This window comes from Salmo salar, chromosome ssa02, assembly GCF_905237065.1.
Source record: "Salmo salar chromosome ssa02, Ssal_v3.1, whole genome shotgun sequence".
NCBI classification, from domain to species: Eukaryota; Metazoa; Chordata; class Actinopteri; order Salmoniformes; family Salmonidae; genus Salmo; species Salmo salar.
In genome coordinates this window covers 25,972,579-26,083,880 of record NC_059443.1, presented here as the reverse complement: position 1 = coordinate 26,083,880, position 111,302 = coordinate 25,972,579, and the positions used below count along the sequence as shown (strand labels likewise).

General features: G+C 42.3%; 6 protein-coding genes across 15 annotated transcripts; 1 reads left to right on the top strand and 5 right to left on the bottom strand.

Moving 5' to 3' along the window:
• Positions 1-12,374: 12,374 nt before the first annotated feature.
• Positions 12,375-27,464, bottom strand: si:dkey-33i11.1 (B-cell receptor CD22). 3 transcript variants are annotated; one of them, XM_045701314.1, is made up of 15 exons: positions 27,226-27,464; positions 27,051-27,114; positions 26,441-26,791; positions 25,843-26,100; positions 25,295-25,564; positions 24,497-24,766; positions 22,942-23,211; positions 22,311-22,392; positions 22,123-22,171; positions 21,913-21,999; positions 21,488-21,612; positions 16,869-16,979; positions 15,493-16,670; positions 14,983-15,052; positions 12,375-12,906 (listed from the first exon to the last, which is right to left on the bottom strand). In XM_045701314.1, the coding sequence occupies exons 2-12, from the start codon at positions 27,097-27,099 to the stop codon at positions 16,877-16,879; spliced, it is 1,914 nt and encodes a 637-aa protein (XP_045557270.1). In that variant the 5' UTR covers positions 27,100-27,114; positions 27,226-27,464; the 3' UTR covers positions 12,375-12,906; positions 14,983-15,052; positions 15,493-16,670; positions 16,869-16,876. The 3 variants fall into 3 exon arrangements, with proteins under 3 accessions (XP_045557270.1, XP_045557276.1, XP_014012419.1); XM_045701320.1 differs by having other exon boundaries at positions 12,375-12,901; XM_014156944.2 differs by having other exon boundaries at positions 12,375-15,052.
• A 3,702-nt stretch (positions 27,465-31,166) lies between these two features.
• On the bottom strand, positions 31,167-36,117 carry LOC106577768 (TYRO protein tyrosine kinase-binding protein). Its single transcript, XM_014156099.2, has 5 exons — positions 35,839-36,117; positions 33,189-33,209; positions 32,875-33,021; positions 32,355-32,419; positions 31,167-32,210 (listed from the first exon to the last, which is right to left on the bottom strand). The coding sequence occupies exons 1-5, from the start codon at positions 35,882-35,884 to the stop codon at positions 32,154-32,156; spliced, it is 336 nt and encodes a 111-aa protein (XP_014011574.1). The 5' UTR covers positions 35,885-36,117; the 3' UTR covers positions 31,167-32,153.
• A 5,338-nt stretch (positions 36,118-41,455) lies between these two features.
• On the bottom strand, positions 41,456-45,793 carry hcst (hematopoietic cell signal transducer). Of its 2 annotated transcripts, none has more exons than XM_014156956.2 (5): positions 45,703-45,793; positions 44,936-45,010; positions 42,398-42,424; positions 42,084-42,215; positions 41,456-41,735 (listed from the first exon to the last, which is right to left on the bottom strand). In XM_014156956.2, the coding sequence occupies exons 2-5, from the start codon at positions 44,982-44,984 to the stop codon at positions 41,692-41,694; spliced, it is 252 nt and encodes an 83-aa protein (XP_014012431.1). In that variant the 5' UTR covers positions 44,985-45,010; positions 45,703-45,793; the 3' UTR covers positions 41,456-41,691. The 2 variants fall into 2 exon arrangements, with proteins under 2 accessions (XP_014012431.1, XP_045557261.1); XM_045701305.1 differs by having other exon boundaries at positions 42,404-42,424.
• Positions 45,794-55,861: 10,068 nt separating this feature from the next.
• LOC106578294 (NF-kappa-B inhibitor delta) lies at positions 55,862-63,282 on the top strand. Its single transcript, XM_014156969.2, has 11 exons — positions 55,862-56,429; positions 59,486-59,647; positions 59,777-60,018; positions 60,158-60,375; positions 60,559-60,664; positions 60,806-60,952; positions 61,065-61,116; positions 61,245-61,411; positions 61,708-61,824; positions 62,063-62,227; positions 62,325-63,282. Exons 1-11 carry the CDS (start codon positions 56,414-56,416, stop codon positions 62,394-62,396), a joined length of 1,464 nt encoding a protein of 487 aa, XP_014012444.1. The 5' UTR covers positions 55,862-56,413; the 3' UTR covers positions 62,397-63,282.
• Positions 63,283-65,207: 1,925 nt separating this feature from the next.
• On the bottom strand, positions 65,208-68,194 carry fxyd7 (FXYD domain containing ion transport regulator 7). The gene is made up of 6 exons (NM_001123727.1): positions 68,068-68,194; positions 66,976-67,011; positions 66,781-66,855; positions 66,657-66,690; positions 65,800-65,837; positions 65,208-65,717 (listed from the first exon to the last, which is right to left on the bottom strand). Exons 1-6 carry the CDS (start codon positions 68,081-68,083, stop codon positions 65,698-65,700), a joined length of 219 nt encoding a protein of 72 aa, NP_001117199.1. The 5' UTR covers positions 68,084-68,194; the 3' UTR covers positions 65,208-65,697.
• A 3,094-nt stretch (positions 68,195-71,288) lies between these two features.
• Positions 71,289-98,301, bottom strand: fxyd6l (FXYD domain containing ion transport regulator 6 like). Of its 7 annotated transcripts, XM_014155845.2 has the most exons (11): positions 98,155-98,291; positions 97,770-98,053; positions 78,540-78,596; positions 78,337-78,363; positions 77,467-77,493; positions 75,722-75,742; positions 75,205-75,228; positions 74,553-74,627; positions 73,361-73,397; positions 71,759-71,799; positions 71,289-71,637 (listed from the first exon to the last, which is right to left on the bottom strand). In XM_014155845.2, the coding sequence occupies exons 3-11, from the start codon at positions 78,589-78,591 to the stop codon at positions 71,627-71,629; spliced, it is 315 nt and encodes a 104-aa protein (XP_014011320.1). In that variant the 5' UTR covers positions 78,592-78,596; positions 97,770-98,053; positions 98,155-98,291; the 3' UTR covers positions 71,289-71,626. The 7 variants fall into 7 exon arrangements, with proteins under 7 accessions (XP_014011320.1, XP_014011331.1, XP_045551597.1 ...); XM_014155856.2 differs by lacking the exon at positions 97,770-98,053 and having other exon boundaries at positions 98,155-98,301; NM_001123731.1 differs by lacking the exon at positions 98,155-98,291 and having other exon boundaries at positions 71,534-71,637; positions 97,770-97,944.
• Between the last annotated feature and the right edge of the window lie 13,001 nt (positions 98,302-111,302).

The window sequence follows — 111,302 nt, the reverse complement described above, 5'->3', positions numbered from 1 at the left end:
GTGCAACTCAATATTAGGAAAGTATTCTTAATGTTTTGTACACTCAGTGTAGCTACATTTCAACACAGATCCCAAAATTGCTTGTATGCGATTGAGAAAAACTATAAGATCATCTGGACTGCACATGGAAACAGTCCTTTATGATATGAGCCATACGGTCTATGGTATGAACACCAGCTTATATCATTATTTTAAAAGTGAAGGTGTATCAAGGTATAAAATATCCTCTAGCATAATTAAGAATGTCCTTGCCAGTTTCCGAGCTACAGTCCAAATCCACTTTCATCATGCAACAAACAAAACTCTACCCACAGGCATTCTACCTTGAATAGAGTATGGCCATGATAACAAAATCACCTTATCATGGGTTACAGTGTATTCAAAAGTGGTCATGGCAGGTCATGTGTTGCCATGGTAACTGAGATATGAGAGTCAGCTGATACGGGCTGTGGAAACAAAGTTGTTGAGAGTGTATCATTGTATGATACAACCAGAAGGTCACAGAGGGTTTGTGAGTTAGACAAGAAGGAACAAGCTGAAGACCTACAAAGTTTTGAGCAAGAGTAGTTTACCCAGACCCATATTGAGCATACTCCTGGACTGAATACGCACTTTGGAAACTCAGTTGACCATGCTGTTTAGTAGACTTAATGTGGGTCTGGGAGACAGGCCCTGCGTGTATTATTTGTGTTTCCAATGCTCAATTCCATTTCTTCCAACAATGTGACAAGAGTGAGTCAATACAGTCACATACACTATATGTACAAAAGTATGTGGACACCCCTTTAAATTAGTGGATTCGGCTATTTTAGCCACATCCGTTGCTGACAGGTGTATAAAATCGAGCACACAGCCATGCAATCTCCATAGACAAACATTGGCAGCAGAATGGCCTTGCTGAAGAGCTCAGTGACATTCAACGTGGCACCGTCATAGGATGCCACCTTTCAAACAAGTCAGTTCGTCAAATTTCGGCCCTGCTAGAACTGTAAGTTCTGTTATTGTGAAGTGGAAATGTCTAGGAGAAACAATGGCTCAGCTGCGAAGTGGTAGGCCACACGAGCTCACAGAACGGGTCTGGCGAGTGCTGAAAATGTCCTTGGTTGCAACACTCAGTACCGAGTTCCAAACTGCCTTTGGAAGCAATGTCTGTGCAAGAACTGTTCGTCGGGAACTTCATGAAATGTGTTTCCATGGCCGAGCCTGCTCACACAAGCCTAACATCACCATGTACAATGCCAAGCGTCGGCTGGAGTGGTGTAAAGCTCGCCACCATTGGACTCTGGAGCAGTGGAAACTGGTTCTCTGGAGTGATGAATCACGCTTCACCATCTGGCAGTCCGACGGACAAATCTGGGCTTGGTGGATGCCAGGAGAATGCTACCTGCCCCAATGCATAGTGCCAATTGTAAAGTTTCGTCGAGGAGGAATCATGGTTTGGGGCTGTTTTTCATGGTTCGGGCTAGGTCTCTTAGTTCCAGTGAAGGGAAATCTTAACGCTACAGCATGCAATGACATTCTAGACGATTCTGTGCTTCCAACTTTATGGAAACAGTTTGGGGAAGGCCCTTTCCTGTTTCAGCATGACAATGGCCCTGTGCAAAAATAAATGGTTTGTCGAGATCGGTGTGGAAGAACTTGACTGGCCTGCACAGAGCCCTTACCTCAACCCCATCGAACACCATTGGAATGAATTGGAACGCCGACTGTGAGCCTGGCCTAATCGCCCAACATCAGTGCCCGACCTTATTAATTATCTTATGGCTAAATGGAAGCAAGTCACACCAGCAATGTTCCAACATCTAGTGGAAAGCCTGTTACAGAAGCAAAGGCTGTTAAAGCAGCAAAGGGGGGACCAATTCCATATTAATGCCCATGATTTTGGAATGAGATGTTCGACGATTAGGCGTCCACATACTTTTGGTCATGTAGTGTATTTCTGACTTATTTTTATAATACGTTAGAGCGCTACTTCTCAAACGGTTTACAATAGAAACGTCATTCAAACTTTTAAACGTGAAGCAGGGTCACACTTGAATAAAGTTAGATGGACACCTTAATCAAGCACATAGGTAAATCTTCAGGTAAATTACCCTTTGTAGTTCGTCATCGTGACAAACCAAATAAAGCAGATGACTTCCCACCTAAGTCGTTATCTGATCAAAACTTTCTCTGATCCAGACTATCTGATCACGACTGCTTTTAACATTTTAATGCTTTAATTAACGTGTTAAACACAAGGCCTAAATGTGTCAATTTAATGTGGTCTGTCACATTGACTAGATTTTTTCTATCTTGAAAAAGGCTAATAGAATTATTAGAACCAGATATAAACTGTGTAGAAATGACAATAGTACCTTAGCCTGCTAACAATCACTGCAATTAAAGATAGACAGTCGGGGAGCATAGAAAATGCAAAAAATACGATGGAAATGTAACTTATTTTGATGACAAAACAAAAGCCACAGTTTTAGAAAGATATTGCAGAAACGATGGCCAAAGGAATTTTTCCCCTGTAACTTTTCACGACACTGTGATGTGGCCCTCCGAACCTAGGTGAAGAACAACTATGGCCCCTGGGTAAAATTAGTTTGACACCCCTGCTTTAATTTATCAATAAGTCAATGGCTGGTAAATGATCTGGCAAACAGTATCATTACAAAAACAAGAAACAGTAGAAACAGTATCATTACTAGAAACAGCATCATTACAAAAACAAAGGTCATCATGATAAACAGCACAGTTTTTCTTCAATAAAATTACCCTATCTAGTCATTCTATTGTCATTATGACATATAACGCAGACAAACAGCTAAGTCATTATCTGATCAAGACTTTATCTGATCCCAACTAATTTCATCATAATGCAAAAGAAACAGCAGCATGACAAAAACAAAATGGTCATTATGAGACACCAAACAGTTAGGCTACAGGGAGATGCATTTTCTCCAGAATGACTATGCGATCCCAATTTACAAGTGTCCCTAACACTTACTTTATGTAAGAGGCGTGGCCACGCCACAGGTGCCATTTGTCTGCAAGCCCATTTTGAGAGAGCTGGCATTGTTTTGTTGCATGCCAGAGGGATATTAGGCCTCTTTTCTCATCCAAACCACTGTTTGTTGGTAAAATAGACACTGAATAGTTCAGAGACATTCTTTTCACTTGGACCTTTACCCTTTTCAGTTGGATTGTTACTTCGCATCCAGATTCCGTTGGGATTTACTTTTAGTTGCATTTTTTAGGGTTCTTTCCTTTGGATTACACATCTTTCTATGGACTTGGATTTGGACTTCCATTCAAGGACTGAAAGAATCAACCGGAGGTTCTGGTAGGACTAAGGTTTTCTTATGGTTACTGTTGGCTCTGACAGGTCTATTCATGTGTTGCTGATTATTGTATTATGCTTGTGTTGTTTATGTAGAAACCCATATTATTCCTATCAATACACCATTGCACTGAATAGGTTTCCTAATCTTTATTTCTGACAAGGTTGTGTGGTTTATGCAAGTTTGTGACAGAAAATGGCGACCACGAAGGGACAGTGAGAGATATAATTCTCTGTGAGTTGATAGGATAATTGGGGTTTTAGGATTGCTTATCCATGGCTTCTTCTACAACTCTTGTTGATATCCATCATGAGAGGGAGGATTCTCCCCTTGAGCAGGAAGAGGGGCTTCTTTTAGATTTCACGACTGGTCCCTTTGTGACTACCGTAACTTCCGGACTATTAAGCGCACCTGAATATATGCCGCACCCACTGAATTGAAAAAATATTATTTTTAACATAAATAAGCCGCACATGTCTATAAGCCGCAGGTTCCTAACGGTACATTGAAAAAAATGAACTTTACACAGGCTTTAACGAAACACGGCTTGTAACAAAAATAAATAGGCTTTAACGAAACACGGCTTTTAACAAAAATAAATAGGCTTTAACGAAACACGGCTTGTAACAAAAATAAATAGGCTTTAACGAAACACGGCTTGTAACAAAAAATAAATAAATAGCAGTAAGCTTTAGTTGTCTTTTTGCACTGAGTCAATTCCTCACGCTGCTGTTTCCAACGTCTTATCATTGACTCATTAAGACCAAGCTCCCGTGCAGCAGCTCTATTTCCTTTTCCAACAGCCAGATCAATCGCCTTCAACTTGAAAGCTGCATCATATGCATTTCTCCGTCTCTTTGCCATGATGAGGGTGACAAAATGACTACCGTAATCAGAATGATGGGAAGTTTGAGAGCGCTCGATTTAATCTAAACAGTAAACAAAAAAGTTGTTTGACCTTAACCCGTTCGGCAATTTCATTGGTCTAATGAAAGCTTCATGCCGCCAAAAAACTGAGCACGTCACAGAATGTGTTTTTTTGGAAGAAAAAAAATTGAAAGCGGGAAAAATCCATATATTAGCCGCGTCATTGTTTAAGCCGCGAGGTTCAACGCCTGGGAAAAAAGTTCCGGCTTATAGTCCAGAATTTACGGTAGACAAAGCCCAGTAAGTGATCTAACAGCGACTTTAGATGCACTGTATGTGGGAGATTCTCAGGATGAAGAAGGGAGTACTGATGAACCACCTCTTGGCCATGCCCATTCTGAGGCATTCAGCCTCAGGCCTGAGGCAACCGATCCACAATGATGATGAGGAAGATGATAAATACAATCGTTTGACTTCACGCTTAAAGGCTGTGGAAAGAGATATTCAGGCATTCCATTACAATGCTGTAAGGCAAGATGTTCTCCGATACTATATTGACCGTAAATGCCAACGCACAAAATGCCTTTGATGCTGCTATAACAGAAATCAGGCAGTCAATGGTTGATTGTTTGGCGTGGAGAGACAGACAGTTGGACACAACTCAAGGACCTTAGTACAAAAGTGGCAGCTCATTGCGTGATGAAGTTCCGTCTGTCCATTTCTCAGTGTCTGGGACAAGGAGAGTTGCCAGGTCTGCAGCAAGAAGAGCTGCTGGGTTTGTCCAGAGAAGAGACACGGTGTGGTCGATGACAGGAAGGGAGTCTACTGTGGCAACAGAGAATAGAACTGGAGGCCCACGCCGGGAAGAGAGGGGTGTTGCTGTTCACAGATACAAAATACCAGTGAAAGTCAAGTCTCCCAGCTTTGGAGGATGGGAGGATGATGAAGATCCTTTGACCAATCTAGATAAATATGAAGAATTTCTGTCTCTTCATCCTTTAACACATGAAGGGTTGTTGGTAACTATGAATACTCTTCTACGGGGCAGATCCAAAGACTGGTGGCATATAATTGGTACCACTGGAAAGAAAACACTTTGAAGTTTGTAGAAATGTTCAAATAATGTAGGAGAATATAACACAATAGATATGGTAGGAGAAAATCCCAAGAAAAACCAACCAAAATGTTTTTTTTTGTTGAGAGCAACCATCCTCTTAAAAATGCAAGAGAAAGGTCATATTGAAAATTAGCTCCCTGGATGCAATTCATATGGCTTCCACAGGGTGTCAGCAGTCTATGTTCAAGGTTTCAGGCTTGTAACTTCAAAAACGAATAAGAAATATCAGTTTTAGTAGAAGGACACAGTCTTGGAAATTCGTGTTTGCGAGCACCATGAAGACATTACGCACCTGCTAAAATCGGTTTCCTATTGAACATACTTCTTTCCAAAAGAAATATTATAGTTTGATTACATTTTAGGGTATCTGAGGAGTAAATAGAAATGCATTTTTACTTGTTGAAACAAAGTTAGGGGTTGATTTCCGGATTCCTTTCTCTGCAAGTTGAACGAGTGGATTACTCAAATCGATGGCGCCTACTAAACTGACTTTAGGATTTTATCTAACAAAACGACACTATATGTTATAGCTGGGACCCTTTGGATGACAAATCAGAGGAAGATTTTCAAAAATTAAGTGAATATTTAATCGTTATATGTGAATGTATGAAACCTGTGCCGGTGGAAACATATTTTGATGTGGGACGCCGTCCTCAAACAATTACATGGCATGTTTTCGCTGTAATAGCTACTGTAAATCGGACAGTGCAGTTAGATTAACAAGAATTTAAGCTTTCAGCCGATATAAGACGCTTATATGTACATAAATGTTTAAAATCCATAATATTTATGATTATTTATTTGAATTGCGCACCCTCCAGTTTCACCAGAAGTTGTCCCACCCTTCTTCCCGGAGAGATCGGCGCGATGCACTGAGAATCCAGGTGACGGTACCGACTCCGACAGTATATCCCGATAGAGCCATGTATCCATGAAACAGAGTATGTTACAATCCCTGATGTCTCTCTGGAAACTAACCCTTTCCCTGATCTCGTCAACTTTGTTGTCTAGGGACTGGAAATTACCAAGTAATATACTCGTAAGGGGTGGGTGGTGTGCAAGCCTCCTAAGTCTGACTTAATCAATTTTAGAATAAGACTGTAACGTAACAAAATCAGGGGGTCTGAATACTTTCCGAATGCACTGTATGGGTGGTCCTGGGAATCGAGCCCATAATCCTGGCATTGCAAGCGTCATGTTCTACCAACACGAGGACCAAAATGCTTCAAGCACCTTGTGGAAAGGTGCTACATAAATCCAATTCACTGTTGTTGTTGTTTTTAACTACCTCTTAAGGCACTTCAGGACTTTGTTGTTCCATGTTCTGAATAGGAGCTAATCCATGAGAAGATGCACCTGACAATCTTAATCCTCTCCCTCCACTTCAGCTAGCCTAAACCATGCACATTTATTTATCTTTATTATAATAAGGTATAAAAACAAGTGAGCAATTATACTTCAGTCTCATAAAAAAAATTGCTGGACTGGAATGCCACACCGTTCCACAGTACAGTAGGGTGTGAACAAGCACACCAATGCTCCTGGGTCCGTTATTATAGCAGAAGGATGGAGTGAGTTGGCTTGTGAGTGATTATGGAATGAAAGTCTGCACATGGCATTCCTCTCCCAAGTCCTTCAATTTGATCTGCACCTGCTTCAATGTGCTCTGAACATGAAGCACTTTCTTTCTTTTCATATCTTTTATTGTTGGCAGCAGGATGTACCTAAAGCTCACACAGACATCTTGTATTGGTATATGACGCATGATTCAATCCCTGCTGACTAACGTGTATTGGTCTTGTAAGTGCCTGTATAGCCTTCAATACATTACACTAAAGGTGTATGTTCCCAAGACTTATAGATAAAAGTCTTGAACTTAACTCAAATATATCTGTTCTGACACAAACCTGTCTTCTCTTATTGGAGTGTCTGTGCAGAATATGCACAGTATTGCATCCTAATGAGTGATGAGGGGACAAAGAAACGGGACAGGAAGCCAAGTAACACAAACGCATACAACACTTTGCCCTTGAACTGAAGGTAATATGTTTAAAGATTTCCAAATGATTTTTCAATTGATTTGGTTGGTGATATTAGTTTGTCACACTCCTGTTTTTACTTTCATTTCCTCTGCAAATGAGTCCTTAAGTTTCTATTCCTTTAGTTACATTTTCAGTCAGAAGTTAAACCGAACCATGTGACAGACCCTACATTTGAATTGGTAAACCCTGACCAACTTTCATTTCCTCCATTGTGTGGTCTATAACCCACATGTTTTTAAGATTCTGTTTCTCTCATTTATGTTTAGTATCATGAGCCTGTTTCACAACTTCTTGCAAAAAAATAGCAGGCTTTGTCTGTGTTGCTCCTATTTGTTATTGTTTGAATCAGGGAAAACGATCTGGATCCCAGTCAGAGGAACACCTGAGAAGAATGTTCCAAGTGTCAGAACATGTCACTATGTGTGTTATCCTAACAAACTCTGTAAAGGTCAGGTGAAATAAGATGGTAGTGCAGGTCTTTGTGGTTGAATCTGTGTTTGAAATTCACTGCTCGACTGAGAATTATCTGTAAGGTCCCTATGTCTGGGGTAAAGAGATGAGGTAGTCAATCAAAAGTCATGTTAAACACTTTTTAGACACAGTGAGTCCATGCAACTTATATAGTACCACAGTATGAGTCATAATACCCGTAAAACGTATTGGTCAAACAGGAAAATGGTTACAATCGTTTTTCCATAATACATTTTTCCCATAGGGGATTTTAGAAACACTTAAAATAAGGGCTGTGTTTCATGACGTTTTGATAACCATGTAAATCTCTATAGGACAAGGTGACTTTTATAAATATATTCGCCTGTGTTTACACTCCCCATATGAAATGCTAAATAGCGGCTATCATACAGAACTGCAAATGCCATGATTGTCACGGCTGTTTGAAGAAGCGGACCAAAATGCACCGTGTTCGCAGTTCCACATATTTATTAAACGTGAAACTGAATGCAATACACTTAAATACTTGAATATACAAAAACAACAAACCGTGACGCCGCAAGAAAACCACACTACTCAAAAGATAATAACCCACTAACAGGAAGAGAAAAACCCCTACTTAAATATGATCTCTAATCAGGGGCAATGAGGATCAGCTGCCTCCAATTAGAGATCAACCCCAAACAATCCCAACATAGAATTAGAAAAACTAGAACTTAAACATAGAAATAGAAAACATAGAACAACCCAAAACACCCCCTGTCACGCCCTGCCCTACTCTACTGTAGAAAATGACATCTTACTAGGGTCAGGACGTGACAATGATGATCTAGGCTAGACTACAGAATCGAGGCAAATTAGCATTTTCAAATCTGAGAGTAAATAGAGCCGAATATATTGATAAAAGTCACCTTGTCCTGGAGAGTTTTACATGGTTATCAAAACATCATGTAAGCATACACGAAACAAAGCCCTTATTTTAAGTGTTTCTAAAATCCCCTTTGGGAAAAATGTATGGTGGAAAGACAATTGGAACCATTTCCCTGTTTGACTGCTTGGTTTTATGGGTATTATGACACCTCCACAGTGGGGCTCTGTTATGTGACTTGTTAAGCAAATCTTTACTACTAAACTTATTTAGGCTTGCCATAACAAAGGGATTGAATACTTATTTCAGCTATTCACTTAATTAAAAAAATGTCTAAAAACATTATTCCACTTTGACATGGGGTATTGTGTGTGACAAAAAAAAATCTACATTTAATCAATTGTAAGGTAGAGGTGATATGATCCTTGACTAGTGTCGTTGTAAAGCTCCATTACTGATGTAATTAAATAATAAAGTTTACTTGTTTTGAGGAAATTTAAGTCTCTCCTTTTGATTACAATAATTACATGACACTAGTCTTTCAAAGCACTTCATGATGACAGAAGCGATATTCAGTTACCTTTACTTTCTTGGGTACAGGAACAATGGTGGCCATCTTGAAGCATGTGGGGACAGCAGACTGGGATAGGGAGATAGAATATGTCCGTAAACACTCCAGCCAGTTGGTCTGTGCATGCTCTGAGGATGCAGCTAGGGATGTTGTCTGGGCCTGCCTTGCGCGGTTTAACACGTTAAAATGTCTTACTCACGTCGGCCACGGAGAAGGACACAGTCCTTGGTACCTGGCCATGTCAGTGGCACTGTGTTATCCTCAAAGCGGGTGAAAAATGTGTTTAGCTCATACAAATATTTATATATTCTTAATTCCATTCCTTTACTTCAGATTTGTGTGTATTGTGGTGAAATTATTAGATATTACCTGTTTAGATATTACTGCACTGTTGGAGCTAGAAACACAAACATTTCGCTACACCTGCAATAACATCTGCTAAACGTGTATGTGACCAATTAAAATTTGATTTGAATCTTACTGCCCCTCCTATTTCGAGTCTGTCTAATTAAAGCATTGAAGAAGTTAAGGTGGAATTCCCCCAAAAATATTATCGTTAGGCCCTTAATCATTAATCAATATTTAGGATATAAACCATTTGCATTTCTAAATCATTCATTGTGTGAGAAACACAGTTTTGGTGTTTTATTGCTGCTTTTTACATGCACTGAAACCCTCAATGTGTTTTCACAACACTTTTAAAAAACACCAGTATTAAGTTTGAAAGGGGAAAGGGGGATACCTAGTCAGTTGTACAACTGAATGCATTCAACTGAAATGTGTCTCAATCAGAGAGGTGCAGGGGGCTGCCTCGACGTCATCGGCGCCCGGGGTACAGTGAAGAACCACTTTGGGTTTTTTGGAGTACTTAATTTCTGTTTTAAAACACATTCTGTGCATTAAATCAAATACATTGGGTTTAAATCAAACACCCTCCAAACACCAGATCTCAGCTTAGGTGCATTACTTTGTGATTTCATTACACAATCATGGTGTTTTGAGACTTTCTATTTTTACAGTGTAGCTGCTGCAGTGGTACATGTTTATAGCTCAACGAAAAGTAGCATATCATTAACTGAGGACCACACTGGAAATAAGTGTTTTTCATCCTCTGGATTTTCTTGTTATTAAGTAATGTTTTTTTTAAACTGTACAATGTTTTTTTTTACCCAAAATAAAATCCATCAATTAGCTACGCACTGCTCTTTTTCTTCACTCTTGTCCAAATGCTCTATACATCATGGGTACTCCCACAACGACTCTCAGCATCAGCCCATATGTATCAGTGGAGAATGGAGGCACAAGATCAAAGTTTCCCACACACCTGGTGGAGCAGTGAATGGTTTGATGGCTGAACGACAGGGAACATCCGAACATCACACCTGTAGGACAGGTACAGGATGGCAACAACAACTGCCCGAGTTACACCAGGAACGCACAATCCCTCCATCAGTGCTCAGACTGTCCGCAATAATCAAATCAAATCAAATGTATTTATATAGCCCTTCTTACATCAGCTGATATATCAAAGTGCTGTACAGAAACCCAGCCTAAAACCCCAAACAGCAAGCAATGCAGGTGTAGAAGCACGGTGGCTAGGAAAAACTCCCTAGAAAGGCCAAAACCTAGGAAGAAACCTAGAGAGAAACCAGGCTATGAGGGGTGGCCAGCCCTCTTCTGGCTGTGCCGGGTGGAGATTATAACAGAACATGGCCAAGATGTTCAAATGTTCATAAATGACCAGCATGGTCAAATAATAGTAATCACAGTGAACAGGTCAGGGTTCCATAGCAGCAGGCAGAACAGTTGAAACTGGAGCAGCAGCACGGCCAGGTGGACTGGGGACAACAAGGAGTCATCATGCCAGGTAGTCCTGAGGCATGGTCCTAGGGCTCAGGTCCTCCGAGAGAGAGAGAGAGAGAGAGAGAGAGAGAAAGAAAGAAAGAATTAGAGAGAGCATACTTAAATTCACACAGGACACCGGATAGGACAGGAGAAATACTCCAGATATAACAGACTGACCCTAGCCCCCCGGCACATAAACTACTGCAGCATAAATACTGGAGGCTGAGACAGGAGGGGTCAGAAGACACTGTGGCCCCATCCGATGATACCCCCGGGCAATAGGCTGAGAGAGGCTGGACTGAGGGCTTGTAGGCCTGTTGTAAGGCAGGTCCTAACCAGACATCACCGGCAACAACATCGCCAATAGGCACAAACCCACTGTCGCTGGACCAGACAGGACTGGCAAAAAGTGCTCTTCACTGACAAGTCACGGTTTTGTCTCACCAGGGGTGATAGTCGGATTCGCGTTTATCGTCAAAGGAATGATCGTTACACCGAGGCCTGTACTCTGGGGCGGGATCGATTTGGAGGTGGAGGGTCTGTCATGGTCTGGGGTGGTGTGTCACAGCATCATTGGACTGAGCTTGATGTCATTGCAGGCAATCTTAACACTGTGTGTTACAGGGAAGACATCCTCTTCCCTCATGTGGTACCCTTCCTGCAGGCTCATCCTGACATGACCCTCAAGCATGACAAAGCCACCAGCCATACTGCTCGTTCTGTGCATGATTTTCTGCAAGACAGAAATGTTAGTGTTCTGCCATTGCCAGCGAAGAGCCCAGATCTCAATCCCATTGAGCACGTCTGGGACCTGTTGGATCGGCGGGTGAGGGCTAGGGCCATTCCCCCCAGAAATGTCTGGGAATTTGCAGGTGCCTTGGTGGAAGAGTGTGGAAAAATCTCACAGCAAGAACTGGCAAATTTGGTGCAGTGCATGAGGAGGATATGCGCTGCAGTACTTAATGTAGCTGGTGGCCACACCAGATACTGTTACTTTTGATTTTGACCCCCCCCCCTTTGTTCAGGGACACATTATTACATTTCTGTTAGTAACATGTCTGTGGAACTTGTTCAGTTTATGTCTCAGTTATTGAATCTTGTTATGTTCATACAAATATTTACACATGTTAAGTTTGCTGAAAATAAACGTAGTTGACAGTGAGAGGACGTTTCTTTTTTTGCTGAGTTTAGTTAAAATGACAGGGAAAGGGCTTTGTTATCATTATGCAAATAGATGGGTCGGGGAAAAGGTGGAGATAAAGAATTGTATGTTTCTCTCTCTCTCTATTTATTTCTTCTATAGGGTGGAGCTACATAATCTATGTTTGACTGAAGACTTTTCATCTATTCCACAACCAGTGAAGGCCATCCATTCTGCAGAGATGTTTAATTTCCCCCTGCTTTGACAATGGCAAAAGTAATGTTCTGACAGCCTGAGTGACAGTTTAGCAGTTGAATTTTAAACACATTTCTCAATAAAAAATCCCAGACAGGCTAGGTCTGCATCCCAAATGGCACCCTATTCCCTATATAGTGCACTACTTTAGACCAGCAATTGGGAATTGCAACATGTTGATTTTGATGTGTGCTTGGTGTTATTGCCTTGCTGGAAGTTCCACTTGCGGCCAAGTTTCAGCTTCCTGATGTGACAGAAGGGGTACAAACCCTGACTTTACCGCAGAAGAAACCAACTTCTTACCATTAAACCAAGAGGAAATCCCCTCTTGGGCTGAGGCCAGACATTGACTTTGAAGTTGCAGGGGGGCTACTGCTTCATGTGACCATGAGCAACCATTCTTCGGCTCATGTCCGCTATACTGGCAGAGGCAAACAGGTTTTTGGCTAAATACTGTACATTAGAAATGTGTTATAAACATTATGCTGACCATGCTATCATGAGACAGACTTCTTCTTCGAAGCAATTTGATATATTGTCTTGGTGTTTGAGTAAGAGGAAGGACTCTAATGATTCCTTATTTCTGCATGTTAGAAAGACATGTTTGACCTACGGTACGGCATAATTCTATATCAAATCAAACTTTATTCATAGAGCACAAGTTAATGCATTTGAAAGTTCTTAAAACCAAAAGTAAAATAATAAATACATATATAAAAATGACAAAGATATGATAGATGACCTAGACAAATTAAAATGGTAAAATTAAACTGAATAGGGCAAGAAAACAACAGTGAAACCAGAGAGACTGATGGAAGTAAAATAAATAAGCCAAATAAAATGCTACCAGGAAGATAAATTAGCACAATAAAATCACCCTAAGTAAAAGCACTACTGTCTCTGAGGAACTCAGAAAAGCCTGGTCTCATAGACTAGACATAACATAGTAAACGTCAATCAAGTATACCAAATTAGTATGATATGTTACATTTTGTATGGTTACATAAGACAGATATGGTTATGTCTTGGAAATTCTTTCACAGGGACACTCAAAGTCAATCTTAAATTAATCATTGTTTATTTGTCAGCATGCTGGAGAGGTTCCAACCAACTCAAAACATCATAGTACACATGTCAATCAGGAGCTCTGCCTGGGCAGTCCCAATAGTTGTCTTCTATACGGCTATACGCAGACAAGTTATATTTGCATGATGTAGCATAATTAATCATTAGTGTTTTGTGACAGACCAATACTGGTTCATAACACGTGACAGACCAATACCTCATGAGGCTTCATCTCTCTAAGCTGAGACCTTGAAACTGAGATATCTTTCAAAACAAGGTCTGGGCGTACTTCCAAATTTCAGCTACTGATAGTGAGGATTTGTACAGTCAACCACTTGCATGAACACATAAATTGGTTTATATAACAGCACATGAATTGAACACAGAAATTAGTTATAAGGAAAGCACAAACATTAAATGTCCATTACATTCCATCCTCATCACTTGTGTGACAATAATCATTACATTTTAATGTAAGCATTTAGATTTTAGCTTCTATATCAAAATATTCTATACTCCTATTAAAGTAATGGAAATCAACACAGAAAAAAAACAGACACTTCATAATTTCAAACCCTTCATTCTGGGTTGTGGAATCCAATTAGTATGGTAATACTATAATGATAATAAAGGTTAGACTTCTATTAATGGGAGTGAGTATCAAAAATACACACACATACCAAGAGAAATGTAGATTCAGAGATGAATAAATCTCTCAATGTTAACCACTGTTTCCATATTTCTTACCACAATAGGGTTGGATTGACCTATGTTTTTCACTAACTGTCCCTGGACATCAACCTAGTCAAAATATAAAACCCAGTTGTTTAACCTTCAAAAGGTTGGTGCTTGCTCATCAGCTCAGTGTTCCACATAATGTAAACAGGTTAAGGGTTTAGATGACCTTACCCTCAACTTGTTAAGGCACATGGAGCTATGGTGTTGTATCATTGAATGTCATTTTCCAATTACTCCCTCAAAAAACAGTTATCACACTTATCTACAACACTCATATGTACAGTACCGATTTGCCCTTTTTAAAGGTAGGAAAATATAATATAGCATTCCTAAAGGGGTCTACCTTCAGATATGTTAATTTGAAAGATACAGTAATACTCTTCACATGCTGGTGCACAAACAGGCTATCAGTCACTTCTGTATTTTTGTTGATCTAAAGAGTTAGTTAATCTGTAATCTTAGATAATAATATATTACTTTCCCTTGAGGTTAGTCATTTGATAAATATTTATTTCACCATCAAGGTAACAACAATAGCATTAGACCAGTATCAAATATCCCCTCTGATCAGTTCCTTGCTCATCTCTAATGAGCCATATACAATATACAGTTTATATCATTAATTTATTCATAACTGAATACTGGCATCCACAGAATGATAGAGTATCAAACAAAAAATATATAATCTACTCACCTGGCAACTTGAGAGTAATCATACTGGTTGTTTCAAAGAGCCACATCGCATCAAACAGCAACACCAACAACTGCAACACCACAGGTTGAGGGAATTATACAGCATTAGACAGTAGCAAAGCCAATCATCAAACAGACTGGAGGAAACCTTGCACCATCTCTATGGTGAAACATGGTGGTGGCAGCATCAACATTGTTTTAATTTAAAGAAGGTGTAACTGTCTCTGTCAATCAGGGTTGGGGTCAATTCCATTTAAATTGAAGAATTACACTGAAATTCCAATTCCAATTATCTTCAAGGCTTTTCAATTAGGAACATTTGGAACAACTGGGATAGACATTTACATAATCTAGTCATTCTGTTTTTTATCCTCACCAAACATAAAATAAACTTAACTATGCTTAAATTTCTTAATAGAAATCTTATTCTACATTAACATTGGTAAACATAAAAATCAACTGCATGAAAGGAAACACATGAAACTTTATAGAAATAAACAGGATCACTCACCTATCTGCAGAGCATGTCCACAGAATGAGACTGGTCAGCAAATGACCATGCAAATACCATGGACTGATGTGATAATAACAATTTCACAAGCAGAATGCAGAAGTTGAGACTGAAGGTTGACAGGGAAGGTCATCTAACTTTTCTATGCAAGCAGGGAATAGATTTGGCGATTTAGAGACATTCAATATGTTGACGAGATGATGATAATATTTCACACACGTACAAGTGTGTATTATACATGTGTGAATTGAAATGTGTTTTTTGTATATCCCATCTCCCTCTGAGACACCATGGGTAAAACTGTACACGTTCTGGTGCAGACTCAGATGACCATATCATGGCCTCTTCTGTATTATTCATTAGATGAGTGAGTTACTCTGTAATCTCAGATGAGATACAGCCCTATCCTTTGAGGTTCATCATTTCAGAAAGAATTTCACCATCAGGGTAACACAGCAATGACATTAGAACAATATCAAATATCCCCTCTGATCTCTGCAGTATTTCCGTGTTCATCTGTTATGAAAAGTAGTACATAGTTCATATCTCAATAATTAATCAATAACTCAGTACTGACATCCACACCATGATAGATCAGAATAAACAGGGTAAGTGTCTACCTGATAAATGTCTTTAATACATCTAGCAATTCTTTCTTCATTTAAAAATGTTTATTTGACAACAAGCTATTTCAACAAGCAATTTGGGACATACCAACCATACCCTAAACATAAGATGTGATTAGTAACACATTTACACACATCCTCCATTAAACTAGCATGAGGGATGATGCATACCAAACTTCATTTTTAAAGTATGTTACATTTTAATGATATCTAATGGAGGAGATTGAGAGAACCCAGAGAGAAAATGGCCAAAATGACTTCCTTCTGAGGGTGAAAAAGATACATTTTTAGGATGATTCTGATATTGGAATATTTCATTATCTGGCCACTACTAGTAAAACGTTAAATGCTAATAAATTAGTTATAATGCCACTTATAATGCCAAATGAATTACAATAACTATTTTAACTATTCCTAGTAAATTAGACTTTGTAGTGAATTAGATAAAACAGTAAATTGGCTTAGAATGAGCAGTCCAGCTCAGAAGCAGTTCAGGGGTAGATGGTAGAGATCCTTCTGGCGATGTCACTCATTTGGAGCTACAGTTCTCATCTGGGAGATATGCGAGAAAAAACAACAACAACGTTAATGGAGGTGTGTCACTGAATTCACATTTAGAATATGTTTGTCTCTATGGTCAAACTTGAACTTATTGCAAATTATTTCATTAGATTGTGAGGTGTATATAACTCTTGATGTTCATATATTAGCAGAGATAAATTAGTGACATCAAAACATGTTCTACTATACCTGTACAACTACTGGTGTGGTCTGGCCAGGACAGTGTAAACAACATTGGCAGCATCCTTTGGCTCTTTATCGCCATCCAGTGGTACATTTGGAACTTGAATCTGGTCCAGACTGGGAAAGAAAAGAGGAAGGGACATACATTTGAAGTCGGAAGTTTACATACACTTATGTTGGAGTCATTAAAACTCATTTTTCAACCAATCCACACATTTTTTTGTTAACAAACTATAGTTTTGGCAAGTCAGTTAGGACATCTACTTTGTGCATGACACAAGTAATTTATCCATTAATTGTTTAGAGACAGATTATTTCACTTATAATTCACTGTATCACAATTTCAGTGGGTCAGAAGTTTACATAAACTAAGTTGACTGTGCCTTTAAAGAGCTTTGAAAATTCCAGAAAATTATGTCTTGGATTTATTTTTTTATTTTACTAGGCAAGTCAGTTAAGAACAAATTCTTATTTTCAATGACGGCCTAGGAACAGTGGGTTAACTGCCTTGTTCAGGGGTAGAACGACAGATTTGTACCTTGTCAGCTTGGGGATTTGAACTTACAACCTTGCGTTTGCTAGCCCAACGCTCTAACCACTAGGCTACGCTGCCGTGTAGAAGCTTCTGATAGGCTAATTGACATAATTAGAGTTATTTGGAGATGTACCTGTGGATGTATTTCAAGGCCTACCTTTAAACTCAGTGCCTCTTTGCTTGACATCATGGGAAAATCAAAAGAAATTAGCCAAGACCTCAGAAAACAAATTGTAGACCTCCACAAGTCTGGTTCCACGTTCATCTGTACAAACAATAATACGCAAGTATAAACACCATGGGACCACACAGCCGACATACCGCTAAGGAAGGAGACGCGTTCTGTCTCCTAGAGATGAAGGTACTTTGGTGCGAAAAGTACAAATCAATCCCAGAACAACATTACATTTACATTTACATTTAAGTCATTTAGCAGACGCTCTTATCCAGAGCGACTTACAAAATGGTGCATTCACCTTATGATATCCAGTGGAACAACCACTTTACAATAGTGCATCTAAATATTTTAAGGGGGGGTTAGAAGGATTACTTTATCCTATCCTAGGTATTCCTTAAAGAGGTGGGGTTTCAGGTGTCTCCGGAAGGTGGTGATTGACTCCGCTGTCCTGGCATCGTGAGGGAGCTTGTTCCACCATTGGGGTGCCAGAGCAGCGAACAGTTTTGACTGGGCTGAGCGGGAACTGTGCTTCCTCAGAGGTAGGGGGGCCAGCAGGCCAGTGGTGGATGAACGCAGTGCCCTTGTTTGGGTGTAGGGCCTGATCAGAGCCTGAAGGTATGGAGGTGCCGTTCCCTTCACAGCTCCGTAGGCAATCACCATGGTCTTGTAGCGGATGCGAGCTTCAACTGGAAGCCAGTGGAGAGAGCGGAGGAGCGGGGTGACGTGAGAGAACTTGGGAAGGTTGAACACCAGACGGGCTGCGGCGTTCTGGATGAGTTGTAGGGGTTTAATGGCACAGGCAGGGAGCCCAGCCAACAGCGAGTTGCAGTAATCCAGACGGGAGATGACAAGTGCCTGGATTAGGACCTGCGCCGCTTCCTGTGTGAGGCAGGGTCGTACTCTGCGAATGTTGTAGAGCATGAACCTACAGGATCGGGTCACCGCCTTGATGTTAGTGGAGAACGACAGGGTGTTGTCCAGGATCACGCCAAGGTTCTTAGCACTCTGGGACCTTGAACATCAAAGGACCTTGTGAAAATGCTGGAGGAAACAGGTACAAAAGTATCTATATCCACAGTAAAACGAGTCCTATATCGACATAACCTGAAAGGCCACTCAGCAAGGAAGAACCCACTGCTCCAAAACCGCCATTAAAAAAGCCAGACTACGGATTGCAACTGCACATGGGGACAAAGATCTTACTTTTTGGAGAAATGTCCTCTGGTCTGATGAAACAAAAATAGAACTGTTTGGCCATAATGACCATCATTATGTTTGGAGGAAAAAGGGGGAGGCTTTCAAGCTGAAGAACACCATCTAAACCGTGAAGCATGGGGGTGGTAGCATCATGTTGTGGAGGTGCTTTGCTGCAGGAGGGACTGGTGCACTTCACAAAATTGATATCATCATGAGGTAGGAAAAGTATATGGATATATTGAAGCAACATCTCAAGACATCAGTCAGGAAGTTAAAGCTTGGTTGCAAATGGGTCTTCCAAATGGACAATGACCCCAAGCATACTTCCAAAGTTGTGGCAAAATGGCTTAAGGACAACAAAGTCAATGTATTGGAATGGCCATCACAAAGCCCTGACCTCAATCCTATAGAACATTTGTGGGCAGAACTGAAAAAGCTTGTGCGAGCAAGGAAGCCTAAAAACCTGACTCAGTTACACCAGCTCTGTCAGGAGGAATGGGCCAAAATTCACCCAACTTATTGTGGGACGCTTGTGGAAGGCTACCCAAAACGTTTGACCCAAGTTAAACAATTTAAAGGCAGTGCTACCAAATACTAATTGAGTGTATGTAAACTTCTGACCCACTGGGAATGTGATGAAAGAAATAAAACCTGAAATAAATCATTCTCTCTACTATTATTCTGACATTTCACATTCTGAAAATAAAGTGGTGATCCTTACTGACCTAAGACAGGGAATTTATACTCTGATTAAATGCCAGGAATTGTGAAAAACTGAGTTGAAATGTATTTGGCTTAGGTGTATGTAAACTTCTGACTTCAACTGTAGGTAATGCAATGTGCCGCTGGTCTGTACAGTGAGGGAAAAAACTATTTGATCCCCTGCTGATTTCGTACGTTTGCCCACTGACAAAGAAATGATCAGTCTATAATTTGAATGGTAGGTTTATTTGAACAGTGAGAGACAGAATAACAAACAAAAAAATCCAGAAAAACGCATGTCAAAAATGTTAGAAATTGATTTGCATTTTAATGAGGGAAATAAGTATTTGACCCCCTCTCAATCAGAAAGATTTCTGGCTCCCAGGTGTCTTTTATACAGGTAACGAGCTGAGATTAGGAGCACACTCTTAAAGGGAGTGCTCCTAATCTCAGCTTGTTACCTGTATAAAAGACACCTGTCCACAGAAGCAATCAATCAATCAGATTCCAAACTCTCCACCATAGCCAAGACCACAGAGGTCTCCAAGGATGTCAGGGACAAGATTGTTGACCTACACAAGGCTGGAATGGGCTACAAGACCATCGCCAAGCAGCTTGGTGAGAAGGAGACAACAGTTGGTGTGATTATTCGCAAATGGAAGAAACACAAAAGAACTGTCAATCTCCCTCGGCCTGGGGCTCCATGCAAGATCTCACCTCGTAGAGTTGCAATGATCATGAGAACGGTGAGGAAACAGCCCAGAACTACACGGGAGGATCTTGTCAATGATCTCAAGGCAGCTGGGACCATAGACACCAAGAAAACAATTGGTAACACACTACGCCGTGAAGGTCTGAAATCCTGCAGCGCCCGCAAGGTTCCCCTGCTCAAGAAAGCACATATACATGCCCGTCTGAAGTTTGCCAATGAACATCTGAATGATTCAGAGGACAACTGGGTGAAAGTGTTGTGGTCAGATGAGACCAAAATGGAGCTCTTTGGCATCAACTCAACTCGCCGTGTTTGGAGGAGGAAGAATGCTGCCTATGACCCCAAGAACACCATCCCCACCGCCAAGCATGGAGGTGGAAACATTATGCTTTGGGGGTGTTTTTCTGCTAAGGGGACAGGACAACTTCACCGCATCAAAGGGATGATGGACGGGGCCATGTACAGTCAAATCTTGGGTGAGAACCTCCTTCCCTCAGCCAGGGCATTGAAAATGGGTCATGGATGGGTATTCCAGCATGACAATGACCCAAAACACACGGCCAAGGCAACAAAGGAGTGGCTCAAGAAGAAGCACATTAAGGTCCTGGAGTGGCCTAGCCAGTCTCCAGACCTTAATCCCATAGAAAATCTGTGGAGGGAGCAGAAGGTTTGAGTTGCCAAACGTCAGCCTCGAAACCTTAATAACTTGGAGAAGATCTGCAAAGAGGAGTTGGACAAAATCCCTCCTGAGATGTGTGCAAACCTGGTGGCCAACTACAAGAAACGTCTGACCTCTGTGATTGCCAACAAGGGTTTTGCCACCAAGTACTAAGTCATGTTTTGCAGAGGGGTCAAATACTTATTTCCCCCATTAAAATGCAAATCAATTTATAACATTTTTGACATGTTTTTTCTGGATTGTTTTGTTGTTATTCTGTCTCTCACTGTTCAAATAAACCTACCATTAAAATGATAGACTGATCATTTCTTTGTCAGTGGGCAAACATACAAAATCAGCAGGGGATCAAATACTTTTTTCCCTCACTTAATGTCAGAAAGAGGAAGAGAGAAGGATAAGACAGAGAGGAGATGCATGAGGAGGAAGGGAGAGGTTAGGAGGAGAAAGAGGGAGGAGAGAGTATATAAGGGAGAGGAGAGAATGAGAAAGGTGAGTAGAAAGGGGAGAGAGGGGGAAGAAGAAGAGAAAAGAGGAAGATCAAGGGGAGAGGGTAGGAGGAGAAAGAGGATGAGGACGATAAGGAAGGGGAGGAGGAAGTGAGAGATGGAGGATGGTTGGTTACCTGGGGATCCTGGAGTAATGCACGGTGATATAGTTGAGGATGCTGTCTGCCTCTGTGCAGGGTGGAGCATCCTTCAGGGGTACGATGGAGGGATGGGCACTCTCATACACCTCCTCTGGCTCCTCCTATCAAACACAGAGAAAATAGGGGGATTACCATGAGAGGACAAAAGAAGGGTTGATGTCACTTCATATGAGAGAACCCAAACCTGGGTTTAAAATGTGGCTGAATTATGGGGTTGTAACTACCCCTGATGTATGTACATGGTAGGTCATTAAAGTGTAGGTACATATTGTTACCTTTGATCTTTCAAAAGAAGATGGGGATCTAATCATGAGGAACTCTAATGGCATGACCTGATTATTACAAGTGGACCATGGTGTCTCCATCTAGTGGTACAGAGTGGGAGTTGTTGTTTAACCTACCGGGATGTCGGACATCTTGCCAGTCCTCAGCTGAAGGGTCTGCTGGACTGACTCGTAGAACAGGCTGTCAGCTGTCACCGATGGCCTCTGTTATTCCATATAAATACAACCAACGACAATTCTTTGTTCATTATTTTTCTATATATTATTTCATCACATAATGGCTAGGCTATATTGATCTCAATGCTTGGAGGAGGAAGAGTCAAGTACCTTCTTGTTTTCCTCTGGATATTCCATGTCTACTCTGTGCATGTTTTTGCTGTGAAGAAGGCAGATAGATACAACATATTAATTTCCACAATCAAATGAAGTGTCTAGTAACATTGATTCGGGCCAATGTTCCTGAGGTCCCCTGCCTTCCATAGACCATCATAGTGTTGAAAGGTGTAGTGCGTCACCTGATCATGATGGCCACAGTGAGAGTGATGAGACCAGCAGACACGCCCACAGCTGAGGCCAGGGCGATAACCTTCAGTCTGCCTGCCAATCAGAGAGCAACAACTGGTTCAGTCTGAGTAAATCTGACAGTAGTCACCATCATAGAGGGGAGAATGGGGATGTTTGGGGTAATGACAGTGAGAGTGAAGGAGAGGAAAGAGATGGCCAAGAAGGATGAGAAGAAAATAGGGACAGAAAGATTGACAGACATAGACAGGAAGACAGACAGAGCAAAATATCCAGCTTTTGTCAGCTCCATTAATCAATTATCAAATCTCTAGACTTCTGTTATCTGATATCAAAGTTCAGCTCCTCTTCCCCTTTTAGAGTTAGTGAAAGTTATCCATATATGACTCACAGGTCAGAGAATTGAAAGCAGAAAGACTCTGGGATAGTGAGTGGGCAGACTGAAGGGCATACAGTGACAGATTTAGATAGGGTGTCTTGCCAAACATGTCTGTGAGACAGACATTACATTTACAGTAGTGATTAAATAAGAAACACACAGACAGAAGCCATCTGAGTCACTGAGTTCAGACTCCCCACCTCCTACTCTACCCTCCCTCCCTCCATCCTGCCCAGTCCACTGACCTCTGACCCTGACAGTGAGGACAGGCGAGCTGTGGACGCCGATACGGTTGCGTGCCTCGCAGTAGTACTGGCCGCTCTCCCCGGGGCTGACCTCAGCGAAGGTGTAGCTGGGGCCCGATCGCGTTACCCAGGCGTCAGCCGCATTGATCCTGAACCACGTGTAGTTGTCCACCGCCGGGTTGGCCTGGCTGCTGCAGGTCAGAGTCAGAGGACGGCCCGCGTCGATCACACTGGAGGGCTGCGCAAACACAGATGTGTTCTTAGGGGCATCTGGGAGAGAGGGGAGAAGAGGAGAGGTGTGTGTGTGTGTGTGTGGGGGGGGCATGCAGAGAGAGAGAGGGATTGGGGAGAGGATAAAAAAGATGCTGGCATGGAGGGGGCACAGACGGGGAGTGAAAGAGAGAAAGGATAATAGGATAGACAGACAGGCAGCCAAGGGCAGAGAGAGGGGTGAGAGAGAGAGGAGAAGAAGGGAAGGGGGGAGTAGACCGACAGGCAGCCAAGGGCAAAGAGAGGAGAGAGAGAGAGAGAGAGAGAGAGAGAAGAGAAGGGGAAAAGGGGGGGGGAGTAGACCAACAGGGAGTCAAGGTGATGGAGGAGAGAAAGAAAGGGAGAGAAACAAGGAAAGTTAAACAAATATTTAGAGAGACAGAAAGATTTTTGAGAAATGACACAACAGAGGGGGCGAGAGGGATCGAGAGAGAGAGAAAGAGAGAGAGACACTGACAGAGACAGGTAGATTGATTGGTTCCTCCACAGGGCAGAAAGGAGTTTAGGTGTCATTTTGCAGACAGAGGAACCTGAGCAGCACACTGGATCCACACACACTCCTGCTCACCTTAACACACTCCTGAGGTTGGACATACACTGAGTGGACAAAACATGACATAGACTGACCAGGTGAATCCTATGATCCCTTATTGATGTCACCTGTTAAATCCACTTCAATCAGTGTAGATGAAGCGGTGGAGGCAGGTTAAAGAAGGATTTTTAAGGCTTGAGACAATTGATACATGGATTGTGTATGTGTGCCACTCAGAGGGTGAATGGTCCAGACAAAATATTTAAGTGCCTTTGAACAGGGTACGGTAGAAGGTGCCAGGCAAGAACTGCAGCGCTGCTGGGTTATTCACGCTCAACAATTTCCCGTGTGTATCAAGCATGGTCCACCACCCAAAGGACATCCAGCCAACTTGACACAACAGTGGGAAGCACTGAAGTCAACATAGGCCAGCATCCCTATGGAATGGTTTTGACACCTTGTAGAGTCCATGGCCTGACAAATTGAGTCTGTTCTGAGGGAAGGTGTTCCTAATGTTTTGTACACTCAGTGTACACCATATCTCTCTCTTGGAATAGAAGAGCTTGCAAAATGACCACAGTATTTTCATCAATTTACAGTGTGTGGTCAGGAACCATTATCAGATTTCCTCTGACAGTTTCATAACATTATCAGCAACAGTGTTATATCTGCACAATCCAGAACAGTGGACAGCCAGCCATTATTTGAACATTACTTGTACAGAAGACTGTTGTACATTGTTGTTCTACTTACAGAGAATGGCGAGAGTGAAAACAGAGGAGCTCCCCTGTCCGTGTTGGTTCCAGGCCGTGCAGTAGTACTGTCCTCCGTTCTGTGAGCGGACGCTGGAGAAGGAGAGGTTCTGTGTTGACCCTTTGGCCCAGGTCTGACCCCCCATGATCTTGAACCAGGCGTAGCGATCCACTGGGGGGTGGGCCTTGCTGCTGCAGGTCAAGTTGACAGAGTAGCCTTCCTTGATGTCTCCTGTTGGACTAACCAACACCTTGGTGCTCTTTGGAGAGTCTGGACAACAAAACAATACATTATTGTTACGATGTATTCGCTTGGCAGAGTAGTAACATAAATTGCAGGTACGAAAAGTAGAGTTATGCAGTGACAATTTGAGAAGTCAAAATGCCCTTGTGGACATTGTGGAAAGTGTACTGTAACTTCCTGTTGTAGGCCTTGTGACAAATGATGTCCCCATAGTTGCCAAAATAAACATATTACCCAATCATGATTGACCCAGACTACCCTCACAAACAGTGTCATGAACTACTGGCAGTTTGGCACTTGGTCATGTGAAATGAATAGATGTTAAATCTTTACAACAGTAATATACTTTTTTCCCCTATAGAAGGCAATAACTTAATATGACCATATCAGACTCACTAGTTATACACTAATTGTTGTATTGACCATAGAACTAGAATTCCAATTCCATGGTATCAACTGCTTCCAAAACCGTACCGCAAGCAATGCGTGTCAAATACACCAAATACACACTGATAATGTATAGACCTGTATAGATACCAACAGCCAGGCCCTTACATGTGACGTTGAGCAGGACAGGTTTGGACCTCTCTGTACCAAGTGGGTTGCGTGCCACACAGAAGTACTCTCCCCGGTCGGTGTGGGACACCCTCTTCAGGTGGAGCTGGGGTCTGAAGCTGTCTGGAATGCTGCCACTCTCCCTGTCCTTAAACCAGGCATAGCTCTCCACCGCCGGAGCCCCACTGCTGCTGCAGGTCATAGTCACAGAGACCCCCTCCACTACCACACCCATGGGACTCACCTCAATCACTGTGGAACGAGGAGCATCTAGGGGATGTTGGGGAGAGCGACGGAGAGAGAATTACTACACTGTTGGAGCTAGAAACACAAGCATTTTGCTATTCCCGCAATAACATCTGCTAAACATGTGTATCTGACCAATAAAATGGGATTTGATTTGAGAGGTGAAGATAATGGAAAGAAGAAAATGAAATAGGAAGATGGAGAGGGGAGAGAGAGAGAGACGGGGTATAGAAAGTAAATACTAACTGAAACCTATAAGGTCATGAAAATTCAAATGTCAATCACACATAAACACTACTCACGTCCCAGAGCCAAGGCCAGCGATGGAGACTGGACATTCTGTGGGGGGATTGGGCGACAGGTGTAGGTACCAGCGTGCTGGCTGTCAAAGTTGTAGATGGTCAGCCACTTCTCAGGTGATCCCAGGTTGATGCCGTTCCTGTAGAGAGCAAGACTCCTCCCTTCTGCAGCACAGCCTCTGGCCATACAGCCCAGGTACACTGTCTCTCCTGACCCAAACATGTTGGCTGTCCTCGCAGGATGGACCTGAACCTGAAGCTCTGGGAGCAACACAGACAGAGAGAATTCTGGAACAACATGCACGAATATAACTCTGCTTTATTTACCTAACATTATATTCCTCTGTGCTATGACGTAAGGCGTTGATATAGCCTGAACAGCTGTGTGTATTAGAGACAGTTACTGTATGTGTATGTCCTGGAATAATTGTGGCTCGGAGAAGCATGTATCATAATGAACATGGTAAATGTCAATGGAAATGCTCCACAACATGCTACAATGAATACATTTCAAGCACAGATTAACATGGGACTTATTGAGATGTAATCAAATGAACCAAAATTACAAAGGTTGTTTTGATATGCAGGATAGGTGACTGACCTGTGACAAAGAGCGAGACGGTGTCTGGAGAGGTCCATCGTCCCTGTGGGTGGTCTGTCTCAAACCTAAAGTGGTACTGTCCAGCATCGCCAAGCTTCACGTTGGTGATCTGGATCCCACAGCTTTTATGGCTGCCTGTATACTTTGTCCTTCCTCTATAAGACATGCTAACCAAGCTGGAGTCAGAGTGGTGGGCAAACTCCCTCCGGCCAGAGACCCTGAACCACATCACCCTCCTGACAGTGTGTCCTGATGGGTAGTCATACCAACAAGGGAGAGTGACAGTGGTCCCAGCCCAGACACAGATCTCTCTCCGGGTGAAGGACACAGTCCACTTGCTACCCCCAGAGCCTGGAAGAAACCACAAACAATACTGATGAAGCCAATAATGTGTGCAGGGTGTCCGTCCTCATGTGCTGCCTGCTGCTAACGGTCTGTCTCACAGATCAATACCATATAAATAACCTGTGCGCAATGCAAGGACACCTGGGTAACTTTAGAAGTATAAGCACAGAACAGAATGATTTTAGAACATAGGCTATAGGCTACTGAAGTGGCATTTAATAAAATACCGGTAACGAAGTTGTAATAAGTTGTGTTATGCAGTTACCTGGTAAAGCAGTGAGGATAGCGCTCAATGCAAACGCAGCTGTTAACATGTCTCCGCACAAACCCTACAAAGTCAAATTCAACCAGAGAGTGAAAATTGATATGAGTGATCAGAAGGAATGAAAGCAACGATCAGCATTAACATCATCATGACCAATAGATCACCGAAGACCCACCTCGCCAGGTGTCCTTGTCCTCTTTTCTCACAGAGTAGCCAGGAAAGTCAGTCGGCGCGCCGGGCAATCGGTGTCTTTTATTATGAGGACGCAGTTTGCGGAATTTGTTTGTGAGGCTGACCCAACCTAGAATAAGATAGAAGCGGAGGCGGGGACGGGTCAGTCTTGAGTCTCTAGCCATCACCTCTAACCATGTCGAATCATGCTCCTGCCGAGCTCTCCTCCACAACCGGCTTTAGCTCCGATTATGCAACCTGGACTCATGGGTAGACGTAACAAAGTAAACGAAAATCCGGGACACTCAAATTAGTAAATTACGTTTGGTATGGTATGTATTAATTTGTAGTTATCCATCATCTATTTCGTATGATATGTTATGAATTCCAATTTGTTGTGGCCAAAGTTAAACTCTAACATTAGCTAGGTGGCTAACATAAGCTAGGCTAGGGGTTAGGGTTAAGGTTAGGGGTGTAGTGCTGCCGGAGTGCAGAGGAGAGGTGCTCCCTCATTTTTTGCAATTTGAGAATACATGGACCTGGTAAAATTATTTATGGAAAATGTATTCTGATAAATTCTAAATACATTTGATTGAATTCCTAGTACAATTCCATGATAAACCAGATAAATATGTACAGTACCAGTCAAAAGTTTGGACACACCTATTCATTCAAGGGTTTTTCCTTATTTTTACTATTTTCTACATTGTAGAATAATAGTGAAGACATCAAAACTATGAAATAACACATGGAATCATGTAGTAACTAAAAAAGAGTTAAACAAATCAAATATATTTTTTATTTGAGATTCTTCAAAGTAGTCACCTTGCCTTGATGGCATTCTTGGCATTCTCTCAACCAGCTTCGTGAGGTAGTCACCTGGAATGCATTTCAATGAACAGGTGTTCCTTGTTAAAAGTTTATTTGTGGAATTTCTTTCCTTCTTAATGTGTTTGATCCAATCAGTTATGTTGTGACAAAGTAGGGGTGGTAAACAGAAAATAGCCCTATTTGGTAAAAGACCACGTCCATATTATGGCAAGAACAGCGCAAATAAGCAACGAGAAAGACAGTCCATCATTACTTTAAGACATTAAGGTCTGTCAATATGGAACATTTCAAAAACTTTGAAAGTTTCTTCAAGTGCAGTTGCAAGAACCATCAAGGGCTATGATGAAACTGGCTCTCATGAGGACCACCACAGGAAAGGAAGACCCCAAGTTACCTCTGCTGCAGAGGACAAGTTCATTAGAGTTACCAGCCTCAGATTGAAGCCCAAGTAAATGCTTCACAGAGTTCAAGTAACAGACACATCTCAACATCAACTGTTCAGAGGAGACAGTGTGAATCAGGCCTTCATGGTCGAATTGCTGCAAAGAACCACTACTAAAGGACACCAGTAAGAAGAAGAGACTTGCTTGGGCCAAAAAACACGAGCAATGGACATTAGACCGGTGGAAATCTGTCCTTTGGTTTGATGAGTCCAATTTTGAGATTTTTGGTTTCAACCACCAAGTCTTTGTGAGATACAGAGTAGGTGAACAGATGAACTCCGCATGTGTGGTTCCCATCGTGAAGCGTGGAGGAGGAGGTGTGATGGTGTGGGGGTGCTTTGCTGGTGACACTAGCAGTGATTTATTTAGAATTCAAGACACACTTAACCAGCATGGCGACCACAGCATTCTGCAGCAATACGGCATCCCATCTGGTTTGCGCTTAGTGGGACTATAATTTTTTTTTCAACAAGACAATGACTCAAAACAGACCTCCAGGCTGTGTAAGGTCTATTTGACCAAGGAGAGGGATGCAGTTCTGCATCAGATGATTTGGCCTCCGCAACCACCCGACCTCAACCCAATTGAGATGGTTTGGGATGAGATGGACCATAGAGTGAAGGAAAAGCAGCCAACAAGTGCTCAGAATATGTGGGAACTCCTTCGAGACTGTTGGAAAAGGATTCCCCATAAAGCTGGTTGAGAGAATGCCAAGAGTGTTCAAAGCTGTCATCAAGGCAAAAGGTGGCTACTTTGAAGAATCTAAAATATAACATATATTTGATTTGTTTAACACTTTTTTGGTTACTACATGATTCCATATGTGTTAATTCATAGTGTTAATGTCTTCACTATTATTCTACAATGTAGAAAATAGTAAAAAAAGAACAACATTTGAATAAGTACTGTAGGTGTGTCCAGACTTTTGATGGGTACTGTTTGACAGCATAGAGGTAGGTAAATGGTGGTTTCTTCCCTGTCTTCTCTCTGGTGTTGTCGATAATGATGAAGAACAATAGTCTACGTGTACACACACGTGTGTCTGCCTCGATATTCAGAAAACTCCAAGGACCCCCTCTCGAACAGTGGAACCCAGAACAATATGTGACCACTACTGTATGTATTTGTATTTGCATTAGGCTATAGCCTACAAATAACTACACCACATACAGTAGTCACAGGCCTATTAGGCTACAGGCCTACTGAATGATTATTGTTGTTTGTTCCTGAACTGGCCAAATGGCTGAGCTATCCTTCAGCTATCCTCCAGCACCACAAGTTGGTTAAACTTTATTAACATAATTGTGCGATCCGGGCGCTGTCCTTTCAACACCACGAAGGGTGCTACAATTGCTTAAAATGACATCTCATCAAAATCTGTTGCCTACGCCTAATGGTCATTTTCATCACTTATTATTCTTATTATTATTACAAATAGAAGATTATTACTTCTCAAAATGGTGCTTGTTTAGTAGTTAGATCAATGCTGAATCAATGTCTAGATCACATAATTATGAATTTGCATTTTACATAACAGAACAGAATATAATACTATAGCATAGTAGGCCTATATCGTTACTGTTACATCAAAAACACCACCTCATCTCTAATGAGATATTAGGATGGTTAGCTAAAGCTGAATAGTCCCCCAAAAAGGATAATGTGTCAAAACTCAACAGAGTTCGTCACTAGGTAGGATATATACTTTGAAAGAAAATACAAGAAAGGCTAATAATTTGTTAGCACCATCTGCTCTAATTCACTTAGAAACAGTAATTCAAGAAGATATAAATGCATACTCCCATGAAACTGATTATGATCAATCAAATGATTGGCATGCAGAAGCAGTTTGGACGTTTCACCGGTAAAACATAAAGAATTATCATTCACGATTGAGGGTGATGATGGCCTATTTTGAAATTAGGTAGCCTAAGCCTGTTTGATGGTATTAAAAATATAACATGTTCTTTAAACAAAATGTGTGGGCATAGCCAGATGTTGCAATTGGAGGATGCATTTTATGCATATTCTAAAATGATAGGCTATTCCATTGGCTACATCTGTCAGTACAAACTTTGATTGATGAAAACATGTTATTTTTGTGCTCCCTCACCTAACAAAATAGCACTACACCACTGGTTAAGATTAGGGTTATTATTTAGGTTAAAGGGTTAAGATTAGGGTTAGGGGAAGGGTTAGCTAACATGTTAAATAGTTGAAAAGTAGCTAAAAGGTAGTAAGTAGTTGCAAAGTTTCTAATTAGCTAAAATGCTAAAGTTGCTAGACATTTGCGTTATACTTTTTTAGCCATACCAAACTTAACATACTAATTTCAGTGTCCCAGATTTTTGTTTACTATGTGGTGTCTAGTCTATGAGACCAGCCTGGTCTATTAATCTATTAAATGAAACTTTACTCCTGTTCCAGTGACTGCTCAGTCAAATGTGGCAGCGAAATCAATTTCCCGCTGCTGACACGCGATCCATTGTTTACAACTCACCAACCCCACAGCAAGGGCAAAAAACTGTGGTGTCTTTGTTTTGATTAGATATCCTACTTGATTATACAACCTACCTCAATATGTCAGTGTTAGAAAGATGCAATTCATTCAAGATGTAAACACATCTGAAGTAGGTCTAAAAATGTGGGGAAAGGATTTTCATTCATCAAAAAGTTTTGTTAATGTTTATTTTAGATATGGAGACATATTTTAGTTGTGAATAAAAACAACGAACAATGTATTTGATATGTAACCACCTAACCAATACAATAAACAGCACTGAGCTTCTAAATCTTAAAAAATATTTATATTTTCAATTTTTTGAGAAACACATCCTATTATGGTTGACACCTAACACCTAAGCCCACACGTCTTATGATTTTCAAAGAGGATGTAGAGACTTTTTCCCCCCACATTATTATGAATTGACCACAACCCTGGTGTTTATAGTGTGCAAGGGACTCCAGCTTATGACTAACAGGGAGCAGACAGAAAATCAACTTAAAATATCTCTGGGAAGTTTTTCATCCCAGTTGACTAATAGTTTTTCAGATCATATGACTAATATTAATAATAGGCAATATCAGTGGAGGCTGCTGAGGGGAGGACGGCTCATAATGATGGCTGGAAAGGAGCGAATGGAATGTCATCAAACCCATAGAAACCATGTGTTTGATACCATTCCACCTACCGGGCTTCAGCCTTTACCATGACCCAGTCCTCCCCAATTAAGGTGCCACCAACATCCTGTGGGCAATATTAATGGGGCTTCCATGAACTGTTTCTGGTAATATACAAATGATGAGCTTATGAAACATAGAATAAAATAACCCCATTAATATACAGAAATTACTTAATTAAGTCAAATAAAACAGATATATAATGAAATAAAATTGCATGTAAACATAGAAAACAACACTATAAAAGTTAGCCTATTAAACAAACATAAACAGGTCTATTTATGTCAAATATATACAATATCTCTTGAATGTGTCTAATGCTATTCTATTAATTGTACAATTAGACAGACACACAAAAGTTGAAAGATAACAGTAAGGAGATGAGTATAAATATAAATCCAAGATGTGCAAAGTTCAGTCCTTGTCAGATTTAAGCACCAGGCAGCAAGATACACGCAGTCCGTTCAAAAAAGTAGTCTCATTTCTGAAACTGTCGGAGATCACTGTACACGTCTGACTGAATTCCATGCAGTTCCTACAACAGTAAAGGCAAAAATAAAACAATTCAACAGGGAAGGAATCATAAATGGATCACATCAGACATAAACAGTTACTCCATATGAATGTATATTCTGTATGCTTTGAGAACTGTGCTCTACTATGGTTAGTGCCTCAGTACCTGGTAGGGAGACTCTGTGATTTCTACTGTTGTCCTTTTTGATGCTGTGAGTGTTTTCCCTTTACCTGAGGAGAGGTGGCAAACAGGATGGATTAGGGATGGGTGGAGGACGCAAGCAAGCACACACACACAAACACAGTCACACTGTCACGACTTCCGCCGAAGTCCCTCTCCTTGTTCGGGCGGCATTCGGCGGTCGAAGTCGCCGACCTTCTAGCCATCGCTGATCCTCTTTTCATTTTCCTTCAGTTTTGTCTTGTCTTGTATCACACCTGGTTCCAATCCCATTCATTACATGTGGTATATTTAACCCTCTGTTCCTCCTCATTGTCCTTGTCGGTGATTGTTTGTTTATAAGCTATGTGCAAGATATGTTCTGGTGTGCGACGGGTTTTGTACCCACTTGTATTATTTTGTATATTTTGAGCACTTATTAAACTGCTCCGTTTTATACCAAGTTCGATCTCCTGTGCCTGACTTCCCTGCCACCAGCAAGCACCCTTACACACACACCCCTCACCCTCCAGTCTGGATTCCTGTTGACTCCTCTTCTTCCGGAAGGTAGTAAAACAGAACACGGCGAGAGCGATGAGGAGGGTCAGGATGATGTCACAGGCAATGATGCCCACCACGGCCCCCATATCTATCTGATAGCAGTGGCCACAGTCTGGAGAGAGAGAGCGTTCTGCTTATTGACCATAATCAAAACATGGTTTGTGGCACAAGAGTTTTGGGATATAGGAGGAGTTGAAATAGTATAAAGAGTGGTTAAAGTTAAGCACCTGCTCTCAATTATTACAAAAATCGATAGTGGTATCAACAGCAGCCAAATACCTTGTTCTCCTTCGGCAGGACCTGAAAGAAAAGAGGAATCAAGAAAGAAAATAGCAATATAAGTGAAGGGAATGGTAATTCCCTTACAAAAGTGAACAGAACATGTACTGTATAATATCTATATAATATCTCTTGAATGACTCCAATGCAGGTGAAAACAAAGTGTAATAAGGACATTTCTTCTTTTTGGGGACATTTCTTGTAAATTCACTCCCAATTCCCCCCAACTCGCACAAACAAACACTTAGACTCTATTTCAACCATTTTTATTTGTTTAGTAAAACGAATTCTAACACTAGATATGTGTCCTTTAGAAAAGTTATCCTATGTGTCCTTTAGAAAATATTTACTACTGACTTATTTACTTAACCTTTATTTTATCAGAGAGTCATACTTAAACCAAATGAGCCATGAATTACAGATGAGCCATGAATTACATAAATGACAGAAAATACACACATCAAAATATAAACACAAAACACAAGCAGAAAGAAAAACACAGTTATAAAAAACAAACACAATCAGTAATAAGGTCCTCAATCAACTTTCTGAATTGCCCTAGAGGCACCAGAACATCACATTTTAGTTTAGTAATTATGTTTGGTACAGTGGGACTTTTTGTCAAAGAGCTTTATAAATTGAACCATAGCAATGTTTCAACCTACGTGACATCAAGAGGGCCAACCAGTAGAGAATGCCGTGATTTGTACAAAAATTGTCGCCAGTAATAAAGAGCAGTACACTATGATAAACTGCATCTAATGGCTTTAATGAAGTGGCAGCTGTGTTCGAAAAGTCGCCATAGTCTAGGAACGATAACAACGTCAACTGAATAATCTGCTTTCTACTATTTAGCGAGAGGCAGGACATATTTCTATAGAAGAAGCCTATTTTTATTCTCAGCTTGTTAACTATACTGAACAAAAATGTATATGCAACATGTAAAGTGTTGGTCCCATGTTTCATGAGATGAAATAGAAGATCCCAAAAATGTTCCATAGGCACAGAAAAGCTTATTTTTCTCAAATTTGGTGCAAAAATGTGTTTACATCGCTGTGAGTGAGCATTTCTCCGATCCAAGATAATTGATCCACCTAACAGGTGTGGCATATCAAGAAGCTGGTTAACAATATGATAATTACACAGGTGCACCTTGTGCTGGAGATAATAAAAGGCCACTCTAAAGTGTACGGTTTTGTCACAGATGTCTAAAGTTTTGAGGGAGAATGCAATAAGCATGCTGACTGCAGGAATGTCCACCAGAGCTGTTGCCAGCTAATTGTATGTTAATTTCTCTACCATAAGCCGCCTCCAACATAATTTTATAGAATTGGCAGTACGTCCAACCGGCCTCAAAACAGAAGACCACGTGTAACCACACCAGCCCAGGACCTCCACATTTGGCTTCTTCACCAACGGGATCGTCTGAAACCAGACACCCGGACAGCTGATGAAACTGAGGAGTATTTTGGTCTGTACTAAAGCCCTTTTGTGGGGAAAACTAATTCTGATTGGCTGGGCCTGGCTCCCCAGTGGATGGACCCGGCTCAGAAGTGGGTGGGCTTATGCCCTCCCAGGCCCACCCATGGCTGAGTCCCTACCCAGGCAAGTGAAATCCATAGATTAGAACCTAATGAATTTATTTCAGTTGACTGATTTCCTTATATGAACTAACTCAGTAAAATTGTTGAAATTGTTGCATGTTGCTTTTATATATTTGTTCAGTATAACTCATCAATATGCTTTTTAAAAGACTGGTTTTCATCTATCAGATGCCCAGCTATTTGTAAGCACGGACACGATCAATATGGAAACCATCCAAAGTACATTATGCTTAAATCATCAGACTTACTTTTATGCACTCCAGAGAACAACATATACTTAGTTTTACCTGCATTCGGTACTAATTTCAGGTCAATAAAGTTTTTATGTTATACAATGAAGGTAGACTCTAGTTCAGATAGAGTCTGGTCAACCATGGGGGCAGTAGCATACACAACAGTATCATCGGCATACAAGTGCAGATTACATTTTTTTTACAGACAAGTAGATATTGTTAACTGTAAAAAGTACAGGACCTGGAATCGACCCTTACGGGACACCTTTCATAATATCCAGGAAGCCTGATTTAACACCATCAGTAGATATACATTGAGTTCTGTCTGTCAAGTAATTGTTATTAAACTAGTTACATGCAGCCTGATCTAGGCCTCTGAATTAGCAGTGAGTGATCAACAATATCGAAAGCCTTTGACAGGTCAATGAAGAGGACAGCACAATGTTGACTTTTATCCATACACTTAACCACATCATTTACAACTAGGGATGCGTCTTTAAAGCCTCTGACTTCCCAACCACAGTCCTGTTATTCCTATGATGCACATTATGTTGTGTAAAGAAACTCTATTATCAGTATGATCACAATTTAAAAACAGGTCAACTCAGTTACTTGAGAACATAACGGTTAAGGGTAACACTTGATCAGTAACATGTCAGCTAACTATTTACTAACCGTAAGCCTTATCCTAACCTTAAACATACCCCTTACCCTAACCCTTATTCTTAACCTAACCCTAACCGTAACCTTAGCATGCAGTTACTTATCAACAGATAGTTTGTTGATAATATGACCACATGTAGAGCCACTTACCAAACATTCCTTTCAGGGGAGCCACGATACAGAGGGCCTTGCCCATTTTCAGCCTGGTCCTAATAAGGAGACTAGAGGAGAGGAGAGGTCTAAGGTTCCGGGTCCTTGGTACTTTGTCCAAGGTAATCTGTCCCCAATGACTCTGTGGTAGAGCTAGCAAAACAGACAAGGTAATATGTAAACCGTAGGAGTGCTAGAGACAGTGGTCTGTGTGTCCTGTAACTGTGTGTCCGTGTGTGAGAGAGCGAAGGGGGTGCAGACTGACAAGGAAGCCAGTGAGTGAGTTTCTGTTTCTGCCCCTGTGATGTCATGTCCACATGAGTGTTGAACTCTACACACGTCAGCTCACACAGATTGATAACATGCATGTCGTTTTGAGAACACAAGACATTGTCAGTGGCTCAAATATTAAAAACCTTTCTCGCCCAATATAACTTTTTCACCCTCTTGACATACTTCTATTAATTTAGATTCATACTTAAAGCAGCAATCAGCAGTTGAAACATTAACAATGTGTTTTCCCTGCCCCTGTTTCAGGGAAAAGCTGAGGGAGGTGGCTGGAGAAATGTAACCATTCTCAAATTCATAGACATTGCTATGGATGCAAGGACTGACCAGCCATGATATCAACATTATAGTTTTGACCATGTTGAGGCTATACAGTGTTCTATTAGTAGCAGCTACTGTTACTGTATTGTAATGTGTACCAATATTGTCTTCATACAATGCTGGTATAGTTTGCCATTTCTGGGGGCCAGTGAGGCAGGCGTGTGTCTAAACCCATTTCTTAAAAATACAAACAGAACCTCACTTCCCTGAATGGTAGGTCAGGCCAATACCAGAGAAGTCAGGGAGGGGTTTTACTTCTGCCTTTTAGTGGTTAGACTCACACCAGCTCAGGAAATGACCTAGCCTATCAACATGAGGAGCCTCGACACACTATACAGTGAGGGAAAAAAGTATTTGATCCCCTGCTGATTTTGTACGTTTGCCAACTGACAAAGAAATGATCAGTCCATAATTTTAATGGTAGGTTTATTTGAACAGTGAGAGACAGAATAACAATAAACAAATCCAGAAAAACACATGTCAAAAATGTTATAAAATGATTTGCATTTTAATGAGGGAAATAAGTATTTGACCCTTCTGCAAAACATGACTTAGTACTTGGTGGCAAAAGCCTTATTGGCAATCACAGAGGTCAGACGTTTCTTGTAGTTGGCCACCAGGTTTGCACACATCTCAGGAGGGATTTTGTCCCACTCCTCTTTGCAGATCTTCTCCAAGTCATTAAGCTTTCGAGGCTGACGTTTGGCAATTCAAACCTTCAGCTCCCTCCAGAGATTTTCTATGGGATTAAGGTCTGGAGACTGGCTATGCCACTCCAGGACCTTAATGTGCTTCTTCTTGAGCCACTCCTTTGTTGCCTTGGCCGTGTGTTTTGGGTCATTGTCATGCTGGAATACCCATCCATGACCCATTTTCAATGCCCTGGCTGAGGGAAGGAGGTTCTCACCCAAGATTTGATTTGACGGTACATGGCCCCGTCCATCATCCCTTTGATGCAGTAAAGTTGTCCTGTCCCCTTAGCAGAAAAACACCCCCAAAGCATAATGTTTCCGCCTCCATGTTTGACGGTGGGGATGGTATTCTTGGGGTCATAGGCAGCAGTCCTCCTCCTCCAAACACGGCGAGTTGAGTTGATGCCAAAGAGCTCCATTTTGGTCTCATCTGACCACAACACTTTCACCCAGTTGTCCTCTGAATCATTCAGATGTTCATTGGCAAACTTCAGAGGGGCATGTATATGTGCTTTCTTGAGTAGGGGGACCTTGCGGGCGCTGCAGGATTTCAGTCCTTCACGGCGTAGTGTGTTACCAATTGTTTTCTTGGTGACTATGGTCCCAGCTGCCTTGAGATCATTGACAAGATCCTCCTGTGTAGTTCTGGCCTGATTCCTCACCGTTTTCATGATCATTGCAACTCCACGAGGTGAGATCTTGCATGGAGCCCCAGGCCGAGGGAGATTGACAGTTCTTTTGTGTTTCTTCCATTTGCGAATAATCGCACCAACTGTTGTCACCTTCTCACCAAGCTGCTTGGCGATGGTCTTGTAGCCCATTCTAGCCTTGTGTACGTCTACAATCTTGTCCCTGACATCCTTGGAGAGCTCTTTGGTCTTTGCTATGGTGGAGAGTTTGGAATCTGATTGATTGATTGCTTCTGTGGACAGGTGTCTTTTATACAGGTAACAAACTGAGATTAGGAGCACTCCCTTTAAGAGTGTGCTCCTAATCTCAGCTCGTTGCCTGTATAAAAGACACCTGGGAGCCAGAAATCTTTCTGATTGAGAGGGGGTCAAATACTTATTTCCCTCATTAAAATGCATATCAATTTATAACACTTTTGACATGCATTTTTCTGGATTTTTTGTTGTTATTCTGTCTCTCACTGTTCAAATAAACCTTCCATTAAAATTATAGACTGATCATTTCTTTGTCAGTGGGAAAACGTGCAAAATCAGCAGGGGATCAAATACTTTTTTCCCTCACTGCACACCTCATACACTACTGTGATGGGTCAACTGAACACTGTGTGACCTTCACGTTTCGGATTTTATCAGTGAATCAATAGCAGTTCAATTCAAAATGTAAAAAACAGAGACACATTTTAGACAAATATTGACATGCTTCATGGACATTTATTTGTCACCTTACAGTGTTATCTGACAGATCAAGAACACAGATCTCATCAGACAGTGTTGTCCTCTTCTGCTAATTGTGGATGAGGGATGTCAGCTCTACTATTTGTTTCTGACAAAGGCCTTGGTTGTTACCATGGCGCCCACACTAGACCTTTTCCGCTCAGCGTCCTGCAGATTGGCAGTTTTTTTCTTCTTTCTAACAGGACCTGTGGTTTTCTGTAGGCTGTGGTTACCAACACCTGAGAGCAGCTCTAGCCAAGCCTGATTCTCTCAACCACGAGTTCATCTGAAATGATAGCTTACCCTGTCGGCACAATAAACACCTCCCTACATTAGGGACATAAGGTAGCCTATCTATAAAATATACATTGGTTGGAAATCAACAGTCAACTCAGAGTTCACATTTCAGAGTGTACCACAGAGACAAACATCATACAATGTCATACCAGGGGCAGAGGGTTGACCATGGCACTTCACGTTCAAAGTGCTTTCATCTCAGAGTTGAGTAGGTAAACTAATATAGGCCTACACACTGGACATTCGTAAAAACAATTTTAATGGCACTGGTCGAAAAGGTTCCCAGGCAACAACATTGCTATTTTAGGGTTAGGGATGTAGGGAAATTCCATGTACAGTCATTCACATACAGTGCCTTCGGAGAGTATTCAGACCCCTTTACTTTTTCCACATTTTGTTACGTTCCTTATTCTAAAATGGATTAAAAAAAATAAAACATCTCAGCAATCTACACACACTAGTGCATAATGTCAAAGCAAAAACAGGTTTTTAGAAATATTTGCAAATTTATTAACAATAAAAAACAGTAATACCTTATTTACATAAGTATTCAGACCCTTTGCTATGAGTCTCGAAAATGAGCTCAGGTGCATCCTGTTCCCATTTCTTAATTTCTTTTACCTTAATTTAATTTGTCAAGTCAGTTAAGAACAAATTCTTATTTACAATGACGGCTTACCCCGGCCAAACCCTAACCTGGACGACGCTGGGCCAATTGTACGCCACCCTATGGGACTCCCAATCACGGTCGGTTGTGATACAGCCTGGAATCGAACCAGGGTCTGTGGTGATGCCTCTAACTCTGAGATGCAGTGCCTTAGACCGCTGTAACACTCGGGAGCACCATTGATCAACCTTGACATGTTTCTACAACTTGATTGGAGTCCATCTGTGGTAAATTCAATTCATGATTCATGATTTGGAAAGGCACACACCTGTCAATATAAGGTCCCACAGTTGACAGTGCATGTCAGAGCAAAAACCAAGCCATAAGGTCAAAGGAATTGTCCGTAGAGCGCCGAGACAGATCTAGGGAAGGGTACCAAGACATGTCTGCAGCATTGAAGGTCCCCAAGAAGACAGTGGCCTCCATCATTCTTAAATGGAAGAAGTTTGGAATCACCAAGACTCTTCCTAGAGATGACAGCCTGGCCAAACTGAGCAATCAGGGGAGAAGTGCCTTGGTCAGGGAGGTTACCAAGAACCCCATGCTCACTAACAGAGCTCTAGAGTTCCTCTGTGGAGATGGGAGAACCTTCCAGAAGGACAACCATCTCTGCAGCACTCCACCAATCAGGCCTTTATGGTAGAGTGGCCAGACTGAAGCCACTCCTCAGTTAAAGGGACATGACTTGGAGATTGGAGTTTGCCAAAAGGCACCTAAAGACTCTGAGAAAGAAGATTCTCTAGTCTGATGAAACCAAGATTGAACTCTTTGGCCTGAATGCCAATAATCACGTATTGAGGAAACCTGGCACCATCCCTACGGTGAAGAATGGTGCTGGTAGCATCATGCTGTGAGGTTGTTTTTCAGCGGCAGGGACTGGAAGACTAGTCAGGATTGATGCAAAAAGGAACGGCGCAAAGTACAGAGAGAACCTTGATGAAAACCAGAGCGCTTAGGACCTCAGACTGGGGTGAAGGTTCATCTTCCAACAGGACAACGACCCTAAGCACAAGTCTCTGAATGTCTTTGAGTGGCCCAGCCAGAGCCCAGATCTGAACCCGATCGAACATCTCTGGAGAGACCTGAGAATAGCTGTGCAGCAATGCTCTCCATCCAACCTGACAGAGCTTGAGTGGATCTGCAGAGAGGAATGGGAGAAACTCCACAAATACAGGTGTGCCAAGATTGTAGCGTCATACCCAAGAAGACTCGAGGCTGTAATCGCTGCCAAAGGTGCTTCATCAAAGTACTGAGTAAAGGGTCTGAATACTTTTTTTATGACAGCCCCCTTGGAGTTTGCAAACGTTTCAAAAAATCTGTTTTTGCTTTGTCATTATGGGGTATTGTGTGTAAATTGATGAGTGTAAAAAACGATTTAATCAATTTTAGAATAAGGCTGTAACGTAACAAAATGTGGAAAAAGTCAAGGGGTCTGAATACTTTCTGAATGCACTATATAACATGTTGCTTCTTCTCAAATCTATATTTATGATTAAAGCACAAAATCCCAGGTCCCTACTGCTGTTTCTACATGCTTAAGGTTTTTGAGTATATTGTTATTGAACTTATTTGATCACTTAATAACAAGCTACATATACAAAATGATTCACTTGATTAAGAATAATCAAGGACAGTGTGTGAGAGAGAGAGAAAAAGTGTGTGTGTGTGTGTGTGTGTGTGTGTGTGTGTGTGTGTGTGTAGAGAGAGAGAGAGAGAGAGAGAGAGAGAGAGAGAGAGAGACATCAATAGACAGGACGCTGATCAGACAGATGGTTCAGAGATACAAAGTGTCTGAGAACTAAGCGTAGTGTGTGGGCCTCTTTGAAAGACATGGACATGGACAGGACAGATAGCCATCAAAAACCACACAGACATAATACTCTACACAGGCTTATCGTGGCTAGGAGCCTCCTGTACATCTCTATACTAACTGGGTCAACACAAAGTTGTGCATGTGTTTCACCTTTTTATTTGAGTAAATCTTGAAATAATTCAAACTTTCAGTGTGATTTTTTTACGTCTGAAGGTGTAGATTTCAGTTTTCACCAAGAGGTGGCAGTGAAAAAGCAGTTCATTGAGACACTTCAAATCAAATCACCAGAATGTATTGACAGATGATGTAAAACAAGATTGTAATGTATATACAAATTTGTCTAATTTGTATTCTGGTGCTTGCTGAGGATTCTCATGTTTTGCAGTTTGCCCTGACATTCATGTAGACTTTATCAGCTATAGAGAGAGAGAGAGAGAGAGAGAGAGAGAGCGAGACCATTAGAGCTCTCAAAAATGTTCTTACATACAAAATACTAGGGATATTTAGTGATTTACAGTTTACAAGCACTAAATAAACAGTACATGTGTTACAGAGTCTATTGGGTTAACTTGAATAATATAGAGCTGTTCATTGTTCCTTCTAATTCTAGAATGAGGATAAAAGGGAAGCAAGACAAGAAAAGGGGGAAGCTAAACTTTCATAAATATATATTTCTCATAGTGGGCAGAGGGCAGTGGCCCTTGATCCAGTGGAAGCAGTTGGGAAATATTATGTTCATGAAAAAACCCTGCATGGCACTTTACCCCTCTCTTTTCGACGTCTGCGTCGGCTGGCACAGTGGTACGTGACAATGACAATGGCAATGGTCAGGATCATGTCTGCAACGATGATGCCAGCCATGGTGCCAGGCTCGATCCTGTAGCAGGATGGGTTATCTGGTAGAGGAGGGTGAATCATAGAGAAGGTAGATGAGAGGGGATGGAGGACAAGAGTAGGATCAGTGAAGAGTGACAGGAAATATTATTATTTTGGTCCCCATTGTGTGAAAAATCTGGAATTTGTGTCTCTCAGTTCTGATGTTATGTTTATTATGACATGTGTTTATCATGATACATACTTGTACCTGGGTCAGCCACAACTTTTTCTTGAGGAGAAAAATGAAAAATATATCATTGTCAGTGTAATTCTATTATACACTGAGTGTACAAAACATTAAGAACATGACAGACTGACCAGGTGAAACCTATGATCCCTTATTGATGTCACCAGTTAAATACATTTTAATCAGCGTAGATGAAGGGGAGGGCCTCCCACTCCTCTTTCTATTCTGGTTAGGGCCAGTTTGTGCTGTTCTGTGAAGGGAGTAGTTAGTACACAGCGTTGTACAAGATCTTCAGTTTCTTGGCAATTTCTCGCATGGAATAGCCTTCATTTCTCAGAACAAGAATAGACTGAAGAGTTCAGAAAAAAGTTATTTGTTTCTGGCCATTTTGATCCTGTAATCGAACCCACAAATGCTGATTCTCCAGATACTCAACTAGTCTAAAGAAGGCCAGTTGTATTGATTCTTTAATCAGCACGACAGTTTTCAGCTGTGCTAAAATAATTGCAAAAGGATTTTCCAATGATCAATTAGCCTTTTAAAATGATAAACTAGGATTAGCTAACACAACGTGCCATTGGAACACAGGAGTGATGGTTGCTGATAATGGGCCTCTGTACGCCGATGTAGATATTCCATAAAAAATGGGCAGAAGAACTCTGCCATTAACAATGTCTACACTGTATTTCTGATCAATTTGATGTTATTTTAATAAACAAAAAATTTGCTTTTCTTTAAAAAATAAGGAATTTTCTAAGTGACCCCAAACTTATTAACGGTAGTGTATATATATCCTGATCCTGAACATTTCATTCAAAAATCATGGGCATTAATATGGAGTTGGTCCCCCCTCTGCTACTATAACAGCCTCCACTCTTCTGGTAAGGCTTTCCACTAGATGTTGGAACATTGTTGAGGGGACTTGCTTCCACTCAGCAACAAGAGCATTAGTGAGGTCGGGCACTTGCAGTCGGCATTCCAATTCATCCCAAAGGTGTTCGATGGAGTTGAGGTTAGGGCTCTGTGCAGGCCAGTCAAGTTCTTCCACACCGAGCTCGACAAACCATTTTTGTATGGACCTCGCTTTGTGCATGCGGGCATTTTCATGCTAAAACAGGAAAGGACCGTCCCCCAAACTGTTGCCACAAAGTTGGAAAGTTGGAAGCACATCTAGAATGTCATTGCATGCTGTAGCATTAAGATATCCCTTCACTGGAACTAAGGGGCCTAGCCCAAACCATGAAAAACAGCCCCGGACCATTATTCCTCCTCCACCAAACTTTACAGATGACACTATATATTCGGGCAGGTAGTGCTCTCCTGGCATCTTCCAAACCTAGAGTCATCCATCGGACTGGCAGATGGTGAATGCGTGATTTCTCACTCCAGAGAATGCGCTTCCACTGCTCCAGAGTCCAATGGTGGCAAGCTTTACAACACTTCAGCTGACGCTTGGCATTGCCATGGTGATATTAGGCTTGTGTGTGACTGCTCAGCCATGGAAACCCATTTCATGAAGCTCCCGACGAACAGTTCTTGTGCTGACGTTGCTTCCAGAGGCAGTTTGGAACTCGGTAGTTAGTGTTGCAACCGATGACAGACAATTTGTACGCACTGCGCGCTTCAGCACTCCGCAGTCCCATTCTGTGAGCTTGTGTGGCCTACTACATTGCGGCTGAGCCGTTGTTGCTCCTAGATGTTTCCACTTCACAATAACTTGCAGTTGACATGGGCAGCTCTAGCAGGCCAGAAATTTCCCAAACTGAGTTTTTGGAAAGGTGGCATCCTATGACGGTGTCATGTTGAAAGTCACTGAGCTCTTCAGTACGAGCCATTCTACTGCTAATGTTTGTCTATGGAGATTGTATCCTGTGGACTTGATTTTATACACCTGTCAGCAAGTGTGGCTGAAATAGCTGAATCCACTAATTTGAAGGGCTGTCCACATACTATTGGCCATGTAATGTATCTCTCAGATATAGGACAGACACTCCAGACCAACTTCCTTTAGATTTTTTGGTGGGACTATCTCTTGTCCCCATCCCTGTGGAACGCTATTCGACACCTTGTAGAGTCCATGCCCCAACGAATTGAGACTGTTCTGAGGGCAAAAGGGGGCAGTGCAACTCAATATTGGGAAGGTGTTCCTAATGTTTGAGTTACATTTACATTTACATTTACATTTAAGTCATTTAGCAGAGTTACTCAGTGTATACTGTACAGATATAGCTTTAGTAAAAACAATGTTACCTATTTCACTAGAATGTCTGAGGGTGAGAAGCCTACATGTAGAACACCAATAGAGGCTGCAGTTTAGTTTCTGTTTACCCAAACTGCTTTGTGGTCTTTCTTTCCTGTGTGGGACCACCTTGTATGTCTGCAAGGGTGCAGCCAGAAGCGTGCGCGCACACACACACACACACACACACACACACACACACACACACACACACACACACACACACACACACACACACACACACACACACACACACTAGCATCAATTCAGATAGGGGTGTGAGTATAGGTGTGAAAGTTAATCACATCACTTACCACAGAGGCAAAAGAAGAGAACCATCAGCAATGCTGCGTTGTCTGACATTTTCTGTAATTACCACTGTACAATATCTACTTGAACAGAACAAAATAGTATTAACATCATTTGTGTCTGCATTTACAAACACAATACAATATCCCTATGGAGAAATTTAAAGTCACCACACAAGAAGACATCTGGTTTATTGAAGCATCAATGTTTACACCAACATTATATGACATACATGGGTTTCACATGGGAACGCAAACTACTCTGAATCGCTGGTTGTTGCATTGGTTCCCTTGCGTCCAACTTGTCTATAAACAGAAGGTATACGCTGCATACTATCTGCATTGACACTGTACACATCTGATTGCCATTTCAGTGGAACAGAAGTAGAACACCTTGACTCAACTTTTTTCCACAGAAAATGTACTTCGAAAATGTCACCTACATAAGAATGAGTCACATATGGTTGTGGGCGTATTTGCAATTGTGAAGATAGGACTGGCTAATAAAAAGTTGAATATAAAAAAATATATAAGAGTTGGATATGCTACACAGACGCCAAATGATTTTTTTATAATGTATTTGAACAAAAGAATAAACATTCAATTCAAAATTCTGAATTTACAGATTTAAAATGTAACACATATTATCTGATTTGAGACAAACATTTCAACATATGTTTTTTAGTGGAGTGCTATGGAAACAACACTCTAAGTAAAAAAAAAAAGTTAACCAGAATAAACAAAATAATACATCTTAAACAGAATGATCTTACCTTAATGTAAACTTATCTACAGAACCTTCTACGATGATCAGTTACTGTCTTTTACTAGGGCTTGCTAGGAGTTTTCACTTTTCAATAAATGTTTCTCTGCTCCTCCTACTCCTACTCCTCCTCCCCTGTTTCCATTATATGTCTGATACATTACATTGCCTGTTTGTAGGCCTTTACAATTCTGAAAGTTATATTGTAGTTTTGTCAGCCTGTACATTTTGAAGTTGGTTTGATGTATATAGTTTCAAAGCAAACAATAAGCATGCAATATAATTCATGGTGAACCAAGCACACTAATTATAGGTATTCAGAGAAGAGTATAACTGCAGAAATCTATGACCCTTGTACTGCTATTTTTTTATAGCTCCACCCCTGCCTCACCTGAGCAAGAGAGATCCAAGTAAAATGTATTAAAGTACAGAACAGAATAGCACTGTGACATTCAGCTATTCACCATTCAACTAACTTACATTGTATGACTTATTCATGGGCTTTGAAAATAATCAAGATTCGAAACAACAATTGAAGACGGGACAACACGGTCAATACTTTGATATGGTGAAATTGAATGTCTTTGATAATTCAATGTTTACACCCAACTTCTATGTTTTTTCATTTCAGGAGGAGGTTAAGCCTGCACTGAAGCCCTTACAGGAGAAGCAGAATGTCTTCAATGACGTTAAACTGACCTGTGATCAAACAGCAGAGCACATTAAGGTAAGAATGCAGAGTGATCGCAGCCACATTTCCACCCTGTGGAATTATGGATGATAGACTGGTGACTGATGTTACTATCAGATACATTCTTGTTTGCTCTCTCCAGAGCCAGGCTTAGCACACAGAGAGGCAAATCAAGGAGGAGTTTGAGAAGCTTCCTATGTACCTACAAGAGGAAGAGGAGGTCAGGATAGTTGCACTAAGGGAGGAAGAGAAGCAGAAGAGTCAGAAGATGAAAGAGAAGATTGAGGATATGAGCAGAGAGATATCATCACTGTCAGACACAAACAGAACCATAGAAGAGGAGCTGGGGCCTAAAAGCATAACATTCCTACAGGTAAGGACCACTGTACTTTATAGAGAGCATTCTTCCCCAGGCCTTTGTTTTAAGTAAGAAAGTGTTCTCAAAATACCTGGTATAATAAGAGATTGATAAAAATGTATTTTGTTTCTCTGCAGCACTACAGTGCCACCTTGGAAAGGTAAGTGATCTGCCTCCAGTCTCTCTCTTCTCAGTGGTTCAGTATTCAACCCCACTGACTCTTGTCTGTTCTTCCAGAACCCAGTGCACACTGCCGGACCGTGAGAGGGTTTCAGGATGACTGATTGATGTGGCAAAGCACATGGGTAACCTGCAGTATAGAGTCTGGGAGAAGATGCAGGCAAGAATTCAATACAGTGAGTATTAGATACAATTGGGATAAAACGTTAACGCCACTAAAATGTTCCAATACAGAAAACAAGAAATATGCTTAGTGAATTACATTTATGCTGAATAATGAGATTATGTCCCTACCTCAATTTTATTTCATTGTGGTATGTTTGTGTTGTCTCTGTTCAGTTCCAGTGACTCTAGACCCCAGCACTGCAAACTCACATCCAATCTTGTCTGATGATATACTGCAACTTCCTGACAACCCAGAGAGATTTGATGACTATACAATGGTCCTGGCCTCTGAGTGCTTTAACTCAGGAACACATGAGGTTGGGGACAGTACAGGACGGATCGTGGGTGTGATCACAGAGTCTTGCTGGAGGAAGGGAGACTTCGGCATGTGTAGAGGATCCTGGGGTGCGTGGTTTTGAAAGGATAGGTATGTAACGCTCTAATGGTGCCACGTGTTCAGACTTGATCACCTAACCGTGAGACAGAAACCCAAGAGGGTCAGAGTGCAGCTGGACTGGTACAGAGGAAAGCTGTCATTCTCTGACCCAGATAAACACACACACTTTCACTGAGAGAGTCTTTCCATACATCAGGAACCACTGTATTCTCCATCTTCTGAAGGTGTTACCAGTGAAGGTCTCTGTTACAGTGGATACTGCCTCTGTCTGAATCAGGGATTAGCATGTTGAATGAGTCAGTAACACTTACTGAGGCCCTTCACCTGCTGTAACACTCTCATCAGTCAAACAATGATAACTCATCATTGTGTCCACCTTGTCTACAAACAGCAGGAATACATATCTGACTGACATTACAGTAGTGCAGAAATGGACCAGCTTGATTGGAAACTTTTCCATTCAGACTATTTAGTGGAAAAGGTCACCTATAAAATAATCATTCACAGGAGGTTGTGGGTGTTCATTTAAAAAAAAGAAGTGTATTTTCCATTGTGAACATAGGTAACTTTCTAACGATCGTCGAAAGGATTAGACCAAGGTGCAGCGTGGTGAGTGTTCATCTTTATTTTAAATCGGAACACTTAAACAAAATAATAAACAAATACAAACGACCGTCATGTCTTGCAGGCTAAATACGAGCAGTACAAAATCAAGATCCCACAAACAGGTGGAAAAAGGCTGCCTAAGTATGGCTTCCAATCAGAGACAACGATAGACACCTGCCTCTGATTGGAAACCATACCCGGCCAAAACATAGAAAATAACACATAGAATGCCCACCCCACACCCTGACCTAACCACATAGAAAAACAAACCCTTTCTCTCAGGTCAGGGCGTGACAGTACCTCCCCAAAGGTGCGGACTCCCGGCCGCAAACCTGAACCTATAGGGGAGGGTCCGGGTGGGCAGCTATACTTGGCGGCGGCTCTGGTTCGGGGCGTAGCCCCCACACCGCCCGCTGATCCCCCCGGTTCTGTGTCGCCGGAGGAACCAGACCGTGGATCAGCACCGGAGGCTCTGAACTGCCGACCGCCGCTGAAGACTCTGGGCTGCAGGCCGCCGCTGAAGACTCGGGGCTGCAGGCCGCCGCTGAAGACTCGGGGCTACAGGCTGTCGCTGGAGGCTCCGGGCTGAGGAGCGTCGCGTCGCTGGAGGCTCCGAACTGGGGAGCGTCGCTGGAGGCTCCGGTTTGGAGAGCGTCTCTGTAGGTTCCGGACTGGGGACCTTTGCTGCAGGCTCCGTGCCATGGATCATCACTACTGGTTCCGCGCCATGGATTATCACTGGAGGCTTTGTGCCATGGATCATCACTGGAGGCTCCAGGCCATGGATAATCCCTACAGGCTCCGTGCCATGGATCATCCCTACAGGCTCCGTGCCATGGATCATCACTGGAGGCTCCGTGCCATGGATCATCCCTACAGGCTCCGTGCCATGGATCATCCCTACAGGCTCCGTGCCATGGATCATCCCTACAGGCTCCGTGCCATGGAGCATCACTGGAGGCTCCGTGCCATGGATCATCACTGGAGGCTTCGTGCCATGGATCATCACTGGAGGCTTCGTGCCATGGATCATCACTGGAGGCTTCGGACCATGGATCATCACTGGAGGCTTCCTACGGGGAGCTGGAACCGGTCTCACCAGACTGGGGAGACGCACTGAGGACCGCGTGCTCAAAGCAGGCACCGGCTGTACTGGGCTATGGTGGCACACTGGAGGGAGAGTGCGCGGAGCAGGCACAGGACTTACTGGGCTATGGTGGCACACTGGAGGGAGAGTGCGCGAAGCAGGCACAGGGTACACTGGGCCTTGGAGGCGCACTGGAGGTCTGGCGCTTAGGGCTGGCACAATGTCCTGGCTCGATGTTGACTATCGCCCGGCAAGGATGGAGCGCTGGTACAGGACGAACTGGGCTGTGCTGGTGAATGAGGGATGCCGTGCGTAGAGCAGGTGCAGGATAACCTGGGCCGTAGAGATGCACTGGAGGCCAGATACGCTGAGCCGGCGCACTTCTTCCTGGCTGCCGGCCAACTCTAGCACGGCAACGGTGAGGAGCTTGCACCGAGCGCACCGGGCTGTGATTACGCACTGGCGACACAGTGCGTATCACCGCATAGCACGGTGCTTGCTCGGTCACCAGCTCCCCACGGTAAGCACGGGGAGTTGGCTCGGGTCTTAAACCCGCCTTTGCCAATCTACCCGTGTGCCCCCCCAAAAGATTTTGGGTGCTGCCTCTCGGGCCTCTGTTGTTGCCTTGCCTGTTGATCACGTCGCTGTACCTCCCTCGCTGCTTCCACCTGTTCCCATGGAAGGCGATCCCTTCCGGCCTGGATCTCTTTCCACATCCAGGATCCTTTGCCATCCAGGATGTCCTCCCATGTCCAGTCCATCGGCCCACGCTGCATGGTCCTTTAGTGGTGGGATCTTCTGTAACGATTGTCCAAAGGATTAGACCAAGGTGCAGCGTGGTGAGTGTTCATCTTTATTTTAAATCGGAACACTTAAACAAAATAATAAACAGCTACAAATGACCGTCATGTCTTGCAGGCTAAATATGAGCAGTACAAAATCAAGATCCCACAAACACAGGTGGAAAAAGGCTGCCTAAGTATGGCTTCCAATCAGAGACAACGATAGACACCTGCTTCTGATTGGAAACCATACCCGGGCAAAACATAGAAAATAACACATAGAATGCCAACCCCACACCCTGACCTAACCACATAGACAAACAAACCCTCTCTCTCAGGTCAGGGCATGACAAACTTGCTGATAGAAAGTTGTATATTCTTTAAAAAGTCTGAGTTGGGATAGGCTACACAGATGCCACCTTATTTTCAAACCATACAGTTCAAACCATCCAATGATACTTATCATGTGTCTTAATTAAGACTTCAATTCAATTCATGAAGTTAAAAAGACTCCATGGGCTGTCCTTGTCAAGACTGCTCCTCAGCCCTCCTAACACAGAGGAAAGTGGTAGTTGAGCTTGCATTACACTAGATGGGGTGAGTGTATTAAAGTGTATCAAACAGACACTAGAGGGCATCCTAGCCTTTCCATGAGGACAAAGAAACACAATCAGCTGTATAAAAAATTATTAAATCCTATGCTGGAGGCTTTGTCCTGTCCTGAAAAGCTAACAAGAGCTGCTAGGCTAAAGGGTCTGGGTTGAATTACCCTTTGATTTTGTCAGTCTAAGACAAATTGCCATTGAATTAAAGAATATATGCAGATTGTTCAAATAAATGACTGACTTAATTATTTTCCCCAATAAACTGAGTTCAAATGGACTTGATCTCAACCATGAATGAGAAATGCTAAACATGTCAATATAAACACATGAATCTGGCTTGTCTTATTTTAGCACTATGTCAATATAAACACATTAATCTGGCTTGTCTTATTTTAGCACAATGTCAATATAAACACATAGTGCTAAAATAAGACAAGCCAGATTCATGTCTTTCCTAGCATGCATGTAGACGCTTATCAGTTTGATAAGGAATAGTGGGTGTATGCTTTGATGCTGGATTCCCCTCCTCTCATTGGAGCAGCCAATGAGACTGTTCAGTTAGATTTCCTCCGCATGCAGATACCAACCGCTGCACTGGAGAGGAGGAGGAACTAAAGGTTTCTAAATAATACAGTAGTCCGTGATGATGGCATATAGGAAGATTCCTACTACATCAAGGAAATCTCTTTCTTATTCTCCCTCTTCCCCCCCACCCACACACACACACACTAGTTGCGACCCGTCATTCGGGGCAGGTAAGAGCCCCACCTGTTTTGAGCCCCACATTTTTAGCAAAAACAATTACAAATTGAACAGTCTCATTGGCTGCTTTGGTCTCAAACCAATGAGAGGGCTTGCCTGTTTTGCATGTTATTTTGGCATTAACACGTCACATATCAGTTTGAAAACAATGTACACTGCTCAAAAAAATAAAGGGAACACTAAAATAACACATCCTAGATCTGAATGAATGAAATAATCTTATTAAATACTTTTTTCTTTACATAGTTGAATGTGCTGACAACAAAATCACACAAAAATAATCAATGGAAATCCAATTTATCAACCCATGGAGGTCTGGATTTGGAGTCACACTCAAAATTAAAGTGGAAAACAACACTACAGGCTGATCCAACTTTGATGTAATGTCCTTAAAACAAGTCAAAATGAGGCTCAGTAGTGTGTGTGGCCTCCACGTGCCTGTATGACCTCCCTACAACATCTGGACATGCTCCTGATGAGGTGGCGGATGGTCTCCTGAGGGATCTCCTCCCAGACCTGGACTAAAGCATCCGCCAACTCCTGGACAGTCTGTGGTGCAACGTGGCGTTGGTGGATGGAGCGAGACATGATGTCCCAGATGTGCTCAATTGGATTCAGGTCTGGGGAACGGGCGGGCCAGTCCATAGCATCAATGCCTTCCTCTTGCAGGAACTGCTGACACACTCCAGCCACATGAGGTCTAGCATTGTTTTGCATTAGGAGGAACCCAGGGCCAACCGCACCAGCATATGGTCTCACAAGGGGTCTGAGGATCTCCTCTCGGTACCTAATGGCAGTCAGGCTACCTCTGGCGAGCACATGGAGGGCTGTGCGGCCCCCCAAAGAAATGCCACCCCACACCATGACTCCACGGCGTCTCCAGACTCTGTCACGTCTGTCACATGTGCTCAGTGTGAACCTGCTTTCATCTGTGAAGAGCACAGGGCACCAGTGGTGAATTTGCCAATCTTGGTGATCTCTGGCAAATGCCAAACGTCCTGCACGGTGTTGGGCTGTAAGCACAACCCCCACCTGTGGACGTCGGGCCCTCATACCACCCTCATGGAGTCTGTTTCTGACCGTTTGAGCAGACACATGCACATTTGTGGCCTGCTGGAGGTCATTTTGCAGGGCTCTGGCAGTGCTCCTCCTGCTCCTCCTTGCACAAAGGCGGAGGTAGCGGTCCTGCTGCTGGGTTGTTGCCCTCCTACGGCCTCCTCCACGTCTCCTGATGTACTGGCCTGTCTCCTGGTAGCGCCTCCATGCTCTGGACACTACGCTGACAGACACAGCAAACCTTCTTGCCACAGCTCGCATTGATGTGCCATCCTGGATGAGCTGCACTACCTGAGCCACTTGTGTGGGTTGTAGACTCCGTCTCATGCTACCGCTAGAGTGAAAGCACCGCCAGCATTCAAAAGTGACCAAAACATCAGCCAGGAAGCATAGGAACTGAGAAGTGGTCTGTGGTCTCCACCTGCAGAACCACTCCTTTATTGGGGGTGTCTTGCTAATTGCCTATAGTTTCCACCTGTTGTCTATTCCATTTGCACAACAGCATGTGAAATTTATTGTCAATCAGTGTTGCTTCCTAAGTGGACAGTTTGATTTCACAGAAGTGTGATTGACTTGGAGTTACATTGTGTTGTTTAAGTGTTCCCTTTATTTTTTTGAGCAGTGTATATAAACAATATATATATATATATCATTGAGTTAAGAAAGCTGCATTCAAACATGGTCTCTTTTTGGTTTTCTTGAGTAAGGCAGCTCCAAAATGCAGGTGTTTCAGCCTAGCTCAGTGCTCTCGGTGGTGGGGAAAGCCAGCACAAAATACAGAGTGTTGCGCCAAGATTTGCTCAGTGTTCTGTCACTCACGGAGACACCACGTCACTGCCAAGTCTACGGGTAGTGCTAGAAAATTCTAGCCCAGCCAAGAAGTCTCAAGGTCATTGGCCACAGTCAAAATGACGTCAAATGACATTATACAGTATGTACAGTAGCTTTGATTGGACTGATCATGTCAACTCCCGGGTGGTGCAGTGGTTTAAGGCACTGTATCTCAGTGCTAGAGTTGTCATTACAGACACCCTGGTTCGAATCCAGACTGTATCACAATGGCTGTGATTGGGAGAGCCCAATGGGAGGTGCACAATTGGCCCAGCGTCGTCCGGGTTTGGCTGGTGTAGGCCGTTGCTGTAATTAAGAATTTATTTTAACTGACCTGTCTGGTTAAATAAAAATAAAATAAACACTTTCAAATCTTAGCTAGCAGTCATCATCATGAATCAAGTCAACAATCTACTTTTTAATCCTTGTCATATGAAGGGAAATAATGAAGAGAAATTATAGATTCAACAATGACTGGTTTGGAAGGAATCAGTGACCGTGGCTAACTGCAATCATTGCAAAACAATCACTAGCCTGCTATTCAGTGGAGTGGCTATGTGGTCCCAAATCTGGGATTAAGGAGCTCTTTTCCAAGTTTCTAATGATAAACATTCAACATTGGCCATGCTGTCAATGAAGCATAATTTGTGCCGTGCTCAAAACAACTGTCAACTTTGAACTGCGAAAACTCAGATTTGTAACTCTGGCCTCTTTCTAGAGCTACGACCTTAAGATCAATGACATCATCATGATTCAACCTTGTTTTTTTCTGAGTTCACAGTTGTTTTGAAAGCACCATAAATTCAGAGAATGCCAGACTTTGATGACAAAATGTGTACATCAAGGACTGCCGTGCCACCTTCCTGTTGAGCACAGCACAACAAGGTGTGTCCGAAAATGTATTGTATGCTGCTGCATAAATTATGCAATATGCTAGGGAGACATGTATACTGTAGCTAAGAAAGTAATACTAAGTGTATGTTCTCTAGTAAGCTGTTAGTAGCCCATGTGCCTCACCCTAATAATTTGGTATATTTACCCCTCTTAATTTCGCCTACTGTTCTGACTTGGTGGTGCACATGTAGCCTATAAGCTGTTTTAGAGAAATGTTATCATTGAATATTGTAAGAGCTTCCATTGTCTGCTTCTATGCCCCTTTATTTATCTTACGGTTCTGACGTGGTGTACAGGGACAACACTGTACGGTCTATATTCTGAATTCTGTCGCTGTACATTTCAAAAGTGCTAAAAAAAATAGTTATACTGACTACTGTCCTAGCTCGCTCATTAATGTCTAATCGAAATTAAGGATTGCCTCTTATCAATTCAAATCAAACTTTATTTGCCACATGTGCCGAATACAACAAATGTAGACTTTACCGTGAAATGCTTACTTACAAGCCCTTAACCAACAGTGCAGTTCAAGAAGAAGAAAATATTTACCAAGTAGGCTAAAATAAAAAGTAACACAATAAGAATAACAATAACAAGGCTATATTCAGGGGGCACCGGTACCGAGTCAGTGTGCAGGGGTACAGGCTAGTTGAGGTAATCTGTACATGTAGGTGGGGGCGAAGTGACTATGCATAGGTAACAAACAAACAGCGAGTAGCAGCAGTGTACAAGGGGGATCAATGTAAATTGTCCGGTGGCGATTTTTATGAATTGTTCAGCAGCCTAATGGCTTGGGGGTAGAAGCTGTTGAGGAGCCTTTTGGTCCTAGACTTGGTGCTCCGGTACCGCTTGCCGTGCAGTAGCAGAGAAAACAGTCTATAACTTGGGTGACTGGAGTCTCTGACAATTTTATGGGCTTTCCTCTGACACAGCCTATTATATAGGTCCTGGATGGCAGGAAGCTTGGCCCCAGTGATGTACTGGGTCGTTCGCACTACCCTCTGTAGCGCCTTACGTTCAGATGCCGAGCAGTTGCCAAACTTAATGATGGTGTTGGAGTCGTGTTTGGCCACGCAGTTGTGGGTGAACAGGGAATACAGGAGGGTACTAAGTACACACCCCTGAGGGGCCCCAGTGTTAAGGATCAGCGTGGCAGACGTGTTGTTGCCTACTCTTACCACCTGGGGGCAGCCTGTCAGGAAGTCCAGGGTCCAGTTGCAGAGTGAGGTGTTATGTCCCAGAGTACTTTGCTTAGTGATGAGCTTCGTGGGTACTATGGTGTTGAATGCTGAGCTGTAGTCGATGAACAGCATTCTCACGTAGGTGTTCCTTTTGTCCAGGTGAGAAAGGGCAGTGTGGAGTTCGATTGAGATTGTGTCATCTGTGGATCTGTTGGGGCGGTATACAAATTGGAGTGGGTCTAGGGTGTCAGGGAGGATGCTGTTGATGTGAGCCATGACCAGCCTTTCAAAGCACTTCATGGCTTCCGACGCTTGTTGTCCCCTTATGTCATAGTTTGTACATCTCAATTGTCATTAGAAACCTAATTTTTAAGGTTTCAGCAAGTCAGACATATCAGCTATGTTTTTTTAAGGCAGTAAATGAGGCTGAATGAACTGTTTCGCTGCCAGACAAGGCTCCGCTGATAGCCAGGTGTAACAGTGGTTAGATGTTGGGACTGCTGTTGGGACAGCTTTATGTAGGCCGTTTGTGATCACAGTTTGTCACCGTTATACTGCAATTCATGTAATGTTTAGTGTTGTGTTGTGTAGCGGCTTTACTGGCATGCATACCACTTTTTGCCCCACCAAGATTTACATGCTAAAATCACCACTGACACACACAAAACACATACAAACAAATTAGAAGGTAACCTGGTAGCCAAAATCATCCCCACACTTTGAATCAGAACATACATTGTTAATTCAGAAAATATTCTGGAAAGTTAGTTGTCTAACATAACAAATACTATCTCTGTCTACACCCCCACCCCCCTCCACCTCTGAGCAAGTGGAGCGTTGCGCTGCGCTTTGATGTGGTGCTCTTGCGCACCCAATGTTCACAGACTATAGTGGGCGTGGTGGTGTTGGAAATGGAGATGGCGTCACCGGCAACGTGTTATGTGTGTACATAGTAGCAAGATTACAACGAGCCTGTGACAGAAGAGACACACGAGTCAGATCATACAAGTCTGACACTTACAGCAGGACCAGGAACCGCTTCGAATTCAAACCCTGAAGAAGAGACATCAAATATTTTTGACCAAGAGGAGCTGACAAGGTGCTGCAAAGAAAAAGGGATTCTGACATGCACTGGCAGAAATGTGAGTGTTTATTATTTTGATGATGATTATGACATTGACTCGCAGGCTACTAATAAGCCTAGATACGAATATTGTGATCATATAGCGGATGTTGTGACATTGATAATCAAAAGCTATTTTTTACATTCTCTTGCTGCTCAGTTTTGAACATCCATTCCTAATATCTAAGTTACATCATTGTTTTGATTAATAAGTGGCAAGTAGCCTAACATTCAAAATAAATGAGGGTTGTTATAAAGTGGGTAGGCCTATATCATATCATACAATTGAGTGCATCAAACTAATGTGAGATTATTAAAAACGTTAATATTAAGACGTTAAGTCAACATTTACAGGCAATTATGAAAACCATAGCCTACTTTTGCGTATTGAAAACAGACAGCGGGGAAACCCTCTCAACCCTCGCCCATGTTCGCTACATCTCAGTTCACCTTTTAATGGTGGGTGTGACGGGGGAATCCGGATAGGCTATTTCACAAACGCAATAATGAACTTGATTTTGCGCAGAGTGCCACTGCCGGCGACGGGCATAGTGTAGCATACTAGTCAATTAAATGCAATATATTAGTCTACGCACTGCCACAGTCATTGAGGACGTTCAATTACTTTTCTCTGCTCGGCACCGTATCATATTGAGCCAGAAAACAGAAAGGTCGTCGGAATCCCCGCCGCCCACGCGCATGACTAAATGGCCAGGGGTTTCCGCGATTGAAATATTACATCGCAACAGCGTTCAGACAGGGTATCACAGGCAGCCCTGTCTCCTTGTCATGGATCGTTTAACTAACGTCCCAACTTTGACAACTGTAAAAATCAACATTTGAAGATGTTTAGTGCAATAGGCTGATGTAAAGAACTTTCTGCACTGATATAATTATGTGTCTGCCAAATGATGTACTGTAACTCGGTTCAAATGGACTTGTAGAGTACCACGTGCATTATAGAGCACTACATCACTATGTAGGTGATATTACAGACTACAGCTAGGACCTTTGTTGCCTGCTTGGTGACAAAGAACATCTATTGAGGACAGTTCTCCCTCTCTGTGGGTGTTTTAAAAGAAAGACTGATTTTGGACATGGACAGTAGACTGCATTTAAGGGTTAATACCCGACTGTAGCCTATCCTGTATCCGTAGGGGGGTTATTCTATCCCCCAAGATGCACTACTAGTCAAATATTTGCATGAGAATATTTTTGGGGAGGCACACCTGCTGTCTACAGTATGCACCAGTGGCCAGAGCTGCCCTTTCTTTCTCACCCCTGTGAGGCGTCCCCTCTATCAGTATTCATCCCTCCTACACTGTGGTGAAGGTTGAGAAATGACGTAGGGGGATTCACTGACGTGGGGGGATTCACTTTACAGTATCTGATGATGTATTGTATGAAGATGAACTCATAAAGTCTTGAGATGGTCACAACCCATTTTCAGTTTCATTTTACCAATATGTCATAGTTTTGCAAATTGATTCTTATTTGGCCTATAACAGTAGTAGCAATACATTTTTAATAATAATATAATACAATAGGAGTCTCTTACAGTAATGTTTATAATCATTGTTATAAGGTATGAAAATTGCACATGTAATTGATGTAATGTGTAATTTTAGTTTAGCTACAATTCCTTGGCATCTCCCATCTTATTTTTAGTTATGCAAGTGCCAGTAGTCTGTTTTTTATTCCTTACTCAGCAAGACAGTAAACTGAGGAAAGAGAAAATAAATGAGGGAACAAATTGAGAGAGAAGTAAAACTCAAGTCCAAGAGAAGAGAGAGACTAGGAACTGAATGTTAATAACTTCTGGAGTTTCCACAACTGCAGAACAGAAAGGCAGTTCCTCCTTTGTATCCATTTGAGTGGCTTCAAGTGATACCAAACGTTCCTCGTTGTGAGAGGGATACGTAAAGTGAAAACGCAACACACCCCTCACCCAGACATTCACTATACTCTCGCTCTCAAGTCAGCGATTTTGACGTTCCACTGAAACTGTGTTGATGGCACTACAAAAGTGTGTTTTTATCACTCCTTCCTATGTTCACCGAACCCCCTTGGGGAATAGATGAGACTCCTGTAGCATTCAAATATGTTATTGCAACTAGACCAAAAACTCAGGCTCACCCCCCAAAAAGCCCCCTTTCTATGGCTTGATTGTCTTCCAAGAAAAGGACAGGTGATGTGAGATATCTGCGAGAAACAATCTACTCCATGACCACATTTATGAATCATCATGATAATAGTCAGACACTATGTTATGGGTACCAGCCCAGTCACACAGCAGAGCAGACATGGCCCACGTTTATATGTTCACTCTTCACTTCTGGGTTGTAACGTGCTCTCGGCACACACAGCAGCGACAGGAAGGTGCTGTGGTTTACCACAGACAGCGTAACGGAGCTAGACAGGAAAGAGTCACAGAAAATGTGTAGTGGCAAGCCTCCACATGGTAGTGGTTCTATTGAATCTATCTGTTAGTTCTGACCTCACAGCCTGTTTTCCTAATGGAATAGGTACCTCAGAGCTCTCTCTCTACCTGTTTATGCTCCTCAGTGGAAATGTCGCTTTGTCTTTCACGTGCGGGGTGATGACTTGGAGGAAAAACTACCCTGTTTTGCTGCACACAAGCAATATCAAGCTGGAAACCTCAGATACCTATATTTTTCACCACTATCTCTCTTTCCTCTGGCTGCTGAATGGAACAGAAAGTGATGGGGAAAAAGAGTAAACATGATATCATAGATGAATCATGGGAAATCACAGAGCTGGAGGAGAATGGCCTCTTTTTGCCAGTCCTTTCAATCCAAAAACTAAAGAATGAAGCGTTATCCAAAATTACCACATTACTTCATATTATGTCATAACACTATACCAAGAGCCTTAGCTGTGTCGCTCTGTAGTAATACATGTACAGTATGTGTAGCACATACAGTATGTGCTACATGTCTGATAAGAATAGTAGACCATTGTAGAAAAGCACCCAAATAGAGAACAAATGTCATGGTCGACTTCATGACTATCCACCAAAGATCTTTCATTGCAACATCACCTTTGTCTCCACAGCACCGAAGGAGAAGCCGTGTTACACTCTTCCCACAGTGAAGAAACTCCTGGAGCAGAAGAGGAAGAGGGAAACCTCCTCGACGGCAACAACCAGTACCGGTGTCTCCACTGCCACTGTCCTCTCCCAACAAGTGTCAACACCAGAGAAGTCTACCTCAACAAGTGAGTACTGCTTGAAGCACCCATGTAAGCCCTTTGCAACCCAACCAGACCTGGGTCAAATACATTGTCAAATTATTCAAATACTTTTCCATTGACATTGACAGATGGGTTAACTTGTGACCCTCCCAGGTGTAGCCAGCAGCTACTCAGACATGGCAGTGGGGTATGAGAGATGGGGTCCTATGAATGAGCACCAACCCCTCTCGGCCATACAGGAAGGTCCATTCTCCCCTATGGGGAACAATTACTTCTCCAGCCCATCCTCCTCAATGGACTACAGCCATACTCCGGCCTACAGCCCTCAGATGGCCTCCAGCTACAACACACAGCAGATTCAGGACTACCCAGACACCAGGATGCCTCAGCATTATGTAAGGAGGACTGGTTTCTCCAACAGAAGCAATTTGACATTACATCATCATTTTGACTACTTGTTGTTCACGTGCTATTTAGTACATGAACAGTATGTGCTATAGCATTTATGATGATACCAATATTTTACCTTTACAGACGGAGTGTCCAGTGACCGAGGCTGTGTCTAGTTTGGTTCCTTCTGGGCCCCTGCAGACCGCTATCTTCTCCTGGTCGTCGGGGGCCCTGGGCCCCACAGAACCTGTCCAGCAGGTGTTTAGTGGCCAGATGGATGTCTCTAAGCTGGAGGAAGCCAGGATGTTCCTCAGAGGGATGGACTACAGCAGAACCACCTGGCAGGATGACGACGGAGACACGTAAGTGTGTGTGATCAGCTTGTGACCTGATGTTGAGAAAGTAGACATGACTAAGTTTGAGAAAATGTTAAGAGAAACTTGGCAACTAAAAATTAAAGTGTCTTATGGCTCATGAGACTTTACAACATTTTCGACTGTAGGTGTCACCTGAAACCAATTTGTCACATTGTCTTGTCTTGTCAGGATTCTGCATATCTATACAGCCAAGGGCCTGAGGGAGTATGCATTCGCTGCAGCAGAGAGGCTTGCTGAGCTGGGCAGGCTAGACTCCAAGGAACACAAGGGGAAGGTATGCACCAAGAAGACACTTCTTTAGAGAACACAGGATTGAGTTCAACCCAAATGAGATGCTTCCTCTAAAATAAATGTGTGGATGCCATACATAGTGAGCCTTAGTTTAATAGCATTCCCCCCCCCTCCTGTATCCCAGACTGCTTTGCTGGTGGCGGTGACTGCTAACCATCCGGAAATCGTCCAGGATCTGTTGTCTTTAGGGGCGGATATAAATGCCTGTGATGTCAAAGGTCAAACAGCACTTCATCTTGCTGCCACTTATGGCTTCCCCAGGGTTATGCAGGTAAACCAGCAGCACTGCCTTCAACCAAAGTTCTCATCTGTTAGGGCTCAATCTAGATAAATAACAGAATGATGTGAATAACCATTTTCAATCTTTGGATCTGTATTTGTAGGTTATTCTCTCCATTGGGCCTGGAGTGAACCTGGAGGCTCGCAATTTTGAAGGTAACATCCAACTTATGTCAAATGAGAAGAACACAACCATTACTCAAAAGACATCTGACAAATGATATAGTAAGACAACAGAATAAGTAACAACAATAGAATAAACTATTTCCCCACTCCTGTCTCAGGTCTGACTCCTCTGCACTGTGCAGCCATCTCCCACAGTGGCACCTTGAAGACTCTCTCCTCCCTCTCCTCCACGGGGCTGGGTGATGCCAGCCTCCATGCCCTGGCAGAGGAGAAGCTCTCCTGGCTGCAGATGCTACTCAACACCGGAGCCTCCCTGACCAGCCAGGTACTGAATGCACTACTTAAATGTAACCTACCAGAGTTAGTATTTTAGAGCCAGTGCTCTATAAGAGGTGCCAGTACTCAATAAGTAGAAAACACCATCTATACCTCCGTCCTCCCAAGGGAATGGTATGGTTCGTTTTGGTAGAAAATTTATCAAATCTGGAGCTATTAGTCAGCTTTTTGTCTACCCAACCTCACACCTGCAAAAATCTATGATGGGTTTTGAATATTTTCCTCACTTTCGGCGCATTGCAGTTTCCTTTGGAGGCTTCATACAGTGTTTTCCTCTGTTTCCAGGAAATCAAAAGTAACAAGACTGTTCTTCACCTGGCTGTGAAGGAGGGGAACATCCAGCTGGTTCGCCATCTGCTGAAGACCCCCCTGGACAACATGAGGGACTTTGTCAACATGAAGGTCAGTGCTGCTGTGAGATTGTCCGCTCTTGAAAGGTGTAGAGAAACTGACCTGTGTCCTGAGAGACTCCATGAAAAGAGAAAGGAGAGGCATAACATCTTCAGCAGTGTGTGAAAAGGTGAAAGGAAAAGAGTGAAAAGAAAGGGAGACTCATCGACAGTGTGTGCATATCTAATTATTGCCTTAGTGTTGGTCAATACTCACAGCTTCATGATTCCCTTTAACTCCTCACCGGCAGGCCCATGGTCATACCGCACTGCACATGGCTGCTGGTCTCCATGGCAACCCACACCAGGAGGAGATGCTGAGGCTGCTGCTGAGCAGAGGGGCCGACCCCAGCATCCGCAACCTGGAGAACGACCAGCCTGCACACCTGCTGCAGAGTGGACCCCACGGGGAACAGGTGAGCAGTCAGACAGACAGACAGACAGACTGCAAATGGCCATTTTGTTTCATTCATATAATCTCAGCTCACCTATTCCTGTCCCGTCTGTTTTCAGCTCAAGCTCATCCTGAAGAAGCGAAGTGCTTCCTCTCGTCGACGTGTAATGTCCTTACAGGACCAAGAGTGACCCGGACTACTTTTTATGTCCCTGTGTATCCCTCCACCTCTTTTCAGATGAAGTACTGAAGGTCTGTACTGTAGGTTGAATCCAGACATCTGTACTTCCAACAGGGAGGGATTCTAGCGTATCTTCATGTGAGGATTTTCAAACACTGCGAATCTCTAATATATACTAGAGCATTCACTTTGAAACTATATGTTTGATTGACATGATTTTGGTCCCTATCTGAATTCAGTTAGCAATGGCGTTTATGTATTTTTCTAGCTTAATGGGCAGCTATTGTTTTTGTTTAATGATAGCTAGCAATGAGCAGTGGTAACAGGTGGTATTCCAGTCCCCCCTGACATTACTGTCACTCAGTACAACCTTGATTTCTATGAAATCGTTTACGTTATATTCAAAGCTGCCCAGACTCATTGTGTGAGTACCCCCCCAGCCGGGAAGCCCTCCTTAGAGGTATATCTGAGAAGGGTTTCTGGGCCACCGCCCCCACTCATTCTCTTGTCAAAACTTCCCACCATGGTCAGAAATCATATTGGTTTGTTGAAAGGTGGTTGTTGTTTCACTAAGCATGTGACACAGTGTACCATTGTGCTCATGCTTTCAATGTCTTTTATAACTTAACTAGGTCTTTTCTTTTTATATTTGATATACTCACAGCACTCATTGAATAGCTAATATATTGTCATTGGTGGAAAAAGTACTCAAAAGTCATACTTGAGTAAAAGTAAAGATACCTTAATAGAAAATGACTCAACTAAAAGTGAAAGTCACCCAGTAAAATATGACTTTAGTAAAAGTGTAAAAGTATTTGGTTTTAAATATACTTAAGTACCAAAAGTAAATGGAATTCTGAAATGTACTTAAGTATCAAATCCTTATATTATGCAAACCAGACAGCACAATATTTTTTATCTTTTTTAATTTACAGATAGCCAGGGGCACACTACAACACTCATTTGTGTTAAGTGAGTCCGCTAGATCAGAGGCAGTAGGGATGACCAGGGATGTTCTTTTGATAAGTGCGTGAATTGGACCATTTCCCTGTCAAAATGTAACAAGTATGTTTGGTTGTCAGAGATAATGTATGGAGTAAAAAGTACATTATTTTCTTTAGGAATGTAGTGAAGTAAAAGTAGTCAAAAATATGAATAGTAAAGTAAAGTACAGATACCCAAAAAAAACGTAGTACTTTAAAGTATTTTTACTTTAAGTACTTTACACCACTGTATATTGTCTCATTCATACTATGACTTATGGAAAGAACATTTTACATTTACTGTGTAAAGGGAATATGTTGATATTGACCACACATGCTATATAATATTATATAACATATCAACAGTGTATACAATGTAGTACCAGTAGTATTTATTTCTTAAAGGGCATTATAGGAGGAGTATTTCAGTTATGACTCGTTTCACCTTAAAGTAATCAGGTATTTTCAAACATGACTCATGATTGAAAATACCACATGTTTTGTGGTGACAAGAAAACATCCATCACTTACTCATCTACCTTTTATGACTGTTTTATTTTTATATTTAATCTCCAATGAGGTAGCATGCATGTTCCCTTTAAAATATTGTTGTAGTGAATATGCCACTTTATCATTGTAAGTGGCATAGAAAATACAATAAAATAAAACATCTCATTGGAGATATGACAACATTTCCCCAGACTTGAATGGGATTTCCCCTAGTTTTGGAACCTGGGCAGTCTTACAGAGATGTCTTTATGTGTTCCTAGGTCTAAATCATACGTGAGTTAACATGAGGGAGAATAACTAATGTTATCGTTTAAAAATGGCACTAGAGAATCTGGTGATTTTGGCTGCTTGGGTCTACTTTGACAGTTTGTAACAGTGTAGTACTGCTGTTACTTTTCTCTGAATGTATCCTTCTGATTAACTGAATTGCCTAAACGTAACGCTGGAATTAAATCTGTTCTTCAAATATCTCTATTTGTCATCTATTTTATACTCTATTTAAATCCACATGTATGTATTGATCAAGGTTCAGATTAAAAGATATGGGAAATAACTGTAAACAATAAATCAATAAGACCATTGTATACAGGGTGATTTTTATTGCAGCAGCTGTCTTATTGGTTAGCTCTGGTGAGAATCACGCCACTGGCTCAGTAGCAGGCATTACTAGTGCTGCATACCGGTAAATAAAAATAGCTGAAGAAAACAGACATTGTACTTTCAGCAAGTTAGAAACAGCTCTAAATAATGATAATACAGACATTTTATTTGCAGGTAGTTACTGTGCCTTCTTATCTTAATGTATTGACCTTTTCATTAAGCTTAAACTCATACACTTTTAAAATGCCCGCTCCTTCAACCCAAGGTAATACCTTTTTAGTGCTTTGAATGATTCTACTCGTACAATATAACTTAAAATGCATTAGGAGAAAGAAAAAGGCTGTTGACATACAATACTATACTGGTGGCACCCTCTAACAGAACCCAGAGAATGATAGGAGACTTCATTCCTGCTTCTGTTTCAAATTGCTGTAAAATGAACATCTGACATGGGGTTGACATCCTTCTCATTGTTACCTAGAACACAACCACCCATGGCAATCCACTTAATGCCATCACAAATGACAGCAGATAGATTGCGAGCCAACCGTCAGTAAAACACAGTGGGATAATGGGGTTGGTTTGATATCTTAATTCATGCTTGAGGTTATTAATAGGTCCAATGTGAAATCCTAAATGTAAAAGACCTCTCTCACGACTGGATAATAAAGTTGTAGATTTCTAAAGTGTATTGAGAGTACTATACTGTAAAACGAGACATGCAATCAACTTTCTTGGGTGTGTATGAAGTCAAAAGCAAGGAACAGAGAGAGCACAGCATTCAGTTCTGTTTCAACACTACCCACATCATGATATATATTTACAGTGCACCTGAAAGCTGATCTTGGGCCAGGTATGTTTTTTTGCTTTTAGGTGCTTTTGGTGCAGATTGGGGTAAGGATAAACCCCAAATCAGCACTGAAGGCTACTTTACATTCTCTCCTGGGCAAGGTAGATTGATAGCACCTAATACACAAGTCACAAAGACGGTTAAGAGTAACATCTTCATCTTGGCTTGATATACATTTTATTTAAATCAAGAATGACAATTCAGTCATTCTTCTGGTCAGCTTGGGCTGGGTGTGCACCATACTTGATGTTCCAATGGGCGCTGGTGTGTGTCAGCCATAAATGTGAGAGTGTGTGTTATTATGTATGTTGGCCTCTCTCTGCAGCACCTCCCATGATGACTCTCCCTCGCCTCCATGCACACTTCATCTATACTGTTTGAGGAGGCACTGCAACACAAGATAGAGGACAGAGTGTGTTATTTCTCTCTCTCTCTCCCTCCCTACCTACCTCCCTCCCATGGTGGCTTACCCTCTGTCTTTGGTATTTGGGTGCCTGCTGGATTAGAGCTGAAGACGAGAAGACAAGAGAAGACAGTTATTCACTCTGACACAAGGAGAGAAAGGGAATTAAAGGAAGCAATCCTGGATAGTTTAGACAGTTCAGTTCACCTCAAAGCTTTGTGGAAACAACCACAACGTAACCAAGATCATGTGTGTTCTGACCAAAGAGAAGGTATTTTAGACGGATTAGGTCAACTGTATCCATGCACAGAAGGGGCTGTGACCACAAAGCTTTGACAATCACAGAATTCAATTTGGGGCAAAATGCAGAGATTTGTCAGGATCTTCCCAATCGGTGTCCTCTCTCAAAGGGTAGGGGAGAGGGAGAGACTGGGTCAGCATGCCATTGGCTGTAAACATACACTCTTTGAGGCCATCCACCCACACTGCCAACCCATGCAACAACGGCCCCCATTCTCAACCAGGGGTCCTAATGCAGGACATTTCCTTAATATTGTTTGGTTGACAAGAACACTTGATTTTCAAAAATGTCAAAGATGGCACAGAGTTAGACTACTAGACTATCTTGAGACATTTGACTGTAATATGATGCTCTGTATAAGGGTGACTGCTTAATTAGTTGAATGGCTGGGGGGTGTTGTTGGATTTAGGGAGGGAGGGCGGGACTGTAATATCTTAACCAATAGGCAGCATTCAGACATGGGCTCCACTGTGGGAGGGGAGAGAGGAGGAAACAACAGACATGGTAACAGTAAAATAGTATTAGTAAAGCCATCCTGTATTTGGTGGGGACTCCTCTTCCAAAGTCTGATGCATTCCACATGCACAGGCGGAGCAACTGCCAAGCCATGTACAAACTCTTACTTGGAAGACGATTTTGAGCATGTGAGTTTTTTACCTGTTGAAGAGATGAAAAGTTACAGCAACCTTCAGAGAGTTACGGGTGAGCATGTGATGGACTAGGTGGTGTGTGTGGAAGTATACTTACTAAGAGCTATTAGGATACCAGACACAAACAAGATCACACCAATGATGACCCCTGTAGTTCGAAGTGTCTCATAATCTGAAACCACAAAAAAAATCTATAATCATGACCATTTGTAGTAGTTACATGGTACAACTCACATGCCATGTATGGTGTGACTCAAATAACAAATGAATCCATTCGGATGAATTCACTCACCATATTCAAAGTCACTTTGATCATGAAACATCAATTCTGTACAGAAAACACAAATTATTAATCAGAATCATCCACATTAGGCCTAATAACAAGGTTCTAACATTATGTAATGTAAGTTATAAAAGACGGCAGAATCTTGCAGTGCTGGGGAAGTGAACAGCCAATAGCCCGAGTCCAAGCTCATGGGAACGCCCTTTTTGGATGGGAGTCGGTACAGCACCATGGACAGCAGAACTAGACCGGTTTTGGAAAAACGTCGAAATATGAGTAGCCTAATGTGGACAGATTTTGCTCTCGTATTAATCACTAATTCTAAGTTGGCATACTAATGATAGCGTTGAAAGTAAGTTGCATGTATCGATTATCCATATCGGATGTGTTCAAAAATAGAACAATCCTAATAATTGTTAGTACAATATTTTATTTTATACACTAAAGTGCTGTCCACACCCCTGGTGCTGAACTGTTCTCCAATATCTTCAGATGAGAGCTCCCAGCCATAGTTCAAGTAAATACGCTATCTCTTGACTTTAACGAACGAGCAGTAGGCTATAAGATCATCTTGGCAGCACTTATTAAACAGAGCGTCGACAATGCGGATTTATGTTGCTGAACCCCCACTTTATGTAATGGCTAAGTTGGCGCTTTCAACTTCTCCCCAGCACACTACCCCTCCCCTCTTGCACCCTGATGGGCAAGCCAACACAACCATTCACAAATGATAAGAAAACTATTAATTTACAAAAAAGACGCTGAGTATTACGTAATTAGAAAAATAATAAGCAATATGTTCATATATTAAATGGAAATGGATCAAAACATGGGGAAAGTAGCCTAGCCTGTAATTGCGCTCTAGCAGCAATGCACCACTTGTTCATCAATTCCATGAATTAGAAATTGATGGGATGAGTCTAGGAGCAAGCTTAGCCTAAATAATTGATGTGCAAGAACAGCCTGAGCAAAAAAACCTGTACATAAAACACTGAACTGAAGAACAACAAAAACATTATGAAAATCACTATGTAGTTTCAATTGTTTTGGTCTTTTTAAATTTAAAGACGCTCTAGCATAGGCTACATTCAGAAGACAAACCTCCTTCAGTTGCCATGACTGCAGTGTGGATATACTGGGTCTTTGTCTGCTGAGTCTCTCTTGCGCCCCGATGCAGGTTTTCAGGTCAGCGGACAGAAAATGGGAAGACGCGCACTTTTGAGGTGTGTGGAGTAGGATGGGAAGAAAATAAAGAAAACTGCGGCTCAATAAAGTAAATCGCACCAACACTTGGAAGGCATGGGGGGGGTCCTCTGGTGGTGATGCACAGGCACTGCATTCGGTTATAGGTTATTCAACACTGCAGCCTCAGTCTACTGAGGTATCCCCCAAAGACCGTGTGAAGAAAAAAAATGTGCCTGCCAATGCGGATGGTTTTCTACTGCACTCGAGTAGCCTATTATCATTATGTCCCGAGGAGGCGTGGGAAACTGCGAGGGGAGGAATGCGCTAACAGGTCTCTCCCATTGGCGCGTCTCTCCTGTAATGCGGCACGAGGAGAGAAGATACCCCTAGCAACAGAGCAACAAGGGAGAGGCTGTGCACAAAGGAATTCCCGTCTTCTCATCTATATAAAAATACACAGAGTAAATGTATAGTAAAGAAAAAAACATCTACAAGTCCCTGGTGGTGGTATAGGCAGAAAATGCATGTGATCTTTTATGCAATAATTTTACTCCAGTTTAATAAGCTACATTATTTCACAAGGAACGCCTTAGTTAGCCTATATTTGAGTGACCAAGTGCATTTAGGAGAATTCTTATAATTTCAAATGGGAATTGTTATGATTTCAAGTATTTTCCTAATGGGATGATAAAAAGGTTTATCTTATGCAGTCAACCCCCCTCTTCTTTCAATTGTCGCCACTTCCCTAGATGGAGGAAATAAATCTGTCACTATTCAAAATCAAATCAAATTTATTTTTCACATACACATGGTTAGCAGGTGTTAATGCAAGTGTAGCGAAATGCTTGTGCTTCTAGTTCCGACCATGCAGTAATATCTAACAAGTAATATTTACATTTTACATTTTAGTCATTTAGCAGACGCTCTTATCCAGAGCGACTTACAGTAGTGAATGCATACATTTCATACATTTAAAAAAATGTATTTTCTCCGTACTGGCCCCCCGTGGGAAACGCACCCACAACCCTGGCGTTGCAAACACCATGCTCTACCAACTGAGCCATATAACCTAACAATTCACAACTGCTTTATACACACAAGTGTAAAGGAATGAATACGAATATGTACATAAAAATATATAAATGAGTGATGGCCGAACAGCAGGCAAGATGCAGTAGATGGTATAGGGTACAGTATATACATATGAGATGAGTAATGTAGGGTATGAAAACATACAAAGCGGCATTGTTTAAAGTGGCTAGTGATACATTACATCAAGATGGCAAGATGCAGTAGATGGTATAGAGTACAGTATATACATATGAGATGAGTAATATAGGGTATGAAAACATTATATGAAGTGGCATTGTTTAAAGTGCTAGTGATACATTACATCAAGATGGCAAGATGCAGTAGATGGTATAGAGTACAGTATATACATATGAGATGAGTAATGTGGGGTAGGAAAACATTATATAAAGTGTCATTGTTTAAAGTGGCTAGTGATACATTTAATTACATCAAGATGGCAAGATGCAGTAGATGGTATTAGCGTACAGTATATACATATGAGATGAGTAATGTAGGGTAATAAAGTGGCTAGTGATAAATTGATTACATCATTTAATCCATTATTAAAGTGGCTAGAGATGAGTCAGTATGTTGGTAACAGCCACTCAATGTTAGTGATGGCTGTTTAACAGTCTGATGGCCTTGAGATAGAAGCTGTTTTTCAGTCTCTCGGTCCCCGCTTTGATGCACCTGTACTGACCTCACCTTCTGGATGATAGCGGGGAGAACAGGCAGTGGCTCGGTGGTTGTTGTCCATGATGATCTTTTTGGCCTTCCTGTGACATCGAGTGGTGTAGGTGTCCTGGTACTAAAACAGTTAAACGTGTTAACCCTCACAAGGCTGCAGGCCCAGACGGCATTCCCGGCCGAGTCCTCAGAGCATGCGTAGACCAGCTGTCTGGTGTGTTTGTTTACAGACATATTCAATCAATCCTTATCCCAGTCTGCTGTCCCCACATGCTTCAAGAGGGCCACCATTGTTCCTGTTCCCAAGAAAGCTAAGGTAACTGAGCTAAATGACTACCGCCCTGTAGCACTCACTTCCATCATCATGAAGTGCTTTGAGAGACTAGTCAAGGACCATATCACCTCCACCCTACCTGACACCCTAGACCCACTCCAATAGGTCCACAGACGACGCAATCGCAATCACACTGCACACTACCCTAACCCATCTGGACGAGAGGAATACCTATGTAAGAATGCTGTTCATCGATTACAGCTCAGCATTTAACACCATAGTACCCTCCAAACTCGCCATTAAGCTCGAGACCCTGGGTCTCGACCCCGCCCTGTGCAACTGGGTCCTGGACTTCCTGACGGGCCACCCCCAGGTGGTGAAGGTAGGTAACATCTCCATCCCGCTGATCCTCAACACTGGGTCGCCACAAGGGTGCGTTCTCAGTCCTCTCCTGTACTCCCTGTTCACCCATGACTGCGTGGCCATGCACACCTCCAACTCAATCATCAAGTTTGCAGACGACACTACAGTGGTAGGCTTGATTACCAACAACGATGAGACGGCCTACAGGGAGGAGGTGAGGGCCCTCGGAGTGTGGTGTCAGTAAAATAACCTCACACTCAATGTCAACAAAACAAGAGATGATCGTGGACTTCAGGAAACAGCAGAGGGAGCAGCCCCCTATCTAAATTGATGGGACAGTAGGGGAGAAGGTGGAGAGTTAAGTTCCTCGGCGTACACATCACGGACAAACTGAAATGGTCCACCCACACAGACAGCATGGTGAAGAAGGTGCAGCAGCGCCTCTTCAACCTCAGGAGGCTGAAGAAATTCAGCTTGTCACCAAAAACACTCACTAACTTTTACAGATGCACAATCGAGAGCATCCTATCAGGCTGTTCCGCCCATAACCGGAAGGCACTCCAGAGGGTAGTGAGGTCTGCACAACGCATCACCGGGTGCAAACTATCTGCCCTCCTGGTATTGAAAAGCTATCTTTGACAGGTCCTCTCCCTCATCCATCCTGTGGCAGTAGCAGTGACTGACAGGGAGACCGTCTATGCCAGTGACTGATAGTGGGGAAAAGTTGGAACAAAACACACAATTACCCATCTACATCACTTTATTTAACAGTGTGGAAATATTACAATTTAAAATAGTCATAGTCAAGTTCTAACTTACAAAATCACTTGTTCATGTGTATCTATCACATATGACAAAAGGTTTTATAGCCTACCCTACTGCATCAACCAATTATGCCCTCAGAATACTGTCGCTGTAGATTCATTCAGATGGAAAAAAGAGAAAAGAAAAAACATGTCAAGAGAACATATCAGCAGGATGGAATAAAAAAAAAAAAAAAAGGAGCCTTGTGCTCTCTGGGAGATAGCCATAGTTAGGCCTCCACTGTCCAATGCTGCTGCCTGGTGGCAAGACTTCACATCACTGGGGACCTGAGAGCAGAATGGTAAACATGATGAGATGTATTGGTTTCATAAATAAAATTATACATACAAATCAGAAGTTTGATAAAGACTAATATGCCAATGAAGACAAAGATATAGATGATTTTACCTGTCACACCCCCTGCCTCTGCCTCAGGTACCCCAGCAGGCCTAAGAGAGGAAAATTGAAAACAAACAGTTCACTTTAATGAACTCAGTCAAGGGTTGCGGTCCAAACACTTCAGCCCTCACATTTAGTGGACACTTCTGATGAGGTATCATGACGTCTGACGAGTATACACTTGCAGGGCAAGGGGCGAGGGAGGAAGGAATGATTTTTAAATGGACCACCCTTGGCCGGAAATTCATCACTCGTTCATCCTGTGATGATTGTGTTTTCAGTCACCGGTAGCTTGGGGTTGCTTTATATGCGCTACGGTCAATCATGAGTACATGCCTACAGATATTAAATATATAATTATTAATATACGCCTACTGTAAGATAGCTAGCAAATTAATTAGCTAACTAACGTTTGCCTGCCTAACTGGAACTTCTGAAGGAAAATTATTTATTTCTACAATTGCCAAAAGATAACCAAACAAAAACATTTACTTTTTACGAGACGTGTTTGTGCCGTCATGTGCATTAGTAACACCATTTCTAACTTATTTGCATTCGCTTTTACTTACACTTGTACGTTGACTTCTCCATTTATGTTGTTTTTAAGTTTTCACTGACTTTTCTTAGCGGATGTGCAATCGTCGCAAATGTAATTATTGGGAGTTTCAGGCCCCGGAGTGAACATAATTATACACTCTCAAAGCCGAATAAAAACGAGGACTGATGGGCTTACGTTGCAAACTTCCCTTGCTTGGCTAATCATTTGGACCACCCTCCAAGATGGCGACGGAGATTCCCCCAAGGGCATTGTTACGTTCCCCAGTTTCTGTGTTGTTTGTATGTGTGTGTTTCAGGAAATGGCTTCCTGAAATTTCCCCCAAGCAGCTGATTGGTCCGCCACATCGATGATTGGAGATCTGACCCCGCCCTCTCAGGGGATACAGCTGTATCCCATTACAGACTCCTTCTCCAGCTATATAAACCAGTGTTCTGTTGCTCAGAAGAAGAGATGATTAGTGTGTCCTATGTTGGTTATTGTTAAGAGAGTTGAGGGTGATAGCCTGTGTTGGTTGTTTCTTAGATAGAACCATCAGCTCTGTGTTAGTTGTTTCTCAGTTTATTTTTTGTGTAGTAGTTTGTATTATTCTGTTTTATTTGTTCCCAGGGGGAAGGCACCTACGGAGTGCTTAGGCAAGAGGCCTGCGGGCATACACAACCCGTAGTATTTACTGTCTATGCACACTAAGTAAGACCTGGGCGGACCACCCCCTGTATTTTGGTTAGTGCACCAGGTGGTGCTAAGATAGGTAAGTAGTGGGTAGGCAGGTAAGGTAGGAGAGGGGGCTTTGACATTTACTTTCTTTGGTTCCGTTCACCCCCTTTTCCCCAAATTTACCGTGTGAAGGAATAAATTCCCAGTAAATGGTAAATTCTCTGCCTTTGTCATCCTTACTCACACCTACAATCCCATACCTCTTTCACTCCACGGGGAGTTGAGTTGTAGCAGGGTGTTGCGTACGTAACAGGACGAGGGTGTGTCTTAAGTGTTTGGACCGCACAAAGTTCTTTCTATGCCATGTTTTATCAACACTATCTCTTTGTCCAACTTACCGTGACTTCGGACTTGATTTGCATGGGCATTTCTGGCCTGCAGAGAGAGAGAGAGAGAGAGAGAAATTGGTGTGAAAAAGAGCTATGATGGAAAGAAAATATACTCTGAGGATAGTCTGAGTTGACAGGCCTCTCCTTCCTAGGTGTCAAAGACACATGCCCGGTAAACTAGCACTAGAATGAAGAGGCTGCCCGGTAAACTAGCACTAGAATGAAGAGGCTGCCCGGTACACTAGCACTAGAATGAAGAGGCTGCCCGGTACACTAGCACTAGAATGAAGAGGCTGCCCGGTACACTAGCACTAGAATGAAGAGGCTGCCCGGTACACTAGCACTAGAATGAAGAGGCTGCCCGGTAAACTAGCACTAGAATGAAGAGGCTGCCCGGTAAACTAGCACTAGAATGAAGAGGCTGCCCGGTAAACTAGCACTAGAATGAAGAGGCTGCCCGGTAAACTAGCACTAGAATGAAGAGGCTGCCCGGTAAACTAGCACTAGAATGAAGAGGCTGTCCGGTAAACTAACACTAGAATGAAGATACTTCTGCAACTGATCTGTTTCGAAGTTGGAATATTACATATTTTACAAGACCCTATCCACAAAAAAATACCCAAACTAAGTGCTTGAATGATTATGATTATTTGTACAGCTGGGACAGAACACTAAAGACCCAAAGCCTTCTCTTTGCACATGTACAGTAGCAGGAGAGGGGGCACTCCCTCTGTCCCCTGTGATATCTATGACTAATGTAATGGATGCCTGGAGTAAGAGATAGGGTGGGTGGGGGGGCTGCAGCTATGCCTTGGGTGGGGTGGATGAGTGCAAGAACATGAGATGAGGAGGGAGGGGAAAAGGCTGCATAGTGTCCAGGTCAGTTTTAGTCAGTGCCCTAGATGTGCAGATGTCTACATGGTAGAGAGGTGTTGGGGGGTCTGGGCGTTGTGCAAGGCATGTTGGCCTGCGTCCCAGCCCCCAGCAAGTAACTGATCCCAGGCTTGTTTATAAGACTGGACTGGTAAAGAAGGGCTGTCCAATGGATCAGCATGTTGAACAGTGCAGAAATATAACAATTATGGAATGAGATTGGTACAGTAGAAATGAACTTATGGGACTAATCACATTTTATTTCAATATACGTGTAATACTTCAAATGGTATTTTAAGTATAACCGTAGTTGGGCCGGCAGACTTACTGACGATGAGGACAATGCCCATGACAAACAGTACCACAGCGAAGATCAGTCCACCGATCCTCAGAGATCCATAGTCTGAAACAGAAATACATTTTTATCCCTGCACAGTAAGGCCCACTACTACGGAACATGTGCAAGGCACAGTGTAACTTAAAACATCTTATTCAGTACATACGTATGCACTGTACCCTCTCTGGGTGTATACAGCATAGCAAAGCTATGCAATTATGACACCTTCAATCACATTCCTATGAGACAATTCAAACATACGCTCCTACTGTATATGCCATGATTGATAAATCCATCAGGTTCACATCTATAGATACCTATATTCTGATTGATATTACTGCCTCAAACATGGAAGGATATTCACTGTAAGAGCTGAATATATCCTATAATGTGTCTGTGAATGCATAGACCTACTGAAGACAGGATAGAGCAATGTGTTAAGAAATGAGACTACTACAGCAGAGTGGGAGGGACTGTTTGCCAGTTGAACTCTGGAAGCGTGGCCCGATGAGTCAATGTTTTCTGACGCTCCTGGTAAAATGGAGGGAAAACGCGAGCCCGTCTTGACCTCCCAGATATTTCCTGAGAAGTGTCAGGTTTACCCCCAGTGGAGTTAGTCCATGTTCATCCATCCCCCACTCACCGTAGTGAAATGCAGAGTCATAGTCTGGGAGGGGAGAAGGAGAGGGAATACATGAAAACCAGATACATTTAGTGTGTGGCTGCATTTTGTAGAATGGTATTATTCACAGTTATTACATCTACATTGAAATTGCAGCTATGGTATTAAAAAGGGCACATAAGCCACTTGTCCCTTCGGCCACTTGTACCCTCGCCAGCCAAAGCAAATAGACGACAGAGCTGCGCATGATGCCAGATGGAATGCATTGTAAAGGAACCGCTGGGAGACTTAAAAATGTTGTGGCCCTGCTGGGAATGAAATCTCCTTTAAATCACACACATTCATAGTGGTCCCTTTCAATAGAAACATAAACACCATGTTTGGAGCTGAACTAATTCAAACATCAACTGAGTTTTGAGTGCAACTGGTGTGAAAAAGATAGTGAGTGACCAAAAAGTATGTGATTTGCCAACATGCTCTTTAAAATGAAATACAATCAGTACAGTAATGTTAATTTGAAACAACAAGAAACCTTTACCCTTTTCATCCATTGTTGATGCTGGAAAACAAAAGACAGAAAGCATTAGTGATTGACAGAGTTTAGCTCTGACTGTGTGCTTGGTGTGAACTACGAACCTTTCATAAACTGGTTTTACTCTTTGTTTACTTTCAGAACTGTAGTCAAATGTTCCAGAGGTTTACATTGAATGTAAATAGTGACTACTGTACACATGATAGTAAGACTGGTTGTAGTGTTCTGTGCTTTTTAAAAATATGGTCCACTTGTACTGAAGGTTTAGGAATGGTGCGTGCACTTACACAGATTACACCACTGGGTGATGCGATACACAGTGCATGCTTTTAAATACAATCTGGCAACACTCAGGTGGCTCTCTCCTCAGAAGAGTTGCAAAATGCGGTGGAAAAAAAATGTGGTGGAAATGCTAATGCTACAATGATGCAAGACACCACACAGAGTTGCAAGTCCTGATGCATTTATAACCATACCCACTCTGCAGTCATTTCCTAAGGCCAGTGACCCATGTCAGCTCAGGTAGGTGCTGTAATAAAGCAGACTTCACTGTGTGTGTGTGTGTGTGTGTACGTTGGCTTGTGCAGTGCAAGTAACCATTTGAGAATCAACCAAATGTCACATCTTCCCTCACAATACCATTTAGATTAAGAATCTAAATCACATGGATGTCATGTTATCTGATCACCAAACAACAAATACATGACTCCTGCTTCGTTGAGTACAGAGGTAATAGAACCACTTCTTGAAGAATCCAAGGTGTAGTACAATAATCACTGCTCAGCTCTAACAACGAATGCTCCTCTGATTGGCTCATCTCGTATCTGCTGACATTTTCATTTTGTTTTCTTCTAAAGGATGTCAGAGAATGACAACCCGAGCCAGCAGGGCTTTTTATGGTGCAGCAGATAAGCCTAATGTCCGACAAACACTTTCGTTTGGTGTCATTCCTCTCCATTACCAGCGGAACTCATATCCTGCCCAAATCACCCTGTTGACTGAGGAGAAAAACTAATGTAGGTCAATCTGCTCAGGAACAAGTCAGCACAACACAACCCAAAGTGCAGTGTAGGACTGCCTAGCGCCACATGCTACTACAATATGGGAGGCTTAGCTGCACTTCAAATGACTGATTACTAAAATCCCTCACATGAGAAAAAGGCTAATCCTGGCCAGGAAAGCAAAGGCTCTTTCTTACACCAGTCTAGATGAGCCCATTTCAAATGAACTGGATTTAATCACAACTTGAAATCCTTACACAATAGTACTTAATATAGTTGCGCAATATGTAAGTACAGACAAAGCAAAGCTGGTTACTCTACAGAGAACCATACACTAGGGCAGGGGTATCAAACTCATTCTATGGAGGGCCTAGTGTCTGCTGGTCTTTGCTTTTTCCTTTCAATTAAGACCTAGACAACCAGGTGAGGGAAGTTCTTTACTAATTAGGGCGGAGCAAAAACCCACAGACACTCATTTCCCGGAGGGCCGAGTTCAACACGTGCTCTATGGCAGAGTTTCCCAAACTCGGTCCTGCCACGCCGACGAGGAGTTATTTCAATCAGCTGTGTAGTGCTAGGGGAAAAACCAAAATGAGGACCCCAGGACTGAGTTTGATGAAACCCTGCTATAGGGCAACTGACCAGCCAATAACAAATATGGCTGTGCATTCTCAGTGCCCATTCCAAAACAGACAGCATGTTTCTCATTCCTTTATGACAAGCCCGAGGCATCCAATAAAACAAACTTACCTGGCATGTCCCTGCCTATAGATGACCCTGTTAGTATAGACAGACAGACCAGAGACCAGCTCATTCTTTAATCACTGGCACTCTTAAGACACTACACAGTTCGCTAAAATATGACACTACACGCTTTCCTTTATCACATTGCAGTGTCTCCCCTTCATGCATTGGCTGACACTGAAAAATAAATATATATATATATATATTTATTATGTTGATGTCTGCCCCAGGAACAACCCAGGAAGACCCCATCCATCGCAACCCCCAACCTCCCCCTGCTAACTCTGCCACCACTGCTGAAAAACATCCTAGGGGGAAACAATGCACTGTGAATTACCTTTCCAGTTTCTCTACAGACAGCCATACTCTAGGACAGGGTTTCCCAACCCTCTCCTCTGCCCCTATCCCTCAGACATTTCACACCTTTCTTTTAACCCTAAACGGGCACACCTGGTTCAATTAGTCAACTATTCATCAAGCTTTTGACTAATTGAATCAGGTGTGCCAGTTTAAGGTTAAAACAAAAATATGAAAAGTCTGGGGGGACCGGGCAGTGTTTCCCAACTCCTTTCCCCCCCTCACCAGCACACATTTTTGTTGTAGCCCATGACAACAAAAAAAACGCCAAATTCAACTCATCGAGGATTCAACAATTAGTTGACAAGTTGAATCAGGTTTGTTTGTCCAGGGCTACAATAAAAATGTGTACTGTAAAAAAAAGGGGGGTATTTGAGGACTGGAGTTGGGAAACACTGCTCTTGGGCAAATGATAAGCCAACAAAGATGGCCATGCATTCTGTGTCCATTCCAAGGCAGACAGGCTGCATTTCTCATTCCTTTGACACAACTGAGGCATCCAATGCACTGCAAACTTACCTGGCATCTCCCTGCCAAATCCTGACCCTGTTAGTACAGACAGACCAGAGACCAGCTCATTCTTTAAATCACTAGCACTCTGAATAAAACATTACAGTTCCCTCAACCACACTGTGAATGCTCCTCAGTCACCATTCATGTGCTGGAGTCAAGTATTTTGAGAGAGAATCTCAAACAAAAAAAAGTGAAAGGAAAAATCTCACCCAAAGCAGGAGGAACACAGGAGCATAATACCACCAACAGAGAGAGATCCATGTCACCTGGAGACAAAGGGAAACAACCACCAGAAACATGAAGGACCTCCCAAAGACAACAGACTGAAAGTGTAGGAGAAAAATGGCAAAACAGAAAGCAAATACTTTATTTGAGAACCAAGTTCAATCCCCTGGGGGGACTCAATTGTCATGATACATGACAATTACTTATTTCAAGCATAATGTAATGGAAAGACTGCTATGCTCATAATGAGGAGACATAACAGGCTTACGCAGTTGTCCTGACCAGAGGAGTGTTGAAGTTCTCCCACCACCAGTGTCTGACAGGTCTGGTTGTGGGGGGAATACGTGCAGATCCCTATGGTTTAACGTCAGCCTCGGTGATAAACACATACAGCTTTGTATCTCAGGGGACCAGCAGAGCTAGTCACAACACCCTGCAACTTTAACACTTCACTATCAAAGAAAGGACTGTGCTTGAAATCATACCAATCTCTCTCAGGGAATAGGTACATCTACAGAATTAGCACTTATTCTTGACTTCACATTCCTTGTTTGTGCCCCTGACCAGCGGGAAGGAATTAAAAATTGAGGTGATGCATTCGAATAACCATAACATCTTGTGATCTTATAGCTGACCCGTTATGAAGGCTAGGTTCTGTTGCTGCTAGACTTAAAGAGATCATGGGGGAACTGTTTATGTTATTAGCTCCTGACTCGGGGTAAGGGTAGAGGGGGCTATTTCAGTGTCTGCACCGTAGAACACAGGTATCCTGTCCTGGCAGTATCGAGATGCAGGGAGGAGAAACCCGGGTTGAGTTGCACTTGATATTTGGTCAGGGGGTTAAAGACATACAGTGCCTTCAGAAAGTATTCACACCCCTTTACTTTTTCTACATTTTGTTGAGTTACAAAGTGGGGTTAAAATGGATTTAATTGTAATTTGTTGTCAACGATCTACACAAAATACCATGTATGTCAAAGTGGAAGAAAAATTATAACATTCGTAAAATATATATATTATATATAGTGAAATAAATTACTAATATATCTTGATTAGGTCAGTATTCAATCCCCTAAGTCAATAAATGTTAGAATCACCTTCGAAGCAATTACAGCCGAGTGTCTTTCTGGGTAAATTTCTAAGAGCTTACCACACCTGGATTGCCCATTATTCTTTTCAAAATTCTTCAAGCTCTGTCCAATTGGTTGTTGATCATGGCTAGACAACCATTTTCAGGTCTTGCCATAGATTTTCAAGTAGATTTAAGTCAACACTGTAACTTGGCCACTCAGGAACATTCACTTTTTTCTTGGTAAGCAACTCCAGAGTAGATTTGGCTTGTGTTTTAGGTTACTCTCTTGCTGAAAGCTGAATTCATCTCCCAGTGTCTGGTGTAAAGCAGACAACCAGGTTTTCCTCTAGAATTTTGCCGGTGCTTAGCTCCATTCCATGTATTTTTTATCCTGAAAAGCTCCCTAGTCCTAAACGATTACAAGCATACCCATAACATGATGCAGCCACCACTATGCTTGAAAATATGGAGAGCGGTACTCAGTAATGTGCTGTATTGGATTTGCCCCAAACAAAACACTTTGTATTCAAGACAAAAAGTGAATTGCTTCACCACATTCTTTGCAGTATTACTTTAGTGCCTTGTTGCAAACAGGATTATTTTTTGGAATATGTTTATTCTGTACAGGCTTCCTTATTTTCACTGTTAATTAGGTTAATATTGTGAAATAACTACAATAACTACAATAACTACAATCCCCAGTTCTCTCCTATCACAGCCATTAAGCTCAGTAACTGTTAAAATCACCACTGGCCTCATGGTGAAATCTCTGAGCGGTTTCCTTCCTTTCCAGCAACTGAGTTAGGAACGACGCCTATATCTTGTAGTGACTGGGTGTATTGATACACCATCCAAAGTGTAATAAATAACTTCACCATGCTTAAAGGGATATTCAATGTGTGCTTTAAAAAAAAGTATACATTCTTTGACCCATCTACCAGTATGGGTCACCCTTCTTTGCGAGGCATTGGAAAACTTCCCTGGTCTTTGTGTTTGAAATTCATTCTTCGACTGAAGGACCTTAGAGATAATTGTATGTGTGGGGTACAGATAAGGTTGTCATTCAAAAAAATTATGTTAAACACTTTTATTGCACACAGAGTGAGTCCATGCAACTTGTTAAGGGACTTGCAAAGCACATTTTTTACTCCTGAACTTATTTAGGCTTGCCATAACAAAGGAGTTGAATAATTATTGACTCAAGAAATTTCCACTTTTCATTTTTAATTTATTTGTAAAAAAAGAAATAGAAAAACATAATTCCACTTTGACATTATGGGGTATTGTGTGTAAGCCAGTGACAAACAAATCTAAGTTTCATCCATTTGAAATTCAGTATGTAACAAAAAAACTTGGAAAAAGTTCTAGTGGTGTGAATACTTTTGAAGGCACTGTAACTTAGCTTTTTTTCTCAGCTGGAATGTGCAGTCACTGCTCATGACGGCATGCCGCTACAGTCTGTTGTTCACACATAGACCATTCTTTCTACAGATGTTCGTCCAAGCCCTTCTTCTAGATTTTCCCATCATGTGTTTACCGGTCGTGGCTCTTAAACCAAAACTCCCACACTGGAGTGTTGTTTGTGGAGGCATTGGCACCCTAGGCAGAAAGTGTCCTGAGTTTTGTTACAGATAGCAGATACAGTTCAAGTCGGAAGTGTACATACACCTTAGCCAAATACATTTAAACTCGGTTTTTCACAATTTCTGACATTTAATCCTAGTAATAATTCCCTGTTTTAGGTCAGCTAGGATCACCACTTTATTTTAAGAATGTGAAATGTCAGAATAATTGCAGAGAGAATGATTTATGTCAGCTTTTATTTCTTTTATCACATTCCCAGTGGGCCAGAAGTTTACATACACTCAATTAGTATTTGGTAGCATTGCCTTTAAATTGTTTAACTTGGGTCAAACGTTTTGGGTAGCCTTCCACAGGCTTCCCACAATAAGTTGGTTGAATTTTGGCCCATTCCTCCTGACAGAGCTGGTGTAACTGAGTCAGGTTTGTAAGCCTCCTTGCTCGCACACACCTTTTCAGTTATTCCCACAAATTTCCTATAGGATTGAGGTCAGGGCTTTGTGATGGCCACTCCAATACCTTGACTTTGTTGTCCTTAAGCCATTTTGCCACAACTTTGGAAGTATGCTTGGGGTCATTGTCCATTTGGAGACGCATCTACGACCAAGCTTTAACTTCCTGACTGATGTCTTGAGATGTTGCTTCAATATATCCACATAATTTCCCTCTTCCCTCATGATGCCATCTATTTTGTGAAGTGCACCAGTCTCTCCTGCAGCAAAGCACCCCCACAACATGCTGCCACCCCCGTGCTTCACGGCTGGGATGGTGTTCTTCGGCTTGCAAGGCTCCCCCTTTTTCCTCCAAACATAACGATGGTCATTATCGCCAAACAGTTCTATTTCTGTTTCATCAGACCAAAGGACATTTCTCCAAAAAGTACAATCTTTGTCCACATGTGCAGTTGCAAACCGTAGTCTGGCTTTTTATGGCGGTTTTGGAGCAGTGGCTTCTTCCTTGCTGAGCGGCCTTTCAGGTTATGTCAATATAGGTACTTTTGTAGCTGTTTCCTCCAACATCTTCACAAGGTCCTTTTTGCTGTTGTTGTGGGATTGATTTGCACTTTTCGCACCAAAGTACGTTCATCTCTAGGAGACAGAATGCGTCTCCTTCCTGAGCAGTATGACGGCTGTGTGGTCCCATGGTGTTTATACTTGCATACTATTGTTTGTGCAGATGAACGTGGTACCTTCAGGCATTTGGAAATTGCTGAAAGGATGAACCAGACTTGTGGAGGTCTACAAGGTCTTGGCTGATTTCTTTTGATTTCCCCATGAATGTCAAGCAAAGTGGAACTGAGTTTGAAGGTAGGACTTGAAATACATCCACAGGTACACCTCCAATTGACTCAAATTATGTCAATTAGCCTATCAGAAGCTTCTAAAGCCATGACATCATTTTCTGGAATTTCCAAAACTGTTTAAAGGCACTGTCAACATAGTGTATGTACACTTCTGACCCACTGGAATTGTGATACAATGAATTATAAGTGAAATAATGTCTGTAAACAATTGTTGGAAAAATGACTTGTGTCATGCACAAAGTAGATGTCCTAACCGACTTGCCCAAACTATCATTTGTTAAAACCTGTTAGGGATAGGGGGCAGTATTTACACGGCCGGATAAAAAAACGTAACCTATTTAATCTGGTTATTACTACTGCCCAGAAACTAGAATATGCATATAATTATTGGCTTTGGATAGAAAACACCCTAAAGTTTCTAAAACCGTTTGAATTTTGTCTGTGAGTATAACAGAACTCATATGGCAGGCAAAAACCTGAGAAGATTCTGTACAGGAAGTGCCCTCTCTGACCATTCCTTGGGCTTCTTGACTCTATTGAAAACTTAGGATCTTTGCTGTAACGTGACACTTCCTACGGCTCCCATAGGCTCTCAGAACCTGGGAAAAAGCTGACTGATGTCTTTGCAGCCCCTGGCTGAAAAACATTAGCGCCTTTGGTAAGTGGTCTATCAGAGGACAATGAGACTGAGGCGCATGCACGAGGCGACCCCATGTTTTTATTTTCTCTGTCTTTGAACTAAAACAACGACGCCCGGTCGGAATATTATCGCTTTTTTACAAGAAAAATGGCATAAAAATTGATTTTAAACAGCGGTTGACATGCTTCGAAGTACGGTAATGGAATATTTAGAATTTTTTTGTCACGAAACGCGTCGGGCACGTCACCCTTATTTACCCTTCGGATAGTGTCTTGAACGCACGAACAAAACAGAGGATATTTGAACATAACTATGGATTATTTTGAACCAAACCAACATTTGTTATTGAAGTAGAAGTCCTGGGAGTGCATTCTGACGAAGAACACCAAAGGTAATAACATTTTTCTTATAGTAAATCTGACTTTGGTGAGGGCTAAACTTGGTGGGTGTCTAAATAGCTAGCCCTGTGATGCCGGGCTATCTACTCAGAATATTGCAAAATGTGCTTTCACCGAAAAGCTATTTTAAAATCGGACATAGCGAGTGCATAAAGGAGTTCTGTATCTATAATTCTTAAAATAATTGTTATGTTTTTTGTGAACGTTTATCGTGAGTAATTTAGTAAATTCACCGGAAGTTTGCGGGGGGTATGCTAGTTCTGAACGTCACATGCTAATGTAAAAAGCTGGTTTTTGATATAATTATCAACTTGATTGAACAAAACATGCATGTATTGTATAACATAATGTCCTAGGATTGTCATCTGATGAAGATCAAAGGTTAGTGCTGCATTTAGCTGTGGTTTGGGTTTATGTGACATTATATGCTAGCTTGAAAAATGGGTGTCTGATTATTTCTGGCTGGGTACTCTGCTGACATAATCTAATGTTTTGCTTTCGTTGTAAAGCCTTTTTGAAATCGGACAGTGTGGTTAGATTAACGAGAGTCTTGTCTTTAAAATGGTGTAAAATATTCATATGTTTGAGAAATTTAAGTAATAGCATTTCTAAGGTATTTGAATATCGCGCCACGAGATTACCCTGGCTGTTGCGTAGGTGGGACGATTTCGTACCACCTAGCCCAGAGAGGTTTTAACAAGAAATGTGTGGAGTGGTTGAAAAATGAGTTTTAATGACTAACCAAACTGAATGTAAACTTCCAACTTCAACTGTTAGCCTAAATGTTTCTTTAAACAAAATCTTGTTCGTTGGAGTGCTGCAGAAAAAGTTACTCACCTGACACTAATCTCTAGGGAACTGTGAGCATATTTGATTAATATGCAGAACATGAATGTGGGATTTTGGGAGAATTGAACGGTGAACATACAAATTAGCCATAATATACAGTGGGGGAAAAAAGTATTTGATCCCCTGCTGATTTTGTACGTTTGCCTACTGACAAAGAAAGGATCAGTCTATAATTTTAATGGTAGGTTTATTTGAACAGTGAGAGACAGAATAACAACAAAAATATCCAGAAAAACACGTCAAAAATGTTATAAATTGATTTGCATTTGGGCTGCTACAACAGCCTTCACTCTTCTGGGAAGGCTTTCCACTACATGTTTGAACATTGCAGCAGGGACTTGCTTCCATTCAGCCACAAAAGCAATAGTGAAGTCGGGCACTGATGTTGGGCAATTAGGCCTGGCTCGCAGTCTGCGTTTCAATTCATCCCAAATGTGTTTGATGGGGTTGAGGTCAGGGCTCTGTGCAGGCCAGTCAAGTCTTCCACACCGATCTCGACAGACAATTTCTGTATGGACTTCGCTTTGTGCACGGGGGGATTGTCATGCTAAAACAGGAAAGGGCGTTCCCCAAACTGCTGCCACAAAGGGAGCACAGAATCGTCTAGAATGTCAGTGTTAAGATCCCCCTTCACTGGAACTACGGGGCCTAGCCCAAACCATGAAAAACAACCCCAGACCGTTATTTCTCCTCCACCAAATGTTATAATTGGCACTATGCATTCGGGCAGGTGGTGTTCTCCTGGCATCTCCCAAACCCAAGTTAGTCCGTCGAACTGCCAGATGGTGATTCGTGAATCATCACTCCAGAGAACTGCCAACTAGCAAGTGTATTCACTGACGTTGTCAACCTCTCACTGACAGAGTCTGTAATGCCTACATGTTTGCTCTTTATTTAACCATCTTACATATAAAACCTTATTTGTTAATCAAAAATTGTGAATAACTCGCCACAGGTTAATGAGAAGGGTGTGCTTGAAAGGATGCACATAACTCTGCAATGTTGGGTTGTATTGGAGAGTCTCGGTCTTAAACCATTTTTCACAGACAGTCTGTGCCTGTATTTAGCGTTCATGCTAGTGAGGGCCGAGAATCCACTCTCACATAGGTACGTGTTTTCACATACAGTGAGGGGGAAAAAAGTATTTGATCCCCTGCTGATTTTGTACGTTTGCCCACTGACAAAGAAATGATCAGTCTATAATTTTAATGGTAGGTTTATTTGAACAGTGAGAGACAGAATAACAACCAAAAAATCCAGAAAAACACATGTCAAAAATGTTATAAAATGATTTGCATTTTAATGTGGGAAATAAGTATTTGACCCCTCTGCAAAACATGACTTAGTACTTGGTGGCAAAACCCTTGTTGGCAATCACAGAGGTCAGACGTTTCTTGTAGTTGGCCACCAGGCTTGCACACATCTCAGGAGGGATTTTGTCCCACTCCTCTTTGCAGATCTTCTCCAAGTCATTAAGGTTTCGAGGCTGACGTTTGGCAACTCGAACCTCCAGCTCCCTCCACAGATTTTCTATGGGATTAAGGTCTGGAGACTGGCTAGGCCACTCCAGGACCTTAATGTGCTTCTTCTTGAGCCACTCCTTTGTTGCCTTGGCTGTGTGTTTTGGGTCATTGTCATGCTGGAATACCCATCCACGACCCATTTTCAATGCCCTGACTGAGGGAAGGAGGTTCTCACCCAAGATTTGATTTGACGGTACATGGCCCCGTCCATCGTCCCTTTGATGCAGTAAAGTTGTCCTGTCCCCTTAGCAGAAAAACACCCCCAAAGCATAATGTTTCCACCTCCATGCTTGACGGTGGGGATGGTATTCTTGGGGTCATAGGCAGCATTCCTCCTCCTCCAAACACGGTGAGTTGAGTTGATGCCAAAGAGCTCCATTTTGGTCTCATCTGACCACAACACTTTCACCCAGTTGTCCTCTGAATCATTCAGATGTTCATTGGCAAACTTCAGAGGGGCATGTATATGTGCTTTCTTAAGCAGGGGGACCTTGCGTGCAGTGCAGGATTTCAGTCCTTCACGGTGTAGTGTGTTACCAATTGTTTTCTTGGTGACTATGGTCCCAGCTGCCTTGAGATCATTGACAAGATCCTCCCGTGTAGTTCTGGGCTGATTCCTCACTGTTCTCATGATCATTGCAACTCCACGAGGTGAGATCTTGCATGGAGCCCCAGGCCAAGGGAGATTGACAGTGCTTTTGTGTTTCTTCCATTTGCGAATAATTGCACCTACTGTTGTCACCTTCTCACCAAGCTGCTTGGCGATGGTCTTGTAGCCCATTCCAGCCTTGTGTAGGTCTACAATCTTGTCCCTGACATCCTTGGAGAGCTCTTTGGTCTTGGCCATGGTGGAGAGTTTGGAATCTGATTGATTGACTGCTTCTGTGGACAGGTGTCTTTTATACCGGTAACAAGCTGAGATTAGGAGCACTCCCTTTAAGAGTGTGCTCCTAATCTCAGCTCGTTGCCTGTATAAAAAGACACCTGGGAGCCAGAAATCTTTCTGATTGAGAGGGGGTCAAATACTTATTTCCCTCATTAAAACCTGTTATGGCTAGGGGGCAGTATTTTCACGGCCGGATAAAAAAGTACCCGATTTAATCTGATTATTACTCCTGCCCAGAAACTAGAATATACATATAATTATTAGCTTTGGATAGAAAACACTCCAAAGTTTCTAAAACTGTTTGAATGGTGTCTGTGTGTATAACAGAACTCATTTGGCAGGCTAAAACCTGAGAAGATTCCATGCAGGCAGTGCCCTGTCAGACAACTTCTTGCCTTTCTTGATTATCTCTATCCAATACAGGGGATCTCTGCTGTTACGTGACACTTCCTACGGCTCCCATGGGCTCTCAGAAGATGGCAAAAAGCTGAATCGTGGCTTTGCAGGCTCTGGCTGAAAAAAAGTAGCGCGTTTGGATAGTGGCTGGTCACAGTACTGTGAGACTCAGGCTCGTTCCCAAGTCGACCCCATGCTTTATTTTCTTTCGTCTTTTTACCTAAACGCAGATTCCCGGTCGGAATATTATCGCTTTTTTACGAGAAAAATGGCATAAAAATTTATTTTAAACAGCGGTTGACATGCTTGGAAGTACGGTAATGGAATATTTAGAAATCTTTTGTCACGAAATGCGCCATGCTCGTGACCCTTATTTACACTTCGGATAGTGTCTTGAACGCACGAACAAAACGCCGCTATTTGGATATAACAATGGATTATTTTGAACCAAACCAACATTTGTTATTGAAGTAGCAGTCCTGGGAGTGCATTCTGACGAAGAACACCAAAGGTAATCAAACTTTTCTAATAGTAAATCGGAGTTTGGTCAGGGCTAAACTTGGTGGGTGTCTAAATAGCTAGCCGTGATGGCTGGGCTATCTACTCAGAATATTGCAAAATGTGCTTTCACCGAAAAGCTGTTTTAAAATCGGACACCTCGATTGCACAAAGGAGTTCTGTATCATATTATTAGTAGATTTGAATAAAAAACATGGGAGTGACGGACTCCATCCTAGCTGGAGGGGTGCTCTCATCTTATCTACAAACATAGACAGGGCTCTAACTCCTCTAGCTCCACAATGAAATAGGGTGCAGGCCAGGCAGCAGGCTGTTAGCCAGCCTGCCAGCTTAGTGGAGTCTGCCACTAGCACAGTCAGTGTAGTCAGCTCAGCTATCCCCATTGAGACCGTGTCTGTGCCTCGACCTAGGTTGGGCAAAATTAAAGATGGCGGTGTTCGCCTTAGCAATCTCACTAGTATAAAGACCTCCTCCATCCCTGCCATTATTGAAAGAGATTGTGATACCTCGCATCTCAAAATAGGACTACTTAATGTTAGATCCCTCACTTCAAAGGCAGTTATAGTCAATGAACTAATCACTGATCATAATCTTGATGAGATTGGCCTGACTGAAACATGGCTTAAGCCTGATGAATTTACTGTGTTAAATGAGGCCTCACCCCCTGGTTACACTAGTGACCATATCCCCTACGCATCCCGCAAAGGCGGAGGTGTTGCTAACATTTACGATAGCAAATTTCAATTTACAAAAAAAACAAAACAACGTCGTTTTCGTCTTTTGAGCTTCTAGTCATGAAATCTATGCAGCCTACTCAATAACGTTTTATAGCTACTGTTTACAGGCCTCCTGGGCCATATGCAGCGTTCCTCACTGAGTTCCCTGAATTCCTATTGGACCTTGTAGTCATCGCATATAATATTCAAATTTTTGGTGACTTGGAAAAGTCCACAGACCCACTCCAAAAGGCTTTCGGAGCCATCATCGTGTCAGTGGGTTTTGTCCTACATGTGTCTGGAACTAGTTTTGTCCCATGGAATAAATGTTGTGGATCTTAATGTTTTTCCTCATAATCCTGGACTATCGGACCACCATTTTATTATGTTTGCAATCGCAACAAATAATCTGCTCAGACCCCAACCAAGGAGCATTAAAAGTCGTGCTATAAATTCTCAGACAACCCAAAGATTCCTTGATGCCCTTCCAGACTCCCTCTGCCTGCCCAAGGACGTCAGAGGACAAAAATCAGTTAACCACCTAACTGAGGAACTCAATTTAACCTTGCGCAATACCCTAGATGCAGTTGCACCCCTAAAAACTAAAAACATTTGTCATAAGAAACTAGCTCCCTGGTATACAGAAAATACACGAGCTCTGAAGCAAGCTTCCAGAAAATTGGAACGGAAATGGCGCCACACCAAACTGGAAGTCTTCCGACTAGCTTGGAAAGACAGTACCGTGCAGTATCGAAGAGCCCTCACTGCTGCTCAATCATCCTATTTTTCCAACTTAATTGAGGAAAATAAGAACAATCCGAAATGTATTTTTGATACTGTTGCAAAGCTAACTAAAAAGCAGCATTCCCCAAGAGAGGATGGCTCTCACTTCAGCAGTAATGAATTCATGAACTTCCTTGAGGAAAAGATCATGATCATTAGAAAGCAAATTACGGACTCCTCTTTAAATCTGCGTATTCCTCCAAAGCTCCGTTGTCCTGAGTCTGCACAACTCTGCCAAGACCTAGGATCAAGGGAGACACTAAAGTGTTTTAGTACTATATCTCTTGACACAATGATGAAAATAATCATGGCCTCTAAACCTTCAAGCTGCATACTGGACCCTATTCCAACTAAACTACTGAAAGAGCTGCTTTCTGTGCTTGGCCCTCCTATGTTGAACATAATAAACGTCTCTCTATCCACCGGATGTGTACCAAACTCACTAAAAGTGGCAGTAATAAAGCCTCTCTTGAAAAAGCCAAATCTTGACCCAGAAATTATAAAAAACTATCGGCCTATATTAAATCTTCTATTCCTTTCAAAAATCGTAGAAAAAGCTGTTGCGCAGCAACTCACTGCCTTCCTGAAGACAAACAATGTATACGAAACGCTTCAGTCTTGTTTTAGACCCCATCATAGCACTGAGACTGCACTTGTGAAGGTGGTAAATTACCTTTTAATGACATCAGACCGAGGCTCTACATCTGTACTCGTGCTCCTAGATCTTAGTGCTGCTTTTGATACCGTCGATCACCACATTCTTTTGGAGAGATTGGAAACGCAAATTGGTCTACATGGAGAAGTTCTGGCCTGGTTTAGATCTTATCTGTCGGAAAGATATCAGTTTGTCTCTGTGAATGGTTTGTCCTCTGACAAATCAACTGTAAATTTTGGTGTTCCTCAAGGTTCCATTTTAGGACCACTATTGTTTTCACTATATATTTTACCTCTTGGGGATGTCATTCGAAAACATAATGTTAAATTTCACTGCTATGCGGATGACACACAGCTGTACATTTCAATGAAACATGGTGAAGCCCCAAAATTGCCCTCGCTAGAAGCCTGTGTCTCAGACATAAGGAGGTGGATGGCTGCAAACGTTCTACTTTTAAACTCGGACAAAACAGAGATGCTTGTTCTAGGTCCCAAGAAACAAAGAGATCTTCTGTTGAATCTGACAATTAATCTGGATGGTTGTACAGTCGTCTCAAATAAAACTGTGAAGGACCTCGGCGTTACTCTGGAGCCTGATCTCTCTTTTAAAGAACATATCAAGACTGTTTCAAGGACAGCTTTTTTCCATCTACGTAACATTGCAAAAATCAGAAACTTTCTGTCCAAAAATGACGCGGAAAAATTAATCCATGCCTTTGTTACTTCTAGGTTGGACTACTGCAATGCTCTACTTTCCGGCTACCCGGATAAAGCACTAAATAAACTTCAGTTAGTGCTAAATACGGCTGCTAGAATCCTGACTAGAACCAAAAAATTTGATCATATTACTCCAGTGCTAGCCTCCCTACACTGGCTTCTTGATAAGGCAAGGGCTGATTTAAAGGTTTTACTGCTAACCTACAAAGCATTACATGGGCTTGCTCCTACCTATCTTTCCGATTTGGTCCTGCCGTACATACCTACACGTACGCTACGGTCACAAGACGCGGGCCTCCTAATTGTTCCTAGAATTTCTAAGCAAACAGCTGGAGGCAGGGCTTTCTCCTATAGAGCTCCATTTTTATGGAATAGTCTGCCTACCCATGTGAGAGACACAGACTCAGGCTCAACCTTTAAGTCTTTACTGAAGACATATCTCTTCAGTAGGTCCTATGATTAAGTGTAGTCTGGCCCAGGGGTGTGAAGGTGAACGGAAAGGCTGGAGCAACGAACCGCCCTTGCTGCCTCTGCCTGGCCGGTTTCCCCTCTCTCCACTGGGATTCTCTGCCTCTACCCCTATTACAGGGGCTGAGTCACTGGCTTGCTGGTGTTCTTCCATGCCGTCCCTGGGAGGGGTGCGTCACTTGAGTGGGTTGAGTCACTGACGTGGTCTTCCTGACTGGGTTGGCGCCCCCCCTTGGGTTGTGCCGTGGCAGAGATCTTTGTGGGCTATACGCGGCCTTGTCTCGGGATGGTAAGTTGGTGGTTGGAGATATCCCTCCAGTGGTGTGGGGGCTGTGCTTTGGCAAAGTGGGTGGGGTTATATCTTACCTTTTTGGCCCTGTCCAGGGGTTTCATCGGATGGGGCCACAGTGTCTCCTGACCCCTCCTGTCTCAGCCTCCAGTATTTATGCTGCAGTAGTTTATGTGTCGGGGGGCTAGGGTCAGTCTGTCACATCTGGAGTATTTCTCTTGTCTTTTCCGGTGTCCTGTGTGAATTTAAATATGCTCTCTCTAATTCTCTCCTTCTCTCGAAGGACCTGAGCCCTAGGACCATGCCTCAGGACTCCCTGGCTTGATGACTCCTTGCTGTCCCCAGTTCACCTGGCCGTGCTGCTGCTCCAGTTCCAACTGTTCTGCCTGCAGCTATGGAACCCTGACCTGTTCACCGGACGTGCTACCTGTCCCAGACCTGCTGTTTTCAACTCTCTAGAGACAGCAGGAGTGGTAGAGATACTCTCAAAGATTGGCTATGAAAAAGCCAACTGACACTTACTCTTGTGTTACTGACTTGTTGCACCCTCGACAACTACTATGATTATTATTATTTGACCATGCTGGTCAAATATGAACATTTGAACATCTTGGCCATGTGCTGTTATAATCTCCACCTGGCACAGCCAGAAGAGGACTGGCCACCCCTCATAGCCTGGTTCCTCTCTAGGTTTTGGCATTTCTAGGGAGTTTTTCCTAGCCACCGTGCTTCTACACCTGCATTGCTTGCTGTTTGGGGTTTTAGGCTGGGTTTCTGTACAGCACTTTGAGATATCAGCCGATGTAAGAAGGGCTATATAAATAAATTTGATTTGATAGTTATGTCCAAATACCTCCGTTTTGTTTGTGCGGTCAGGTCACTATCCAAAAGGTAACGCGAGAGCGCATTTCGAGACAAAAAATTCAAACTGTTCCATTACCGTACCTAGAAGCATGTCAAACGCTGTTTGAAATCAATTTTTATGGTATTTTTCTCATAAAATAGCGATAATATTCCAAACGGACAATAGTGTATTCATTCAAAGAGGAAAATAAAAAACAGCGTGCTCGCGTGAAGCGCATATCCAATCCCTTTGTCCCCAGGCAGACCACTGAGAAACTGAGCTACTATACTCTGCCCAGAGACAGATCAATCCGGTTTCTGAAGGCTTTAGACAGCCAATGGAAGCCTTAGAAAGTGCAACGTAACCCCACAGTTACTGTAGTTTTGATAGAGAATCAAAAGAAGATCTACAAATTCTCAGACAGGCCACTTCCTGCCTGGAATTTTCTCAGGCTTTTGCCTGCCATATGAGTTCTGTTATACTCACAGACACCATTCAAACAGTTTTAGAAACTTCAGAGTGTTTTTTATTCAAATCTACTAATAATATGCATATTCACATTTCTGGGCAAGAGTGGTAACCAGTTTAAATCGGGTACGTTTTTTCATCCGGCTGTGAAAATACTGCCCCCTATCCTAAACAAGTTTTAAGGGCTTGTAAGTAAGCATTTCACAGTCAGGTCTACACCTGTTGTATTCGGCGCATGTGACAAATAAAGTTTGATTTGAACGTGTTTCCACTTCTTCAAAGTACAATGGCAGCAAACTTTACACCAATCTAGCTGACGCTTGGCATTGCGTATGGTGATCTTAGTCTTGTGAAGTTCCCGACGAACAGTTATTGTGCTGACGTTGCTTCCAGAGGCTGTTTGTAACTCAGTAGTGTGTTGCAACCGATGACAGATGATTGTTACGCGCTTTAGCACTCGGCGGTCCCATTCTGTGAGCTTGTGTAGCCTACCACTTTGCAGCTGAGCCGTTGTTGCTCCTAGACGTTTCCACTTCACAATAACAGCACTTACAGTTGGCTGGAAAGCTCTAGCAGGGCAGAAATCTGACGAACTGAATTGTTGGAAAGGTGGCATCCTATTATGATGCTACGTTGAAAGTCACTGAGCTCTTCGGTAAGGCCATTCAACTGACAATGTTTGTCTATGGAGACTGTGTGCTCGATTTTATACACCTGTGTCATGACGTTGCCCTCTTTGGGTTTTCTATGCACCATCCCCTTACCTCTGTCTCCCACACCCAGGCTGCTATGGTCAGAAGAGGCCGTAAATTCCTATGAGAAGATCCTGCCTCATGGCCCCAGTATAGAGAGAGAGTGAGTTTTCAAAGACCAAACAAAGGAATTATTCTACCTCACAGAATTTGACAACCAAACAATATTCAGGTTCTGGAGAAGGTATAAAAGATCGGTGAAGAATCCAGCTATGAACTGGTCCATTTGGTACAATTTTGTGAAACTCATGAGAGACAATACGGCCATATTACCATTGTGCTGTTTATATAATAGCCTCAGTTATGAGACTTACATCTAAATGGTTGTATAAAATGAATGAATAAGGATGGAACTGTTTGTGAAATTGTGTAATGTGATTTTGGACTGTTTAATGAAGGAAACTCCAATTCCCTTTGGAGTCTTAACTAAATCAGAGGCACACCCCCAGGGACACAGACAGGACCTGGCGTCATGAGACAGCCTTTTTCTATGTCCCGAATAAAACCCCACCTTGGTTTTCTATCACCAGACCGAGCTTACCTCAATTACGAGATGGCTAAAGGTTGGAGACCAGCATTCCTCTTATTGAACTTTAACCATACCACGTGGTTAAACTCTTAGACTATCAATACCGACAGAATAAGAACAAGTCTTTGATATTAATTACTAGTCTAGAGCTAGGAATTCGGTATCATTGAACGCGAAGACCGACAACCACCGAAAACAACTATTCTATAACGACATGAATGAATGTTACTCTGAACTATCCATTCTAACCACGACACACACACACAGAGACACAGAGAGACAGAGACAGAGAGACAGAGAGAGGACAGACTCTCCAACAGAAACAAACTTTTCAACAGAGATCCTGACGACACACTGAGTGTAAATATATATATATTGATTGCAGTTGTTCCCGAATGAGTGAGTGTTCATGTGCAAAGGATTAGCATTTCAATTGTTATAATTATCAACTCTGTAGTGCCTTCTCAGTTGACCACCCTTTTGTCTAACAAACCACCATGCCGGTTTAGCCCACTAGGGCACATTCTCCTATCATTTCTTTGTAATGATATCTACTGTTTGTTATGCATTTCTGTGAATTACTTAGTAAATAAATGATTTTAAGACAATTGATGTATGGATGACTCATAGTGAAGACTGGGTTTGTGCAGATAACCAACAATTTACGACGTTTGGAATGAGACTGACGTGAGGTAAATAAGTCATTAATTCGAAGACTAATTGATCAGATATTAAAATATCTGAAAGTTATTAGGAAAATTATAACTGTGTAATCTGAATATTTTCCCTTGGTGCCCCGACTTCCTAGTTAATTACAGTTGCATGATTAATCAGGTTAATCGCGTAATAATAATTACAGAGAGTTATTTGATAAATATGTCTTCAGTTTTAATGATGCCAAAGACACGACACCTGTCAGCAACAGGTGTGGCTGAAATAGCCAAATCCACTAATTTGAAGGGATGTCCACACATACTTTTTTATATATAGTGTCTGTTTGGGCTTCTTGCGATCTACAAATTATTTGTAATTATTTATCCAGCCCACTGACCATACGCTCAAGTAAAAATCGTCCCGCAGCTGAATCTAGTTGATGATCGCTGCCATACAAATCATTGGCTTATGTCATGTATGCTATTTCTAAACTGTCTTGCCTAGCTAAAATATTTGAACCCTTGATTCATTCTCAGCTAAGATCTTTCTTACCTTTTTAAATGTATTCTAAATGTACATCAATCAGGTTTTAGACCATGTCATAGCATTACCTTTGCTGAATCCCTAGTTATGTGGTTTACTGTATGGATAAAAGGCAACATTGTGCTGCCCTCTTCATTGACCTGCCAAAGGCTTTTGATACTGTTGATCACTCACTGCTAATTCAGAGTCTTACTTCAATTGGCCTGAGACCAGGCTGCATGTAACTGCTTTAAAAATCACTTGACCGATATAACTCAATGTGTATCTACTGATGGTGTCAAATCAGGTTACCTGTATATTACGAGAGGTGTCCCGCAGGGGTCGATTCTGGTCCTGTACTTTTTACATTAACAATATTGTCTGTAAAACATGCACTTCTATGCCAATGATACTGTTGTGTATGCTATTGCCTTCACGGTTGACCAGGCTCTATCTGAACTACAGTCTGCCTTCAATGTATAACAGAAAAACCTTATTGACCTGAAATTAGTATTGAATGCAGGTAAAACTAAGCATATGTTGTTCCCTAGAGCGCATAAATATAGTTGATGATATGTACTTTGGATGGTGTCCATATTGATCCGTGTCCCTGTAGGGGGCAGGATGAAAAAACGTACCCAAATTAAACTGGTTACTACTCTTTCCCAGAAACTAGAATATGTATATAATTAGTAGATTTGGATAGAAAACACTGAAGTTTCTAAAACGGTTTGAATGGTGTCTGTGAGTATAACAGAACTCATATGGCAGGCAAAAACCTGATAAAAATTCAACCAGGAAGTGGAGGATCTGAGAATTGTAGTTCTTTCTAGTCCCTTTTGAAACTACAGTATCTGTGGGGTCACATTGCACTTCCTAAGGCTTCCATTGGCTGTCAAAAGCCTTCAGAAAGTTGTTGGAGCATTCTCCTGTCACTGGGCAGAGTATAGGAGCTCATTCACTGAGTGGACTGCCTGGGAACAAAGGGATTGGATATGTGCGGTCCCGCAAGCGCGCTGTTCCTTTTTCTCTTTGAATGAATACGCTATTGTCCGGTTGGAATATTATCGCAATATTACGTTAAAAATACCATAAAGATTGATTTTAACAACGTTTGACATGCTTCTAAGTACGGTAATGGAACATTTTTACTTTTTGTGTCTCGAATTACGCTTGCGCATTATGCTTTTGGATAGTGACCTGAACGCACGAACAAAACGGAGGTATTTGGACATAGATATGGATTATTTCGAACAAAAACAACATTTCTTGTGGAAGTAGCAGTCCTGGGAGTGCATTCTGATGAAGATCAAAGGTAGCATATTTATAATACTAATTCTGAGTTTAGGTGACACCGAACTTGGCGGGTGTCTGAATAGCTTGCTGTGATGATGAGCTATGTACTCAGAATATTGAAAAATGTGATTTTTCCGTAAAGCTATTTTAAAATCTGACACAGCGGTTGCATAAAGGAGTATTGTATCTATAATTCTTAAAATAATTGTTATGTATTTTGTCAACGTTTATGATGAGTATTTTTGTAAATTCACCGGATGTTATTGGTGGGAATACATTTTCTGAACATCACACGCCAATGTAAAATGCTGTTTTTGGACATAAATATGAACTTTATCGAACAAAACATACATGTATTGTGTAACATAATGTCCTAGGAGTGTCATCTGATGAAGATTGTCAAAGGTTAGTGCTTCATTTAGCTGTGTTTTGGGTTTTTGTGACATATATCCTTGCTTGGAAAATGGCTGTGTGGTTATTTTGGTCTATGTACTCTCCTAACATAATCTAATGTTTTGCTTTCGCTGTAAAGCCTTTTTGAAATTGGACAATGTGGTTGGATTAAGGAGAAGTGTATCTTTAAAAAGGTGTAAAATAGTATGTTTGAGAAATTGAAATTATTAGATTTTTGAGGTTTTGTATTTCGCGCCATGCTGTTCCATTGGATATTGGCTAGGCTAGTCTGTCCTCAACTTAACAAATATCTGGGCTTCTGAATAGATGAAAAGCTGTCTTTTAAAAAGCATTTTGATGAGTTAACTAAAAGTTGATTTACTTTTCTTGCACCTTATTTGTGGAACAAGCTTAAATGTTCTTAAACTAGATGTTTTGGTGTCTCTTGGGCAATCCTGAAAGATGATTGAGGACCTTATTGCTGATGAATGTGTGTTTTTATGATCATGTTTTTCTTTATGTGCATTTTGCATTTACATTTTGATGCGTGTATTTTCTATAATTTATGTAATTCAGGACTCATCTGTAAAATATACCTTGGTCTGAGTAGGACTCCCTGATAAAATAAGGGTGAAATAAATAAATACAAAATGTATGGTCACATGCACTCAAAGATATTTACAAATCGTTGTACATGTAATGATATGGGGAACATTCTGTAGACTAAATGTTCTTAAAACCAACAGAAAAATTGGCTTACTTGCAAGGCTATTTAAATAAATTGAGCAATTTATACACAAACTTTAAAGCTGTGCGCACAGGTCAATAACAGGCTGTTATACATGTACTTTGAGGAAGAAAGCTGTCAGAACAGTCACGTTGTTGTAGCCTAGTTGTTCACATGTTTTGACGGGGAAAATGACCTTTTGGTAAAAGATTTATGGCAAATGAAAACAAATTACCTGTCAGAAGTCCAATTAATGGAAAAGAGGTGACTGTGGAGATTAGATTAATAACAAAAGGCTTGGGTCGCTGCCTTGCCTCCGCCCAGTGCGCTCCTTCAGAAACAATGTTTCTAGTGTTCTAATTTACCGACACAAAAAGTCCCCTTTGCAAAACTGATAAAACACAGTTTAATGTACGTACTTAATGTACATACATTTATTAAAAATAATGAAAATCTGGTCCTGAAATGTTTCTCCTGAAACATCCAGAAAAGTTTTTGTAGTCTAGTATATCTCAGCGTCTGGCGATGGAAAGAGGGGGGAAGGGGTTAGGGGTTGGTCTGAGAAGAAATGCAATCTGCCCTCCAAAATTACCCAGCTACTGAGAGGTAAACAACCTTACCGCCAACTCTATTTTGATGTTTTCAGTCACCGAATTGCTGTAGTGTTGGAAAACGTGTGTAACGTTTTAAACGCATGATCTGTGTGCGGACTGAGGGAGCACACCCCTGAATCCATCCTAGGCAGCCGATCGTGCATATCTAGCGCCACTATCGTCTAGGTTTGATGTGCACTGCCGGTAATACACTCGTGTCCCCTGTGGACTGGCTCGTAAATAGAGCATCCTCCATTCAGACTGCAAAGGCATAATCAACCTCATTAACCATCTTTAATGTCGAGCCGCTTAAAAACGGGAAAAATGTGTGTACTAATAAAACAATGTTTCACCACCATTTTCATATTTTCGGACAATTTGTTGTACTATGCGTTCAGTCAAGGGTGTGCACCATCCTAAAATGAAAATACATGATAGAACGCTTGCTTGTTCTGCCCACTATGATTAATTTGCTCCCATTGGAAACGACAGCCTGTGGTCTTTTTTGGGTTAGTTAAACAAATCTTTGGTGATGTCTTTGCAGCTGAATGGAGGTTGCTTTATATACACAACTACGAGCCGGTCCATGGAGGACACGAGTGTATTACCGGGAAGGCACATCAATCCTAGACAGTAGTGCAGATATAGCGCCAACTATCGGCTGCTTAGGCTACCCTGAAATCGGTTTTAGGCTGTTTAATAACACAACAATTGTGTGCAGTTATTTGGCATTTTGAGACTTTTTCCATATAATTATTAAACAGTTCAAAATAAGTTTAGTACTGTATGTTAGGTCTGAGTGAGGTAATGTTCGGTGGGAGTCAAATTATTTCCTAAGCATGCCAGAAAGTGGGGTATAGCCTATTCTATCTCTAAGATTGGCCCAGCAGCTGTAAGGTTGGCCCAGCAGCTGTAAGGTTGGCACAGCAGTTTCGAACAGAGGCAAAAGAAGAGAGTCAGTTCCAGGTTAGAACAAAACAAGAACATTACAAACCTTGGGGGAAAAAAAACAAAAAGGCTACGCTTGGTTATAGGTTACGCCAACTTGGCTTGGGCCCTAAAAAGTTAGCTACATGCTATCCCACACATCAAGACTTTCCCATGTAGGCCTACTACTGTGAGAAGCCTGCCTAGCCCTCAAGTCATTGAGTAATAGCCTCAAGTGGATGTTGAACTAGATGCGGAAGTTCCTTATCCAGTTCAACATCCACTCAAGGGCTCCCCCTGGTGGGCTGTCCAGGTGCGCTATACAGTCCATTTTGGAGCCCTCGAGTGGATGTTGAGTGGGATTCAAGGATGTCTCCGTCAGGGACAGCCACTGCTCAACTGGATGTGGAAGTGTAACCAGATACAGATTCTGTAGTGGTTTGCATTTTGCCTGTACATTACATAATATAATTTTTATCTAACAGGTTTATATGTTGTTTTGGACTGTTAAGACATTCATTAAGATTAAACTTGACTGTTATTGTTGCATGTAGCAGTCGAGCTAGCTAGCATGCTAGCTATCAATCATAATGGTTTGGTTAGCTAGCTAACTAGGGTCGTCAACCAGATTAGCATCTGAATTCAAATGATTTTGAGTGTAATGCAGTTTGGTGACACTAACCACATTTTCATCCAGTTATGTGAGTAAAGTCATACCTTATTAAAGTAAATCATGACAGCTGTCATGGAAACAGTTAGTTTTGGTACAATTTTACAAATGCCAACACATTTGTTGGTTTGACATGGTGGGATCTGTTTGTGTCAATACAATTAATTATGCGAGAAATTACGGTGGAAACACCTTTATGCACAAATATTGAAAGAATAATCAAAGTAAATTTGGAGTCACGCGATGACATGGTGTGTGGTCCTCCCACTACGACTCTGGAAAGCATGTCGTTTATTAGGCTACAGATTAAATAAATTATGAACTTCACAAGGTGGTGAAAGTACACGGTAAAAAATGTCGAGGAGTCTTATTCTGGTGACATTGTCGATGCTTGACTGCCGTTTGACAAATAAAAATATCAATAAATGGTTAGCAGATGTTAATGCGAGTGTAGTGAAATGCTTGAGCTTCTAGTTCCGGCAGTGCAGTAATATCTAACAAGTAATCTAACAAATTCACAATGACTACCTTATACACACAAATGTATAGAGATGAATAAGAATATGTACATATAAATATATGGATGAGCGATGGCCATGCGGCATAGGCAAGATGCAGATGGTATAGAATACAGTATATACATATGAGATGAGTAATGTAGGATATGTAGACATTAAAGTGGCATTATTTAAAAAGTGACAAGTGATACCTTTATTAAATCCATTTATTACATTTATTAAAGTGGCAAGAGATTTGAGTCTCTCTTATCCATAATAATCTAATGTAAACTGACCTACCCGCACTGTATCTGCCAGCTGTTGGCTAGAGTGCACATGCAAAGAGTAAGCACATTTGCTATTCAATGCAACCATTTGTGACAAAACTATTGGTAGAGTTGAAAATGCAATGGAAACAAATTGAACATTCAATTTTTTTTGGTACATGAAAACCAAAAAGTGTGCGCACCATGTCATCATGCACTGACTTTTATCCTCAACATGTCAGTTTGGTGGAAACACATCACTGGTGGGAAAATGTGCACATTTTCTTTGAGGATTTTAGAATATTCCCATGAAAATCTGTCGCCAGATTTTAGATGGAAACCTAGCTAGTGTCCAACTGTCGGCTGTCACAGATGCACCTCCCCGACTTTCATCTACAGTTGGCTTCGTTAGGCTTACCGATGGAACACACCCCTTTTCTATCTATTCCTTCCATAGAGATAGATAGGGAACTTATTTTTGTATCTTTGCAATTATAGCATATACAAAAGCCTGGGCAGCACCATTGAGCAGTCAATTGTCTTCACGTTCGGCTGATCCCTCCTGATGACCCAGTTGGACATAATTATGGCGCCGAAGGAGATGGCCGCCGTTTTATGATCCTGTAGCCAATTGTGCATGTTTCTTCACGTTATTTGTAACTTACTTTGTACATTTTTCTGCCACCGTGTCTTATGACCGGAAAGAGCTTCTTGATATCAGGGCAGCGATTACTCACCCCATACTGGAGGAATTCTTCTTCTTCGAGTCTGACGGGAAGGATTTACTCCAGACACCCGACAAGGCCCTCATCAACATCATTCGCAGGAGGAAAAGACGGAGGTATCGTGAACGATGGTCCGGGTGCCTTGTAAGGATCCGTCACCGAGAGGGTAATCTACCTTTACCATCGGTCCTATTAGCCAACATACAATCAATCGATAATACAATAGACGAACTACAAGCACGTATATCCTACCAACGGGACATTAAAAACTGTAATATCTTGTGTTTTCACCGAGTCGTGGCTAAACGACGACATGATTAACATACAGATGGCGGTTTTTAAGCTTTTTCGGTAGGATAGAACAGCGGCCTCTAGTAAGCAAGGGGCGGCGGCCTATGCATATTTGTAAACAACAGCTGGTGCACGAAATCTAAGGAAGTCTCGAGGTTTTGCTCGCCTGAGGTAGAGTCTCTCATAAGCTGTACACCACACTATTTACCAAGAGAGTTTACAACTATATTTTTTGTGGCTGTCTATATACCACCGCAGACCGATGCTGGCACTAAGACTGCCCTCCATTTGGCAAATCTAACCACAATTCTATCCTCCTGATTCCTGCTTACAAGCAAAAACTAAAGCAGGAAGCACCAGTGACTTGGTCAATAAGAAAGTGGTCAGATGAAGCAGATGCTTAGCTACAGGACTAATTTGCTACCACAGACTGGAATATGTTCCGGGATTCTTCCGATGGCATTGAGGAGTACACCACATCAGTCACTGGCTTCATCAATAAGTGCATCGATGACGTCGTCACCACGGTGACCGTATGTACATACCCCAACCAGAAGCCATGGATTACAGGCAACATCCGCATTGAGCTAAAGGGTAGAGCTGCTGCTTTCAGGGAGTGGGACTCTAACCTGGAAGCTTATAATAAATCTCGTTATGCCCGCCGACAAACCATCAAACAGGCAAAGCGTCAATACAGGACTAAGATTGAATCGTACTACACCGGCTCCGATGCTCGTCGGATGTGGCAGGGCTTGCAAACTATTACACATTACAAAGGGAAGCACAGCCACGAGCTGCCCAGTGACACAAACCTACCAGATGAGCTAAATTACTTCTATGCTCGCGTTGAGGCAAGTAACACTGAAACATGCATGAGAGCACCAGTTGTTCTGGACAACTATGTGATCACGCACTCCGTAGCGTGGATGTGAGTATGGATGTGAGTAAGACCTTTTAAACAGGTCAACATTCACAAGGCCGCAGGGTAAGCTGGATTACCATGTGTACTCCGAGCATGCGCTGACCAACTAACAAGTGTCTTCACTGACATTTAAACCTGTCCCTGACTGAGTCTGTAATACCAACATGTTTCAAGCAGACCACCATAGTGTTCTTGGGCACAGGTCTAAAGTAACCTGCCTAAATGACTACCGACCCGTAGCAGTCACGTCTGTAGCCATGAAGTGCTTTGAAAGGCTGGTCATGGCTCAACACCGCCATTATCGCAGAAACCCTAAACCCACTCCAATTTGCATACCACCCCAACAGATCCACATATGATGCAATCTCTATTGCACTCAACACTGCCCTTCCCCACCTGGACAAAAGGAACACCTATGTGAGAATACTATTAATTGACTACAGCTCAGCGTTCAACACCATAGTGCCCTCAAAGCTCATCACTAAGCTAAGGAACCTGGGACTAAACACCTCCCTCTGCAACTGGATCCTGGACTTCCTGACGGGCTGCCCCCAGGTGGTAAGGGTAGGGAACAACACATCTGCCACACTGATCCTCAACAAGGGGGCCCCTCAGGGGTGCGTGCTCAGTCCCCTCCTGTACTCCCTGTTCACTCATGACTACATGGCCAGGCACGACTCCAACACCATCATCAAGTTTGCCGATGACACAACAGTGGTAGGCCTGATCACCGACAACGAAGAGACAGCCTATAGGGAGGAGATCAGACACCAGGTCGTACGATGCCACGACAACCTCTCCCTCAACGTGATCAAGACAAAGGAGATGATTGTGGACTTCAGGAAAAGGAGGGGCGAGCACACCCCCATTCTCATCGACGGGGCTGTAGTGGAACAGGTTGAGAGCTTCAAGTTCCTTGGTGTCCACATCACCAACAAACTATCATGGTCCAAACACACTAAGACAGTGGTGAAGAGGGCATGACAAAGCCTATTCCCCCTCAGAAGAATGAAAGGATTTGGCATGGGTCCTCAGATCCTCAAAAGGTTCTACAGCTGCACCATAGAGATTCCTGACTGGTTGCATCCCTGCCTCTTATGGCAACTGCTCAGCCTCTGACCGCAAGGCACTACACAGAGGGTAGTGCGGACAGCCCAGGACATCACTGTTCTCTCTGCTACCGCACAGCAAGCGGTACCGGAGCGCCAAGTCGAGGTCCAAAATGCTTCTTAACAGCTTCTATCCCCAAGCCATAAGACTACTGAACAGCTAATCAAAGGGCTACCCAGACGCCTCTTTTATGTGTCATGGAAACAATATTTCTCAAATACCGGAGCCTGTGAGTTCAATTAGACTTATTCAGTTGACTTATTCAGTCAAAAATATTTCTCAAATACCGGAGCCTGTGAGTTCAATTAGACTTTATTACAAAGTAATATAAGCCGAGCTGGTTCATGAAGCAACTCCCTTTCCAGCCTTAGCACACACTTTTTATACAGGTTTCATCCTTATGTAACACACAGTAACTCCTCTTTATGTTAATGATTCATCCCCTCTGGCATTTAGTGCAAGACAAAAAGATAACAGCGGCTAATTTTAGTTTAACATTAGGGCATAGAAACATTATGCCATAGCAATGATACAAAAATAAACAGACATGCCCACTCTCACGACAGGTGCATGTCTAATGGTGCCTAATGACCTAGACACATATAGATTGCACGTATCCTGCTGACTACTACGAAATATAAAACAGGCACATATGTACTGTAAAATTTCCAAAATATCCCTCCTCTGGGCCTTAATAATAAGCCCCAAACCTTAAAGTTTGTTCCAGTACAAGTGAGAAGGAAAGCACCTTCCATGTTGCTAAGGAGACAATCTGCCTCCCTTCAACCTTAGCTTCACTTTCTCATTCATACTGGGGAGGCAGAACAGAATATATCCCTTCATATATAGCTAGAAGGAAGTAAAAGATTCCTCCTCAAGCCAACTGTCCTTTAACATACAGTGTAAAAGCATGTGCATGTATTTCTTAGCCTTACCCGAGGTTCTCAGTTATGTAAAATAAACTCAGCAAAAAAAGAAATGTCCTCTCACTGTCAACTGCATTTATTTTCAGCAAACTTAACATGTGTAAATATTTGTATGAACATAAGATTCAACCACAGACATTAACTGAACAAGTTCCACAGACATGTAACTAACAGAAATGGAATAATGTGTCCGTGAACAAATGGGGGGGGGGGGTCAAAATCAAAAGACAGTATCTGGTGTGGCCACCAGCTGCATTATGTACTGCAGTGCATATCCTCCTCATGGACTGCACCAGATTTGCAAGTTCTTGCTGTGAGATGTTACCCCACTCTTCCAACAAGGCACCTGCAAGTTCCCGGACATTTCTGGGGGGAATGGCCCTAGCCCTCACCCTCCGATCCAACAGGTTCCAGACATGCTCAATGGGATTGAGATCCAGGCTCTTCGCTGGCCATGGCAGAACATTGACATTCCTGTCTTGCAGGAAATCACGCACCGAACGAGCAGTATGGCTGGTGGCATTGTCATGCTGGAGGGTCATGTCAGGATGAGGCTGCAGGAAGGGTACCACATGAGGGAAGAGGATGTCTTCCCTGTAACGCACAGCGTTGAGATTGCCTGCAATGACAAGCTCAGTCCGATGCTGTGACACACCGCCCCAGACCATGACAAACCCTCCACCTCGATCCCGCACCAGAGTACAGGCCTCGGTGTAACGCTCATTCCATCGATGATAAACGCGAAGTGAGACAAAACTGCAACTTGTCCATGAGCACTTTTTGCCAGTTCTGTCTGGTCCAGCGACGGTGGGTTTGTGCCCATAGGCGACGTTGTTGCCGGTGATGTCTGGTGAGGACCTGCCTTACAACAGGCCTACAAGCCCTCAGTCCAGCCTCTCAGTCTGAGCACTGATGGAGGGATTGTGCATTCCTGGTGTAACTCGGGCAGTTGTTGCCATCCTGTACCTGTTCCGCAGGTGTGATGTTTGGATGTACCGATGCTGTGCAGGTATTGTTACACGTGGTCTGCCACTGCGAGGAAGATCAGCTGTTTGTCCTGTAGCACGGTCTTAGGCGTCTCACAGTATGGACATTGCAATTTATTGCCCTGGCCACATCTGCAGTCTGTATGGAGGAGTGGGCCAAAATCCCTGCTGCAGTGTGTGCAAACCTGGTCAAGAACTACAGGAAACGTATGATCTCTGTAATTGCAAACAAAGGTTTCTGTACCAAATATTAAGTTCTGCTTTTCTGATGTATCAAATACTCATGTCATGCAATAAAATGCAAATTAATTACTTAAAAATCATACAATGGGATTTTCTGGATTTTTGTTTTAGATTCCGTCTCTCACAGTTGAAGTGTTCCTATGATAAAAATGACAGACTTCTACATGATTGTAAGTAGGAAAACCTGCGAAATCGGCAGTGTATCAAATACTTGTTCTCCCCACTGTATATGGGGCTTTGGTGACAAAACGGATGGCACTGTGATAGACTGCATCCAGTTTATTGAGTAGGGTATTGGAGGCTATTTTGTAAATGACGTCACCAAACTCGAGGATCGGTAGGATGGTCAGTTTTACGAGGGTATGTTTGGCAGCATGAGTGAAGGATGCTTTGTTGCCAAATAGGAAGCCAATTCTAGATTTAACTTTGGATTGGAGAAGTTTGATGTGAGTCTGGAAGGAGAGCTTACAGTCTAACCAGACACCTAGGTATTTGTATTTGTACACATATTCTAACTAAGAACCGTCCAGAGTAGTGATGCTGGACAGGCGGGCAGGTAGCGATCGGTTGAAGAGCATGCATTTAGTTTTACTTGTATTTAAGAGCAGTTGGAGGCCACGGAAGGAGAGTTGTATGGCATTGAAGCTCGTCTGGAGGGTTGTTAACACAGTGTCCAAAGAAGGGCCAGAAGTATACAAAATGGTGTCGTCTGCGTAGAGGTGGATCAGAGACTCACCAGCAGCAAGAGCGACATCATTGATGTATACAGAGAAAAGAGTTGGCCCAAGAATGGAACCCTGTGGCACCCCCACAGAGACTACCAGAGGCCCGGACAACAGGCCATCCGATTTGACACATTGAACTCTATCAGAGAAGTAGTTGGTGAACCAGGCGAGGCAATCATTTGAGAAACCAAGGATATTGAGTCTGCCGATGAGGATGTGGTGATTGACAGAGTCAAAAGCCTTGGCCAGGTCAATGAATACGGCAGCACAGTATTGTTTCTTATCGATGGCGGTTACGATGTCGTTTAGGACCTTGAGCGTGGCTGAGGTGCACCCATGACCAGCTCTGAAACCAGATTGTATAGCGGAGAAGGTGCGGTGGGATTCAAAATGGTCCGTAATTTGTTTGTTGACTTGGCTTTCGAAGACTTTAGAAAGGCAGGGTAGGATAGATATAGATCTGTAGCAGTTTGCGTCAAGAGTGTCCCCTCCTTTGAAGAGGGGGATGACAGCAGCTGCTTTCCAATCTTTTGGAATCTCAGACGACACGAAAGAGAGGTTGAACAGGCTAGTAATAGTGTTGCAACAATTTCGGCAGATAATTTTAGAAAGAAAGGGTCCAGATTGTCTAGCCCGGCTGATTTATAGGGGTCCAGATTTTGCAGCTCGATCAGAACGTCAGCTGACTGAATTTGGGAGAAGGAGAAATGGGGAAGGCTTGGGCGAGTAGCTGTAGGGGGGTGCAGTGCTGTTGACCGCGGTAGGGGTAGCCAGGTGGAAAGCATGGCCAGCCGTAGAAAAATGCTTATTGAAATTCTCAATTATAGTGGATTTATCGGAGGTGACAGAGTTTCCTATCCTCAGTGCAGTGGGCAGCTGGGAGGAAGTGTTCTTATTCTCCATGGACTTTAGTGTCCCAGAACTTTTGAGTTTGTGTTGCAAGAAGCAAATTTCTGCTTGAAAAAGCTAGCCTTGGCTTTTCTGACTGCCTGTGTGTATTGGTTTCTAACTTCCCTGAAAAGTTGCATATCACGGGGGCTGTTCGATGCTAATGCAGAACACCACAGGAGTTTTTTTGTGTTGGTTAAGGGCAGTCAGGTCTGGAGAGAACCAAGGGTTATATCTGTTCCTGGTTCTAAATTTCTTGAATGGGGCATGCTTATTTAAGATGGTGAGGAAGGCATTTAAAAAAAATAACCAGGCATCCTCTACTGACGGGATGAGGTCAATATCCTTTCAGGATACCCGGGCCAAGTCGATTAGAAAGGCTTGCTCGCTGAAATGTTTCAGGGAGCATTTGACAGTGATGAGTGGAGGTCGTTTGACCGCTGACCCATTACGGATGCAGGCAATGAGGCAGTGATCGCTGAGATCTTGGTTGAAAACAGCAGAGGTGTATTTAGAGGGCAAGTTGGTTAGGATGATATCTATGAGGGTGCCCGTGTTTACGGTTTTGGGGTGGTACCTGGTAGGTTCATTGATAATTTGTGTGAGATTGAGGGCATCAAGCTTAGCTTGTAGGATGGCTGGGGTGTTAAGCATGTCCCAGTTTAGGTCACCTAGCAGCACGAGCTCTGAAGATAGATGGGGGGCAATCAGTTCATATATGGTGTCCAGAGCACAGCTGGGGGTAGAGGGTGGTCTATAGCAGGCGGCAACGGTGAGAGACTTTTTAGAGAGGTGGATTTTTAAAAGTAGAAGTTCAAATTGTTTGGGTACAGACCAGGATAGTAGGACAGAACTCTGCAGGCTCTCTGTGCAATAGGTTGCAACACTGCCCCCTTTGGCCATTCTATCGTGTCTAGTTAGGGATGAAGATTTCAGAGTTTTTGGTGGACTTCCTAAGCCAGGATTCAGACACGGCTAGGACATCCGGGTTGGCAGAGTGTGCTAAAGCAGTGAATAAAACAAACTCAGGGAGGAGGCTTCTAATGTTAACATGCCTGAAACCAAGGCTTTTACGGTTACAGAAGTCATCAAAAGAGAGCGCCTGGGGAATAGGAGTGGAGCTAGGCACTGCAGGGCCTAGATTCACCTCTACATCACCAGAGGAACAGAGGAGGAGTAGGATAAGGGTACGGCTAAAAGCTATGAGAATTGGTTGTTTATGATGTCCGGAATAGAGAGTAAAAGGAGCAGGTTTCTAGGGGCGATAAAATAGCTTTAAGGTATAATGTACAGACAAAGGTATGGCAGGATGTGAATACAGTGGAGGTAAACCTAGGCATTGAGTGATGAGAGAGATATTGTCTCTAGAAACATAATTGAAACCAGAAGATGTCATAGCATGTGTGGGTGGTGGAACTGAAAGGTTGCATAAGGTATAATGAGCAGGGCTAGAGGCTCTACAGTGAAATAAGCCAATAAACGCTAACCAGAACAGCAATGGAGAACGTTGTTCTCAATATGACACCTAAACATATGGCCCTCCCTCACAGACACCTCCTCTAACAACTGTTTGGTCGTAAGTGAAAAAACCTGCTAGAAGATTAAGGGCATGGTCCGTGGACTCTTGTAACCGGAAAACCCTATGTCACTTACATGTCTAGGCGAACAGATAATCAGAAAGTCTAACATTATTTATAGTATCATTCAACAACTGATACACTGAAACTGTGTGTATTCACTAAACACAACACAATGGTCAATCACCCCTTTGACACATTGCACATCCAACGGTTCAATATGATGATAATGTCCATCTGTCTTTCCCATCCCTGAGCACCACTTACATTGGTTGAAACCTGTGATCAGGATCCTCATTATCCTTGACATAGTCTGGAACTGGATATAAGTCAGGAAGTTCACCATCTGTTTCAGTCTCTAACAATTGATGTTGTTCTTGATAGGTACGATAACCCCATCCTCCCCCTGGAGCTACTCCCCATAGGCATTCAGGATTTAAAAATGGACAGTCCAAAGGTCCTCCTTTAGTATTGCATGGTTTTCCTCGTCAGTGTATTGTCCTGGAGCTCCAAGAACAGGGTACACCTCCACAAATGGGTCAGTAATGACTGTCTGTACAGTCATCTGTTTTACTGTGGTTTGGATCAGGCGAGATTTTAGTAAAGTTGAAACAACTCCCATCACCACTAATGCTGTCATGATTGCCATTTTTGTAAACATTGCACCCCATTTTCCCAGGATTGAGTCCAACCAGTCCCAGGCATTGGAATCATGTCTAGCATTGTCTTTAACTTCCTGTTGTAGTCCTTTCAGCTTGGTCATTGCCTTAGTAAATTAACCATCTGGGGCAGTGTTATTGGGGATGAAGGTGCAGCATTCATCTCCAAACAAACTCCACCTTACTCTGCCAAGAGCCAATTTAAAGCCTGCCTGTTCTGCCATGTCATTTTTCTAGCGGCCTGTACTTGTTCTCCCAAAGCTGTCAATGCATAGTCTGTATAGTTAATCTTTGTTGGATATAGTTATAGTAAATGTAATTTATCCATTCTTGGTTTTTGTTTGGTGATATCAAAGAAATATTGATTCAAATCCTGACAACCTCATCTCTTACTTTGTATTCCTTGGGGATTCCTCTGTTTTCCAATTGCATCCAAATATACCTTGGGGGTCAGACTTATATTCTCACCTTACTGTTTTGTTGCTTAGTATTACTAGGATTCCATTCAATGACAGTTCTGTTGAAACAACCTAACCCTTGCACAAAGGCCTGTCCATCCTTTTGGTAATGTTGCCCTTAATCTTTTCCCTCCACATATCCAGAAGAAATCGGCCACTACCACAGTCAGTTCTTTATATGGTGCAATGAATGGTAGTGCAAGAGTTTGATTTTGACAACTATCATGAGTAATTACTTTTCCCGCCCAACTTCCGGCTGCTTGATACGTAGCCCTTTTTGGTGTGTCTGCATTCCAATTGGTGTTAAGTGCCATGTGGTCTCACATGTGCCTCTAAACTTTGCCATCTCATGCTATCCTTCTGTGCTGTTAAAACATTCATATGGATGTTTATAATCAATTCAATATTTATATGGGGTCTCTAACTTCTGTGCTCCCACCCGTACATCCAATTCTTGACACCATTTTCCCCAGCCTGTTTGGTTGTAATATCTTTGATACTGTGGATTACCCAAATATGAAAAACATTCAGCTGGACAATGAGGCCTTTCTGATCTTCTCAAATAGCAAAAGTTTGATTAAAGTCAGCATAGTCCCTATAAAGAATAAGGATGAGGTACCACCCCAAATTCTTTTAGTGGAGAGGGTGCACACAATTTGTCAGTCTTAATTTAGACACTGTATATGAGCCCATTCATTTTTTGCTACTTTCTTCAAAGATTAGTCCTTGTATATTTCTGGGGTTGAATCACCAATTGGGGTGACAGCTCATTTTCTTGACTTAAATTACTGGGATTGGTTAGAAGGTTCCCAATGTTTTGGAGGAACCCAACTGATTCTGATGTTTATGGCTTTTTTGTAATGGCAGTGGACGGTAGCTGGGTTGTTACTGCAGCCGTTACTGCCGTCTGTCTTGTCAGAGGCTCTAGGTTGGGGTCAATCTGGATGATGGCACTAAATGGTTAAGGGAATAGTGTGACGATGACTATTTTATATTCTTCACCTTCCTTTTGGTCACGCTTGTCCATGGTAATCAGCACATTAGCTTCTTTGTTTATTCTTATATTACATCCTTTTCAGTCCCAGATGGCTTCTCTCATCGTCTCATCCACAGAGTGCAATTTCTGGTAGCGGTCTAGTTCTCTTAATTGAGAGGGACCTCTGCGTCCGTTACTGTTTGGGATGGAATGGGGATGCTAATCCATTTTTCAGTAGAAACTTGTTTTCTTACCCTACTTCTGACATACTTTATGGTTGTTGGGCCTATTACCATGTTTCCTAGGTTCTGCTGTCAAGGCCATTTTAC

What these genes read in the sequence shown, in the direction of transcription:
- si:dkey-33i11.1 (XM_014156944.2), bottom strand. Translation starts at nt 27,099, where the DNA reads ATGTTAACAGCTGCGTTTGCATTGAGCGCTATCCTCACTGCTTTACCA. An exon ending in CCTCACTGTCAGGGTCAGAG is followed by an intron (nt 22,393 to 22,941) that starts GTCAGTGGACTG and finishes TCTGATTGGCAG; the next exon opens with GCAGACTGAAGGTTATCGCC. An exon ending in GCAAGATGTCCGACATCCCG is followed by an intron (nt 21,613 to 21,912) that starts GTAGGTTAAACA and finishes TGTGTTTGATAG; the next exon opens with GAGGAGCCAGAGGAGGTGTA.
- LOC106577768 (XM_014156099.2), bottom strand. Translation starts at nt 35,884, where the DNA reads ATGGGCAAGGCCCTCTGTATCGTGGCTCCCCTGAAAGGAATGTTTG. An exon ending in TCCTGCCGAAGGAGAACAAG is followed by an intron (nt 33,022 to 33,188) that starts GTATTTGGCTGC and finishes CTCTCTCTCCAG; the next exon opens with ACTGTGGCCACTGCTATCAG. An exon ending in ACAGGAATCCAGACTGGAGG is followed by an intron (nt 32,420 to 32,874) that starts GTGAGGGGTGTG and finishes ACCTCTCCTCAG; the next exon opens with GTAAAGGGAAAACACTCACA.
- hcst (XM_014156956.2), bottom strand. Translation starts at nt 44,984, where the DNA reads ATGTCAGACAACGCAGCATTGCTGATGGTTCTCTTCTTTTGCCTCTGT. An exon ending in TCTCTTCTTTTGCCTCTGTG is followed by an intron (nt 42,425 to 44,935) that starts GTAAGTGATGTG and finishes TTTCTCCTCAAG; the next exon opens with AAAAAGTTGTGGCTGACCCA. An exon ending in TGTGGCTGACCCAGGTACAA is followed by an intron (nt 42,216 to 42,397) that starts GTATGTATCATG and finishes CTCCTCTACCAG; the next exon opens with ATAACCCATCCTGCTACAGG.
- LOC106578294 (XM_014156969.2), top strand. An exon ending in AGAGAAGTCTACCTCAACAA is followed by an intron (nt 59,648 to 59,776) that starts GTGAGTACTGCT and finishes TGACCCTCCCAG; the next exon opens with GTGTAGCCAGCAGCTACTCA. An exon ending in CAGGATGACGACGGAGACAC is followed by an intron (nt 60,376 to 60,558) that starts GTAAGTGTGTGT and finishes TTGTCTTGTCAG; the next exon opens with GATTCTGCATATCTATACAG.
- fxyd7 (NM_001123727.1), bottom strand. An exon ending in TGGTATCCTAATAGCTCTTA is followed by an intron (nt 66,691 to 66,780) that starts GTAAGTATACTT and finishes TCTCTTCAACAG; the next exon opens with GTAAAAAACTCACATGCTCA. An exon ending in CCAAATACCAAAGACAGAGG is followed by an intron (nt 65,718 to 65,799) that starts GTAAGCCACCAT and finishes CTTGTGTTGCAG; the next exon opens with TGCCTCCTCAAACAGTATAG.
- fxyd6l (XM_014155856.2), bottom strand. Translation starts at nt 78,591, where the DNA reads ATGGATCTCTCTCTGTTGGTGGTATTATGCTCCTGTGTTCCTCCTGCT. An exon ending in TGACTCTGCATTTCACTACG is followed by an intron (nt 74,628 to 75,204) that starts GTGAGTGGGGGA and finishes TTTCTGTTTCAG; the next exon opens with ACTATGGATCTCTGAGGATC. An exon ending in AAATCAAGTCCGAAGTCACG is followed by an intron (nt 71,800 to 73,360) that starts GTAAGTTGGACA and finishes TTCCTCTCTTAG; the next exon opens with GCCTGCTGGGGTACCTGAGG.